Below are 141,666 nucleotides of genomic sequence, written 5' to 3'. Positions count from 1 at the left end.
AGGCGAAAATTCTACCACTGAGCTACCAATGTTACTGTGGCAACCCAGGTAGGTGGTTGCCACAGGCCCCGCGCCATGTCTGGTCTCTGCTGAAGTCTAGATCCAGTCTGGGAAGAGAGCCTTGGCCAGCCCGAGAGGACCCAGACAAGCGAGAGTTTTCCCCTGAAACGGAATGCTTTGCTGAAACTTGCCACCTTGAGATCTGTCTTGTTCCCAGCTGTCAGGGGCTGCCTGTTTCCTGCACTGCGCCCAGACCCCAACTGACAGCCCTCCCCACGCTTCTGGCTCCTTCTCCTTTCTCCAAGGATGAGCCTCCCACAGCCAGAATCAGCATCCCTGTGGTAGTTCCCAGGCCGCCCACCTAGACTGCCTGAAGCCAGAAAACAAGGTGGGGTGGCTGGAAATCTCACCCACATGCCTGGGGACCTGGTCTTCAAATGTCTTCCATTCCCCCTCAGTGGCCCCCATAGGCGTTGCCCCTCACAAGCTGGGCCTGATCTGGGTCGTGGATGCACCGGAAGGTTGTTTCAGAAATAGCTGCCCCCAGTATATCACCACACTTCCCCTCCATTAGCCATCCCAGCCTCAGGCACAGGTGGCACCCGAAGCTCCTGCAGCTGAGTCCCCACTGGGCCTTTTAGCCCAGGCCAGGGCCCAGCTGCCCCTCTACAGTTCTCCCCATCCATCCTGGCACCAGTTCCCTGGAGGTGACGGTGCATTGAGGAGGGGGTGGCAGAGGCATCACCAGCGGTTATGCTGAGGTCTCTGGTTCGAAACCCTGGCTTGCCTGGTAAAGGCACATAGAAGCAATTAAGAGTTGATGCTCCCCCCCCCCTTCTCTTTCTCTCCTCTCTCTAAAATCAATAAAATCTTAAAAAATGAGAGAGAAGGGGGTGAGGCCAGTTTTGGGAGCCTAAGACCTGCCAGGCTCGTCCTCTCTCCCAAGTCCTGGAGCAAAGAGCAAGGTGGCCTGGCCACACCCCCATCCATCCTGGATCACCCTGCCCACGCTGGGCCTGGCATCCTGGTGATCTCAATGTAAGGATTAAAGGCTGTCCACCCCCACCATGGCTTTGGGCCATGACTTAACTTTTTCCTTTCATCCCTTGCCAGACTAAGATCCAGAATGTCAGCAGGGCCTTGGTCAGGCAGAGGAGCTCAGAGGGCCGAGCTCTGGCTGGCCAGAAGCCTGAGGGTGATTGTCCCCCTCACCAGAGGCCAACCATGGGAAAGCTGTTTTGCTTTGGTCCCCAAAGTGACCTTGGTGAAGTCCCTAGTTTCTCTTCCAGTGGAGAATCCTGGGATTCTAAGGAAAAGCTTCATACCTATTTCCCCAAGTTAAACTGAGGCCTGAGCAAGGACCTGGCCCAAGACAGTGACCCCTTCCTCATTTGTCTCTGCTGTAGCAGCAGCAACTACGACCTGGACTACGAGCTATACAGGGAAGATGTTCCCTATAGGTGAGTGGATTCTCCCTCCTTGGTCCTCTGAGCAAACAGCTGGGGCTTGTTGGCCTGACTCCTTCTGTCCTGTCCTATAGGATGTATGAATACCAGAGGATCCCTCCACTCATCAACCATGTGCCTGGCAAGAGCAGGAGGACCCACATAGGCATGGGGGTCAAGGGCAGGTTCAGTCCCCACAGAACCCCCAGGAAGAGCCACCTGTTCCCAGAGCAGATAAAGAGTGAGTGAAGGGGCACAGTCCGCATCTGCAAGACTAGGGAGGAGCTGGGCAGCCGTTAGCAGCAAGGGCAGTCCTGGGAGTCCTGGCAGCACTGCCCTCTGCCTCCTGGGCCTTGTAGGGCACCAACTCTGGGCCCTCTACCAACAGTCCAGACTGGGGAGCTGCACTCCATCAGGGGGGCGCTGAGCCAGATCAAAGCCCAGGTGGACCGCCTACTGGAGAGTCTGGAGCACATGGAGCAGCAAAGGAACCAGCATCCAGGTCAGGCACTGACTCTAAGAGGTGTCCAGCTTTTCCCAACCATGGGCTCTCCCTGTCGGCAGGGCCCCCCACTCCCTCTGGCTGTTCCTGGGGCTTAAGGATCCTTGTGGCTTCTAAATGTTAGCAGATGACCCCCATCAGTTCAGTAGATATCTGGGGCCAGAGGAGTGTCCCAGCCCAAACCCATCTTGTCCTCCCAAACCCTAGAGAGATCTAGATCAGTGCTGGGCACAAGTGGTCTCTCTCGGGTCAACCGAGGCCTCTAAACCTCGGTTTAGAGGTTTAGTCACCAGTCATTAACTGGTGACTCCCTGCACAGGGACAAAAGACAGTGAAGAGAACAGGGACCCTAGAAGTAAGGGTTCCTCATGCAGAACCACTGAACCCCAGCAGGAGCCCAGGGACCAGAGAGCCCATCTAGAGGAAAGCAGCTCCGAGGAGAGCACAGACCTGGAGACAGTGAGTGGTCAGTGGCCTCCCCCATCCTTACTCTTTGTGTTTGGGTCCTGAGGCCTCTCTGTAAGCGGGGATCAGGGTTTGTGCAGGAGCTCACAGTGGTAGTTGGGGGGAGGCATATCATCCACCATAGATAATACCCAGATGACCTGTGCCCTGCTTTTCCCATCTCCACTCAGGCTATCGGCTCAGCTGGGCCAGTTCTAGACTGAAATACCATCTCCTCCTAGAAAGGGGTGGGAGGTGAGGGGTGGACTTTGATTAGAGGGAATGTCACAGGTATGCCTCAAGGTCCTAGACCTCTCACCTAAGAACCACTGGTAAGCTTGTTCAAACCCAGATTTCTGTCCTTTTCCTGCCCCTACCCTCCCCCCCTTGCTGCCCCAGTCTTTAGGCTGTCTACATGGTACCACATTCCCAGGAAAGCTGTGGAAAACATACCTTCCTGGATGGAGGGTATCCCAACCTGGATCTGATAACAGCCCTTCATGCAGTATTAAAGAGCTAGAATGCAGAATAGTCCCTGCCCTATCATACCCTCCATGTTGGCTGATGGTCCTTGAGGTGGGACAAGCCCCCATAGCTGTTCAGGGAATCTCAGCAAGGCTATGGCTGCTGGGGAACTGGCAGTGTCCATCTTTACCCCTTGGCCTGCTGAGCTCCAGATGGCCCTTGACTGCTGCCCAGGCCTGAGGCACATCTGGAAAGACTGGACTAGATGGAGGGAATGCTTTTTTTTCTGGTGGTTCTGGGTTCCCAGGTCTCTGAAAGAATCTAGAGTAGCACTGAGCTGCCAAAGCTGGCAAGAAAGGGAGAAAGGGGAGGAGGGAGACTGGGATGTTAGCAGATGGCCCTCCCTTTCCTTGCCATACTGTGCCTCTCTACCTTCTGGGTTAGAGTCCTGCTTCCGTTCTTCTTACAGGTGAAGAATCATGCATCAGACCAGGAGGACAGTCAGTAGATTAAATCTTCTCCAGGAACCTTTGCAGGTGGCTTCCTTCCCTGTCTTGTGTGGTTTTTTTCAGTGCTTCCTAGAGGCACCCGTGTAAGCAGAAGCACCCATTCTGGAGCAAGGGCAATGAAGTGGAGGCATAGCTCAGCCAAAATAGCTGGAAGTCTCCCAAGAACAGTGACTTTAGCTTTGGAAGTCATGTTTCCAGCTGAAACATGCATGAATTACAAATGCCTAGCATCAGCTTACCATCCTCATGAAGCTGGGGCCCAGTCTTGCAAGGGGTGCTGGACAAGGCCCCCAGAAAGCACCATCAGCCCTCTGACTGAAGGGACGGCTTCGGATACTCTTCTACCGAGGCCCCACCAATCCTATATGGGTTTGGAGCATCCCACAGCAGTGAGCCAGACAGCTTTCCCCAGCTAGTGGTATATAGGAAATAATAGCCTACTGTCCAGCTGAAATTGAGTTTTAAGATCCTCACATGCCCCACATAACCCTTTCTAGTTCCAGATGCTCCATCCATTCCACAATGCCATCCTTCAGAATAGGGTTATCATTTTTATGTCCTGTTTCTATCTTGCCTCTTGCAAGTCTGATACTTTGTATTTCAGATCTGCTCTGGAATATGTATTATGTCAGAAGAGAAAAAATAAAATCCCCATTTGTTTTCCCTGGTCAGGGTTTCTTAGTGTGGTCTCTGAGTCTCATTCTGGCCCTTGTGCTATTCTAGGCCAGCCCTTCCTGGAAAAGGTGAGCAGGCCCTTCCAAGAAAAGGTGAACTCAAGTTCAGAAGCTCATACCAAACCAGGGCAGAGAGGGGACTGGGGTTCCCTACCTTCCTCCAATCCAGACCTCAGCATAAACCCATGGGGCTAGGAGCTACCCAGGAGAGATGGCACCTTTGTGGTCAGCCGGCCAGCTGGCATGCCCTACAAATTGGCCAGGGTGCTTTTGGACTCCCAACATCTAGCTCTCATTCCTGGCAGACTGGATAAGGGACACCAGATAATGAAGCCAGTCCAGTGCCCTGCCTCTTAGAAGTGGAGACCTCTGGTTATGTTACTCTGCACAAGGCCAAGGGAAGGATGGGCTCTGGCTTTCACTGAGAGCCAAACCCTTCCCAGCTAGCTAACCTTCAGCTCTGGTCTTGCCCAGCACCAAACCAGAGGCTGGAGTGCACCCAGAATGCTCTTGGGGCCATACAACCCTCTCCACTCTTGTCACACCTCAGCACTGGCCCTGTGATACGTAAGGGGCAGCTTTTCTTCCAAAGAACATTTCCCTATATCAACCCCGGCGGCTCCTTCCTTTTCAGCCCGTCTCTTCTGCTCATGTACTAAGGAAGTACTAGTACACATTTTGCTGTCCTTAGCCCTGGATACCAGGGCTTGAAGAACACACTACCCAGCTAAGAGCCTTGCTCTTCTACATCCTGCACCAAGAACCACAATAGAAGGCTATTTCAGACATAGAAAGGTTTTTGTTTTGTTTGGGCTCAGATTTGAGAAGGCACAGCCCCTTTGTCGGTTTCTCAAAAGCAGCCCGATTACATAGGAAGGAGTCACTGGCTGGCCTGCATAGGGTCCATCCCTTACAAGACAATAGTAGCTCCAGGTCCCATTTTCCTGGTAATCCCAGCTGAAGTCTTTTCCAACTTGGGGGTCAGACTGCATTCATAGGTTTCTTTAACTTGGTCGGAGCTGGGAACCAACTCAAGTAAAAAAGTACCTTGAACCAAACAGTTTAAGAAAAACCACATTGTTCCAGCACAGCTGTCCAGTGCATCAGTTCAGTGTGCCTCTCCACATCCAATCACGTGCTCCGAGTTCCCGGGCGGCGCAATCTGGAAGCCAACCCGGTCCTTTCGGGCGGAGGCGGCAGCAGCAGCAGCAGCACGGTGCCGGGCGTCCGTCATCCCTCTGGCTATTAGGTCAGGGGGCGGCAGCGGCGCCCCTGCGGCGAGCAGCCCGCACCAGGCACTGCTGCAGTACAGGGTACAGGCGCTGGCAGCCTTCGAGACCCATGCGCACAGCCTCGACCCAGCTCTCGGTCGGGCCCCCCTCCCCACTGCCCAGCAGCCCGGCCACCTGGTTGAGCACCGGCATCAGCGCCACGGTGAGGCCCGCGGCGGCGCGCTCCTCCTCAAGCCGGGTGGGGTCCAGCAGCCAGGTGGGCGCGGGCCCCGGCGCGCGGCTTAGGCCGCAACCCACCACCAGGTCGTACATCTCAACCCCTGCATCAGCCAAGGCGAGTGCAGCGGCCGTGAGAGCGGCGGCCAGCGCCGAGCCACCGTCCTCCAGCAGCAGAGCTGACACCTCGAGCTGCGCGCGCGGGTAGCGGCCCAGACGCACGGCCGGCTCAAGAGCCTCCTGCAGGGCTAGCGCCAGTTCGCGTTCCTCGCCGCCGCCCTGCGGCGCGCGGCGCCGGCGGCCAGCAAAGGGCGCGCGGCGGAAGTCACACAGCAAGCGGCCCCGCAAGGCGGTCGGGGCTTCGCCTCCCGCTCCTGCCAAGCCGCCGCCGCCGCGCTCGCCGCCCTCGACCTGACGCGGACCGGACACGGCGCACAGCACCTTGGTGCCTCCCGCTTCTAGGTAGGCCGAGCCCTTGGCCTGACTCAGCAGCCCGGCGCGCGCATACACGGGCCGCAGCCGAGTGGGGTCGCGGGTGTCGGGCTCCTCGTCCTCCTCGGCTGCGTACAACTGCGGGGGCTGCGACTCCTCTGGTCCGCGGATGCGGCGGTGATCTCCAGGCATGGCGGCGCCTTGCGTGCGAGCCGCTTCCGCCGGAGCCCTCGCGAGGCCTGTCGGGATAGCGGCGAGCGGCGCTGCACCGCCTCCTATCTTCCTGGAGGGAGAACAGCAAGCGCCACATAGCCCCATGACCGCAATAAAGGACTTTCAGGGTTCCATGAACTCACCCAACAGACCTATGTAAATGGTACCTAAACTGGCCAAGCTGACTTCTAGCCTCCTGGACTAGGACAGGACCATGACTTTTTGTCTTGGGCTGGCATAAACGCTTGTTGAATGATTAGGATGATCTCTCTTGCCCTGGATTGTATAAACTCTGCATGCCAACACTCCTCATCTGGCATATGCCTAAATCCAGAGCTTCAGCACCCCCACCCCTCTGCTACTCCTCCCTCCATGTCAGCCAGCCTGCTGGGCCCAGGAGACATGAAAGTTGAAGCCAGCGTACACGGGCAGTACTTTGAACCTCCCAGCACACGTTTCCAAACCCAGCTGTCTTCATCAGGCTTGGGTGAACTGGTTTAGGGCCAGGTAGGTCTTCATGCTATCTTTAGGTCAAGGAAGCAGGAATGATGGGGCAAAGGAATTGTGGGGGGCACCTGATGTACCCTAAATACCTCCAGTATCAGAGAACACCTCAAAGAGGAAGGGAAGAGGGACATGGGCCTAAGAAATGGCGTGCATGTGTGTGGGGGTGTTCTCCCATGAGAGGCTCCAAGAAAGAAGCTTCTGCTTCCAGTATCTCTGTGGATCTCCTACTGGTAAACGCCTCTCTCCATCTCACTCCTCCATTCTGTAGGCCACCTCCACAAACACCTTGTGGCAATCACAGGGGCCATTCCCCAATCCAGGGGTCTGGGGCTGGACTCTGCAAGGACTGCAACCAGAGCCATATTACTTATTCTTCACCCAGGGAGCAATGGCTGTCACACAAGGGAAGTAGGATAGAAATCACATGGCATTATCAAGTATTGCACATGGTCCTTTTATTTTCTGCAGCAAAAATGATTCCTTCCTACAGACCCAGAGCCTTGGGTCTGCAGAGAACTATCTGTAGATGTGAGCATGACAATGAGAAACAGCAATCCTGAATAGTAGTTCTACACAGATGGTGCTGAGGTGTAGGGCTCCAGGAAGAAATGTTAACACGGGCATTGAGTCACAGGCTGGCACCTAAGTCAGTTCCAGTTACTGCTGGGTTAGAAGGACAATGGGGCTATTTAAAAGTCCCAAGATTCAAATGTCTGTGTGGCAGATGGAGAGCTCCTGGCTGGATGGATACATCTGGGTTTGCGGAAGATGCTTCCCAGTGGAAACTGCCCTTCCCATCAATTCTTCACATCTCCCAGGCGGAGCTGGGCAAAGGAAGTGGCTAGCTGCAGTGCCTCTTGCAGGCAGCCCACATTCTTGCCTGTGGCCTGAGCAGACACATCTTTGCCACCACCTTTGCCATCCATCAGGCCTGACACCTGCTGTACCCACTCACTGGCTTTCAGGCCCCGGTTGGCTGCATTCTGGAAGACAGGAAGGTGAAGTAGGAGTCAGGATAGAGGATGGGACTGAGGGAGGCAACGGAGAGGGGAGGGAAAGGAAAAGGAGGGGGGAACCACACTCATTCCTGCCAGGTGATGCTGCTAGAAGCTGAGGCAGACCCTACAGCTGGTACCAAGGCTAAGACAAGGCATACAGAGTGACAAAGCCAGGTATCAGCCAGCACAGTTAAATACATCCATCAAGGAGAGGGCCTGAGCGTTAGGGGTACTGGAGGTGACTAACAGGTACGTAGGACAAGGGCAATTTCTAATGGGGGTTTGCACAAACACCCATGAGGGTTGGGTAAACAACTCTTAAGAAGTGAGCTCCCTCAGAAAAGCTACAGAGACCACTCCCCACTGTCACCAGGCTGCAAGGTCTGGAGCAAGGATGCAGGGTATTCTGACCTGGGGGACCTGACACAAGCACGTGATCTTGCCAGCCTCATTATCCACTGTGAAGAGCATGGCAGACGTCTGCGGGGAATGCGTCTTGAAGAGCTTCAAGGCTTCATTCAGGGCCTGTGGGAGAACCTGGTATCAGGGCATGGTCCTGTGGAAGGGGACCATGCTCTCCATAAGTGCAGCAAGTTTACGGAGCTCAGTTCTCAGAGCTCTCCCTGTCCCCCACCCTCACCCCGCATCCTAGAGCAGGTACTAGTCCCCAGAGCTTGTGCAGAGAAGAACCCAAGCACAGGGCCTGGCCCACACACTGACTCTCTAAGGTTTGCCATAGCTCGCCAGCTACCAGATCTCTTCATGGCTCAGCCTAACCTCAATCCCAGAGAGTGGGCCCTTCTTCCACTCAGAGCCATAAAGCTCAGACTTCAGCCACCAGAGAGCTGATGAGCCCCCATGAGGAGACAAGCAGCAGACAGGCACAGGCAGCCTGGAATCCCAGCCCCTGGAGCCCCATCCTCTGGGTTGCCTTGGCTGACGCGCCGTTCTCCATCTCAAGGATGACAAGGGGCTGGTTAGGGTTGTTGTCAATGAGCTGCTTTGTCTTCTCCAACACCTGCAGGAAAGGAAGTCCAGAAGAGAGGTCTCAGGTCCAAGGGCCAGACTGAAACCAGACTGCAGTGTGCATACTTTGCTGGGTAAATCCTCTTGGTTCCCTTCCAGCCACCAGCACTGCCAGGACTCACTCGCTTCTGGACATCGGCTTTGCTAGCCCGGTCTAGGTCGTCCATGATCTTCTTCAGGGATTTGAGATTCTCCCGGAATTCATCCTTCTGCCACTGGGGGATGACTGCAGTGGCCAGAGCCTGGAACCAGAATCAGATCATTCAGGTATCGACCACAAGGAGCTAAGATGTGAGGATCCATCCGGTCCACCTCACTCTTCTGGCTTTGAACACTAAGTCCTCTCTGATTAGTGTCCAGGAGAAATAAAAATGTATCCATTGGTCACGAAACTAGTCACTTTAAGAGTAACTGCAGGCCATGGCCAGTTGACTCAGCAGTAGAGCGTCGGCCCAGAGTGTGGAAGTCCTGGGTTCGATTCCCTTTCAGGGCACACAGGAAAAGTGACCATCTGCTTCTCCACCCCTCCCCCTTCTCTCTCTCCTCTTCCTTTCTCTTATTCTGCAGCCATGGCTCAAACAGTTTAAGTAAGTTGATCCTGGGCACTAAGGATGGCTCCATGGCCTCCCCTCACGCAGTGAAATGGCTCAGTTGCCAAGCATCGGAGCAGCGAGCCCAGATGGGCAGAGCATCACCCCCTAGTGGGCTTGCCAGGTGGATCCTGGTTAGGGCACATGCAGGAGTCTGTCTCTGCCTCCCCTCCTCTCACTTAATTAAAAAAAAAAAGAATTACTAATACTTTCAATGAGCAGGGCTAGAGAAGTTGGCAAAATAAAGAGTTGCCAACCCTGTGAGACCTGGACCCTACCAGGCAGTGAACACAGCCTGGGAGGGGATTACTGGAAGTCCCCAAATATTAACAAACACCAGATGGCCTGGAAACTAGGCACCTACAGCACCTCCCCTTATCCCCTCAACACCAGTGCCCACGCATGCTTGGGATGGGCTCCCCTGCTATTGGCAAGGGGGGCAGCAGGCAGGTACCAGTGGTCCATGGACTCCCTATTGCAAGGCTGCATGACAACAGAAGCCAGTGCAAAGGCCCGCTGCACTAAAAGCCAAGACTTGAGGGTTCTTCAAGAACAGGGTGTGTCTAGGTTCCAGCACTGAGCAGGCCCTGAGAAGAGAGGGAAGTCGCCCTACCTCACCAAGGTCAGCGATCTCCCTCTGCACGTCCTTGTTTGGTGCAGTCTGGGCCTTTACTTTGGCTTCCATGACAGAGAGAGATTTCTTCAAGCTCTCTGCTTTCCTGAGAGCCTGGACGGGGAGACAATCAGTTATAAACTCCAGGTAACTTTCAGCCTCACTATTCTGTCTATAAACCACTGTGGCCAACACTGACGACAGGCTAAAACTCATCCCTAGGACACCAGAAGTTTCTCTTCCTTCAGGGAGCAAGTGTTTGCAGCTTCTTGACCCAAAAAGGAGCGCCCACCTCACATGCACGGCCAGCAGAAAGGCTGCATGCATTAGGTTCGGGGGTAAGAGAGAACTCAGTCGGGAGCCCTTCCCATGCCATCAGCTTCAGCACCCATCAGGAACGAGCTACAGTGCCCACCCCAAGCAGCTGTTCCCATCTTAAACTAGGCACAATCCAGGGAGATGTGGGTTAGTGCTGGGAGTACTGGAAGCCACAGAAGAACAATGGCTTACCTTCCTAAACACAGATATATTACAGGGTAGGAGGCAGAGTTTACATATATTTTAAAGATTAAACATAAGATAACTATCAAGTCTCCTGCTCTGGTGGCTTTCTTCTCTCAGGCAGGGGTAACTGGAGGACATTCTGGGGGTAGCCTTGCACTTCGCTTCTGACTACAGCAGCCACATAACCATCTGTACTACGGGTTTGCAGATTAAGCTCCTCTTGCCTTGTTCAAATTAAGCCACGAACCAGCCTGATCTGCTCACCTTCTGGGCTTCAGCACCTGTGACAGCCACAATCCTCCGGATGCCCTTGGCAATAGCCTCTTCACTCACAATCACAAAAGCTCCCGCATGACTTGAATTCTGCAGGTGACTGATGGCAGAACACAAAGTCCATGGTCACGAGGAAGTCCAGATGCCCTGGTCCCCACTGTACTCCAGGAGCCCATGGCTTTCCAGCCCTGAGCCCTCCCAGGGTAGCTCCCTCAAGGGGACAGTGGAAAAGGCCCTTCATGTTTAAGGAATTTCAGAATCCAGTTCTGGCCAGGAAGGGGAAGAGAAGGACTGGGTCTGAGGACATTGCAACACTGAGCAAGACAGCACCTTTCTGAGCCTCAGTTTTCTCATGTATGAATGGCTATTATGCTCCCTCACAGGGCTGATGCAAAATTAAATGAAATTAAAGTGTTTGTGGTCCCTAATACCCAATACAATATTACTGCTGGCAGACTCTCCATTCATTCATGTTTTTCATTCTCTCTGGTGGAACATAAGCTATATTCTTCTATCCCAGCTCACTGGGAATATTGCAAATTACCTTTAAAATCATACCACACCCCTTAAATAAACAGGTTTTATTCCCAGTTGCTCAGACAACCTCACATGCTCATTATCTCTTAGTCATTCTGTGAAGGTAGTAAAGAATTGTTGAAAGCTGTTTACTGTGTTCTAAAAAATGTCATGCAAAGTATCAAGGCAGAAGTAGGCCTGGAACCTGGCCCATCCCTCCACACACCCTCCTGCTCCCACCTGGCTGCAGGCTACAGGAGGCCCTGGATAGGCTCCACCACCACAGCCCCAAGAATGTTTTTACCAGGCTTCCTTCGGAAGCAGGAATTTCCCAAACTACTATAACCAGCCCCAGAAGATCCCATGGAGGAATCCAAGTTGGCAGAAATAAGTGGCTATACAAAGCCAAACTGAGCTGGGCCTACCATGGGGCCTGACTTGGGCTCTGAGACAATGGGGTTAACTGCTCAATTGCCATTCAAGCTGGTGAAGGGAGCTGAGTGAGGCCCCAGGGAGGAAAGGGGATGAGACCAGATCAGTAGCTTGATGGGCACTCCAGGGCTTTCCTGAATCCCGAGTGCACAGGCCAAGAATCCCAACTCTTGTTGGGATCAGCTCAGGGAATAAAAGCAAACAATTGTGTGGCAAGTGTGTCCTCCTCCTAGGAAGAACATTCATGACAAACCCAGGGAATGGAATGTCAGACCCAAGCACTAAGAGGCTAAAATTCTTGGGACTGCTGTTTGCCAACTGCACGTCTGAGTACTTTTTCTTTTTGTGACAGAGACAGAGAGAGGGACAGATAGGGACAGACAGACAGTAGAGGAGAGAGATGAGAAGCATCAGTTCTTCATCGCGGCACCTTAGTTGTTCATTGATTGCTTTCTTGTATGTGCCTTGACTGGGAGGGGGGGCTATGGAAGAGCAAGTGACCCCTTGCTCAAGCCAGCGACCTTGGGCTCAAGCCAGTGACCATGGGGTCATGTCTATGATCCCATGCTCAGGCCAGCGACCCCAGGCTCAAGCTGGTGAGCTCGTGTTCAAGCCTGCGCTCAAGCCAGCAACCTCGGGGTTTAAACCTGGGTCCTCTGTGTCCCAGTCCAACGCTCTATCCACTGCGCCACTGCCTAGTCAGACTCTGAGGACTTCTTTTCCACCTTAGATGAACAAGAGTTGGTCTAGGACTCACATCCTCGAAGGGTAATGCCAGTGACCCCCTGATGTACTCACGTTCCTCCACAAAACTCAACAGAAGTGAGTGAGCCCGCAGGACCAGTGGGGTCGTCCAACAGCTCGGACACTGGGACCCCAATGGAGACGACGCGCACTGGGTCAGGATAGGTCTCATCAAACACAGCCCGCAGGCCCTGGATGGCTTTAGCTGCTGCCAGGGGACAATCTTGCGTATAGACAGGCTGTGTGGAAAGAAGACAGAAAAAAAGCTGGGGAACGGATTCTCTGGAGGTGCAGCAGGAAGCACTAGGGAGAGTGTGGTCTTACAGGCAGGACCCCGGGTTTCTAACCCCAGCTCTGTCACGTGCCCAGAGCCTCCTGAAAGAAGGCACCATATATGGTTGAGGGGACCAAAATAGAAATTTCCAACAAATATTTTGTTAAGCTGTGAACGAAACCTTATGTGGCTGCACCATATGTAAAACAGACATAACTGGAAGAGCTCTGGCTGTCCTAAGCAGGGAGTGAAGCAAAGACCTCTCTGCCACTCCCAGAGACCCAGCACCCTGCACTGAGCACTATCACTGCTGCCTCCCCAACGCAGAGTGGAGCAAAGACCTCTCCGCCACTCCCCAGAGACCCAACACCCTGCACTGAGCACTATCACTGCTGCCTCCCCAACGCAGAGTGGAGCAAAGACCTCTCTGCCACTCCCAGAGACCCAGCACCCTGCGCTGAGCACTATCACTGCTGCCTCCCCAACGCAGAGTGGAGCAAAGACCTCTCTGCCACTCCCAGAGACCCAACACCCTGCGCTGAGCACTATCACTGCTGCCTCCCCAACGCAGAGTGGAGCAAAGACCTCTCTGCCACTCCCAGAGACCCAACACCCTGCGCTGAGCACTATCACTGCTGCCTCCCCAACGCAGAGTGGAGCAAAGACCTCTCTGCCACTCCCAGAGACCCAACACCCTGCGCTGAGCACTATCACTGCTGCCTACCCAACGCAGAGTGGAGCAAAGACCTCTCTGCCACTCCCAGAGACCCAACACCCTGCACTGAGCACTATCACTGCTGCCTCCCCAACGCAGAGTGGAGCAAAGACCTCTCTGCCACTCCCAGAGACCCAGCACCCTGCACTGAGCACTATCACTGCTGCCTCCCCAACGCAGAGTGGAGCAAAGACCTCTCTGCCACTCCCAGAGACCCAGCACCCTGCACTGAGCACTATCACTGCTGCCTACCCAACGCAGAGGAGCAAAGACCTCTCTGCCACTCCCAGAGACCCAGCACCCTGCACTGAGCACTATCACTGCTGCCTACCCAACGCAGTTCGAGAATCACGTTTTAAGTAAATCTGTGTGCAGGACAGAAGATGGTATGACGGAGTGAGAGCACTTGGCCCGCTGCAGCTCTGTGGACAGAAAATAATGGTGCAGGAAGCAGTGAGGTTCACACCCAGGAGCTCACACATAACCCAACCTACCTTGGCTGCTTCAATCATCTCCTTCACAATCTGCTCAGCCTCCTTGATCTGCTGGGTGGACATGGCTCCCTTAGCAGTGAAGTCAAAGCGAAGGCGGTCAGGAGCAACCAGGGAGCCTCTCTGGTCAGCTTCCCCAAGCACAGAGCGCAGGGCGAAGTTCAGAATATGGGTAGCTGTATGGTTGCTCATGACAGGTCTCCGTCGGGGCTGTAAAAGGGGGAGTCGGCAGGTGGAGGGTCTGCAACAGATTGCTAATTGTCCAATACTTGCTCTCCCCTTCTTCCCAAGTTCTAGAATTTTTAGTAGGGCTCATGGCTTCCCAGAATGAAGACTACATTTCCTAGCTTCCCTTGCAGCTAGGTGTGACCATGTAACTAAGTTCTGGTCAATGTGTTATAAACATACTCATTAAGGAAAACTATGGCCTCTGAGCCAAATCTGGCCTGTCATCCATTTTTATAAACAGGTTCCTTAGAACACAGCCACACTCACGTGGGTACCACACTCACGTGGGTACATATTGTCTATGGTGCTTTCCTGCCACAATGGCAGAGCTGAGTAATTGTGATAGAGACCAAATGTTCCAAAATGCCAAAAACATTTACAATCTGGCCCTTTCCAAAACAGTGCCGATCTCTGACCTAGAAAATGAACCTGATAGCTACCGTCCCGGACTATGAAATCAAGGGAAACACCCCAAGAAGGATGGCAGAGCAACAAGCAAGGAAAGCTGGGCCCAATGACTTTAACGGGCACAGTCTCAGTACCAGCTTGGACTTTTAGGTGAGAAACACATTTCTATCTTCTTATTTTAGAGCTCTGTCACATGCCACGCAATCTATTTCTTTCTTTTTTTTCCCCTTTCAGGGACAGAGAGAGAGTCAGAGAGAGGGATAGATAGATAGGGACAGACAGGACTGGAGAGAGATGAGAACTATCAATCATCAGTTTTTTGTTGCAACACCTTAGTTGTTCATTGATTGCCCTCTCACATGTGCCTTGACCGTGGGCCTTCAGCAGACCGAGTAACCCCTTGCTCAAGCCAGCAACCTTGGGTCCAAACTGGTGAGCTTTTTGCTTAAGCCAGATGAGCCCGTGCTCAAGCTGGCGACCTTGGGGTCTTGATCCTGGGTCTTCTGCATCCCAGATTGACGCTCCATCCACTGCGCCACCGCCTAGTCAGGCCAATCTATTTCTTAATATAGGATCCTTGGCTCCTGAAGAAGTACATGAGGTTAACAAGGAGAAAGGCAATCTATGAAAATAAGTCTCGCCTGACCAGGCGGTGGCGCAGTGGATCAAGTGTCGGACTGGGGTGTGGAGGACCCAGGTTTGAGACCCAAGGTCACCAGCTTGAGCGCAGGCTCATTGGGTTTGAGCAAAAAGCTCACCAACTTGGACCCAAGGAAGCTGGGTTGGGCAAGGGGTTACTTGGTCTGCTGTAGCCCCATGGTCAAGGCATATATGAGAAAGCAATCAATGAACAACTAAAGTGCCACAACGAAAAACTGATGATTGATGATGCTTCTCATCTCTCTCCGTTACTGTCTATCCCTCTCTCTGTCAAAAAAAAGGAAGTAAACATAAAAAAAAAGAAAATAAGTCTCTAGGATTGCAACTGAAATCACTGTGGTCTGTCTGACATGGGAACCTCATTAAACTTACTCTACTTGTAATAATCTACTTATAATTTTACTTAAGAGTGACAGTAATAACAGACCAATTTACAGCCATACAGCAGCCCTGGCCAGTTGGCTCAGCGATACAACGTCGGCCCAGCATGTAGAAGTCCTGGGTTTGAGGCCCAGTTTTAGCACACAGGAAAAGTGACCATCTGCTTCTCCACCCCTCCCCCTCTTCTCTCTTTCTCTTTCTCTCTCTCTCTCTCTCTCTCTCTCTCTCTCTCTCTCTCTCTCTCCCCTCCCTTCCTGTAGCCATGCCATGGCTCAAACGGTTAGAGCAACTTGGCCTCGGATGCTGAGGATGGCTCTATAGCCTCACCTCAGGCGCTAAAAATAGCTCGGTTGCCAAGCATCAGAGCAGAGGCCCCAGATGGGCAGAGCATCAGCCCCAGATAGGGGTTGCCAGGTGGGTCCCAGTTGGGGCATATGCAGGAGTCTGTCTCTCTCTCTGCCTCCCTGTCTCTCACTTAAAACATATTTTATTAAATAAATAAATAAAGCAAGCAAGCAAACTATGGAGCAGATAAATTCTTTTCACAATGTGTAGTAAGTATACCAAATCACCATAATGTACAGTCACATACTGCACAACAGTTTTGGGGTCAATGTCAGACTGCACAGATGATGGTGGGATACCATAAAGTCCAGGTGTGGATTAGGCTATGACATCTAGGCTTGTGGAATGCCCTCTATGTTCACACAATGATAAAATCACCTAATGATGCATCTCCCAGAATATATCCTCATTATTACTGTACTTCATCTCTCAATTTTATGTCAATTGTACCTCAATAAAACTAAAGTTAAAAAAGGAGGTGAGCCTGACCTGTGGTGGCACAGTGGATAAAGCGTCGACCTGGAAATACTGAGGTCGCCGGTTCAAAACCTTGGGCTTGCCTGGTCAAGGCATATATGGGAGTTGATGCTTCCAGCTCCTCCTCTACTTCTCTCTCTCTCTCTCTCTCTCCTCTTTCTCCCTCTCTGTCTCTCTCCCTCTCTCTCTCCTCTCTAAAAATGAATAAAAAAAAAAGGAGGTGAGCGCCTGACCTGTGGTGGCGCAGTGGATAAAGCGTCAACCTGGAAATGCTGAGGTCGCTGGTTCGAAACCCTGGGCTTGCCCGGTCAAGGCACATATGGGAGCTGATGCTTCCAGCTCCTCTCCCCTTCTCTCTCTCTGTGTCTCTCTCTCTCCCTCTCTGTCTGTCTCTCTCCCTCTCTCTCTCCTCTCTAAAAATGAATAAATAAAATAAAAAATAAAAAAAGGAGGTGAGCTTGACCAAGCGGTGGCGCAGTGGATGGAGCATCAGACTGGGATGCAGAGGACCCAGGTTCGAGACACTGAGGTCGCCAGCTTGAGTTGAGGCTCATCTGGTTTGAGCAAAGCTCATCAGCTTGGACCCAGGGTCGCTGGCTCGAGCAGGGGGTTACTCGGTCTGCTTAGCTCCATGGTCGGGGCACATATGGGAAGGCAATCAATGAACAACTAAGGTGTCGCAATGCGCAACGAAAAACTAATGATTGATGCTTCTCATCTCTCTCTGTTCCTATCTATCCTTCTATCCCTCTCTGACTCTCTGTCTCTGTAAAAAAAAAAAAAAAAAAAAAAGGTGATTACTAACCAGATCCAATGCTGATTAGCATAATTCAACTCACCTCATCGATAAACAGGCGGACTTGATCTCCCACTTTCAGGCTGCCATAGATTGTTCCTATGTGTAACACATACCCTCCTCGCACCTGAGTATTCTTCACTGTAAACTCAGTTTTCTAAAAGGAGTCGAGGAGGAGACCAATAAATAAAACAGTAAATGTATATATATAAATTCTTTACGTATACAAATTATACATACACAAATTTTCTAAGACTTTCTTTACTGGCTTGTGTGTATATACGTGTACACCATTAATACCATTATATGTATTATATATACACATGCACCATTATGTCCATATTTACCATTATACATACACGTCACTTTACATCCATACACATATATTTGACTCGGACTCACCCAAGCCCACAGAGTTGGCAGTGGCACAGCTAGAGGCTGATTCTGACAAGGATGCTTGCCATTTAGAGAGCTGCCTCTCCTTATTTATGAGAAAAACACGGAGGAACCGAGGATCAGCCTACACAGCCTCCCTGCAAGGATTCTGCTACAGAGGGAACTAATGACCATGAAATAAACATGTGCAATACACAGCTCCCTCGGCTTCAGAAATACAGACCATGGAACACAAGTCAAAGATCAGTGTGTCTGCTCCCCAAAGCCCAGGGTGCTGAGGAGCCAGAAAAGCTACCCCAGACCAGGCCTGACCCTTTGTCAGACCCCTTCTGGCAAACTCACATCTTCACTGCTGTCATCAACCTTCACCAGGTAGCCTTCATCGTAGATCTGCCCTCCTTGCTCAGCATAGAAACAGGTCTTGTCCAGCACCACTCCACATTCCTGACCCGTGGACACTTCTTCCACAAACACCTTATCCCTGCGCAGAGCCATCACTGTAGCCACTGTGCTCTCGAACGCTGCATAGGAGGAGGAAAGCAGGGTCAATGTCTTCATTCACACATTCTCACCTGGCTTTTGCTGCATTCTATTTCTCAAACTGTCTTTAGGGCCTAATTATCTTATTGTGTTTTAGAAGCAAACTCACTAGACTCCATGAAAGGGCTTATCACACTGGCTTTCCCCCAGAGAACACACACTGAGTAGGATGTCCTGGTTTGCCTGGACCCAAGGGTTTCCCAGGATGTGAGACTTTCAGTGTCAACTGAAAACTGTCAACTAGGACAGTTCTGGGAAAACTGGGACAGCTGGTCACCCTAACTCGGAGCTACTGAACAGAAACGTGGTGACTCTGATTTTAGTAGTTCTTTAAGAGTAGTCAATAAACTCCCTACTTCAAGGTCAATTCACAAAGAATATACTCTTTTATAGATTTGTCTGGGATAAAATTAGGTATCTCTGAAGAGCAAAAGAGCACAAACATGCAATGCCTGTTTATTTCTTTTGGTTCTTCATAACTTTAGAATGTTACTACCCCAACGCAAACTTCAAGAGCCACTGTGAATCGTACAATATCCATTTCCTATAATGATGTTAAAATGAGAGGCAACCGGGTGAAGAATATAAAAAATTTCCCTATAAACTTAAAAAATTCTCTGTGAATCTATAGTTATTTCAAAATAGAGAGTTAAGAAAACCAACCACCAAGAGTCTCTGAGTATAAAATTACACAGCATGAATATACAACACTACGGAAGAGGCTATCATACGTATTTCAGGAACCTAACCTTGAAGCTAGTCTCTTGAAAACCCCCCAGATGAGCACAGTAACAGACCGTAGTTCCCACTGGAGTCCGAAAGGTAACTGTACTTTGGAGAGTCATCTGTTGCCTCCAGACTCTTTTCCCGGAGTTCTTCAATAGCATAAATGTCCAGCATAATGTGTCCTTCCCCACCAGCTCCCTTGCCCTGTGATTTCAGCTGCCAGTAAGAGAAACAAGCATAGTTACCCTAAGGCAGAAAAAAAAAAACTCTGAAGAACTTAGAACTGCTAAACTATGTCCAATGTAAAGCTCCAGAACAGGGTTCTTCAATCTCGGCACCACTGACTCTGAGGGCTACCCTGTGCACCACAGGAAGTGGAGTAGCTTCCCTGGTCTCCATGCACTAGATGCCAGTAGCATCCTGCCCCCAGTTGTGAAAACCAAGAATATCTTCAGACATTGTTGCCAAAATGCCCCCAGTTAAGACCCACTGGTCTTGGGGAAAACAAGATTTCAAAGACTTTCATGACAGGAAACTTGCTTGCTCTGCAGCCAACTCCTGTCTTGTTAAGTGTTGGGTCTCCAGCTCACTCCCCAAATTCTTTACCTGGGCCAGTTTCCTCTCCTCTTCAAAGCCGTCCATATCTACCACTAGGCCTTTCTCTTCAGCAATCAGTCCAGTGAGATCCACTGGAAAGCCATAGGTGTCATAGAGGAGCCAAGCAGTGTCCCCTACACAGCACAAAGGAATTGTGTCAAGTAACACGGATGGTCCCCTTCTTTTATACGCCAAGCCTTTCCCAGAAGGACAGTGATAGTGACAGAATGGATTAAAGAGACAGACAGAGCCTGACCAGGCGGTGGCGCAGTGGATAGAGCGTTGGACAGGGATGTGGAGGACCCAGGTTCGAGACCTTGAGGTTGCCAGCTTGAGCGCGGGCTCATCTGGCTTGAACAAAGCTCACCAGCTTGGACCCAAGGTCGCTGGCTTGAGCAAGGGGTTACTCGGTCTGCTGTAGCCCCACGGTCAAGGCACATATGAGCAAGCAAGCAATGAACAACTAAGGTTTCACAATGAAAAACTAATGATTGATGCTTCTCATCTTTCTCCGTTCCTATCTGTCTGTCCCTATCTATCCCTCTCTCTGACTCTGTATCTCTGTAAAAAAAAAAAAAAGAAAAAAAAGAGACAGACAGATAGGAAGGTAGAGAGATGAGAAGCATCAACTCGTAGTTGCGTCACTTTAGTTGGTCATTGATTGCTTTTCATATGTGCCTTGACCGGGGGGCTCCAGCCAAGCCAGTGACCCTTTGCTCAAGCCAACAACTATGGGCTCGAGCTAGCAACCTTGAGCTTCAAGCCAGTGACCATGAGATTAAGTCTAGATCCCATGCTCAAGCCGGGTGACCCTGCGCTCACACTGGATGAGCCTGCACTCAAGTCAGTGAACCCAGGGTTTGGAACCTGGGTCCTCAGCATCCCAAGCCAACGCTCTATCCACTGTGCCACCACCAGTCAGGCATAAAGTTGTTTCTTAATCTAAACAAGTGTGTTCAGTTTGTGAAAATTCATCAAGATTTCCCCTTGTACATTATATTTCAATAAGAAAAAGTTTCAGAATTAATGTGTCCTGTCTGCTAAAAACTTTTTTTTTTTTTTTTTTTTACAGAGACAGAGAGAGAGTCAGAGAGAGGATAGATAGGGACACACAGACAGGAACGGAGAGAGATGAAAAGCATCAATCATTAGTTTTTCGTTGCGACACCTTAGTTGTTCATTGATTGCTTTCTCATATGTGCCTTGACCGTGGGGCTACAGCAGACCAAGTAACCCCTTGCTTGAGCCAGTGACCTTGGGTCCAAGCTGGTGAGCCTTGCTCAAACCAGATGAGCCCGCGCTCAAGTTGGCAACCTCCGGGGTCTCAAACCTGGGTCCTCCGCATCCCAGTCTGATGCTCTAGCCACTGCGCCACCACCTGGTCAAGCCTGTTTGCTAAAAAATCAAGTTTCAAAAACCAGTACAGCCCTGGCCGGTTGGCTCAGCGGTAGAGCGTCGGCCTAGCGTGCGGAGGACCCGGGTTCGATTCCCGGCCAGGGCACACAGGAGAAGCGCCCATTTGCTTCTCCACCCCTCCGCCACGCCTTCCTCTCTGTCTCTCTCTTCCCCTCCCGCAGCCAAGGCTCCATTGGAGCAAAGATGGCCCAGGCACTGGGGATGGCTCTGTGGCCTCTGCCCCAGGCGCTAGAGTGGCTCTGGTCGCAACATGGCGACACCCAGGAGGGTCGCAACATGGCGACGCCCAGGATGGGCAGAGCATCGCCCCCTGGTGGACAGAGCGTCGCCCCTGGTGGGCGTGCCGGGTGGATCCCGGTCGGGCGCATGCGGGAGTCTGTCTGACTGTCTCTCCCTGTTTCCAGCTTCAGAAAAATGCAAAAAAAAAACAAAAACAAAAACAACAGTACAGCCTGACCTGTGGTGGCATAGCGGACCCAACATTGACTTGGAATGCTGAGGTCGCTGGTTCGAAACTCTGAACTTGCCCAGTCAAGGCACATACGAGAAGCAAGCAATGAACTAAAGTGAAGCAACTATGAGTTGATACTTCTTGCTCCCTACTCTCTCCTCTGTCAAGTCAATCAACAAAATCTTACTATATGTTCCCATTTTTGCTTGAAAATGCACAGATATACATACACACAAATTTGTATACAAATAGAGAAAAATCCTGAATACACCAAGCTTTTAAGAGCTGTTACCTCTGAGAAACATAATTGGGAAAGAGAATTTTCACTTTTACTTCTATGGTGTTTGAATACTTGACCATAATAACATATTTTATCATTTTAATATAAAACCCATATTACACCACAAGCAGTTTAACCAAGCCATGCTCTGCCTTTGGAGACATGGGAGTCCACTGTTAGTTTACAAAAAAAGGGCTTGCATCTTCCAGATAGACAAAACAGCCTAGATGGAGAAAGGAAGAAACTGGTCTTTACCAGGAATAGTCTTGCTGTCTCCCAGGCTCTGAATTTTCCTGTCCAGGATGCGACGCCCTCTACTGAGAGTCTTGAGAAATTGCACTTCTTCTTCATTAATGATGTCCTTGACCATATCCGGGTCCTTCTTTAGCTCAGGAAATGCATCGCCCTAGCAAAGGGGAAACAAATGTGGGCCCAGTGAAGCCAGGGACTATTCTATGACCCCTCTAAGTATTCTCATTAAGAGCATGTCACCTCCCACCCTTGTCCTCTTCAGGTATGTGTTTGAGTACAGAAGTAAGCAGGGAAATAGACCTACCAGGGACTGGACGACAACATCTACTAATGTAGCAAAGAAACCCTTGCTGGCATTGAGTTTCTCATGGGAGTATCGGACAGCCCGGCGGAGAATCCGTCTCAACACATACCTGTAAAAGGCAGAACCCAGCCCCAGTTAGACACTTTCCCAGCTGAATGTTTTTTTTTGCATTTTTCTGAAGCTGGAAACGGGGAGAGACAGTCAGACAGACTCCCGCATGCGCCCGACCGGGATCCACCCGGCACGCGCTCTGCCCACCAGGGGGCGACGCTCTGCCCCTCCGGGGCATTGCTCCGCAGTGATCAGAGCCACTCCAGCGCCTGAGGCAGAGGCCACAGAGCCATCCCCAGGCAGGGCCAATGGAGCCTCGGCTGCGGGAGGGGAAGAGAGAGACAGAGAGGAAGGAGAGGGGTAGGGGTGGAGAGGCAGATGAGCGCTTCTCCTCTGTGCCCTGGCTGGGAATCGAACACGGGACTTCTGCATGCCAGGCCGACGCTCTACCACTGAGCCAACCAGCCAGGGCTAGAATGTTTTGTAGTTCTTTGGAATTCGACCCAAAACAAGATGACCAACATTGTCTTCCGCTATCCTATGATTTATCCTATGATTGCTTCATTTTGCGTTCTCCAAGGCCATTAACATGAATCCCAGCACAAAACTCAGTACCATACCCGCAAATATGCATCGAGGATGACCTGGGGTAATCCTGGCTCATTTTCCTGGCTCCAGGGATGGAGGCAAGTACAGACAGACCAATGGTGGACTTGATGCCCACAATCCCAGGCACTGCCTGTCAGTAATGAAGTTGCCTGGAACTTGTCCAGACCGACCCAACCCCACCACTTCTTTTATTTTGAAGATTTTATTTTATTGCCCTGGCTGATAGCTCGGTTGGTTAGAGGGTCACTCTGAAGCAGAGGTTACCAGTTCGATTCCTAGTCAGGACACATATAAGGAACAGACCAATCATCCTATATCTCTAAAATAAATCAATAAATTTTTTTTTAAATTTTATTGCTTTTACAGAGAGAGGAGGTTGGGGAGGAGCAAGAAGTATAAACTCATAGTTGCTTCACTTTAGTTGTTTATTACTTGCTTGTTGCTTGTCGTATGTGCCTTGACTGGGTAAAGCCCAGGGTTCTGAACTGTTGACCTCAGCGTTCCAGGTCGACACTCTATGCACCGCGCCACTACAGGTCAGGCCGCACCACCTCTAATATTCTATCCCTCCTTATCATCTGTGCTGAGCAGCAAAGATCTAATACAGTGATACCCTTCAGTATAGGCTAAAACTCCCTTCATCTCTAAAAAAAGAAAGCTTCCCTCCAACTACCTAGAAGACAAAGAAACAATGAGCCTGACCAGGCGGTGGCGCAGTGGATAGAGCGTCGGACTGGGATGCGGAAGACCCAGGTTCGAGACCCCGAGGTCGCCAGCTTGAGCGCGGGCTCATCTGGCTTGAGCAAAAAGCTCACCAGCTTGAGCCCACGGTCGCTGGCTCAAGCAAGGGGTTACTCGGTCTGCTAAAGGCCCACGGTCAAGGCACCTATGAGAGAGCAATCAATGAACAACTAAGGGGTCGCAACGAAAAACTGATGATTGATGCTTCTCATCTCCCTCTGTTCCTGTCTGTCTATCCCTCTCTCTGACTCTCTGTCCCTATAAAAAAAAAAAAAAAAAAAAAAGATAAAGTATAGTTTTAAGTTCCACAGAGTCCTACCATTGCCCTAAGTGTAACATACTTACCCCCGCCCTGTGTTGTCAGGGCGGCCGCCATCGGCCAGTGCCACAGTGATGGTCCGAGCATGGTCAGCCAGCACCCGGTAGGCCATGTCGATCCCGTCAGCATCATCAGCACCAACTTTCCCAGTGTATGGCCGGGCACCTGTGCCCTACAGGTAAAATCCAGGGGGCAGAGCATGAGCAAAAGGCCTTTCTTGCACTGCCTTGCCCTATGAGGTTTCGAGAGGACTGAGGTGCATTAGGAGAAAGAACAATCCTCTTATCAGATCTTATAACCCCAAGAAAGATGAGAGTGATAGAAGCAAAGGGCCCCTAGCCAGCCCTTTGCACTCCACAAATTACAGTGACTTCTGCCTAGAGCCATGTGTTAATAACAATAAAACTGGCAGATGGTCGCAGTTACTCTCAACTGGCAAAGCACCTGGTTATTCTACTTTTGATGGCACTGCTAAGAGTCCAGCCTGGAAACTTCCACAGAAGTTGGCAGTTTTTGCAAAAGGACCAGTACCTTCTGAATGGCTTCAAAGTAAGGGACAAAAAGATCAGTGTCATAGTTGGACATCTTATTCTGCAACACAGACACCAGTCGCTCCAGGCCCATCCCTGTGTCGATACTTTTCTTAGGAAGAGGTTTCAGAATTCCATCGGTTTCCCTGCATGATCCAGAGCAAAAGGAAGTTGAGAGAGGACTCAGGCTGCTACCTCTCCCTGCTGGTTAACACTCATTTACATAGCAGTGTGCAGACTACAACCTTTTGCCATTTGCCCCTGTCTGGTTTCATGGGAGGAGGGAAATAAAGGTAGAAAGGTAAGAAGTATTCTGAGGGTCCATTTAGGAATGAGGCAAACTTTCAAAGAAATAAAGCTTTAAAATAAGAGTCCAAATTATAGCAAAAATCACATTATAGACATAGCCCTTAAGCCGTATCATGGAGAATAAAACTAATTTATAAAAGAATAGACCCAGCACTGACCCAGAGATCAGAGGAAAAATTTGAGAAATAAAATGTAAAGAATGTGCCACAAGATCCCGTGACGCAGCCCTGGACAGTTGGCTCAGTTATACAGTGTCAGCCCAGCGTGTGGAAGTCCCAGGTTCGATTCCCAGGCAGGGCACACAGGAGAAGCAACCATGTGCTTTTCCACCCTCCTCTCCCTTCTCTCTCTCCCTTTCTCTCCCCTCTTTCTGAAGCCATGGCTTGATTGGTTCAAGTGCATTGGACCAAGTGCTGAAGATGGTTCTGTGGAGCCTCTGCCTCAGGCACTAAAAATAGCTCAGTTGCAAGCATGGCCCCAGATGGGCAGAGCATCAGCCCCAGATAGGGGATGCCAGGTTGATCCCAGTCAGGGCACATACAGGCGTTTGTATATCTCCCCTTCTCTCACTTGGAAAAGAAAAAAAAAATGATCCCGTGATGCCTTCAGTGTCAGTGTTAGCACTGCTCCACCATCCCCAATGACCAGGATGAGATGACCGCCATGTGCTAAGCTCCTCATTTCCTATGCAGCTCACAGAGGGGTGCTGCTCTTAGCAGTAACAGTTTAGGACCCCACGGCACCTGTTATACTGGATGAACACAAGGTTCCAGATCTCCAGCACGTTGGGGTCATCCTGGTTGACAAGATGGGCAGCATCCCGACCACCAATCCGGTCATAGTGGATCTCACTGCAGGGGCCACATGGGCCTGTGTCACCCATCTCCCAGAAGTTATCCTTCATGTTGCCGGGGAGGATTTTGGTGTCATCCATCCTGCACACAGTAGGGATAGTAAATCCAGTTATAGCCACCGACAAGGATTCAGCACAGACTTGCATCCACTGTAAAAAGACATCCTTATAAATTCCTACTCTTTGGCAATTACTAATGATGAGACTGCAAACAGATCCTGTTAAAAGAAGCAGAACATGATCCTTCTCGAGTGATAACAATGGAATACAAAATATACATATGCTCCGATTGTAACTAAATAAAAATATTCAAAGATATGGATAAAACCTAGAAAGAAACACATAAAAACAAGTGTTTATTCTGAACATGACCAGAATTTAAGCAAATATTTTCTTGATAAATGGTCCTTTAAAAAAAAAAAAAGACTCGGTAGAGCGTCGGCCTAGCGTGCGGAGGACCCGGGTTCGATTCCCAGCCAGTGCACACAGGAGAAGCGCCCATTTGCTTCTCTACCCCTCCGCCGCGCTTTCCTCTCTGTCTCTCTCTTCCCCTCCCGCAGCCAAGGTTCCATTGGAGCAAAGATGGCCCGGGCGCTGGGGATGGCTCTGTGGCCTCTGCCTCAGGCGCTAGAGTGGCTCTGGTCGCAATATGGCGACGCCCAGGATGGGCAGAGCATCGCCCCCTGGTAGGCAGAGCCTCGCCCCATGGTGGGTGTGCCGGGTGGATCCCGGTCGGGCGCATGCGGGAGTCTGTCTGACTATCTCTCCCTGTTTCCAGCTTCAGAAAAATGAAAAAAAAAAAAAAAAAGACTATATGACAGTATAAATGTTTTAAAAAACCTGATTAAAGTCACCTCTCAATACCCTAATTCAGTTATCCGTCTTTTACCTTAAAATAACAAAAAGAATTTAATAAGATTATTCTGACTGGTGGTAGCAAAGTGGATAGAGCATGGACCTGGGATGCTGAGGAACCAGGTTCAAAGTCCCAAGGGCACCAGCCTGAGTGCAGGCTCATCCAGCTTGAGAGTAGGCTTGCCAGTGTGAGTGCAGGGTTACTGGCCTGAGCAAGAGATCACTGACTTGCTTTGAGCACCCTCCCCCATCAATGCACATATGAGAAGCAATCAATGAACAAACAACTAAAGTGAAGCAACTACAAGTTGATGCTTTTCATCTCTCTCCCCCCAATTCCTGTCTCTCTTAAAAAAATAGAAAAAAATTTCATAAGATTAAAACATTTTGGCTCTGGCCAGTTGGCTCAGCAGTGGAGCGTCGGCCTGGCGTGCGGGGGACCCGGGTTCAATTCCCAGCCAGGGCACATGGGAGAGGCGCCCATTTGCTTCTCCACCTCCCCCCCTTCCTCTCTGTCTCTCTCTTCCCCTCCCACAGCCGAGGCTCCATTGGGGCAAGGATGGCCCGGGCGCTGGGGATGGCTCCTTGGCCTCTGCCCCAGGCACTAGAGTGGCTCTGGTCGCGGCAGAGGGGCAGAGCATTGCCCCCTGGTGGGCAGAGCATCGCCCCTGGTGGGCGTGCCGGGTGGATCCCGGTTGGGCGCATGCGGGAGTCTGTTTGACTGTCTCTCCCTGTTTCCAGCTTCAGAAAAATACAGGAAAAAAAAAAAAAGATTAAAACATTTCTTTTCTGTCTTTCTCTCTCTTTCTAAAATTATAAAATTTTTAAGAACTTTAAAAAAAGATTAAAACATTTCCAAAATAGTTGACTGCTGAAACTTGCTGGGTAATAAAGCACCTAAAAAAGACAACGCTTACTTAATAAACAAAGCACAGATATGGGTGAAGCAAGTGAAACAGGATTCTGAAAATCAAGATTAGTATTTAAGTTTCACATATGTCACCACCAAAAATGTCCAAGTCCATTTAGACCAGGGGTTGGGAACCTTTTTGGCTGAGAGAGCCATGAACGCCACATATTTTAAAATGTAATTCCGTGAGAGCCATACAACGACCCGTGTACGTCAGGCATTATCCAATAAAAATTTGGTGTTGTTCCGGAGGACAGCTGTGATTGGCTCCAGTCACCCACAACCATGAACATGAGCGGTAGAAAATGAATGGATTGTAATACATGAGAATGTTCTATATATTTTTTTGTTTTATATTTTTAACATTATTTTTTTATTAAAGATTTGTCTGCGAGCCAGATGCAGCCATCAAAAGAGCCACAAATGGCTTGTGAGCCATAGGTTCCCGACCCCTGATTTAGACTATAGCTTCTAACCAAATAGGAATTTCAAGTTTCAAGGGGAAGCTGCATTGGAATAATGTAACTGAAGTAAAAGTAAAAGTTAAGAAAAAGAAAAAAAGGTAGCACTGCTTACATGTACTAAAAAGCTATACAAGAAAGGACAACATAGTTCAGTACAAGGAATAAGAAAACAAGACAAGGACATTACGGGCATCCCAGCTGTCTATAGGGTACATCACCCCACAGTTAGATTCCTCTTGATGTAGCACTTCACAAATTCTATTCAGTCCAAGGCACAGAACACACATAGCTCAGCCATCACGTTACTTTTTATGCTACATGATTTTACTTTAGAATTACACTGTATAAAAATACACACACACCAAGCAGAGAAAGAAAAATATCATGATCTCACATATTTGTGGAATCTAATGAACAAAGTGAACTGAGGAACGGAATAGAGGCGGGGGGAGGGGGGGTAACAGGGACCAGAGGGACAGCAGTCAGAGGGAAGGGGATGAGGGGATGGAATCAGAGAAGGTAAAGGGATTAGTGAAACTATATATACCTAACACAGAGATATAGATAACAGGGAAACAAATCCTAGAGGGAAGCAGGGAGGGAGTTAGGGGAGGGTATAAAAGGAAGTATGAAAAGAGGTACAGGGGTGGGGGTGAGGGAGTTATATTCAGTGGGACACTTGAATCCATGTAAACACAATAAATTAAAAATTAATTTAAAAACAACACCGCAGCCCTGGCCGATTGGCTCAGCGGTAGAGCGTCGGCCTGGCGTGCGGGGGACCCGGGTTCGATTCCCGGCCAGGGCACATAGGAGAAGCGCCCATTTGCTTCTCCACCCCCCCTCCTTCCTCTCTGTCTCTCTCTTCCCCTCCTGCAGCCAAGGCTCCATTGGAGCAAAGATGGCCCGGGCGCTGGGGATGGCTCCTTGGCCTCTGCCCCAGGCGCTAGAGTGGCTCTGGTCGCGGCAGAGCGACACCCCGGAGGGGCAGAGCATCGCCCCCTGGTGAGCAGAGCTTCGCCCCTGGTGGGCGTGCCGGGTAGATCCCGGTCGGGCGCATGTGGGAGTCTGTCTGACTATCTCTCCCCATTTCCAGCTTCAGAAAAATACAAAAAAAAAAAAAAAAAGATAAAAAAAACACCACACACATAGCCTTTTACAACTCCTCATACCTCCCCCACCCAGAGACCCTCTCCCCTCATTCCCAAGTAAAAACTAACAAACAAACAAAAAACCACTGAAACTTCCTTTGTCCTAAATCTGTTTGACACCATTACATTTCCATAAGAAAAAATCTGTTTCATATGAAGAATACCACTCTGTTAAAAAAGATACACACATGCCTGACCAGGCGGTGGCGCAGTGGATAGAGCGTCAGACTGGGATGCAGAGGACCCAAGTTCAAGACCCCGAGGTCACCAGCTTGAGTGCACAGGCTCATCTGGTTTGAGCAAAAGCCCACCAGCTTGAACCCAAGGTCGCTGGCTCCAGCAAGGGGTTACTCGGCCTGCTGAAGGCCTGCGGTCAAGGCACATATGAGAAAGCAATCAATGAACAACTAAGGTGTTGCAACGCGCAATGAAAAACTAATGAGCCCTGGCCGGTTGGCTCAGCGGTAGAGCGTCGGCCTAGCGTGCGGAGGACCCGGGTTCGATTCCCGGCCAGGGCACACGGGAGAAGCGCCCATTTGCTTCTCCACCCCTCCGCCACGCTTTCCTCTCTGTCTCTCTCTTCCCCTCCTGCAGCCAAGGCTCCATTGGAGCAAAGATGGCCCGGGCACTGGGGATGGCTCTGTGGCCTCTGCCTCAGGCGCTAGAGTGGCTCTGGTCGCAATATGGCAACGCCCAGGATGGGCAGAGCATCGCCCCCTGGTGGGCAGAGCGTCGCCCCATGGTGGGCGTGCCGGGTGGATCCCGGTCGGGCGCATGCGGGAGTCTGTCTGACTGTCTCTCCCCGTTTCCAGCTTCAGAAAAATGAAAAAAAAAAAAAAAGAAAAACTAATGATTGATGCTTCTCATCTCTCTCCGTTCCTGTCTGTCTGTCCCTGTCTATCCCTCTCTCTGACTCACTCTCTGTCTCTGTAAAAAATAAATAAATAAATAAATAAATAAATAAATAAATTTAAAACAAAACAAAACAAAAAAGATACACACAGGGCTACAGAAATATGGAAAAGGCCTGGAAGAATATAAAAGGGGTATCAAACTACTAACAATTCTCAATCTCAGAGATTTTCTACTTATTTGTACATTTCTATGTAGTTTCAATTTTTACAACATATGCATTATTGGCACAATTTCTAGAAACATACAGAAATAAAAAATATGACAGAGACTCTTTATGATGGCTTTTCACACCAGAATGACCAATTAAGAAACAACGTGGGTCCTGACCAGGTGATGGTACAATGGATAGAGTGTTGGACTGGGATGCAGAGGACCCAGGTTCGAAACCCCACTTGAGCACAGGGTCACTGGCTTGAGTGTGGGATCATAGACATGACCCCATGGTCACCAGCTTGAAGCCCAAGGCCGCTGGCTTAAGCAAGGGGTCACTCAGTCTGCTGTAGCCCCCCGGTCAAGGCACATATGAGAAGGCAATCAGTAAACAACTAACGTGCCAAAACAAAGAATTGATGCTTCTCTCTCCCTTCCTGTCTTTCCTATCTGTCCTTCTCTGTCACAAGAAAAAAAAGAAACAACGTGGGTACCAAAGGATAATTACTCCCAGTCAGTCCCACCTCCGCTACAAAATGAGATATGGCAATGCACCCCACATCATAAGAGCCCACTCTGACACTAAGTTGAGGAATCACTTTATTCCTCCATTCTCTCCAAATGTAAGCTGCATTCTTACCCCAAGTTTCGCCAGATCTGTTTGCACTCCAGGTCTGGTTCTAAGCCAGTTGCTTCATCCCCACCAAAGTAAGTAACGTAAAGCCTTTCAACTGGAATACCAAACTCTTGGGTGAGAAGTTCCAGAGCCATCTTACATGCCAATTCCTACAAAAAGGAACAAAAAGAAAGATGTGGGCCGTGGCTGGATGGCTCAGTGGATAAAGTGTCAACCTGGTGCACCAGAGTCGTGGGTCTGACTCCTGGTCAGAGCACGTACAAGAAGACATCAATGAGTACACAACTAAACGGAATGAGTTGATGTTTCTCGCTCTTGCTCTCCCTTCCTCACCCCTCTCTTTATTCCTCTCTCTTTCTCATCAATGAAAAAGTGTAAAAAGAAGAAAAGAGGATGTGGAACACAGCCAAACTAGTGTTTGGTTTATTTTACTATTTAATATGAGGACAAAAAGTCCAGATCTTGGGAACAGGGATCTCAAACTAAAATACATTCATCATAAACTTAGTGGAATTCAGGATTATCAATTTATGCAAGAAATCAAATGTGAACTGAAATCATCAAATCATAGATACCACTTCCAAGAAGTATTAAAATATCATCATTTAGGAGGTTATTCCTAAATGATATTTCATATTTTAAAACAACCAAATTAGAACCTACTTTCCTCAGTGGTAATAACTGCTTTGCTCAAAACCCCAGTCAATCTCCTGCTTTGAGCTTACCTTGAAGTAATCTCCAAAAGACCAGGAGCCTAACATCTCAAAGAAGGTGTGATGATAGACATCCTTGCCTACGTCATCAAGGTCATTGTGTTTGCCCCCGGCCCGGATGCATTTCTGGGTATTGGCAGCTCTGCTCAGCTTTGCCATAGGGTGAGATGGGTCAATAGTGTTCAGGAAGATGGGTTTGAACTATAAAAAGAAAGGGTACATTTCAACTTCTAAAGAACTGTAGTTATATCAGGAGATCATACACTGGTAGGAAGAGACCACATACAAACTGTTCAGTTTCTGATTTAATTAGCCCAGAATATAGAACCTTCTCAAAGGCAGGTGGCCACACAGGGCTGCAGCAGAGGTTGCCCTCTGGAAGCAGCTTCTCCCTGGCCCTAGTTCTCTAATGGTCCCCACCAGTGACACCACCTGCATGGGGAAAGGCCTGCCAGGTCTAAAACAGCCAAAGGCGGACGTGCTGAAATGTGCGCTTCCTTGCAAATCTGGCAGTCAGGGCTTATGTGGTCTTTTGGGAAGAACTCATTCTGAAACTGATGTGCTGGCTTGGGAGTAAAGGTGATAAGGAAAAAAAAAGTTTGAGACCTGCATTAAGGGAGTAAGATCAGCCTGACTGGATATGTAAGGAGATATCATTGATGTATCATTGTTATATGTGTAACTTTGCCTTCTTTTTCCCACTTGGTCACTAACCACATGTGACTATATAAAATTAAATTAATTAAAATGAAATAATTAGTAATTATAATTTTTAAAAAATGATATCAAGTAAATGGTATCCCACAAGACCACACAGTGAGTGACAGATGAGGGATTCTGTCTGACTCTGGGAGCTTTGCTGCCTCCTTTGTAAACAAATAGCCAAGAGGAAGGGGGGAAAATCCTTACCTGGTTCATGCCCGCGTTGGCAAAGAGCAATGTGGGATCATCCAATGGGATGGTAGCAGATGAGTGAACATAAGTGTGTTCATTTCTCTTGAAGAAATCTATAAATCGCTGCCGGATTTCACTTGCTGTGAGGGTTGAGTCCATCTTGAAAGTAACCCTGCAGAACTAACAAGAGAATTGAAACTAAGAGATAGTGGCATTACACAAGACTCCTGGCTTCTCAGGCCAAGTCAAAGCAGGACATCGGTAAGCAGTCTGATCCTGAAACCTCGATGTTGTAATGTCCAAGGCTAAAATCATCATCAGAGCAAAACTTGCTGCACCAGCAGACAGCAGCCCCATTTGTTCTTCCTTCCCATGCCAACCTCAACAGAGTCAATACACCATCACATGAAGCACAGCAGGAGCAGGAGGTAGTTTCTTCATGTATTCATTTATTTCAAAGTATGTAAGTAGCAGCCATTCTATGCCAGGCCCTAGGCTAGGAGTTTGGGAATGAGAATAAAAACACTCAGAATTCATAACCCAGCAGAGATGCTCACGGGGGGGGGGGGGGGGGGGGATTCAGGGCACCTGGGTTCCAATCCTAGCTTCAAGTCCTTGAGTTACTTCACTTCACCAACAAAGGAAAAGGTCCATAGTAGATGAACTTTAAAGACCTTCCCAGCTTTGTGTTAATCTACATGTTAATTCATATTCTATGAAAAGTTCCATAATCTCCAAAGCCAGGGTCTCCAGGGGAGGAATAATATTCTGCTGTCAGCAGCAGTGAACCTGGAGGTGAGTTTATCTGCATAAGTGATCGCCTGCAAGCAGCAGGCATGTATGTACCTCCACCTGGCCTGAGCACCCCCAGAATCACAACCAGTAAACTGCTGTTTTCCCAGCTATCAGATTACTAGGGAGTGAGGATGTTGTAGCCACGCTGAGGAGCTCAGAGAATCAGTGAAAATGAAAGGGAATCAGAAGAGAGAAATCAAAAAATAAAACAACTTTACAATTTCAAAACTCTTTCATATATATTATGATTTCTCTGAGAGACAGGTTGAGGAGAAGTGTCAGACCTTGGTGGAGAGTACCAACCATGGGACTGCAGTACCACGCAGCAGTCGGTATCTAGAAAAATGGGAACTATCTCATTCACAACATTTAAAAGTCTCTAGATTGCCCTGGCCAGTTGGCTCAGCGGTAGAGCGTCGGCCTAGCGTGCGGGGGACCCGGGTTCGATTCCCGGCCAGGGCACATAGGAGAAGCGCCCATTTGCTTCTCCACCCCCCCCTTCCTCTCTGTCTCTCTCTTCCCCTCCCGCAGCCAAGGCTCCATTGGAGCAAAGATGGCCCGGGCACTGGGGATGGCTCCTTGGCCTCTGCCCCAGGCGCTAGAGCGGCTCTGGTCCCCGCAGAGCGACACCCCGGAGGGGCAGAGCATCGCCCCCTGGTGGACAGAGCGTAGCCCCTGATGGGCGTGCCGGGTGGATCCCGGTTGGGCGCATGCGGGAGTCTGTCTGACTGTCTCTCACCGTTTCCAGCTTCAGAAAAATACAAAAAATAATAAATAAATAAATAAATAAATAAATAAATAAAAGTCTCTAGATTTTTTGACCCAACTCTAAACCTTAAATAAGTCACTTTGTTGTTTGTTTCCTTTTTTTGTAAAAAAAAAAAAAAAAAGGAACATCTACTCTGCTTACTCTACCTGGAGCGGGTGTGAGGCTCAAAAGCCATCCTGTATTAGGAAGTAATTTGTAAAATGGAAAGCCCTAAAGAAACAAAATGGATACTAGTAAGTCACTTAGATCAAAATTTTCTTCCTTCTGGTGAGTGACAAGAAAAATAAATTTGAGTTGTTCTAAATTATAGCAGGCCAGAGAGTGAGAGAAAGCAGAGAGCAGTTAGGACATTAATAGCTGGCGGCCAGATAATAACTAGACTGCTCACATTCTTGGGTATAATATGTTGGAACTCTGAATTAACTTCCACATGGCTATTTCTGTGATTACCTAACAGCCAGTTGTCATAGAAAGCGCAGCAGTCTTGGTTTCTTGTTTACAAACAAACTTTCCCAACAGCCCACCACCAATCCAAAGGAGCAAACACTTCGTTTCAGACTCTGCCCCAATCCCAGAACTAGCCCCACTTCACCTGCTTCCACCCACTATACCTATATAGCCAATGTAAATCCTTCCAGAACAACTTATCTCTCTCCCCAACTTTCCTCCCTTGACAACTCCAGGACAGTGGACACCTGCCATCACTGCTGATGGTTTAGACTTTGTGCTCCAGGACCTGGTTTTCTTTTCTTGCTAACAATGGCCCAACAAACCCTTTTTTTAAAGCCCCGGCTGGATAGCTCGGTAGCACTGGCCAATATGCAAAGGTTGCAGGTTCAATTCCTGGTCAGGGTACATACAGGAACAGATCAATACTACTGTTTCTGTCTCTCTCCCTTCTCTCACTAAAAATCAATAAATAAAATAAAATAAAAAAACCTTTTAGCTCTGGATGTTAATTTTTTTGTTTAACATGAGGAAGATACAATAAAGAGGCCTACAATGAACATGACACTCTCTTAGGTTTTGTTTTAACCGAAATGTCAATTGATTTATTCACAACTTAATCAACTCATTAAACAAAAGCCCTCTCTGGGCCAAAAGATAGTGAAACACTGGCTGACAGAGCCAAATAGCTGACTGTAATTCCCACAGATGTGGACTTTGTGTCCATGCTAAGGAGTCAAGGCTAAGGTTTTTAGAAAGTTTGTCCCATCATATTCTTCCTCATCCCTTTTCATCATGGCCCTCAATCAATCTCAAAAAGGGTGACATAAATAAATTTACAGTGGTTAATTCTGAGCAGCACCATTTTAACTGTTTTATGTGTTTGCTGCTCCCTCCTGAGGCAAATAAGCAGTTAAATTATGAGACACACGAACTTTCCATTTTTGCTTATTAATTTGACTTAATGCATTCCTACTATGGTACTAGGCACCAAGGTGACAGTTTATGTCCTTAATGATGAGACAGTAATGTATAGCAATAACTGCAGTATGATGTAAAAGAATCCAATATATTGGCAATAATAAGCCCAGTGAAGGCTGGGACTAAACTGTCACCATCTATTCAATATAATTCTATTCAATATAAGTAAACTGGCAGGCAGTATGGGATACAGAGGTAGCACAAAAGAGTGCCCTCAGATTCCACCTCCCAGCAGGAGCCGTAAGTCATGAATAACAAGTCACACTGACCTTTCAGTTTAGGGACTTTACAATACGCTCTTCATTTGCCGGGTAAACTGTCTACCCTACTCCCACTTTTTCCCTTTTCCTAGTTAATTGTCATTTTTTTATATTTCAATTTCAAAGAGACACATTTAAGGAAGCCTTCTCCTTCTTGATTAGATTCTCCCTATTTTATTCTCAAAGCCCTAGGTGTCCTCCTTCATAATTTCATGCATTTGATGGCTTGTTTAATATTCTTCACCTGCCTGACCAGGCAGTGGCACAGTGGATAGAACGTCGGACTGGGATGTGGAGGACCCAGGATCGAGACCTTGAGGTTGCCAGCTTGAGTGTGGGCTCATCTAGTTTAAGCAAAGCTCACCAGCTTGGACCCAAGGTCGCTGGCTCGAGCAAGGGGTTACTTGGTCTGCTGTAGCTCCACGGTCAAGGCATATATGAGAAAGCAATCAATGAACAACTAAGGTGTCACAATAAAAACTAATGATTGATGCTTCTCATCTCTCCATTACTGTCTGTCTGTCCCTGTCTATCCCTCTCTCTGACTCTCTCTCTCTATCTCTGTCAAAAAAAAAAAAAAATCATCACCCCATCAGGCTATTAGGTTCCTTCCATATCAGTGGAAATCATGACCGATTTTTGCTCACCATTACAGGTATATCCTCAGTATCCAGTACAGAGGATGCTAACAAAAATTTCACGATTAGCTTTTAATAATTCTTTAAGAGCAAACTCTGAATGAACTTAAAGTACACCAGGGAACGCAAACTGTCTGAGAAAGTAATAGTTGAACATGATAAGGCCTGGATCAGTATCAGTTATTTGGTTAATTTTAAGAATTTAGATAATGGCTCACACAGACTCCACCCTTGACACACACCCCCCCCACACACACACACCACTTTCCTCCCACCAGTAGGAGATAAAACCTCACTTGGGTGGATAGTCAATGGCAACCGTGAGCCTCCCAAGATCTTGGTCCTCAGCAAGGCCTCCCCAGGCCGCTCCACTCCCACCAGTCAGCTGCCGCGTCTGCCAGGTAAGCTGCCCCGGCTCCAGTACAGGGTCCGGTTCCAGAGGCTGCGAGAGGCCTGCCCCAAGGACCCACTGTGGCCGCTGCGCTTTCAGATCGCGGGCCCAGCCGCTCTCGCCGTACAGATTTTCGAGACCCGCCTACTTCTCCCGAGGGCCGTGGTCCCTCACTCCTGGCCTAGAGTCCACCACCAGTAGCCCGCGGTTACCTGTTCCCGCAGACCGGCAGATGCACCAGCCCCAACCTAACCCACGCCGAAACGCGCACCGCCCCGTCCAATCACAGCGCCCCTATGGAAAGTGTCCCACCGCGTCTTCCCTCTCGGAGATTTTATTGGTGAATAAATATGCCAATCAATCCGAGATTCTTAGGTTTCTGGGAAGTCAAATCTAAATTGGCTGATGCAATGGCAGGGAAAGAAAGAACGGGTACGTCACATGACAGGGTAGGATGCGGACTTCTCGAGGCTGATGTTTTGGTTTACGTGTGTATTTAAAGTCCTAACAGTTGACAAGGTTAATAAGAGGGAACGGTGGCGTGTGCTTGGTAGAGGTCACATCTCAGTATATAGTTCTGTTCATTTTATTACAGAACAGTATCCAGACTTGAAATATTCTGATATACTGTGTCTATGAATACACTTGTCCTTGTCAGACCTAATTGGATTTAGTATGTAAGAAGTAATGTAATCGTTGAGCGACGACTGATTTGGCATCTGGCCCTCGATTTGCCTTTGAAAAAGTTAATATATTTTTTAATTAATTTATTTATTTTAGAGAGGAGAGAGAGAAAAAGGAGTGAGGAGCAGGAAGCATCAACTCCCATTTGTACTTTGACCAGGCAAGCCCAGGGCTTTGAACTGGCGACCTGAGCATTCTATTTTTTTTTTTTTTTTTGTATTTTTCTGAAGCTGGAAACGGGAGAGACAGTCAGACTCCCGCATGCGCTGGACCGGGATCCACCCGGCACGCCCACCAGAGGCCACGCTCTGCCCACCAGGGGGCGATGCTCTGCCCCTCCGGGGGTTGCTCTGCCGCGACCAGAGCCACTCTAGCGCCTGGGGCAGAGGCCAAGGAGCCATCCCCAGCGCCCAGGCCATCTTTCTGCTCCAATGGAGCCTTGGCTGCGGGAGGGGAAGAGAGAGACAGAGAGGAAGGGGGGGGGGGTGGAGAAGCAAATGGGCGCTTCTCCTATGTGCCCTGGCCGGAATCGAACCGGGTCCCCCGCACGCCAGGCCAACACTCTACCACTGAGCCAACCGGCCAGGGCCGACCTGAGCATTCTAGGTCAGTACTTGATCCACTGCACCATCACAGGTCAGGCACAATAGTTAATTAATACTTATATGTGAGGTATTGTATTAAGAATTTCACAGAGATTATTTCATTTAATTTTTAAAATTTATGAGGCTGGTCAACTGGCATGCCCTTTTTACTGATGAAGTACTGAACCTGGACCCAAACTCACATCAAACTCCAAAGCCCATATTCTATAACCTACATCATCTGATAAATCAAAATACCCGGGTATAAAATTGTTCTACTGTTCATAACAGGGTTAAAGATATTGCAGAAAAAATTTACTTTTTTATGTAAAATAGCATACTATACAAATAGATCAGGCTCAAAAGCCAGTGGAAAGTAAATCAACTGAATTAACTTCCCAGATCACAGCAACTCAATAATAATCACATCTAACATTTGTTGAAGAATCACATGTAGCACACACTGATCAAAGCTTTTGATCCTCATAACAAGCTTATAATGAATCACTATTATTATCTGCTTTAACAGATGAGGAAACTGAGGCACTAAAAGGTTAGATAGAAAAGGGAAAAACCAAGAGAGACTAGTGTTTGTTCTGACCCAAATGGGCCAAAATATACACACATTTAACCTAAATAATCTAAGAAATGGGTCAGATTTCTATGCCACCACAATTAATATGAAAGCCAAAAGTACACAAATTGCACTTTCTTTTTTTTTTTAATTTTATTTCTTTATTTTAGAGATATGAGTAGGGGAGAGAGTGAGAGAAGTGGGGAGGAGCAAGAAGCATCAACTCCCATATGTGCCTTGACCAGGCAAGCCCAGGGTTTCAAACCTATGACCTCAGCATTCCAGGTCAGTGCTCTATCCACTGTGCCACCACAGGCCAGGCTGGCTTGCTTTTTTTTTTTTTTTTTTTGTATTTTTCTGAAGTTGGAAACCGGGAGGTAGTCAGACAGACTCCCACATGTGCCCGACCGGGATCCACCAGGCATGCCCACCAGGGGGCGATGCTCTGCCCATCTGGGGCATTGCTCTGTTGCAACCAGAACCATTCTAGCACCTGAGGCAGAGGCCATAGAGCCATCCTCAGCACCCGGGCCAACTTTGCTCCAATGGAGCCTTGGCTGCGGGAAGGGAAGAGAGAGAGAGAGAGGAAGGAGAGGGGGAGGGATGGAGAAGCAGATGGGCGCTTCTCCTGTATGCCCTGGCTGTGAATTGAACCCAGGACTCCTGCACGCCAGGCTGACACTCTACCACTGAGCCAACCGGCCAGGGCCAGCTTGCTTTTTGAATTCTTTCCTGTTCAAAGCCATGGAACCCTCCTGGCTCAGGCTTTGAGTCTCCCTTAGGGACTTGCCGTTCCAGCTTCACATCTAATGGTAGTGAGGAGAAATTTTAATTAAGATCCAAAAGTCACATTCTTCTTCTTCTTCTTTTTTTCCCTAATTTTTAATTTATTGTGTTGACTTGGTTTCAAGTGTCCCACTCAATATAACACCCTCAACCCACCCCCTACCCTGGCATCATACTCCCATCTTCTAAACATGAGTATTCTACATAAATTACTCAGATAATTACACAGTTCTCTATGATATTTTTCTCTCATAGATGTCAACTACATAGTAGAAGGAAAGCTTTCTCCATGCAACATATAAGTGTTTAGAAAACTTCTTATTCTGAGTTAAGCAAATAGGCCTATTAGAAGGAGTGAGTGCTATACACATGGCTTGCTCTGCAATTAAACATTGGTACACCTTCACCTTGGTGCATGAGAAAGATAACAGGGGCTCAAGATACCAATAAAATATTTAGTTTTGTGAAGACTAGCCCTAGATTCCGACTTTCCCATTGCACCCAAGCTACTTTTAATATCCATAAAATGGACTTAGACTTTATTTGCTATCAGATCAAATGGAAGTGACTGAATAGTTGTTTTCAGACCATAAGATGCTAGAGGAATCAACTAGGATCTTAAAATGTAGACCCTGATTTAGTAGGTCTGAAGTGGGGCCCGAGTTTCTCCATTTCTAGTAGGCTCCACGGTGATATCTATGCTGCTGGGGGAATCATACTTCAAGTAGCAGGGACCTAAACTTGAGAATAAACTTTTCACTTGTTTGTTCAGAGACAAAGATTAAAATTTGATCAACTGGAGGGGGGGGGCTGCATTTCCCATCCATTTATTCACTAAAGGAGTGTCTATTATGCCTTAGTCCCTAAAGAACAACATTAAAGAAAGCAAACACTGCCCTAGCTGGGTAGCTTGGTTGGTTAGAGCTTCCTCCACATGAGCTAAGATTGGGGTTCACTCCTGATCAGGGCACATAAAAGAATCAACCAATGAATGCATAAATAGGTAGAATAATAAATCAGTGTTCTTTCTCTCTCTCTATTTAAATATTTATTTATTGGGAGGGAGAGAGAGAGAGTGACAGGAACATGGAGCTGTCTGTTCCTGTATGTGCCCTAACCAGGGATAGAACTCGCAATCTCTGAGCTTCGGGACAAAGCTCTGACCAACTAAGCTATCTGGCCAGGGCTCCCTTACCTCTCTTTCTAAAATCAATAAAAATTTGAAGAGAAAAGATTGAAAAAAAAGAAGGAAAGAAAGGAGACATTGCCCAGTCCAGCCAGGCAGAGGTATTTTTAGCAAAATGTGACAAAACTCACACAAAGGGGCCCCTGCTAGATCCCACACTCTCGGCCATTTCCCCCAAAGAACGTGGGCGCTCTGATTGGCTGGCAGGATCAGCTTCCCCACCTCAGCCAATGAGATGCAGGAGGCCGTTGGTGGTGGTAACAGCCATGTTGCCCGGCGATAGCCGTGTCTGCTGGAGGAGTCCAAGGTCACGTCTGGGGGGGTGTTCTGCTTCCTTGCCTGTAACCTCAGTGAGTATCTCAAGGGGTAGAAGCACAACCCTTTTTTACCACATTTAGGTGTCTTCCTTGCCTCACCACTGGGGAGAGCCTTCACCATAGGCCAGGTTAAGTTGGCCGTAACCATGTGATCTGGTTGAATCCTCAAACTGTGAGATGGGTACTTACCATGATTTCAGAGAATAGGCTGTCCAAGGTCACGTGGGAGTAAATGCAGGAAGCTGAATTCAAAGCCAGATGCTTTTTCAAAAATTTATTTTAGCCTGACCAGGCGGTGGCGCAGTGGATAGAGTGTCAGACTGGGATGCGGAAGACCCAGATTCAAGACCAGCTTGAGTGCGGGCTCATCTGGTTTGAGCAAAGCTCACCAGCTTGGACCCAGGGTGGCTGGCTCGAGCAAGGGGTTACTCTGTCTGCTGAAGGCCCGTGGTCAAGGCACATATGAGAAAGCAATCAATGAACAAATAAGGTGTTGCAACGCGCAACGAAAAACTAATAATTGATGCTTCTCATCTCTCCGTCCCTGTCTATCCCTCTCTCTGACTCTCTCTCTGTCTCTGAAAAAAATAAATAAATAAAAATAAATAAATTGATTTTAGAGAGAGAACCATCAGTGTGTTATTCCACTAATTTATGCGTTCATTGGTTGACTCTTGCATGTGCCCTGACAGTGAACTGAACCCACAATCTTGGCATATCTGGAGGCCGCTCTAACCAACTGAGCTACCTGGCCAGGGTTGAATCCAGATGCTCTTTATTCCCCTGAGTCCTCTTTCCACTCTCCACTTTGGAAACCAGATTCCTCCTTAGTGGAGTCTCACATTGTGCAGGTATTGGGGGGTGGATGTAGGAGAAGCTAGAATCCTGATGCTTATTTTTTAGTTTTTAAAGTTAGTTTGTTTTTTTGACAGAGACAGAGTCAGAGAGAGGGACAGCTAGGGACAGACAGACAGGAAGGGAGAGAGATGAGAAGCATCAATTCTTTGTTGTGACACCTTAGTTGTTCAATGATTGCTTTCTCATATATGCCTTGACTAGGGGGCTACAGCAGATCCAGGGACTCCTTGCTCAAGTCAACAACCTTGGGCTCAAGTCAGTGACCTTGGGCTTCAATCCAGCGACTTTTGGGCTCAAGCTGGTGAGCCTACACTCAAGCCGGCAACCTCGGGGTTTTGAACCTAGGTCCTCTGCGTCCCAGTCCGATGCTCTATCCACTGCACCACCACCTGATCAGGCTAGGTTTTTTTTTAGATTTTTTTTTTTTTTGTATTTTTCTGAAGCTGGAAACTGGGAGAGACAGTCAGACAGACTCCCGCATGCGCCCGACGGGGATCCACCCGGCACACCCACCAGGGGGTGACACTCTGCCCACCAGGGGGCGATGCTCTGCCCCTCCGGGGCATCACTCTGTCGTGACCAGAGCCACTTCAGCGCCTGGGGCAGAGGCCAAGGAGCCATCCCCAGCGCCCGGGCCATCTCTGCTCCAATGGAGCCTCGCTGCGGGAGGGGAAGAGAGAGATAGAGAGGAAGGAGAGGGGGAGGGGTGGAGAAGCAGATGGGTGCTTCTCCTGTGTGTCCTGGCCAGGAATCGAACCCGGGACTTCACGCCAGGCCGACGCTCTACCACTGAGCCAACCGGCCAGGGCCTAGGGTTTTTTTTAATAGAAAAAAGCAACATATGCTAAAAACATTTATGGGAATGATGAGCACCAAATTTAGGAGAGCTGCTATCTCTTGAGATGGCTCTGCAGGGGCCTTCAATTGAGTATTGTTTTATTTCTTAAGATGTTTGTTATATTATTCTCTTTCTTGTTTAACTGAAAATACTTACAATTTAAAAAGGAAAATGCCGGAGTCCAGCCCCGGGGGGGAATCCAGGGGTCCCACAGGAGGAGACGGCATCGGCGAAAATCGAGTGAGAGAGCTGAATTCTTTTCTTTCTCTTTATTCTCTGGTTAGCATTTACTGCCAGGCATCTCTGCTAAATGCTAGTATAGCTCCCTTTTTATACACACATACTGAGTTACAATTACATGGTGTTAATCATTGCTTCTGTTTCACTATGTTTACATGTTTCCGGATAACAGTTAATTTATATCTATAAATTACAAACCAGGTAGCAAATCATTCAAAGTACAAAATAACTTGAATAGTGATAACAACATCGGTAAAAGCTTTTAAAGTATTAGTACTAATAGTTAACTAACTTTACTGCTGTTGTGAGTCAAGGGGTAGAGAGAGATTAGCAGACAAAATCATTAAGGACTAACAATGGACCACCGCTTGCTCAGGTAAATGGCTTTGAGTTTAAGCAGTGTCCTACTTTTTCTCACAAGATTCTAAAAGGCTTGCCTATAAAGAAATTGACATAACATTAAGAGTAGCATTCACCCAAAGATATACAGAGTGCACTTGCAAGATAGCCTAGTAGCAACATAATTTCAGAAGACATTAACTGTTATTACTTCTATGGATTCCCCTACATTCCTCTCATTATCAAAGAATCTTGGAAAGTATATAAATCTCATGAGAACATCTCATTGAGAAAGCCCAGTAACTGCCTTTAGTCAAAAAACAATTCTCTTAGTAAAACATTCTTTTCTTGCTGACTGCGCTCTCATTCTAGACCACACAATGGGCCATTCTACTATACCTTACCTAAGATACTATTGTCTAGTCAAATATTACTTATTTATTATATTTAAACACTAGTTAAGTTCTAACTCTATTCTTCTCAGAGTGTACCACTATCTGCAGATCAAATAAGCAAGAAAAAAGGAATGTTTCTCTACTCTATTACATGAAAAGGCTAGGGAGAAAAAATGTTGAATTAAGTGAAGGCCGAAAGATGCTCTGTGCACTGCCACTGCCTCCTACTCATTCACAAGTCACAATCTATTCTTTCTAACATGATTAAGAAGGAATTCTCCTACAAAGGTAACCCTTTATGAGGGATATCATAGCCAGCCTCTTATGTCTATGAGCCCAGTTCAAGGGGCTTACAGGCTTTTCTGTGGAACTCACACCCTCTGTCTCATTTCCAAAGAAATCACTACGAATCTACAGGGAAAGCACGGTACTATTATCCCTGTGCCATAAATAATAGCACACACCCAGAAAAGGGGGGATATAAGGCCAGATTAATTCAAAAAGTCAAAGGGGGAAGTATCGTTGTGTCTCTCCTTTGGGTGACTTCGTCAACCCACAGCCATTGGTCTTCTCTGCTGTGACTTTGTCAATCAGCAGTTTTTGATCTTCTTCTGCTGTGACCTTGTCAGCCAGCAGTTGTGGGTCTTCTTCTGCTGTGACCTTGTCAGCCAGCAGTTGTGGGTCTTCTCCTGCTGTGACCTTGTCAGCCAGCAGTTGTTGATCGGCTCCCGACAGGAAAACATGCACATAGAAAATAAATTTTAGAGGATCAAGTGTACATAACAACATGGAAGTCTGTCCCACCCTAGATTTCTAGAGTCCTTCATTAGAAGCAGCCACTGTTATCAGTTTTGTGTGTCTTGAAAATTGTATAAGTACAGTACTAGCATATATTCGAGTTTGTTCTGTTTTGTTGGCACAAGTACAATATATCCTATTATATACAGTCAGCACCCTAGATGCCTTAATTTTTACCCTCACTGAACTTGATAAAAAATTCATTAACCTCCTTCAGCCCTGTGATCAATATAATTTCTCTTGCAAAATATTCCCAGGGTTGCTTCTGACATGTTGAGATGTAGGTCATGGTTTCCCCACATATGTGTTTGCCCTTTTCTTTTTGTATAGTTTCATCTGTAGGATAAAAAACAAAAACAAACAAAAAAAAGCTCTTCCAATTAACCCCCTAAATGGTGCAGAATTATCCTTTTCCAAACATTTTTACTCATTCTTTTCAGGTAAAATTCCACATAGAGCCCACTACTGCTTGAAATTAATTTATTGCAGTGGTATATCGGCTAAGTGAGAGAAGTGGAAATTCATTTCCTCAGGTTTCAGGAAAATGCTCAGCTTCTTTCTAGTGATGTAACAAGGGGAGAGAAGCTTGTATGACTCTAGCTAGCAGAAAGCATCTGTCACACTTAATCCTTATTTTACCTCTTTTAAAAGCACAAGATATTTTTGCCTTTTTGAAAGTTCTCCCAGTCACACAACCCTTACATGGGAGAGCTGGAAGTCTAACCTAGGCACAGTTAACTTCAAAAGTCATGCCAGATAAGAGGGTTTCCCTGGAGTGAACTCATTTGCTCATTATGCTGTTCTGCACTTTTCCTACCAACCTCTTCTTCCCTGGCTCTTCAATCCCCATAGAAACTATCTGTTCAGCTCCATAAACATCCTTGTTCTTTCCTGTCTCTGATCCTCTTTTTGGAACACATTTCCCTAGCAACTTCCTTGTGTGTTTTTTTCAAGGTGAAATTCCTCTAGTTTGTGGGACAAATTTTTAATCAAATAGTGTTTGAGAGGGCTAATTCCCAACACCCTGGCCAACAACTGGACATTTGAAATTACCAACCTGAAAAGTGAAATTAAAAAAAAAAAAAAGATTTGCCTATTTCAATATGCATTTTGATGGCTTTATGTAATGGTTTTGTGTTTCGATGTTTTCAATCTGTCTGAACTTCTATGCCACATTCTCTGGAATGTGGTCTTGCTCTTGGTTGGAGAGCCAGTTGACAGGAGCTTAGGCACTTTAAGATAACGGTTCTGGATGTTAGATAAGAAAACTGAGCTAAGCGGGGTGAGGGTGGGGATCTGAAGGCAACACAACCCTAAGGGGCCAGGGCGGACGCCGACTCTGACGTCACTGCGGCGCGCCGTTTCCGGTCCCCAGCGCCGGAGCGAATGACTTACCCCTCGGCGGGGCCGGAGCCGGGCTCATCGCGACCCCCGGGAGCCCCCGATCGCGCCGCGCCAGGCGACGAGTCCGCCAGCACCAGCGTCCCACCCGCGCCCCAGACCATGGCCACTGACTCGTGGGCCCTAGCGGTGGATGAGCAGGAAGCGGCTGCCGAGTCGGTGAGTGGGCTTCAGCCGTAAAAGGGTCAGAGTCAGTTTTGGCCAGGGATCAGATCCCTGAGAATGGACACCTCCTGGTTGGTCAGGGCCGGATGGGATGCGGGTGGGGATGGAGCCTGGACCCTGAGCTGGCTTTGTTTACCCACCCGCCTCTCCTGTTATGTAAGCGCAGGTGAATGCTCCTGTCTATAAAGAGCCCAGCCTGTCTTCCTGGAATCCTGATTGATCGCAGCTGGCACTCCTCATCTGAATTGTAATCATTTTTATAGGTGTCATTTTCCACCTCACAGATCCTGAGCTTCTTGCGCTTAAAGACCACGAGTTACTCATATCTGTGTGCTTCCTCAACTTGGATGATGAATGTGCTACTCATGAGGCCTGGCAGTCAAAATCCTCCCCTGATCTGCTTAACTTTGTTCTGGGCCCAAAATCTAGTGAGCAAGACGTGTGTGTTAAAGATTACTATATAGAATTAATTTCTCACACCTAGATACTCTTTTAAGTTCTGATACTGCTTTGAACCTACTTCTGTTAGTAGCTATTTCTGTGAATTCGAGAACAAGGATTTGCCTTATTTTTTACAACTGATAAGTAATATGCACATAGTTCAAAGAGCCAAAAATGTTTATTGATTGATTTTAGAGAAAGAGGGAAGGAGAGAGAGAGGGAGAGAAAGAAATATAGAACATCGATTTGTTGTTCCACAAAGTCATTTATTTATCTGTTGAGTCTTGTATGTGCCCTGACCAGGGATTGAACCTGCAACATTTGCATATGGGATCATCAACTGATCTACCAGGCCAGGGTGAATGATAATTTTTTTTTTTTTTTACAGAGACAGAGTCAGAGAGAGGGATAGATAGGGACAGACAGACAGGAACAGAGAGAGATGAGAAGCATCAATCATCAGTTTTTCGTTGCGACACCTAGTTGTTCACTGATTGCTTTCTCATATGTGCCTTGACCGTGGGCCTTCGGCAGATTGAGTAACCCCTTGCTCCAGCCAGGGACCTTGGGTCCAAGCTGGTGAGCTTTGCTTAAACCAGATGAGCCCTTGCTCAAGCTGGCGACCTCGAGGTCTCGAACCTGGGTCCTCCACATCCTAGTCCGATGCTGTATCCACTGCACTACCGCCTGGTCAGGCGTGAGTGATAATTTTAAACACTGGTTTCTACCACCACCAATTTTTTTCCTCCCCAGAGAACTGTTTCTCTTGAAACTGATTTACCATATTGACATCCTTGTTCCCTAAATAACATGCCTGCTTTGCTACTTCTTTTTTTTTATTTTTATTTTATTTATTTATTTATTTATTTGGTATGTTTCTGAAGCTGGAAACGGGGAGAGACAGTCAGACAGACTCCCGCATGCGCCCGACCGGGATCCACCCGGCACGCCCACCAGGGGGTGACGCTCCGCCCCTCCGGGGCATCACTCTGCTGCGACCAGAGTCACTCTAGCGCCTGGGGCAGAGGCCAAGGAGCCATCCCCAGCTCCAGGGCCATCTTTGCTCCAATGGAGCCTTGGCTGTGGGAGGGGAAGAGAGAGACAGAGAGGAAGGAGAGGGGGAGGGGTGGAGAAGCAGATGGGCGCCTCTCCTGTGTGCCCTGGCCGGGAATCGAACCCGGGACTTCTGCACGCCAGGCCAACGTTCTACCACTGAACCAACCGGCCAGGGCCACTTCTTTTTTTTTTAAGTGAGAGGAGGGGAGATAGTGATACAGACTCACGAATGCACCCCGATGGGGATCCAGCCAGCAAACCCCATCTTCGTCTGATGCTATCAACTGAACTATCCTCAGCACCCAGGGCTGATGCTCAAACCAATTGAGCACTGGCTGCAAGAGAGGAAGAGAGAGAGAAGGGGAAGAGGGAAGGGAAGAGAAGCCAGATGGTCACTTTTCATGTGTGCCCTGACTGGGGATCGAACCTAGGATTTCCACATGCCAGGCAAACACTCTATCTACTAAGCCAACTAACCAGGGCTGTTTTTGTTTGTTTGTTTGTTTGTTTTTTCATTTTTCTGAAGCTGGAAACAGGGAGAGACAGTCAGACAGACTCCCGCATGCGCCCGACCGGGATCCACCCGGCACGCCCACCAGGGGCGGTGCTCTGCCCCCCAGGGGGCGATGCTCTGCCCATCCTGGGCGTCACCATATTGTGACCAGAGCCACTCTAGCGCCTGAGGCAGAGGCCACAGAGCCATGCCCAGCGCCCGGGCCATCTCTGCTCCAATGGAGCCTTGGCTGCGGGAGGGGAAGAGAGAGACAGAGAGGAAAGCGCGGCGGAGGGGTGGAGAAGCAAATGGGCGCTTCTCCTGTGTGCCCTGGCCGGGAATCGAACCCGGGTCCTCCGCACGCTAGGCCGACGCTCTACCGCTGAGCCAACCGGCCAGGGCACCAGGGCTGTTTTGAGGATATAAATATTAGGGTTTTTTTCCTTAAGTGCCTTTATTTATTTATTTCATTATCTATATTTTCATAATGAAGACTTCTCAGATGTCTGTAATTTGTAAATATCTACTCATATTTAAGAGTAGATGACTAAAAACTGGGAGCTCTAAACACATGAGTGGGGCTTGCCAATTATGACCTACCTGTATCTCTTTGTATCCTTAGTAGTCACTTCTGAATGGCCAGATTTTGCAGAGCAGGATCCTCTGATTTCCTGCCTGGAGGGTAGAGGTGTGACTCACTGTCAATGTTCAGGGATATGAGTGGGAGGGAAAAGAGGAGGTCTCAGCACTCAGTATACCTGGTTCCACTTAATTCTCCCCTTGTTATCATGGCATCCCCTTCCTCTGCTGTGGCCCTTACCTTATTCATCAGCATTTCTCATGCCTAGGCCAGCAGGCATGTTAATTGATAAATAAGCCATATAGCATGTTTTTCCATTACATGCCTCTGTCAGGAACTTCTGAACATGTACTCTCAATATATACATATCAATTTAGAAATTATATACGGTACTATTTTGCTAAATATATTATGTATGTTATAAAACATACACAAAAGTAATAAAAACTGAGGTAAACAACGTTTTAAAATGTTCTGTCTCTCCCTTTCTCTTCTTTAAAAAATCAACAGACAAGTTAAAAAAAAAAACCTTGGTCTGACGGCTCAGTTGGCTCAAGCATTGTCCTGATATGTAAAGGTTGTGGGTTTGATCACTGGTCAGAGCACAAACTGTAACAGATTGATGTTTCTCTCTCTCCCTCCCACCCCCTCTAAAATAAATTTTAAAAATTGTTAATAAATTTAAAAAAATAATAAAATGTTTTACTGGACTTCCTTTGCTGGTTTTATACTTAACTAATATCTCAAGGCACACTTCACTTAGGAAAAAACTATTATTAGCCATTGTATATATGAATATATATTTTAAATAGTTTTGAAATTTTTTACTAACTTCTTGTTAAGTCAGATTAGAGCAGTGGTTTCAAACTTTTTGAAGTTGGGGTGCATTTAAAATCCTACAAATAATTGTAGGCGTCCTATATACAGATTTCTGAGAAAAATGCTATAATAATTAAGTCACATATTAAAGAAAAAATATAAAGTCCAAGCATGCTTTTATGGTAATTAAAATAAATACGACAAAATTTAATTTATTCTGACATTAAATAATATTTTTATGTTACATTTTTTGAGTTATGCTTTTTAGAATTTGTAAAAAAAAGGGTTAAAAAATAAGCGACAAAAAAGTTATCTTTTTATATATATATAGATACATCTTTAGTAAGATTTAGTAAATTTGGCAGGTCCCAGTGCAAATGTGTTAAGTTTTTTCATTCTTGTGTTTATGAGAAACATGAGCCTGATGTGTCCTACGGATGTCTTCAATGTTTGGGCATATATTTGAAAGGCAAACTCTCATTTCCTCATCAATACATTGAAGAATTCCTCTCTCTCTTTTTTTTTTTTTTTTTTACAGAGACAGAGAGTCAGAGAGAGGGATAGACAGGGACAGACAGACAGGAACAGAGAGATAAGAAGCATCAATCATTAGTTTTTCGTTGTGCATTGCAACACCTTAGTTGTTCATTGATTGCTTTCTCATATGTGCCTTGACCGCGGGCCCTCAGCAGATTGAATAACCCTTGCTTGAGCCAGCAACCTTGGGTCCAAGCTGGTGAGCTTTTGCTCAAACCAGATGAGCCCATGCTCAAGCTGATGACCTCGGGGTCTTGAACCTGGTTCCTCGGCATCCCAGTCCAATGCTCTATCCACTGTGCCACCTCTTAGGCGAAGAATTCCTCTCTTTTTACTCTTAATTGTGTTGAATGCAGAAAACCCCCACCATACATATCATCTTAACTTTACACCAAACAAAGGATAGAAGAAACTTGCCTCCAGTCTTTCTAGGGAACATGGGGGGTAGTGTAAACAATCCAGTACCACAGCTTAACAGCCTTTACAACCTACTCATGCAAGTGAGGTGGGAGTTGGGCAGACTGTCAGCTTACAGCCAATTCCCCACACCTCTGTCCCCCAAAAATCTAAACTCCAAAAACCCTGTTGGTTTTTTGGTCCCCAACAGGCACATATTTCTCTGGAATACTATAGGGCACACCTGGAAATCCTCTAGGGCGCACCAGTGTGCCCTGGCGCACACTTTGAGAACCACTGGATTAGAGTGTCATTCTCTTAGCCTATTAATATGCCTAAAAGAGTTTGTTAGGAGCCAGTAGCTTTGTCATTTTCTTATTTTCTTGTGTTTGCATTGTTAAAATTATCTTTAAGATAGAACAGAAGAAACTCATAATGCACCCTGTGATAATGAACAGTCAGATATAACATGATTAGCTCCTATCATTTTCAGCAGATCTATACTAGCCATTTTATTTACCTTACAACAGAGGTCGGGAACCTTTTTGGCTGACAGAGCCATGAACACCACATATTTTAAAATGTAATTCCATGAGAGCCATACAACAACTTGTGTATGTTACACATTATCTAGTTAAAATTTGATGTTGTCCCGGAGGACAGCTGTGATTGGCTCCAGCCACCCGCAACCATGAACATGAGCGGTAGGAAATGAATGGATTCTAATACATGAGAATGTTTTATATTTTTAACATTATTTTTTAAATTAAAGATTTTTGTGCGAGCCAGATGCAGCCATCAAAAGAGCCACATCTGGCTCGCGAGCCATAGGTTCCCGACCCCTGCCTAACAACATCAAAACACTAAATTTTACAAAATTGAATCTTGGCTCCCTATTCTTAGAGAATTATGGTGGGATTCTACCCTATTATCATTTTGTAAATAACAGTTTTATTGAGGTATTTACATACCATATATTTTACCCATTTAAAACATATAGTTCTCTTGTTTTTAGTATATTGAGATGTACAGCCATCACCACAATTTTAGAACTTTTTTTATCACCCAAGAAGAGACTCTGTGTGCCTCAGCTGTCACTCCCCATTTCCTTCCAACCTCAGCCCTAGACAACCACAAATCTGTGTTTAGATTTGCCTAATCTGGATTTGTCATATAAACATAATCATACATTGTCTGGCTTCTTTCACTTAGCATAATGTCAAGGTTCATCCATATGTTGCAGGACGTATCAGTATTCATTTCTTTCTATTGCCAAATATTCCAGTATATAGATATACAACATGTTATTTATCTACTCATCATGTTCACTGATGGATTTTTGGGTTCTTTCTACCTTTTTTTTTTTTTTTTTTTAAATTTTTGTTAAATGAGAAGCAGGGATGCGGAGAGTCAGACTCCCACATGCACTCGAACTGGGCAAGCCCCCTACTCTGCTATGCTCTGATGGGTGTTGCTCCGTTGGTCAGCAACCGAGCTATTTTAGCACCTGAGGCAAGGGCATGGAGCCATCCTCAATGCCCAGGGCCAACGTGCTCAACCAAGCCTGGTTGTGGGAGGATGAGAGAGAGAGAGAGAGAGAAGAGAGAGGAAGAGAGAGAGAGAGAGAAGGAAGAGGGGGAGGGGTGAAGAAGCAGATGGTTGCTTCTCCTGTGTGCCCTGACTGAGAATGGAACCCAGGACGTCCACACGCTGGGCCAATGCTCTACCACTGAGCCAACTGGCCAGGGTGGATTCTTTCTACTTTTTGGCTATTATGAATAATGTTGCTATGATCATTTCATGTACAAGTTTTTGTGTGAACACCTATTTTTTGTTCTTTGGGGTATGTATCTAGAAGCGGCATTGCTCTATCATAGAGTGACTGTGTGTGTTTAGCTTTTCCAGAGCAGCTGCACTATTTTATCAGCTTTACATTATTATTTTCTTTGAGATCAGTATTATCTACCTGTAGATAGTAAGACCTCAGACTTTTGTAGCTAGATAGACTTGGATTTGTATTCTAGGTCTCTCAGTTATATGACCTTGGGCAAACTACTTAAATTTCCTCTGCCTTAGTTTCTACATCTGTAAAACGGGGATAATCACAGTGTTAACCTCACTGAGTTATAGACATGCCTTCATATAAGTGATAGCTATTATTATTGTTGTTATCTATAATTCACAGGTTCTTTGGAGGAATCTTAAAATTATTTGTCCATATTGTATGGATTAGTTAGTTGACCAAGATTTGTAAATCTACTTAACCATGCCAGGTAAATTATAATGGATCACAATATTCTAAAACTGAACAAATGAGTAAAAACACCTGTTTTACCCTCTGCCTTGATGGAACTCTCACTGAGTATCCCCACAGGCAGTGCATGACATAGGTGACTGTGACATGTATAGTGCTAGGTTACTGTATTTTAAATATTCATTAAGCTTCATTTTTTATTTTAAATAAGAAAATATTAGATACTGTTTCTATTCATTTACTTATTCCCTAGTGGCTCTTCTGTTCCCCTTTGTCCCATTGGACATTGCTTTCCAATTTAGTGGAGGGCAAACGGATGAGAAAACTGATGAGGAAGACTCCTACATCACCATTTTGCCTAAGGCCCTCCTTATTCAGTATTAAATCTTCCTTATTTCTCAAGAACCCTTTCTCAGGTAGCTTTTGAATAATATGCTATGTGTGCTTGACCTGTGATGGCGTGCCATAGTGGATAAAGCATTGATCTGGAATGCTGAGGTCACTGGTTTGAAACTCTGGGCTTGCCTGGTCAAGGCACAAATGAGAAGCAACAACTATGAGTTGATAGTTCCTGCTCCATCCTTGCCTTGCTTTCTCTCTATCCTCTTTCTAAAATCAATAAAATAAACTTTTTTTTTTTAGCCAGAGACAGACAGGAAGGGAGAGAGATGAGAAGCATCAACTTATAGTTATATCACTTCAGTTGTTCATTGATTACTTCTCTTTCTCTCTCTCTTTTTTTTTTTTTTTTTTTTTTTGTGGCAGAGACAGGGAGAGTCAGAGAGAGGGACAGATAGGGACAGACAGGAAGAGAGAGAGGTGAAAAGCATCAATTCTTCGTTGTGGTTCCTTAATTGTTCATTGATTGATTTCTCATATGTGCCTTGACCGGGGGTGGGGTGGGGGCTACTGCAGACCGAGTGACCCCTTGTTCGAGCCAGCGACCTTGGGCTCAAGTTGGTGAGCCTTGTTCAAACCAGATGAGCTCACGCTCAAGCTGGCGACCTCAGGGTCTTGAACCTAGGTCCTCCACATCGCAGTCTGACACTATCCACTGCGCCACCACCTGGTCAGGCTGATTACTTCTCATATGTGCCTTGATTTGAGGGGCAGGGGAGGCTCAAGCCAAACCAGTGACCCCTTGCTCACACAAGCAATTTTGGGTTTCAAGCCAGTGACTATGGGGTCATGTCTGTGACCCCATGCTCAAGCTGGTGAGCCTGTACTCAAGCTGGATGACGCACTCAAGCTGGTAACCTTGAGTTTTCAGGCCTGGACCCTCAGTGTCTCAGGTCAGTGCTCTATCCTCTGTGCTACCACCAGTCAGGCAGTTTTCAACTGTCTTAATGTATCTTAAAAACTAAAATATGCCAGGCCCTGGCTGGCTGGCTCAGTGGTAGAGTGTCAGCCTGGCGTGCAGGAGTCCTGGGTTCGATTCCTGGCCAGGGCACACAGGAGAAGCGCCCCTCTGCTTCTCCACCCCTTCCCCTCTCCTTCCTCTCTGTCTCTCTCTTCCCCTCCCGCAGCCAGTGCTACATTGGAGCAAAGTTGGCCTGGGCGCTGAGGATGGCTCTGTGGCCTCAGGCGCTAGAGTGGCTCTGGTCGCAACAAAGTGACACCCCGGATGGGCAGAGTATTGCCCCCCAGCGGGCGTGCCAGGTGCATCCCGGTCCGGCACATGTGGGAGTCTGTTTGACTGCCTCCCCATTTCTGGCTTTGGAGTAATTAAAAAAAACTAAAATATGCCCTGGCCAGATAGCTCAGTTGGTTGGAGCATTGTCCCAAAGCACAGAGGTTGCCAGTTTGATCCCCAGTCAGGACAATACAGGAATAGATCAATTTTCCTGTTTCTGTCATACTCTCTCTTTCAAATCAATAAATAAAAATTTAAAAATTAAAAACAATATATGTTAAAATATATAGAGGCATTTAAAAAATATAGATATTATAAAGTGGGTGTTTTGCTTTTTTGCCTTTTGTTTAATTTTCTGAATTTTAAAGTGATTTTAAGACTCCAAAAGAAATTGTTTGTTTACTTTTGGTCCAAATAAATAGAGCAAATGAAGTTATCTGAACTAACCTGCTTGTACCATAAGTTTCTCTCTCTGTGTCACAAAATAAATAAATAGTTTCAGTGTTCAGTTACTCACCCTGAAGTGGATAATACAATTATGTCCTGCTGCTTTTGCCTTCTTAGCTTTGAGAACCTTATAGCCAAATGAGAGCTGAATATGTTTTTAGATTCTGCTGGAACCTCTCCAGAATTGATACATTGTATTAAAGCAACATTTATTTACTTCATTTACATTGCTGCTACCAACTTTTCCTACACATTGTATTTTAGTTGTTTTAACTATTTTATTTAGTGTGTGTGTGTCACAAAGATGGTGAGAGAGTCAGAGAAAGGGATAGATAGGGACAGACAGACAGGAAGGGAGAGAGGTGAGAAGCATCAATTCTTCATTGCAGCTCCTTAGTTGTTCATTGATTGCTTTCTCATATGTGCCTTGAAGTGGGGCGGCTACAGCAGAGCGAGTAACCCCTTGCTCAAGCCAGCAACCTTGGGCTCAAGCCAGCAACCATGGGGTCATGTCTGTGATCCCACACTCAAGCCAGTGACCCTGTGCTCAAGCTGGTGAGCCCGCACTCAAGCCAGCAACCTCGGGGTTTCGAACCTGGGTCCTCTGCATCCCAGTCCAATGCTCTATCCACTGTGTCACCACCTGGTGAGGCACTATATTTTTACTCTTAACTTCAATTTGAACAATCTGTCAACGAAAGAATGGTTTGTCCTCTTACCACTGAATATTAAAATTCTTTACAGCAACGGATATTTCTAAGTCTTTTATACTTCAATAACTTATTTAGATCTCAGCTCTATTATTTTATTAAATTTTATTTATTCATTTTAGAGAGGAGAGAGGAAGGGAGAGAGAGAGAGAGAGGAAGAGAGAGAGGAGAGAGAGACAGAGAGAGAAGATGGGGAGGAGCTGGAAGCATCAACTCCCATATGTGCCTTGACCAGGCAAGCCCAGGGTTTTGAACTGGTGACCTCATCAGCTCTATTATTTTAAGTAGCATTTATCACCCTAGGAGGAAGAACTATTAACCTTACTCTTGTAAATATTGCCAATAAGTTAGTCAGTCTGTCTCTTTTTTTTTTTTTTTGTCTTTTTTAAATTTTAACTATTTTATTTTATTTATTCATTTTAGAAAGGAGAGAGAGACAGAGAGAGAGAAGGGGGAGGAGCTGGAAGCATCAACTCCCATATGTGCCTTGACCAGGCAAGCCCAGGGTTTCGAACCAGCAACCTCAGCATTTTCAGGTCGATGCTTTATCCACTGCGCCACCACAGGTCAGGCCAGTCTGTCTCTTTTTAATAGTCCTGAATACTACTCGACTTAAACTAGGCTCATTGGCAGGATATGGAGTAAAAATGCTTTAGTGAAGACTAAAATATATTGAACACCTAACCTACTTATGTATCATGCACTGTTCTGGTTTCTTCATAGTCATTATCTGTTAGTGTATTCTCTATTCTTCAGAATTAATAAAGTTTCTTTACTGCTTAATGATGATTTCCTTCTCTTTCTCTCTATCTCTTTTTTTTTTTTTTGCCAATTTCCTTTCTTGCAGTATTTCTAGTGTGTCCCTCCTTCCTCCCAACACCAAAGCAGAGACACCAGAAACCCCCTTTCAGTTTCCATCAGTAGAAGTTACTCCATTCCAACTAACCACCCATTAAAACAAACAAATTTTGCCTGACCGGGCAGTGGCGAAGTGGATAGAGCATCAGACTGGGATGCAGAGGACCCAGGTTTGAGACTCTGAGGTCGCCAACTTGAGCGTGGGCTCATCTGGTTTGAGCAAAGCTCACCAGCTTGGACCCAAGGTAGCTGGTTCAAGCAAGGGGTTAATCGGTCTGCTGCAGCCCCATGGTCAAGGCACATATGAGAAAGCAATGAATAACAACTAAGGTGTTGCAACAAAAAATTAATGATTGATGCTTCTCATCTCTCTTCATTCCTGTCTGTCTGTCCCTATCTATCCCTTTCTCTGACTCTCGTTACTGTAAAAAACAAAACAAAACAACTTTTTTCATTCCTCCCACTTCTTTCCCCCTTCTTTTTTTTTTAAATTTAAAAATTTTTTTTATTTTTTTATTTATTCATTTTTAGAGAGGAGAGAGAGACAGAGAGGGAGAGAGAGAGAGAGAGAGAGAGAGAAGGGGGGAGGAGCTGGAAGCATCAACTCCCATATGTGCCTTGACCAGGCAAGCCCAGGGTTTTGAACCGGCGACCTCAGCATTTCCAGGTCGACGCTTTATCCACTGCGCCACCACAGGTTAGGCCTTCTTTTACTTAGAGGAAAGACAGAAATAACCTCGCCCAATCAGAAGGTAGCGCAGTGGATAGAGTGTTGGCCTGGGACATTGAGGACCCAGATTTGAATTTGGAGGTTACTAGACATGACCCCATGATTGCTGGCTTAAGCCCAAAAGTTGCTGGCTTAAGCCTAAGGTCGCTGGCTTGAGCAAGGGGTCACTGACTCAGCTGGAGCTCCCTGGTCAAGGCACATATGAGAAGCAATCAATGAACAACTAAAGTGCCGCAGCTATGAGCTGATGCTTCTCATCTCTCTCCTTTCCTATCTATCTGTTCCTGTCTGTCTCTCTCTCGCTAAAAAAATATAAAGAACCTCAAGACATAAAGAGAACCTGTGTGGGTAGTGCATTAAGAAATGCCCATTTATTGTGATTTTCATACTTTTACCCTACCCTAGATGATCTTTGGCACTACTTAGTATTTTATGATTATAGTGTTTGCTTTGTGCTGCATCCAAAGATCAATTTAAAATAAAAATATCTCCTGTCTTTAAGGTATTTTTTTTAGCTTTATTGAGTATTATTTACAACTAAATGGGTATTTTCATTCTACTAGGAGAGATAAGTCCTGCCAGTATATCCCTAATTTACATGGTTTAGTCAAAGTCCTGATAATTCTTTCTTTATATTGATATATTTCTTTGCTCTGTCCCTTCCTATCTATTCCCACTTCAGCCTGCTAGGTATTTTGATTAAACAGTGTGCCACAATGCTCCAAGGCGTTCCCAGTTTGAAATATCAGACATCCAGCACAAGGAAACCTGAATGTGAGTGAGGCTGCATATCGGTATGCTGTGGTTCTGTGGCTCAAACATATCCTGTGAAATAAATAGTTGATTCCTACTTACAGATGCATTTTCTAATATCTCTTTAAATTTCCTCTTGTTTGGAATATGAGAGCATGACAACTCAATTGATATTCTGTTGAGAAGTCTTTGTAATCAGAAAATTAAGCCAACTCATAAATTATAATTCTCTCTAGGGGTTGTAATTAGGGACTACAAAAGGAATCCAGCAGAACAATCTAATGAATATGTCTTGAGAGTGGCTCATGTCTCCCCAGCTTCACTGGGGAGGTTCTTTTGACTCCAAATCCTTTAAGTAGTTTTCATGAAACTTTGTTTCTCCTCCTCCAATATTCTCCATTTAGTTGAGCAACTTGCACCTTAAGGAAGAGAAAATCAAACCAGAAGCCAATGGTGAGTAACTGAAAGCTAGTTTGAAAACAAATGTGATTTGCTTTGGTGTTTCTCTTTTAACATAACTGTCTAGAAAAATATAATATATATATGTATGTATGTATACATATAAATATATAAATATATATATATATAAATAAATATGTAACCAGACAGGGAGTTGGCAGATACTGGTAGTCACTTGATTTGGAAATCAAACTGGACTTTTTTTTTTTTTTTTTTGTATTTTCCTGAAGTGAGAAGCAAGGAGGCAGAGAGACAGACTCCCGCATTTGCCTGACCGGGATCCACCTGACAAGCCCACTAGGGGGTGATGCTCTGCCCATCTGGGGCATTGCTCCACTGCAGCTGGAGCCATTCTAGCGCCTGAGGCCAAGGACATGGAGCCATCCTCAGCGCCCGGGCCAACTTTGCTCCAGTGGAGCCTTGGCTGCAGCAGGGGAAAAGAGAGAGAGAAAGGAGAGGGGGAAGGGTGGAAAAGTAGATAGGTGCTTCTCCTATGTACCCTGGCTGGGAATTGAACCTGGAACTTCCACATGCTGGGCCAACGCTCCACCACTGAGCCATCCAGCCAGGGCCCAAACTGGACTGTTTTATGTTGTGTTTAATATAAGCATGAAGGTGCCGAATTGGCTTATACATTATTAAATTTATTACTAACCATGAGATTAAACTTCCAAAGATTATTTGTTGTTTTTAAAAATATTCCTCAATTTGAGATGAACTTGACAAAGTATGAGCAATCTGCGAGTTGACCTACTGTAATTATTCTGAAATCAAATGCCAAAAATCTAAATTTCCATTAAATTTTTGATGTGCTTTATAGGGGGAAATTGTGACATATACCTCACTGAATTCACTTACAATCTGTTTTCTGTATATTTTTACATAACCACAATATTGTTTGAATATACATTTCTATTAATCAGCAATTTACAAAGACTCTTAATGGCATACTGTAATCATATTTTGATGAAATTTGATTTGCATAGGTACTCCTCTGTTGAGCACCAAGATGATTTCTGATCATTGACTTCTATAATCATCTTTCTATAACATTTCATAAATATTGATGTTATGAGAGAAAATAACATTAGTTTTGAGGTAAAATGAAAGGACTCAGAATAGGAAAGGATTAAAATAAAAGCCATAGTGTTTCATACCTTTGTTTATTTAGGAACAATAAAATGTTTTTATCTGTGGCTTGGTTTCCTCATTTTTTTTTTTTTTTTTTTTTTTTTGCTCCTCAGGCCTTTATATACTGCTCACAAAAATTAGGGGATATTTCAAAATGAATATGAAGCGATAAAAAAAGAAGCATTTGATTTTTTTTTTTAAGATTCTTACCTTTTGCAACAACATGGATGGACACGGAAACTATTATGTTAAGTGAAATAAGCTAGGCAGGAAAAAAAAAGATAAAGAAAATATCATATGACCTCACTCATTTGAGGAGTCCAATGAACAGTGTGAACTGAGGAACAGAAATGAGACAGAGGAGGGATCAAAGGGACCAGAGGAAAAGAGAACAGAAGGAAAGGGGATGATAGGATGGGATAAAGCTGAAGGGAATGGGGGAGGGCGCTGTGGGGAGGGGAGCAAGGGAGATGTTGAGGGGAATATGGGGGAGGGGGGATGTATTCATGGCAACACTAGAATCTATGTAAATACAATAAATTAAAATCAATTAAAAGAAAAAAATGTTTTTTAAATTTATTCAGTTTAGAGAGGAGAGAGTGAGAGAGAGAGAGAGAGAGAGAGAGAGAGAAAGGGGGGAGGAGCAGGAAGCATCAACTCCCATATGTACCTTGACCAGACAAGTACAGGGTTTCAAACAGGCGACCTCTCTTCCAGGTTGACAATTATCCACTGCACCACCACAGGTCAGGTGAAGCATTGTTTTGTTTTTTTTTTTAATTAAACAAGGACATCAGAAAAGCAAATGACAAGTAAAAAAAAAGTTCGATTATGCAAATGAGATGCAAAACCAACTTTTATTTCATTGGTGAAAATGCATTATACCAAAGGCTGGAAGTACTGGAGTATCTGCACGTTCCCTGATCCCCTAATTTTTGTAGGTAGTATTTCTAGTGTCTCATAGATTTTGAATTGTTTCAGCTGTTGGGTATGGGATGTAATTTTGAATGACAGCTCACTTTGTGTCTGATAAAGGTGCTGTTGTCAAGACCAATGCTAATGCAGAGAAGACAGATGAAGAAGAAAAAGGTAATGCCTGAGAGCTATACACTAAGGTTCTACAACCTAAGAGAATGAATTAAGAGGCTTCATTTTAAACCCAATTTGGCTTTAATTTAATTGCAGTCACAGTGAATAAAAGTTTAGCGTATTCATTGAAGAAGGAATTCTAATTGTTTACATTTTAGAGAAATTTTTAATTTGAACTGATGAACTTCAGCAGAATATATTCCCTGAATGATTATTTATTTTACAAGGCATTATAAAAGAAATTTTAAGTTGCATCCCCAATGTCTAATAAAAGTAAACTTAATGATACAGGTACTTTGACACATTTAAAATGGATATTAAGCCTGACTTGTGGTGGTGCAGAGGATAAAGTGTTGACCTGGAACACTAAGGTCGCCAGTTCAATACTCTGGGCTTGCCTGGTCAAGGTACATATGGGAGTTGATGCTTCCTGCTCCTCCCCACTTCTTTCTCTCTCCTCTCTCTAAAAATGAATAATAATAAAATAAAATGGATATCAATATGCAAACAACTTATATGATAGTAAGATACAGACTTTTTTTTTAATTTTATTTATTCATTTCTATTATTAGAGAAAGAGAGAGGAAAGAGATAGGGAGAACAGAGGAGGAGCAGGAAGCATCAACTCCCATATGTCCCTTGACCAGGCAAGCCCGGGGTTTCGAACCGGCGACCTCAGGGTTCCAGGTCGACGCTTTATCCACTGCGCCACCACAGGTCAGGCAGTAAGATACAGACTTTAATTTCTTTTTTTTTGCCTGACTTGTGGTGGTGCAGTGGATAAAGCATCAACCTGGAATGCTCAGGTTGCTGGTTTGAAACCCTAGGTTTGCCTAGTCAAGACACATATGGGAGTTGATGCTTCTTGCTCCTCCCCACTCTCCCTCACTAAAAATGTATAGATAAAAATTAAAAAAAAATAAAAATAAAAAAGAAGAAACAGCCTGACCAGGTGGTAGTGCAGTGGATAGAGCTTTGGACTGGGACACAGAGGAACCAGATTTGAAACCCCAAGGTTGCTGGCTTGAGTGCAGGCTCACTAGCTTGAGCATGGTGTCACTGACTTGAGTGTGGAATCATAGACATGACCCCATGGTCACTGGCTTGAGCCCTAAGGTCGCTGGATTGTAGCCCAAGGTCCCTGGCTTGAGCAAGGGGTCACTCATTCTGCTGTAGCCCACCCCACCCCCGGTCAAGGCACATATGAGAAAGCAATCAATGAACAACTAAGGTGCCACCACGAAAAAATTTTTTTTTTTTACAGAGACAGAGAGTCAGAGAGAGGGATAGATAGGGACACAAAGACAGGAACGGAGAGAGATGAGAAGCATCAATCATCAGTTTTTTGTTGCAACACCTTAGTTGTTCATTGATTGCTTTCTCATATGGGCCTTCAGCAGACTGAGTAACCCCTTCCTGGAGCCAGCGACCTTGGGTCCAAGCTGGTGAGCTTTGCTCAAACCAGATGAGCCCTTGCTCAAGTTGGCGACCTCGGGGTCTCGAACCTGGGTACTTCGCATCCCAGTCCAATGCTCTATCCACTGCGCCACCGCCTGGTTAGGCTATAACGAAAACTTGATGCTTCTCATATCCTTTCCTATCTGTCCTTATTTGTCCCTCTCTCTGTCTCTGTCACACACACACACAAAAACAAGTCATATTTTTAAAATTCTGGTTTTTTAATTGTTGTGATATATTTTTTAATTATTTTAAGTTTATATTAAGTGCAAATTGGGAAGTAAATATTTGGGTCTAGAGCAGGCGTCTCAAACTCGCGGCCCGCCGAACAATTTTGTTCGGCCCGCAGACTAATATACGAAGTTCAAAATATTTTGGATAAAATTAAGTAAGCCCGTGGATTAGTCTGTGGGCCGCACAAAATTGTTCGGCGGGCCGCGAGTTTGAGACCCCTGCAGACGAATAAACAACCTCAGGAAAGGACAGTTGTTAGGAATAGAGTTCTGAAGAATATGCAGCCCAAATGGATGATGAGTATCTTTAATAAAACAAACTCATTTATAAATCAAAACTATGACATACCTTGAATTAGAAGTCCCAGTATAATATTATTGCTTAAAATACCAATAGCAACTAAATTCATATGAGCTCATGGTAGATTTCGTGGACATTTAATTCTATTTTTTTTGTGGACTTGTAAAATTCTTTGCTGTCTTTTTCCTGACAGAGGACAGAGCTGCCCAGTCCTTACTCAACAAGCTGATCAGAAACAACCTGGTCGATAACACAAACCAAGTGGAAGTCCTGCAGCGAGATCCAAACTCCCCCCTCTACTCAGTGAAGTCTTTTGAGGAGCTTCGTCTGTGAGTATTTACTTTCTTCCTCTCCCCTTTGTGTTTAGATAGAGATCTTAGGCCTGTTATATGTATTTGTCATCACACTGGAACATTTAGCTAACACAAATTTCATTTTAAAAATTCAGCTGCTTTGAGCTATTAAGTCTCCCAGTAATCTATAAAAATGTTATCTGCACTTACACATTGGGCTCTGTTAAGCATAGTTCAAGTATTGTTAGTTATACGCTGTGGGTAACAGCACTTAAAAAGAGAAAAAAATCCTGCAGATATATAACTTCTTTCCTCAACCAAAGAGACTGACTTGCATAGCTTCTTGCCTTTTGCTTATGATGAAGTGGAGACTGACTTGCACTGTTAACTGTTTTTCTAGGAAACCACAGCTTCTCCTGGGAGTCTATGCCATGGGCTTCAATCGTCCGTCCAAGATACAAGAGAACGCATTGCCTTTGATGCTTGCTGAGCCGTATGTGTCCTGACATAACCCTATCCCATTTTCAATTTTCTACTTTTTAAAAACTTTTATTTAAAAATACTTTTATTGGCCCTGGCCGGTTGGCTCAGCGGTAGAGCGTCGGCCTGGTGCGCGGGGGACCCGGGTTCGATTCCCGGCCAGGGCACATAGGAGAAGCGCCCATTTGCTTCTCCACCTCCCCCCTCCTTCCTCTCTGTCTCTCTCTTCCCCTCCCGCAGCCAAGGCTCCATTGGAGCAAAGATGGCCCGGGCGCTGGGGATGGCTCCTTGGCCTCTGCCCCAGGCGCTAGAGTGACTGGTCGCAGCAGAGCGATGCCCCGGAGGGGCAGAGCATCGCCCCCTGGTGGTCAGAGCGTCACCCCTGGTGGGCATGCCGGGTGGATCCCGGTCGGGTGCATGCGGGAGTCTGTCTGACTGTCTCTCCCCGTTTCCAACTTCAGAAAGAAAAATAATAATAAATAAAAATAAAAATACTTTTATTATTTTAAAATACAATACTAGTACTACATGCTCATTTTAGAAAAGTTAGAAAACAATGAAAAAATAAGAAAAATAATAATTTGTAATTTCTCCACATACATTAATATTTGGAGTAGAGATTTCTAGACTTTTTTGCTATATAAACTTATATATATATATATATCTTGAATGGTTATAAAATTTTTATATGCTTTTTTTTTTTTTTTTTTTTTGTATTTTTCTGTAGTTGGAAACAGGGAGGCAGTCAGACAGACTCCCGCATGCGCCTGACCAGGATCCACCCAGTATGCCCACCAGGGGGTGATGCTCTGCCCATCTGGGGCGTCGCTCTGTCGCAACCAGAGCCATTCTAGTGCCTGAGGCAGAGGCCATAGAGCCATCCTTAGCACCTGGGCCAACTTTACTCCAATGGAGCCTTGGCTGCGGGAGGGGAAGAGAGAGACAGAGAGGAAGGAGAGGGGGAGGGGTAGAGAAGCAGATGGACGCCTCTCCTGTGTGCCCTGGCCGGGAATTGAACCTGGGACTCCTGCACTCCAGGCCAACCCTCTACCACTGAGCCAACTGACCAGGGCAAATTTTTATATGCTTTTAAAAATTTTATTTACATGATCATCTTTCTATCATGGTAAATATACATTTATATCATTCATATACACTATGATTTTATTATATGGATATATAAAATTTGTGTTAAATGTAGTCAGCAAAAACCAAACTGTGTTCTAGAAGACCAGAATGGTACAATTACTAAGGTTGTTTTCTGGTACAATGCTTCTCACATTTTCATAGCTTATGAATCTCATAGGAATTTATTAAAATGCAAATTCTGATTCCAGTAGATTAGAGGTAGGAACAGAGAGGTTCACCATTTCTAGTAAGCTTCCAGGTGATAGCTGACCATCTATAACAAGCCTCTAAAGCAGCAATTTCCAACCTTTTCCATCTCGTGGCACACATAAACTAATGACTAAAATTCTGCAGCACACACACAAAAAATATTTTTTGCTAATCTGACAAAAGAAATAGGTATAATTTCTCTCTGTAAATAATTTTGATTCATTTACACCAGATGGCTATTGTGTTGACTTTGGTCTTTTCTTTTTTTTTGAAAATCTAAGGGAAAGAGGTCAGTGCCCCTGACTAAATAGTCAAATACTGTATTGCATGTTTTAAAAGTTTTTGTGGCATACCGGTTGAAAATCACTGCTCCAGAGCATGAGGAACTTTTTATAAAAATTGATTCTTACATTATATATGATTATGTAAAATTCTGGATAAACCCCTAAATCCTGAAACTCCTTCTCATATTTGTCTAAAATAGATATTTTAGGTCTTTTTGTTTTATTTTTAGTGACAGAGACAGAGAGATGGACAGATAGGGACAGATAGCAGACAGGAAGGGAGAGAGATGAGAAGCATCAATTCTTCATTGTAGCACCTTATTTATTGATTGCTTTCTCGTATGTGCCTTGAGTGGGGCAGGGGTGTGTGTGTGTGTGCTACAGCAGACCAAGTGACCCTTTGCTCAAGCCAACGACCTTGGATTCAAGCTGGTGAGCTTTGCTCAAACCAGATGAGCCCGTGCTTAAGCCAGTGACCTTGGGGTTTTGAACCTGGGTCCTCTGTGTCCCAGTCCAATGCTCTATCCACTGTACCACCACGTGGTCAGGCATATTTTAGGTTTTTATTTTCTCAAAATTTTTTTTGTTTTGTGTCATAATAGTGACATTGTTTCAAGATGGTGTCTTTTTATTTTTAAAGAGAGAGAGAGAGAGAGAGAGAGAGACAGTAAGGGAGATGAAAAGCATCAATTCTTCGTTGTGGCACCTTAGTTGTTCATTGATTGCTTTCTCATATGTGCTTTGACCGGGGGGCTCTAGCCAAGCCAATGACCACTTGCTCAAGCCAGAGACCTTGGTCTCAAGCCAGCGACCTTGGGTTTCAAGCCAGCAACCATGGGATCATGCCAATGATCCCATGCTCAAACCAATGAGCCTGCACTCATGCTAGTGAGCCCGTGCTTAAGCCTGCAACCTCAGGGTTTGAAACCTGGGACCTCAGCATCCCAGGTCAACGCTCTATCTACTGTACTGCACCCCCACCAGTCAGGTAGATGGTGTTTTTTTGTTTTTTGTTTTCTGTATTTTTCTGAAGCCGGAAACGGGGAGAGACAGACAGACTTCTGCATGCGCCCGACCGGGATCCACCCGGCACGCCCACCAGGGGAGACGCTCTGCCCACCAGGGGGCGATGTTCTGCCCCTCTGGGGCATCGCTCTGCCGCGACCAGAGCCACTCCAGCGCCTGGGGCAGAGGCCAAGGAGCCATCCCCAGCGCCCGGGCCATCTCCGCTCCAATGGAGCCTTGGCTGTGGGAGGGGAAGAGAGAGACAGAGAGGAAGGGGGGGGGTGGAGAAGCAAATGGGCGCCTCTCCTATGTGCCCTGGCCGGGAATCGAACCTGGGTCCCCCGCATGCCATGCCGACGCTCTACCGCTGAGCCAACCGGCCAGGGCCAAGCTTTATTTTTTTTTTTTTAATTTTATTTTTTCAGAGACAGAGAGAGAGTCAGAGAGAGGGATAGATAGGGACAGACAGACAGGAACGGAGAGAGATGAGAAACCTCAATCATTAGTTTTTCCTTGCGACATCTTAGTTGTTCATTGATTGCTTTCTCATATGTGCCTTTGACCGTGGGGCTACAGCACCAAGTAACTGCTTGCTTGAGCCAGCGACCTTGGGTCCAGGCCGGTGAGCTTTGCTCAAACCAGATGAGCCCACGCTCAAGCTGGCGACATCGGGGTCTCGAACCTGGGTCCTCCACATCCCAGTCCGATGCTCTATCCATTGTGCCACCGCCTGGTCAGGCTTTATTCATTTTTTATTAACTGAAAGGATACTTGAGATTTAAGCCCCTAAACAGTGTGTTTTCTTGTCCAGCCCACAGAACTTAATTGCCCAGTCTCAGTCTGGTACTGGTAAAACAGCTGCCTTTGTGTTGGCCATGCTCAGCCATGTAGAACCTGCAAACCGGTATCCCCAGGTAAGAGATGGGTGAAGTTGGTTTTTCTGCTAATGTGTAGCTAGAAGGGAAATGCCATTTGATGGCTTAAAAGCCACATCTTGTATTACTTTTTTTTTTTTTTTTTTCATTTTTCTGAAGCTGGAAATGGGGAGAGACAGTCAGACAGACTCCCGCATGCGCCCGACCGGAATCCACCCGGCACGCCCACCAGGGGCGACGCTCTGCCCACCAGGGGGCGATGCTCTACCCATCCTGGGCGTCGCCATATTGCGACCAGAGCCACTCTAGCGCCTGAGGCAGAGGCCACAGAGCCATCCCCAGCGCCCGGGCCATCTCTGCTCCAATGGAGCCTTAGCTGCGGGAGGGGAAGAGAGAGACAGAGAGGAAAGCGCAGCGGAGGGGTGGAGAAGCAAATGGGCGCTTCTCCTGTGTGCCCTGGCTGGGAATCGAACCCGGGTCCTCTGCACGCTAGGCCGACGCTCTACAGCTGAGCCAACCGGCCAGGGCCTTCTTGTATTACTTTTTACATAAACTAGAGCCCCTTAAGTTGGGCACAAACAACATAACTGATGTAGTAACAACAGAAAACCTGTTCCCTTCCGTGGTTTGCCAGTTCTGGGATACTGCTGATAAAGTTGAGAACTTTCTAAGGAAGTGAAAAGGAAGCTAATCTCCTATTTGAATTTCAGATCCTTGTTCACTTGTAGGTTTTGGAACTCCACTGGCCAGCAGGTCTTTTCAAGTGTCTTTACCCAGCCAGAGTTCTGACCCCTAAGAATTCTAACTTAGGACTTTGAAGTTTAAAGAATCATATAGTGTACACTTTATATATTCTTTCCTTCAGTCTTAGCTGGAAGAATAATTATTAAATTATTATTAAATAAATAATAAAAAATGGTAGTTTCTCATTGTAGAACTGTTGTCTTGAATTCTCACCCTGCACTCTTCCTACCAGTGTCTGTGCCTCTCCCCAACGTATGAGCTTGCCCTTCAAACAGGGAAAGTGATTGAGCAGATGGGCAAATTTTACCCTGAACTGAAGCTAGCTTATGCTGTTCGAGGAAATAAATGTGAGTATGAATATGTGATCCTAATTCATTAAACTAATAACTTTTTTTTAAGATTTTTAAAAATTTATTTATTTTAGAGAGGGATGTGGGAGGGGGAGAGAGAGAGAGAGAGGGAGAGAGAGAGAGAGAGATGAGTGAGGGAGGGGCAGGAAGCATCAACTCCCACATGTGCCTTGACCAGGCCAGGAGTTTCAGACCTGCCACCTAGCATTCCACGTTAACGCTCTATCCACTGCGCCACCACAGGCCTAAAAGTGTTTCTTTATGGTTCTTTTGTTTTGAACCAAGATCAAGTCAGTGTACATGCACTGCATTTGGTTATTGTGTTAGTTTCTTTCACTCTAGAACAGTCCCCTCACATTCTCCCCACCATTAACATTTGACTTTTTTTTTAATGTTTATTTTATTGATTTTAGAGAGAGGGGAAGGAAGAGAGAGAGACAGGAACATCAATCTGTTACTGTATGTGCCCTGAGCAGGTATCGAACCAGCAGCCTCTGTGCTTTGATATGATGCTGTAAACAACTGAGTTATATGGCCAGTATACATTTGACATTTTTGTTTGTTTTTTTACAGAGACAGAGAGTAAGAGAGAAGGATAGACAGGGACAGACAGACAGGAACGGAGAGATGAGAAGCATCAATCATCAGTTTTTCGTTGCACATTGCGACACCTTGCTTTTTTTTTTTTTTATTTTTTTATTTTTCTGAAGCTGGAAACGGGCAGAGACAGTCAGACAGACTCCCGCATGCGCCCGACCGGGATCCACCCGGCACGCCCACCAGGGGCGATGCTCTGCTGCGACCAGAGCCACTCTAGCGCCTGGGGCAGAGGCCAAGGAGCCATCCCCAGCGCCCGGGCCATCTTTGCTCCAATGGAGCCTTGGCTGCGGGAGGGGAAGAGAGAGACAGAGAGGAAGGAGGGGGGGGTTGGAGAAGCAAATGGGCGCTTCTCCTATGTGCTCTGTCCAGGAATCGAACCCGGGTCCCCCGCATGCAAGGCCATCACTCTACCGCTGAGCCAACTGGCCAAGGTCGAGACACCTTGCTTTCTCATATGTGCCTTGACCGCGGGCCTTCAGCAGACCAAGTAACCCCTTGCTCAAGCCAGCGAACTTGGGTCCAAGCTGGTGAGCTTTTGCTCAAACCAGATGAGCCCACGCTCAAGCTGGCGATCTCGGGGTCTTGAATCTGGGTCCTCCGCATCCCAGTCTGACGCTCTATCCACTACGCCACTGCCTGGTCAGGCCATTTGACTTTTTGTTTTTCTTTTTTAATGAATTTATTGGGGTGACATTGGTTCACAAAATCATATAGGTCCCAACCATACAGCTCAATAAAACATCATCAGCATATATTCACACATATGGTTCTTTTTTTAATACCTTTATTTTCTTTCATTTAGATCCCAAAATCATTTTGCATCTGACAGCTGTCAGTCTGTACCATGTATCCATCCATTTGACTTTTTAAACACACCTTTTTGGGCCCTGGCCAGTTGGCTCAGTGGTAGAGCGTCGGCCTGGCATGCAGAAGTCCCGGGTTCGATTCCCGGCGGGGCACACAGGAGAAGCACCCATCTGCTTCTCCACCCCTCCCCCTCTCCTTCCTCTCTGTCTCTCTCTTCCCCTCCCACAGCCAAGGCTCCATTGGAGCAAAGATGGCCCGGTTGCTGGGGATGGCTCCTTGGCCTCTGTCCCAGGTGCTAGAGTGGCTCTGGTTACAACAGAGCGAGGCCCCGGAGGAGCAGAGCATCGCCCCCTGGTGGGCAGAGCGTTGCCCCCTGGTGGGCGTGCCGGGTGGATCCCAGTCCGGCACATGCAGGAGTATGTCTGACTGTCTCTCCCCGTTTCTAGCTTCAGAAAAATACAAAAAATAAATAAATAAGTAAACACACCTTTTTGCTTATATTAAAATGTTCCTAATTTTGGATTTAATTGCCTAATTTCTTTTTAATGTTGTTAGAAGTGCAAAACTGTTCAAGAATGTTCATGCAAATAACTCTGGGAGCTTATTTGTATTCTTTTTTCTTTCTTCATATTTTTTACTTTTGTTTTACAACAAACTGATAATATTTAAGTAATGTAAATTTTCTTAGAAGTTTGGTTGAGTCCTATGGATATTTAACACAAACCTGTGATTTTATGACTCACTGAAATCTACTCTGTATACAGTGTCCTAAGGTAAAATCAGTTTTGAAAACTAAGATAATAAAACTTAGTAAAATATTGTTGTAAGATCATTAAAATATTGCAGTTTGGATTTGAGTTATAATGGCAGAGGATTATAAATAATGTTTTATTAGGGGCAGTAATTGTTAACTAAAATAAGCAGCATTTGTTAGTTTTGAATTGATTCAAAATTCACATTTGGGCATAATTTTGACTGTAAATACAGGAAGCTTGTATATGTCTGGTGAAGACTACAATTAAAGTATTAAAATTTGACTCATAAGTACCATCTAATTGAAAATAAAGAAGCAAATTCTCCATTTCAGGCTGTGCAGGGCCCAAATGTGTCATGATCTGCCAGGCCTACTCTAAGAAGCACTTTAAGGGAAGTAAATTGTGTCCTGGTTCGATAGCGTGGTTGGTTAGAGCATCATCCTGAAACACAGAGGTTGCCAGCTCGATCCCTTGTCAGGGCACATACAGGAACAGATCCATGTTCTTGTCTCTGGATCTCTCTTTCTCCCTTCCTCGCTCTCTAAAATCAATAAAATAAACATTAAAAAAAAAAGAGAGAGAGCCTGACCTGAGGTGGCACAGTGGATAAAGCATTGACCTGGAATGCTGAGGTCGCCGGTTCAAAACCCTGGGCTTGCCTGGTCAAGGCACATATGCGAGTTGATGCTTCCTGATCCTTCCCCTTTCTCTCTCTCTCTCTTTGTCTCTGTCTCTCTTCTCTAAAATGAATAAATAAAAAAAATAATTAAAAAGAAAAAAAGAGAGAGAGAGTGTGTGGTAGATTGTGTTTGAAAAGACAAATCCTTTTAAATATACCCCATTTATTGACCTGGGCACGGGGCACGTAAAGGTGGCTGACTTCTCTGACATAGATGCTAGGAGAGCTGAGGGGCATTGTGCACCTAGAGTAAGAAGAACTTTGAAAAAGTCTACTTGTTAAGAGATGCAATCCTGGTCTAGTTGGAATGATGGTGACAGAGAAAAAATAATGATACCAGATCCTTGAAAGACAATATAAAATAAAAAAGAATACCACTGAAAGGATTTTTTATCTTCTCATTGTTTATTTCTTCACTATATCTATTCAGCATTTCTGTCTTTCTCTGTGTGTGTGTGTGTGTATATGTGTTCATTAAATACTGTAGTGATAACCTAACCTTTCCTTAAAATATTAATGCAAACATCAAAATAATTGCATTAAAATACATTATAGCTTTAGAATTTCTCAGAGAACAGAGCTAGCTTTTCCATGGACATACCCATGAAAAACATCTTGTTTCCACAGTGGAAAGAGGTCAGAAGATAAGTGAGCAGATTGTCATTGGAACCCCTGGGACTGTCTTAGACTGGTGTGCCAAGCTCAAGTTCATTGACCCCAAGAAGATCAAGGTGTTTGTTCTAGATGAGGCTGATGTGATGATAGCTACTCAGGGCCACCAAGATCAGAGCATCCGCATCCAAAGGTAGGACTCTGGATCTGGGAGGAACTTCTCAGCCTCCTGAGCTACAAGTAAAAATCTTCTTCTGTGTGTCTCCTCCTGTTCGATTCGACTCTTCTTCTTTTTCGGCTGGGTTCTTTGCCTCAGATCCTTCAGAAGCATGTGTTGATGGGCCACGTCAGCACTGACCAGACTCCCAGCCTGGATTGAGGAACAAACAACAAACTTAGGAAACCCAACACCACCCCGTCCCTGCCCGTGTGCGCTTCTGCGTCTTCCCCACAGTGCTCCTCCGCCTGTGCCACCTTCCTGGGGATGCAGACCATCCAATCTTGGGGAGGCTGTGCTCTTCTTTGTTCCAGGGAAAAACTCAGTCATGCCAAATACCTGGGCCTTCCCTTGCAGGATGCTGCCCAGGAACTGCCAGATGCTGCTTTTCTCTGCCACCTTTGAAGACTCTGTATGGAAATTTGCCCAGAAAGTGGTTCCAGACCCAAACATTATCAAACTGAAGCGTGAGGAGGAGACATTGGACACCATCAAGCAGTATTACGTCCTGTGCAATAACAGAGACGAGAAGTTCCAGGCCTTGTGTAACCTCTATGGGGCCATCACCATTGCTCAAGCCATGATCTTCTGCCATGTGAGTAGCAGCAGCAGGCCTGCCGGGGAAGGAGCTCCACGGGAAGGTGTTGTCCAGCCCCCTCCCTCTCAGCCAGCTCCACCTTAGTGCTGGGAGGACTAGAATCACTTCTACCTGCCTCAGGGCATACACTCCACATAATATAATGAGTTATAAGGGGAAGACTGAAAATCTGAACCTCCTATGATCCTACTTCTTAGAGATAATGGGAAAAACTCCAAATAACATCCAATTAAATAATGTTAAAACATTAAGAATATATATACTTAAGAAACTGCCTGACCTGTGGTGGCGCAGTGGATAAAGCGTCGACCTGGAAATGCTGAGGTCGCCGGTTCAAAACCCTGGGCTTGCCTGGTCAAGGCACATATGGGAGTTGATGCTTCCTGCTCCTCCCCCTTCTCTCTCTCTGTCTCTCTCTTCTCTCCCTCTCTCTCTCCTTTCTAAAATGAATAAATAAATAAAATAAATAAATAAATAAAATTAAAAAAAAAAAAAAGAAATGAAAATCTTTGGTTGTAACCACATTCTTTCTACATAAACAGTAAGATTATTTAAGTAATTCATACCAAAAAAATCATGTGGCTAAAATTCTATTTGAAAAAGTTTAAGCCTACAGGATTTTAATGTAAATAAATGACAACAAGCCACTTTTCTGCAGGTGTTTTCATTTCTTTTTTTACAGGTATCTTCATTTAAAACAATTCTTTTCACTCCAGACCCGCAAAACAGCCAGTTGGCTGGCAGCAGAGCTCTCAAAAGAAGGCCACCAGGTGGCTCTGCTGAATGGTGAGATGATGGTGGAGCAGAGAGCTGCGGTGATTGACCGCTTCCGAGAGGGCAAAGAGAAGGTTCTGGTGACCACCAACGTGTGTGCCCGTGGTGAGCAACTTGTCCAGACTCGGGGTAGCGAGAGAAATCCTCATATATGACAAACTCGGAGGTTCAGGAGAGACCGGATGGGGGTGGGGTGACAATCTTTTCTAGGAGAGACTAGATTCTTTTGGCAGATAAGAACTTTCACAGAAGCCCAGAGTCCTGACGTGGTGGAAGGAAACGTACAGGAACTGACTGGTTTAGAATGGCGCCTACTCTCCTTGGGCATTGCTGAACTCCCATATGAGCCTTGACTGGGCAAGCCCAGGGTTTCGAACACTGACTTCATAAATTCGTTAGCACCTATAGAACTCCTCTGGGTTCTGTTAGGTGCTTCTTGTCCCTGAATTCCAGAGCGGGCCCACCCAGACTCCTCCCACCCAAAGCTGGTGTATGTGGCCTGTGGGCGAGCAACAGTGATTTCTGTCTCCCGTCCTTACTGTCCTCCACTTCTCCTTCGTGCAGGTATCGATGTAGAACAGGTGTCTGTTGTCATCAACTTTGACCTTCCTGTGGACAAGGATGGGAACCCGGACAACGAGACCTACCTGCACCGGATCGGGCGCACTGGGCGCTTTGGCAAGAGGGGCCTGGCAGTGAACATGGTTGACAGCAAGCACAGCATGAACATCCTCAACAGAATCCAGGAGCATTTTAGTGAGTCCCTGGGGGTGTCCTTGCCGGGCCCTTTCCTTACGGGCGCAGACCCAGGGGTTGAGAGAAAGATAGGTTTTTCCAAGGTCCTAGAGAGGCTTTGTGTCTGTCCACATTCCCCTCCTTCCCTACACTATGGAAGTTCTCAAAGAGCACACCTGGAGGGTTCAGTGTTAGGGACTCGAATGAATGACAGTTCCCCCTTGCCCAGGCCTCGGCTGTTGCTGTCAGTGTCCCTTTCTCAGGCACCAGAAGCCTTTGGGGTTAAAGGAAGGATGGATGTGGCCAAAAGGAGGGCTCCTTCCCAGCCAGGGCGGAGACCTGTGTGTTTCCTCTCCCTGCCCTGCTGCCCCTTCCCTGGATGTGTGTCTCCATGGTAACCCCATGTTGCTCTCTCCTTGAATCTTTTCTCCCTCAGATAAGAAAATAGAGAGACTGGACACGGATGATTTGGACGAGATTGAGAAAATAGCTAACTGAGAAGCTCCACCCGTCATTGGTGCCCACCCTTGGCAGTCCCGTAAATGGGAGACTAGTACAGGCCTCAACAGTCACCACAAAGACGAAGGCACGAATAGAGAGAAACTACCTACCTCATTTTAAATTACGTTTGGACTTGACAAAAATTGTGCAAATGATGGAGGAAGGTAGAAAAATTGTTTACACGACTTTTAAAGATTAGGCGTGAATACACAGAAATTTACCTTTTGGAAATTCCGTCTTGTTTCTGGCCATTGTTACACTACTTTAGATGCTGTAACTGATCCCTTGCTAAGGATCTGTCTCGCAGCCCCTGCCTGTTCTTTGGGTAGGAATGTTCAGGCCAACCTCCAGCTCTGCTGAAAATGATAGAATAGAGGTGAAGTGGGAACACAGAGAGAGAGGCCCCAAGTAGGAGTATGGGTTTAGGCAGAGGAGACCTCTAAGCTGCTGCTTTGGATTTGGGGTGGGACAGCTCATCTGAGTGTTGTCAGCCCACTCTGTCCTGATGCCCATAGTAGGAAGGGATTTGCTAAGCATGAAACAAAATGCTAAGCATGGACCAAAATGCCAATCTATGACCTTTAGTGTATGCAATTCTGTGTTGCGAGACCATGACCCATTCTTCTCAGAACACGCGATCTGTGTGCAGTGCACATCTGACTACTGGTGTGTCCCTTGCTTTTGCTTGAGCAACTCCTATGAAGAAGTCATCATGGAGGATTAGTAGTGGCTCTAGCTTGCTCTAAAACCTGGTCTTGCAGGCACCTGCAGCATCTGTTTTACATCCCTAACATCACCTTGACCTTTCAGTCGCTCCAGGTAAATAAAATGTGATCTGAGGTTTGGATCCTCAGTGAAAATTGTGGTTTCAAGTCCTGAATGGCCAGGCTCAAGGCAGCTCCAGAAGTGATCTGCAGTAGTCACAAATTCTGGCTTTGTCTTCAGATCCCAGAAGGCAAGTTTTGTAAGAGCTGGAGAATGAGTTCAAACATTTGGCATCATGATTGTAAAGGGATACTGAACATATGTGTTCAATGCTTGGAATACAAACAGGTGCAACTAAAGGATTTGGTGAACTATAGCCGTTGTGCAAGGCAATAGTAATTGCCAAGACCTTTACTCCATCCTTATTTAGCATCTTTGTGCAGAATAGTCAGAGCAAATAATAGTAATGGATATTTCCTCATACCTGGCCAAGGCTGTTGGTACCCACTAATTGACAAAGATGAGATGAAACAGTTGCAAGAGCAATATGAAACACCAGCCAAAGGAGTCCTCTTCTGCTTTGACTTTGATACAGAACTGCCACTTCTGTATCACTTTTGTATCACTTCTATACCTAGGATCAGGCTTGGAAGAGGGGTTTTCTATGATGAGAACTACTCCAATTTCAGACCTTCCTTGTAGGTGTTTCTGTGTTTTAGGGCTAGATCTATCTCCTGGGGAAGAAGACCACCACTACCAGCTTCCAGGTGGTCATGTTAATCTGACATAGGTACTGCAGAGAGACTGACACTTTGCCAATCCTGCCCCATTCCTCCATTGGGCGCTTGACTCTATGGAGCCTTCTCTACGCTTCTGGCCAACTCTGGACCACCTTGGGAGTCTTAGAAGAAATTTAACTCCCCCCCACGAAGTTCTATGGACCAACCCTGAAATAACTAAAAACAAAGGCAATAATTAAAGAACTACGGAGTCCAAACAGGCTTTAGGCTGTGCATACCCCCACCTTACAACACGTATAACCCATCTACTGAGAAGCCCTAAAGCTGGGCAGGAAAATGGAAGCAATGTGCTTTAGACTCTTCAATAGTATGAGTAAATAGTATCCAGTGGAAATCTAGATCATAGTTCTCAATCTGGGCTTAGACCCCAGAACTCACTAGATGGGTTTTGTAGAGTCTGAAGTATCTGCAGTTTTTTTAGTTTAAAAACATTTCCTTGGGGAGGGAGACTCAAAGCAATGTGTGTTTTAAAAAGTTAAGAGTCTCTGTTTTGGATGGCTCTGGAATGTCACCCCAGTGCCACTGCAGTCCATATTCCTTCACAGATCATATTCACCGCCACCAGTGCGTGGCTCCCAGGGCTCACTGGACCACAGCTACCTCTGTGACCTTGTCCAGTTTTGAGATATCAGTGATGTAAAAATATATTGAGCCCTTGGTGAACTTCAGTCCCCAGAGTTTCTTTTACTATTTTTAGTAAGTTCCTATATATGGATATATATAGTAAGTTCCTATATATGGATAACCAGAGAAATTCACTTGGGAAAAGGAGATTTTGGTCCAGTGGAAGATTCTGGATGTTCATTATCCACAAACAATGGATTTTACTGGTTATTTTGAGTGTCATTTGTTGGCTGTCTGCATAAGAACTAATCAATTGTTTATGTTTTATTTACTAATATTAACTGAACTTAATTGTGACATTCATTTTACTAATATTAATGACTATAAAAGAAAACAGCATGTTTGGTTACTGATATTAGTAATCATGCACAAGTGAAGACTCATATATTATTCCATAAGCTAGTCATCAGCTTATATTACTGTTCCATTTCAGAGCTGACATTGCTCCAACATGAGTAGTTGGGATGGCTCCATAGGCCAAGGGCCCAACTAAGTAGTTGCCAGAGGCCTGCTCACATTCCTTTTTTTCCTGATGATAAACCAGAGGACGCTGGCTGACTAATAAGAAAGAGGTAGATGCCAGCAAATACAAAGTCCTTACATTCTATTTTTCTAGTCTTAGGAAAGAAATAAAAATAGGACTTGGAAAGAGCTCTTCTCCCTTTGTTGTTCTCGTCACTTATTATTTAACTTGAAGGCCATTTCATTCAAAGTACCATTGGTATTCAGAAGGTAAGGATTTCTGAGGTAAGGAAAGATTCATGACTGACCAGGTGGTGGCGCAGTGGATAGAGCGTTGGACTGGGATGCGGAAGGACCCAGGTTCGAGACCCCGAGGTCGCCAGCTTGAGCGCGGGCTCATCTGGCTTGAGCAAAGAGCTCACCAGCGTAGACCCAAGGTCGCTGGCTCCAGCAGGGGGTTACTCGGTCTGCTGAAGGCCTGCTGAAGGCCCGCAGTCAAGGCACATGTGAGAAAGCAATCAATGAACAACTAAGAAGTCGCAACGCGCAATGAGAAACTGATGATTGATACTTCTCATCTCTCTCCGTTCCTGTCTGTCTGTCCCTATCTCTGCCTCTGTAAAAAAAAAAAAAAAAGATTCATGCAGGAGTGGAGTTTACTTATGAAAGAAAGATGGGATTTCACCAGGATAAACACATTATACAGAAAAGGTAGTAAGTAGTAAGGTAAGCAGCATAGCCATGTGGGCAGAGAAAAGTCTAAGGTGGAAAATGGAGAATTGATTGAGCAGTATTTGGAGTTACTAGTAAATTATCATAGATTCTCAAAACAGGAAGTAATGGAATCATCATTTTTTGTCTATGGGGGGACTTATCTAGCACAGTGGTCCGCAAACTCATTAGTCAACAGAGCCAAATATCAACAGTACAATTGAAATTTCTTTTGATAGCCAAAATTTTTAAACTTAAACTATATAGGTAGGTACATTGTTACTAACTTAATTAGGGCTGACCAACACCTCCGCGTGTACCTGCACACCCGCACGTGGTATTTTGTGGAAGAGCCACACTCAAGGGACCAAAGAGCTGCGTGTGGCTCACGAGCTCCGGTTTGCCGACCACTGATCTAGTAAAATTATATAGAATATGCTGGAGTTGGAAAAGGTTGGCATCTGAGAAAACAAAAGATTATTCCATTAGTCCCATCACACAGTGAGTGCCAGGGTTTCATTGGTTGTACTAAAAATGCAGGACTGGACTGGAGAGATATTACAGAGGAAGAATGGCAGACTTTTATATCGATTTACTCTTGTTAGTCCAAAGAGGATTTGTGACTCAATAATTAAATGCACTATACAAAATAATTCTGGGGAGAAACCTAAAGAGAAGGTTTGGAAAGAACAGATGACATCAGGATTGAGTCACAGCCTGTCACTTTTGCAAGACAGGACTGGCCCCTCTCCTTCACCAACACCACCCAAGCTGTTGTAGATCTCAGGAACTCTTCAGGTTTCTCCTGGTCTGGGACATAGATATCAGTTCTTAGGAACCCCCTGCAGCTTTACCTGACTTCGCTTTTCTGATTGCAGTATCTTCCAAAAATGATACAGTGGAGGTGAGGGGACATGAGGGGCTGATGCTAGAAGATTCCAGTGTTCTAATGCTGAATCTGGGACAGGGATTTCCCAGGCTAACTTCAAACACCTAGTGGGAAGTGAGAGGCCTGCTGGGGATATGCTTGGAGGATGTTTGTCTCACTCCTACTTTATACCCTCTCTTTCTTCAGCCCCTGCTGTTGGATGCTTCTGCTTTGGCTTAGAAACGGTTTTGGTATTAGTATTCAGCAGAGAAAGGGGGTTCTCCACGGTACTAATTACATAGTAGTTCTAAAAGTAAAATGAGGTGGCCCTGGCCGGTTGGCTCAGTGGTAGAGCGTTGGCCTGGCGTGCAGAAGTCCCAGGTTCGATTCCCTGCCAGGGCAGACAGGAGAAGCGCCCATCTGCTTCTCCACCCCTCCCCCTCTCCTTCCTCCCTGTCTCTCTCTTCCCCTCCCGCGGCGAGGCTCCATTGGAGCAAAGATGGCCCGGGCGCTGAGGATGGCTCCTTGGCCTCTGCCCCAGGTGCTAGAGTGGCTCTAGTCGCAACAGAGCGACGCCCTGGAAGGGCAGAGCATCGCCCCTGGTGGGCAGATGGTTGCCCCCCTGGTGGGCGTGCCGGGTGGATCCTGGTCGGGCGCATGCGAGAGTCTGTCTGACTGTCTCTCCCCGTTTCCAGCTTCAGAAAAAAAATAAATAAATAAATAAAATAAAATAAATAAAAATAAAAGTAAATGAGGTATAGAAGTAGGTGGAGGAAAGAATATTAAATGAGGCTTGACAGTGGTGGTTGATTAGTATGTCAGCTGCTCAGATGACACACCTCTTCTGCTTTATTAGTATCTAATAGGCAGAGGTGGTTGGGTGGCAGACCTTTCTTTTGTGTAGCCTTATTGCCCAGGACTACAGCCATTTCCTTCTCCCAGAGGAAATGGGCTGAGGGTTTTTTAGATGGAACTCTCCTAGAAATACTAGTACACATTTTGTGAGTCTTTGCAACTGTTCCATTTATATCCTCAGCCATGTTTCCTGTCCTTGGAATTCTCCAGTTGGAGAAAAGCCATAGTCTTGGGTTCTACCCCTAAATCCCTGAAAGCAAATGTCTCCACACTTAGACTTGACAGAACATGAGTTAGCCCCTTAGGTTGTGTGGCCATGTGTGCTAGGTGTATTGTTATCTGGTCTGTGTTCCTCTTGGACACCAACAGCTTCTAAATTTACATGAAAATCATCCTGATAAACCAATGTCATTTGAGCCCAGGTTTAACAACAAATTAACAACAAAACAGGTTCCAGTGTTTCAGTATTGCTTTGTTAATTTCTAAAACAAGGAGGGCTATCCTAGAGGAACAAATTAAATATTGTTCTATTTATATGATTTCATATTTAACATCAATGGAGAGGACAGCTTCATAAAAATCTGCAATGCCTCCGGCCTCATAGATCATTAGTTCTTTCTGGTTAACTCCCCTGCTCTGTTCACGGACCGTTTCAAGCCTCACGTCAAACTTCCAACCCCATTACCAACCTTACTGGCTTCAGGCTGGATGCCCTCTTTGGGATATAAACGCTAGCAGAGGGGAGGAATTGGTAACCCTGGCAGAGCTGCTCCAAACAGGCTGACCGGTTTCGTAGTTCAGTTGGAGCCTTATCCTAGACCTCCCTGAGCAATCAACTGGATTAAACATGTCAATCAGCATTCTGACAAGTACAGGCCATGAAATAATAAAAATAAATTTCAGCCTGACCTGTGCTGGTGCAGTGGATAAAGCGTCAACCTGGAAACACTGAGGTTGCCGGTTCAAAACCCTGGCTTGCCTGACCTGTGGTGGCGCAGTGGATAAAGCGTTTACCTGGAAATGCTGAGGTCACTGGTTCAAAACCCTGGGCTTGCCTGGTCAAGGCACATATGGGAGTTGATGCTTCCTGCTCCTCCCCCCGTTCTCTCTCTATCTCTCCCTTTCTCTCTCTCTCCCCTCTCTCTCTAATAAAAATGAATAAATAAAATCTAAAAAAGTAAAAAACAACAAAAAAAAACCCTGGCTTGCCTGGTCAAGGCACATATGGGAGTTGATGCTTCCCGCTCCTCCCCCTTCTCTATTTCTCTCTCTCTCTCCCCCCTAAAATAAATAAACAAAAATTAAAAAAAAATTTCAGTAAACATCCTACAAATCCAATGCTGCCAAAATCCTACTTCAAGTTCCCTGGTGACCATATTTATAGCTCTAGGAATTGTGTTTCAGTGGAAGCAATGTATTGTAGGAATCACCATCTCAGTTACAGTAGCTACACTTTGTAATGAAATAGCAATGGAGAGAAGGCAGTGGGGACCCAGACTTCAACCTTTGCTCTATAGACCTCTGCCACAAAGAACTTCCAATTCAGTTTTCTAGTGTTGCTGCTTTTGATTCTGATGACAGTTTTGCTGTGTAGACATTTGAAATAGAAGAGTAAGAGGGGGAGGTGCCTCAAAATCTAGTTTTGTGTCTTTTTAAAAAAGTGATTATGGGCCTGACCTGTGGTGTTGCAGTGGATAAAGTGTCAACCTGGAACGCTGAGGTCGCCAGTTCAAAACCCTGAGTTTGCCTGGTCAAGGCACATATGGGAGTTGATGCTTCCTGCTTCTCCCCCTTCTCTCTCTCTCTCTTTCTCTCCCCTCTCTCTAAAAATGAATAAATGAAATCCAAAAAGTTTTTTTTTAATTAAAAAGTGAGTACAACAATATTAAGACAGAAGGAGCATTTTCCCTCAGAAGACCAATTAGCAGTCTCCCCTGGGATCGCTACTTGACATGGAATTAGACTCTGGTGCTATCTCCTAGCAGTAGTTTACTAATAGCGAAGACACTGAGAATTGGATTAGTTCTTTGGGAAGATGACATGGTATTTGGGATTCTCATTTCTGTAGCATACAGTGCATGCCTTCTGTTTTAATGAGTGGTTAAGTGCTGAGAACACATTCTCAGCCCCCATCCCCTTTTCTACAGTACAAATAAATTTATTACTACCAGCATTTTTTAACCTTTGATTTTTTCATTACAATTGTGTTATGTTTCATTTTTTAATTGACACATACATGGAGTGTAATGAACAGATGTTAGGTGTATAATTCTGGGTATTAACAATTGTATACACACGTGTAACCACTACTCCAATTAGGATACGGAACATTTTCATCACCCCGAAAGTTCCTTGGTGCCCTTGCAATCAATCCTACTCACCACAGCCCATCCCCAGGTAACCACTGTTCTGATTTCTATCATTATAAATTAGATCTTCCTGTTTTGAATTTATATAAATGGAATTGTCTACATGTACTCCTTTTGTGTCTGGATTCTTTCACTCAACATAATGTCTGAGATGTGAAATCACTTTTTTGTGTTGTTGCATGTATCAGTAGTTAATTCCTTTTGCGTTTTAAATCAATGTTATTGAGAGGTATAATTTATATTCAATAAAATGACATTTTAAATACAGGCATACCTCACAGATATTGCGGGTTCAGTTCTAGATCTCTAATAAAGCAATATCACAATAAAAACGAGTGGCAATCTTTTTGCTGATGGAGGGTCCTACCTTCAGTTTGAAAAAAAAACACCTGTGAATGACAATAAAATTAAGCACAATAAAATGAAGTGTACAATTCTACGCGTTTTAGCAAATTTATACATCTATGTAACCCGGCAAGTGACCATTTCTATCACCCCAGGAAGTTCCCTTGTCTCCTGCCCAACCTACCCCTTCCAAAGGCAACCACTGTTCTATTATCATTACAGATTTCACTTTTTTCATATTCTTAAATCTTATATAAATGGATCATACAATATATCTTTTCTATGAAGTTATTTGTTATTTATTGGGGTAACATTGGTTAATAAAATTATATAGGTTTCTGGTGTACAATTCTATAATACATCATCTGTACATTGTATTGCATGTTCACCCTGATTCAAGTCTCCTTCCATCACCAGTTATCACCCCTTAACCCTCTTCTACCTCCTCCAACCCCAATATATCTTGTGTCTGGCATCTTTCCTTCAACATAATTCTTTCAGGTTAATCTATTTCTACATGTGTATCTGTAGTTTGTTGCTTTTTATTGCTTGTAGTATTCCATTGAATAAATACTATAATTTATCCATTCTCCTCTTGATGGGCATTTGGGTTGTTCACATTTTGGGGCAATTTTGAGTACCTGTTATGAACATTTCTGTACAAGTTTTTTTATTTCCCCTGTATTTTTCTGAAGCCGGAAATGGGGAGAGACAGTCAGACAGACTCCCGCATGCGCCCGACCGGGATCCACCCGGCATGCCCACCAGGGGGGCGACGCTCTGCCCACCAGGGGGCGATGCTCTGGCCCTTCGGGGCCTCGCTCTGTTGAGACCAGAGCCACTCTAGCGCCTGGGGCAGAGGCCGAGGAGCCATCCCCAGTGCCCGGGCCATCTGTGCTCCAATGGAGCCTCGGCTACTGGAGGGGAAGAGAGAGACAGAGAGGAAGGAGAGGAGGAGGGGTGGAGAAGCAGATGGACACTTCTCCTGTGTGCCCTGGCTGGGAATCGAACCCGGGATGCCTGCACGCCAGGCTGACACTCTACCACTGAGCCAACCGGCCAGGGCTTCTGTACAACTCTTTTTGTGGACATGTTTCATTTCCTTGGATAATAAGTAGGAGTAGAATTGCAGGTATGTTTAACTTCTTGAGAAACTGCCAGTTATACAAAACCATTTTGCCATTTTACATTCTCTCTAGATTTCTATAAGAAGTATAGTTGCTCCTGACAAAGTTTGTTTGCTTGACCAAACTTTAGTCAGGCTCCTGATCCTTCTCCTAGGCCCATTTGTGCACTTCCTTGTACAAACCAGTTTTTGTTGTTGTTGTTTTTTTACAGAGACAGAGAGAGTCAGAGAGAGGGCTAGTCAAGGACAGACAGACATGAACGGAGAGAGATGAGAAGCATCAATCATTAGTTTTTCATTGCACGTTGCAACACCTTAGTTGTTCACTGATTGCTTTCTCATATGTGCCTTGACCGCGGGCCTTCAGCAGACTGAGTACATCCTTGATAGAGCCAGCGACCTTGGGTTCAATCTGGTGGGCTTTTGCTCAAACCAGATGAGCCCGCGCTCAAGATGGTGACTACGGGTTCTCGAACCTGGGTCCTCTGCATCCCAGTCCGACGCTCTATCCACTGTGCCATCGCCTGGTCAGGCTACAAGCCAGTTTTAGCAAGAACATCCCACCCTTGATATCTGCTTATCCTCAGTATCTGATCATGTTCTTCTTCTTCCATCCCCTAGGTGATGTCTGATCAACCCTGAATTCTGCTCAGTGTTAAGTTGGTTTAACCAGAGCTCTCTATCCCTAATGTCTTCTCTTAGAAAAAAATTTTTTTTTCTTTCTGAAGCTGGAAACAGGGAGAGACAGTCAGACAGACTCCCACATGCGCCCGACCGGGATCCATCTGGCACGCCCACCAGGGGCTACGCTCTGCCCACCAGGGGGCGATGCTCTGCCCATGCTGGGCGTCGCCATGTTGCGACCAGAGCCACTCTAGCGCCTGAGGTATAGGCCACGGAGCCATCCCCAGCGCCCGGGCCATCCCTGCTCCAATGGAGCCTCGGCTGTGGGAGGGGAAGAGAGAGACAGAGGAAGGCACGGCGGAGGGGTGGAGAAGCAAATGGGCGCCTCTCCTGTGTGCCCTAGCCAGGAATTGAACCCGGGTCCTCCGCACGCTAGGCCGACGCGCTACTGCTGAGCCAACCAGCCAGGGCTCTTAGAAATTTTTTATCCATTGGACACCCCTCCCCTTAAATTCCCACTTGCCCATGCTCAGTATCACAATGGTGCTGAATAAAGTCTGCATTTATTTAAAAAGACTATATTTTATTTATTGACTTTATACAGAGAGGGGAGTGGAATGAAAAGTAGTTGCTTCACTCTAGCTGTTCATTGATAGCCTGCAGTATGTGCCTTGACCGGGCAAGACTAGGGTTTTGAGCTGGTGACATCAGCATTTCAATCAGTGCTCTATCTACTGTGCCATCACAGGCCAGGCTAACAAGTGTCATTTTTACTTTTTTTTTTTTTTTAAAGACTTTATTTATTTTAGAGAGGAGAGAGAGAGAGAGAGAGAAGGGAGGAGCAGGAAGCTTCAACTCCCATATGTGCCTTGACCAGGCAAGCCCAGGGTTTTGAACCGACGACCTCACCATTCCAGGTCGATGCTTTATCCACTGCGCCACCACAGGTCAGGCTTACTTTTTTCTTTAACATTCTACTTCCTTAACAACACATAGTGGCTCAATCTTTAATTTTAACTATTTAAACGGGTATACAGTGGTATCTCATTGTGACTTGGATTGGCATTTCCTTAATAAGTAACGATCTTGAGCCCCTTTTCATGTGCTGACAGTTAATCCTGTTTTGTAAACTATTCAAGTCATTCCCACATTGACATGATGTTGTGATGATTAAAAATGTGTCCTAGAGCAGTGGTCCCCAACCCCCGGGCCGCGGATCGGTACCGGTACCGGTCCATGGGTCATTTGGTACTGGTCCGCAGAGAAAGAATAACTTACATTATTTCCGTTTTATTTACATTTAAGTCTGAACGATGTTTTATTTTTTAAAAATGACCAGATTCCCTCTGTTACATCTGTCTAAGACTCACTCTTGACGCTTGTCTCAGTCACGTGATACATTTATCTGTCCCACTCTAAAGGCCGGTCCGTGAAAATATTTTCTGACATTAAACCGGTCCGTGGCCCATAAAATGTTGGAGACCACTGTCCTAGAGTACTACATATTGAACTACAATCTCTTAACATCTGTTCATCCATACACTAAAGAACATTTGAGAGTAAATATGTGTCATGAACTTGTCTAGATTCACTAATCAGCTGACATAAGAAATTTTGCTCTTGTTTTATAGAGTTCATATTCTAGTGCAGAGAGACAAACCTACAGCCAACAAATATAATGCTTTTAGATGGTGTAAAAATGCCCAATGAAGTGTTACCAATTAATGATAAAACATCAGAAAGGAGTTAGGCAATTTATGTGATAGGAACTTGGTGGATTATTATGCCCTTACATTGATAATTATGTGTTTAAAAATTCTTAGCCGTATATAAAAAGGTCAAGTTCTAAATTGTATGTGTACTTTGTTTAGGACTACGTAAACTGTGCTGTGACGGGTATGGAGAAATACGGGAATGACCCAAAAGAAAATAATGACGTTGTATTATATCTTTTGGAGTGGTGGGATTATGAGACGTGGAGGATGGGTTCCGGTTTCGTTTTTGTTTTCGTTGTCTTACCTGTTAGCGCGTTGTTAACTGTAGAAACTGACATCATGTAGTCCCATGAGACTTTCCTTTGTATAAGGCTTTAGAGTTCAGAAATTTATACATTTAATGAGACGTAGCAGGTTCGAAAAGAAAACTTGGGTTACTTCAGTGTAGAGTAAAACAAAGAGAAGGCTGAGTTCCACTCCACAACCTCAAAGATTTTTAAGACACCAAAACCTCCCCTGAAGTCTGGAGTTTGCGACTGACGGGAGAACGGGAGGCCTGTGGATTGGCCGGCAGGGGCGCCGAATGGTGACGTTTCGCGTCAGAGAGGAACTGACGTCACTTTTCAGCACCACTTCTTCCGTTCTGCGTGCGTATTTTTCTGGCGCCTGCGGCAGGCTTGGGATCATTGTTGGCGTGCAGTCCGGTGATTGTTTTTTTTTAGTGGGCCTCCTTCCCTCCGCACCATGGCCACCGATTCATGGGCCCTCGCAGTGGACGAGCAGGAAGCGGCTGTCAAGTCGGTGAGTGGCTTCAGCTTCAGGGGACAAAGAAGTAGGAGGACCCAAACGGACCCTGTTTCGAATCCTGAAAGTCCCACGGGTGGGGCAGGCCGGTGGCCCATCTGGGAATCAGGACTGATTTGCGCCTAGAGAAATCAGTATCGAGCAGAGGGCCAGTTACAGACTTTTATCTTGTGGCAAATCTGTCCCTGCTACGTTGTTGTCTTTCCTGTATTGCATCTTCTCAGTGGGGATATAAAGGAAAGGCAAACTTAGATGCTGGTTCTTAGTTATCAAGAGTAGAACGATTCTGTGTTACTCTTCTTTTAACGTTTATTTATTTATTTTATTTTATTTTTATTTTTTGTATTTTTTCTGAAGCTGGAAATGGGGAGAGACAATGAGACAGACTCCCACATGCGCTCCACCGGGATCCACCCAGCACGCCCACCAGGGGCGATGCACTGCCCACCAGGGGGCGATGCTCTGCCACGACCAGAGCCACTGTAGCGCCTGGGGCAGGGGCCAAAGAGCCATCCCCAGCACCCGGGCCATCTTTGCTCCAATGGAGCCTTGGCTGCGGGAGGGGAAGAGAGAGACAGAGAGGAAGGAGGGGGTGGGGGTAGAGAAGCAAATGGGCGCTTCTCCTATGTGCCCTGGCCGGAAATCGAACCCGGGTCCCCCACACGCCAGGCCGACGCTCTACCGCTGAGCCAAACGGCCAGGGCCTAACGTTTTTTTAAATACATGCTTAACATGTCTGGTAGTTTGTAGCTCTGCAGAATAAGATATTCAGGTTTTTATATATTTCAGTCTACTATAAATGTATAAATTGTTTCATGGACGTTTAAAGTGACATTTAGTTTCATACGCTGGTTTTTCTGATTGCTGAAAATCAGTTCAGCTGGGAATTACAGTGTAAATTGACTTTCAGTTCTTATATCTAAATTTAGGTTTGGTGACAATGGACTTGATTTTAAGAATTTAGTTGGGTTTTCTGGTGTTTCGGGGAGGGGCATTGTTTTGTTATTCTGGGCTGAACTCAGCTTAAAACTTTTTTTTTTTAAGATTTTTTTTAAAATTTCATTTATTGATTTTACAGAGAGAGGAGGGGAGATAACAAGAACTGTCATATCATGGTTCCTTCACTTTGGTTGTTCATTGATTGCTTGTTGTATGTGCTTTGCCCGAGCAAGCCCAGGGTTTTGAACTGGCAACCTCAGCATTCCCAGTCAATGCTTTATCCACCATGCTACCACAGGTCAGGCCACAAAACTTTTTAATGCCTAAATTACATTTCTTCTCCAGTTACTTTTTTTTATTTTTTTATTTTTTATTTTATTTTATTTTTTTTATTTTTCTGAAGCTGGAAATGGGGAGAGACAGTCAGAGACAGACTCCCGCATGCGCCCGACCAGGTTCCACCTGGCACGCCCAACAGGGGCGACGCTCTGCCACGACCAGAGCCACTCTAGCGCCTTGGGCAGAGGCCAAGGAGCCATCCCCAGCGCGCGGGCCATCTTTGCTCCAATGGAGCCTTGGCTGCAGGAGGGGAAGAGAGAGAAGAAAGGGGGGGATGGAGAAGCAAATGGGCGCTTCTCCTATGTGCCCTGGCCGGGAATCGAACCCGGGTCCCCTGCACGCCAGGCTGACGCTCTACCGCTGAGCCAACCGGCCAGGGCCTATTTCTCTTTTTTAATGACAGAAATGCCACCTATTTTCATGACATTTCACATTACATGAAGTGAAATGTGAACATTGCCCTAAAGCATCTGAGTTGGTATCTTACATTTTTCATGAAGATGGAAAAAGGGAACGCACAGGAGCTGAGTGAGTCCTAGAGACTCATTATGGCTCAGCAGAAAGTGTCCTTGGGGATTTGTCTTAGCACAAATCTTATTTTGCAGTCTTAATTTCCATGGGGCCTTTAGGATACAAAACTAGGGCAGTAGGTATGATAGCGTCTAGAATGAGGATTTCTTGGTATGAATCTATCTAAAACAATCAGTATTTTCCATTATATATATAAGCAGGGTTTTTTTTGTTTTTTTTTTAACAATATAGAAAAAATTTATTATTGTGCTCAATGTAGAAAACCTAGACTAAAGGGGGGAAATTTATATTCCTACTACCCAGAATAAACTTTTTGACACCTTTTTTATTGTTAACCAATATTATTTTCACACCCTTCTTCCTTGGTCTAGCCCACAGAACCTGATTGCCCAGTCTCAGTCTGGTACTGGTAAAACAGCTGCCTTTGTCCTGGCCATGCTCAGCCGAGTGGAACCAGCAGAGAGATACCCCCAGGTGAGGCTAGGGAATCCTGGCATCCTGACTTGCCTGCCCTTGGAGGGGCAGCACCATCTGTTGGGGGATTGACGAGGGTGCCCCTGGAGGGTTCTGAATGTTTCCTGTGCCTCAAACTGTGGCTCAGGCAGAGCAGGACCTACGTAGAATTCATTCGGAAGCAGCCTTAAATAATAGCTTGAAGGCATCTGCCCAGCCTGCTGAAAAGTTGGCTTGGTTAAAGAGGATGTGGTTCCTGCACAGTTCTAGTGGTAATTACATCAGCATACTTGTTGCTTTAGAGCCTGTTGTCTGTTACTAAAAGGTCTCCTCAACTCATCCTTTATGATCTCTCCCTGTCAGTGCCTGTGCCTCTCCCCAACATATGAGTTGGCGCTTCAAACAGGAAAAGTGATTGAGCAGATGGGCAAATTTCATCCGGAACTAAAGCTTGCTTATGCTGTTCGAGGCAATAAATGTGAGTATAAAGGGGTGAGACCTAAGCAGTGAGCAGGGTAGGGTGGTTAGGTGTTTGAATGTTGAAGATGTGATGATGATGATTATTCAACTCTCTGGTTCATTCTGACCTGAGAGCCCAAACTGCATTACTTTTAGCAAATCTATTTAATAACTTTGTAATTTGTTAACAGCTCTCTTCACTCTTTTTTTTTTTTTTTTTTAGAGGCAGAGATAGACAGGGACAGACAGACAGGAACAGAGAGAGATGAGAAGCATCAATCATCAGTTTCTCGTTGCGCCTTGCGACTTCTTAGTTGTTCATTGATTGCTTTCTCACACGTGCCTTGACCACGGGCCTTCAGCAGACCGAGTAACCCCCTGCTGGAGCCAGTGACCTTGGGTCCAAGCTGGCGAGCTCTTTGCTCAAGCCAGATGAGCCCGCGCGCGACCTCTGGGGTCTCGAACCTGGGTACTTCCGCATCCCAGTCCGACGCTCTATCCACTGCGCCACCGCCTGGTCAAGCTCTCTTCACTCTTAAAGTAAGATTTTGCTTTATTAGAAAAGCCCTGGGTCCTGGAGATCTTCACTGAGAAGACAGGGTTTTGAATTTGGCATCCAGAGTTCTGGAAGCTGCTTACTAGAGAGGGATGGCAGCACAGAGGATTATAGGTAGAGGTCAGATACCTTTCTTTAAAAATGAACAGAGCTTTAGTTAGAGTAAACTAAGAGCATGAACAGCTCACTTGGTCTTCTCAAAATAAAAAATACTCGGCACTGGCCAATTAGTTCAGTCAGTTAAGAGCGTAGTCCCAAAACAACAAGGCTGCAGGTTTGATTCCTGGTCTGGGCACACCCGAGAAGCAACCAAAAAATGCACGAAAGAGTGGAAGAACAACTGCTTTCCTTCCCCGTGGCCAGATAGCTTAGTTGGTTGGAGTGTCATCCCAGAGCAGAGGTTGCTGGTTCAATTTCCTGGGCAGGGCACTACAGGAGCAGCACATGTTCCTGTCTCTCCCTGCCTCTCAAAAGAAAAGAAAAGAAAAGAGAAAAATCTTCCAGCAGTTCTTTCTTATATGTCTTCCACAGAATCTAATGTACAGAATATGGGTTATAATGGGGAGGTGAGGCAGGTAGAAAGTCGGTCATTAGAAAGTTATCAGAATATAACAAACACCCTGGCCGGTTGGCTCAGCGGTAGAGCGTCGGCCTAGCGTGCGGAGGACCCGGGTTCGATTCCCGGCCAGGGCACACAGGAGAAGCGCCCATTTGCTTCTCCACCCCTCCGCCGCGCTTTCCTCTGTCTCTCTCTTCCCCTCCCGCAGCTAAGGCTCCATTGGAGCAAAGATGGCCCCGGGCGCTGGGGATGGCTCTGTGGCCTCTGCCTCAGGCGCTAGAGTGGCTCTGGTCGCAACATGGCGATGCCCCAGAGGGGCAGAGCATCGCCCCCTGGTGGGCAGAGCGTCGCCCCATGGTGGGCGTGCCGGGTGGATCTCGGTCAGGTGCATGCGGGAGTCTTTCTGACTGTCTCTCCCCGTTTCCAGCTTCAGAAAAATGAAAAAATGAAAAGAAAAAAAAAAAAAAAAAAAGAATATAACAAACTACAGATCATTGAGAGAAAAGAAGTGCTTGACTGGTGGTGGCACAGGGGATAGAGTGTCCACCCTAAGTGCCAAGGTCACAGGCTTGAGTCTGGAGTCACCTGTTTGATCCATGGTAAAGGCACATACAGCATAAGAAGCAGTGAATGGGCCCTGGCCAGATAACTTGGATGGTTAGAGCTTCATCCAGAAACACAGAGGTGCCAGTTCGATCCCCAGTCAGGGCACATATAAAAACTGATTGATGTTCTGGTTTCTCTCTCCTCCTCTCCCTTCCTCTTTCTAAAAATTAATAAAATAAAAAAATTTTTTTTAAAGCAATCAGTGGTGGCCTGACCTGTGGTGGCGCAGTGGATAAAGAGTCGGCCTGGAAATGCTGAGGTCGCCAGTTCGAAACCCTGGGTTTGCCTGGTCAAGGCACTTATGAGAGTTGATGCTTCCAGCTCCTTCCCCCTTTCTCTGTCTCTGTCTCTCCCTCTCCTCTCTAAAATGAATAAAGAAATAAAAAAAAAATTAAAAAAAAAAAGCAATCAGTGGGATGCACAGCTAAGTCGAGTAGTGAGTTGATACTTCTCTCTCTCCTTTCCCCTTTCTCTTTCTAAAAAAAAAAAGAAAAAAAGGAAGCAGTCTAATGGAATAGACAAAAGAGGTCTGGTTGAACAGACATTTCACAAAAGAAGGAATTCAGATGGCCAGTAAACAGTAAAAGACAAGTTTTATTAGTCATCAGAAAAATGTCAATTGCCTGACCTGTGGTGGCGCAGTGGATAAAGCGTCGACCTGGAAATGCTGAGGTCGCCAGTTCGAAACCCTGGGCTTGCCTGATCAAGGCACATATGGGAGTTGATGCTTCCAGCTCCTCCCCCTTCTCTCTCTCTGTCTCTCTCTCCCTCTCTGTCTCTCCCTCTCTCTCTCCTCTCTAAAAATGAATAATAAAAATATTAAAAAAAAAAAATGTCAATTAAAACCACAATACACTTCTCAGATGAGCAAAAATGAAGAAATCTGACAACCAGTATTGGTAAAGTTGCAGAACTGGAATGCTCACATACCCCTGGTGGGGAGTACACAGTACATTGTTTCAATCACTTTAGGAAACCTAGAAAAGGTTATCTAGAAAAGTTGGAGAGAGACATCCCTTTAACCCACCAGTTTATAGTTGCGTAGAGCAGCAGCTTTCAATATTTTTGGTTTCCTTTTTTTGTTTTCCCCCAGTGAGAGAAGGGAAGGCAGAAACAGACTCCTGCATGCACCCAGACTGGGATCCACCCGGACCGCCATCCACCTGACAAGCCCACTAGGGGGTGATGCTCGGGGTTGCTCAGCAACTGAGCTCTTCTTAGCACCTGAGGGGGAGGCCATGGAGCCATCCTCGGCACCCGGGGCCAACTTGCTCCAATTGAGCCATGGCTGCAGGAGAGGAGGAGAAGAAAGAAAGAAAAAAATGAAAAGTGGAGGGGTGGAGAAGCAAGTGGTTGCTTCTCCTGTGTGCCCTGACTGAGAATTGAACCTGGGACATCCACATGCCAGGCCAACGCTTTATCACTGAGCCAACCAGCCAGGGCCACAACATTGTTTATTTTTTATTTATTTATTCATTTTTTTAGAGAGGAGAGGGAGAGACAGAGAGAGAGAGAGAGAAGGGAGGGAGGAGCTGGAAGCATCAACTCCCATTGTGCCTTGACCAGGCAAGCCCACAGTTTCGAACTGGCGACCTCAGCATTTCTAGGTTGATGCTTTATCCACTGCACCACCACAGGTAAGGCGCCACAACATTGTTTAATTGCATCTATTAATATCACTACCAAACTCATCAGAGGAGTCTATATGTACATTGAGAAATTCTCAAATTTACACTGGCACATGAAAGTTTTTCAATATTCTAATTTTTTTTTTTTTAATATATTTTAGAGAGAAGAGGGAGAGACAGAGGAGAGACAGAAGGGGGGGAGGAGCTGGAAGCATCAACTCTCATATGTGCCTTGACCAGGCAAGCCCAGGGTTTCAAATGCCGACTTCAGCATTTCCAGGTCAATGCTTTATCCACTGCGCCCACCACAGGTCTGGCCCAATATTCTAATTCTGATTTCCTTTTAAAAGCTTAATATGATGGCAGCACAGTTGATTGTGTTCATTAAAGAGACAGGCATTCTTTTTTCATTTTCAAGAAAGTGTTTCTCAAATCCCAACTTGATTTCCTATGGTTTGTCTTTCTAGTTCAGCCAGCTCACCACACAATCACAAAGCACTTTTCCTGGAGAAGATCATCAAGCTTTGGCTTGCACCAAAGCAGTTATCCAGAAATTATTAATTAGGGTGGGCATTTTTGTGTTTACTTGATTGCTCAAACTGATGGGTACACCTGAGTGAAATATACCAGAATCTTATGACAGCACATATCTTCTCTAGATTGTTTTATAATAACATGGGACTTCACTGCATGTGAAAGATTAATATAGTGTATTAACTGTATTTAATGTATCATTAAAATTTTGTTATTGAATGACTAGAGAGAGGAAGAGAGAAAGCTAGAGAAACAATGATTACTACAATAGTTCCACTTATTTATGCTTTCATTGGTTGCCCTTACGAGGATGGAACCCGCACTGTTGGTGAGTCAGGAAGTCGCTCTAAACAACTAAGCTACCTGGCCAGGGCTAATACATCCTTTTTCTTTTTTTTATTAGGGTGACACTGGTTAACACAATTTTATAGGTTTCAGGTACCCAATTCTATAACACACCTCTGTACATCTGTTGTGTGTTCATAGAATGTATCATTTTTGAACGTTTGATTTTGATTGATGGGCAGTGGGTTTAAGAGTTAAATGGGTTTGGCCTGACCTGTGGTGGCTCAAGTGGGTAAAGTGTCGACCTGGAATGCTGAGGTTCTCAATTCAAAACCCTGGGCTCTCCTGGTCAAGGCACATATGGAAGGTGATGCTTCCTGTTCCTCCTCCAGTCCCTCTCTCTCTCTCTCTTCCTGTCTTCTCTAAGATGAATAAACAAAAATCTAAAATAAATAAATAAATAAAAATAATTAATGAGTTTAAGAGTTAATTTAAAACTTTTCTAATGGATAGTTAATGAATTTCTAGTAAAAGGCCCTTTTCCCCCCAAATTCTAAAATTTTATTTGTTTTTATATTCTTCTTGTTTTTTTATTTTATTGATTTTAGAGAGAAAGGAATGGACAAACAGAAACATCAGTCTGTTCCTGCAGACGGTACCAACCAAGCTATCGGGCCAGAGCAAATTTTATTTGTTTTTAAAATAAATAAGACATTTGTATGTTTGAAATTGAAAAGGATATATGATACTTTTATTTCTTCCAGCCAACCACTCTTCTTCCTAAAGGCCCCCAGTACTAACTAGTTTCTCATGCCATGGTCAAATAGCTCGGTTGGTTAGAGCATCGTCCTGAAGCCTAGAAGTTGCTGGTTTGATCCCTGGTCAGGGCACATACAAGAACAGATTAATGTTCCTCTTTCTCTCTCTCTCTCTCCCTTCCTCTCTCTGTAAAATCAGTAAATAACCAATTTCTCATGTCTTCTACCAGAGATATTCTGAAGCTGTATTTAAGTGATAATGCAGGGGTAGTCAACGTTTTATACCTACCGCCCACTTTTGTATCTCTGTTAGTAGTAAAATTTTCTAACCTCCCACTGGTTCCACAGTAATGGTGATTTAAAAAGTAGGGAAGTAACTTTACTTTATAAAATTTATAAAGCAGAGTTACAGCAAGTTAAAGCATATAATAATAATTATTTACCAAATACTTTATGTCGGATTTTCACTAAGTTTGGCAGAATAAATCTTTATAAAAACAACTTACTATACTTAAATCTATCTTTTTATTTATACTTTGGTTGCTCCGCTACCACCCACCATGAAAGCTGGAACGCCCACTAGTGGGCGGTAGGGACCAGGTTGACTACCACTGTGATAATGTGTGTGAATAGTGTGTGGGTGTGTAAATATGTAATGTATGTTAACGCTCACACATGCACATATATTACATGTATTATTTTTTGCCCCTTTTTGTATACAAACTGCAATTATTTTGTTTGTTTGTTTTTACACAGACAGAGAGAGTCAGAAAGAGATAAATAGGGACAGACAGGAATGGAGAGAGATGAGAAGCATCAATCATTAGTTTTTTGTTGTGTATTTTTTTTATATTTAATAAAGTACTTTGGAGATTGTACTGTTTCAGTTTCTAAATGGTTTTATACTTTTTTAAAAATGGTTTTATACTTTTATTGGTGTTATCCATTGGGTATGTCATATTTTTCTTAATTAGTTGATTTTTTTAAATTGAATTTTGGAGAGAGAGAGAGAGAAAGAGAGGAGAGTGAGAAAGAAGGGGGAGAAGCTGGAAGCATCTGTTTGTAATAGTTGCTTCCTATATGTGCCTTGACCAGGCAAGCCCAGAGATTTTTTATTTTTATTTTTTGTATTTTTCTGAAGCTGGAAACGGGGAGAGACAGACAGACTCCCGCATGCGCCCGACCAGGATCCACCCGGCACGCCCCCCAGGGGCGACGCTCTGCCCACCAGGGGGCGATGCTCTGCCCCACCGGGCGTCGCTCTGCCACGACCAGAGCCACTCTAGCGCCAGGGGCAGAGGCCAAGGAGCCATCCCCAGCGCCTGGGCCATCTTTGCTCCAATGGAGCCTTGGCTGTGGGAGGGGAAGAGAGAGACAGAGAGGAAGGAGTGGGGGGGGGTGGAGAAGCAAATGGGCGCTTCTCCTATGTGCCATGGCCAGGAATCGAACCCAGGTCCCCCTCACGCCAGGCCAACGCTCTACCGCTGAGCCAACTGGCCAGGGCAGCTCAGGGATTTGAACCGGCGTCCTCAGCATTCCAGGTTAGCACTTGATCCACTGTGCTGTCACAGGTCAGGCTAATTAAATTTTTTTTTACAGATTTTCTTTAAAGACTTTATTTATTTTAATGAGGAGAGAGAGAGAGGGAGAGAGAAAGAAGGGGGAGGAGCAGGAAGCATCAACTCCCATATGTGCCTTGACCAGGAGAGTCCAGGGTTTTGAACTGACAACCTCAGTGTTCCAGGTCAACACTTTATCCACTGTGCCACCACAGGTCAGGCTAATTAGTTAATTTTTGATGAATGTATCTTCTTGCTATAATATGTAATTTCAGACATATTAATAAATATTGATATACAGGATTAATTCCTAATAGTGGAAATATTGGTCAAAGGCTACATGCATTAGTCATTTTGGTAGATGGCTGTATTAGTTTCAATTGCCATCAGCTATAGTTTGAGAATAATGTGTTTTTTATTTATTTAAAAATTTAAAGATTTTATTTATTTTGGAGAGGAGAGAGAGAGAGAGAGAAGGGGGGGAGCAGGAAGCATCAATTCCCACATGTGCCTTGACCAGGCAAGCCCAGGGTTTTGAACCAGCGACCTCAGCATTCTATGTCTGCTTTATCTGCTGTGCCACCACAGGTCAGATTAATGTGGGGTTTTTTTTGTTCTTTGGTTTCTTTTGTATTTTTCTGAAGTTGGAAATGGGGAGACAGTCAGACAGACTCCCGCATGTGCCTGACCGGGATCCACCCGGCATGCCCACCAGGGGGCGATGCTCTGCCCATCTGGGGCGTCGGCCGCTCTGCTGCAATCAGAGCCATTCTAGCGCCTGAGGCAGAGGCCATGGAGCCATCCTCAGCACCCGGGCCAACTTTTGCTCCAGTGGAGCCTTGGCTGCAGGAGGGGAAGAGAGAGACATAGAGGAAGGAGAGGGGGAGGGCTGGAGAAGCAGATGAGCATTTCTTCTGTGTGCCCTGGCCGGGAATCGAACCCAGGACTTCTGCACGCCAGGTCAACGCTCTACCACTGAGCAAACTGGCCAGGGCTAATGTGTTTTTTAAATCAAAGAATTTGTACTTAGGGAAATTGTCTACAAAATTAGACTTTTTAACAAAGCAAAATAATCATAATAATAATAATAATAATAATAAATCACTGAGCTGGGATCCTGGGATGAAAAATTACCAATTTGGGAGGAAATCAGTGAACCATGAGCGAATGAATGGTATGAAAAGAATAAGAGTAATGCTAAAGAGCAAGAGTTGGATGATGTTGAATTATAGGAGAGGGTAGGAAAGGGTTACACTTACTGAGGTTTCACTGTGAGGATTTAACCCTGAGCACATGCAGTGAAGTAGCTGTCATTATGTGCACTTTACAACAGGAGAACCAAAGACTTGGAAAACACTCCTGCATGTTTTGAAATCTGGATTTAACTTGTTCTATATACTAGTTCATGGGCAAGGCTTTGATTTCCAAAGCTGGTTTTGCCATGGAAATACCCACAGAACACATCTTGTCTCCACAGTGGACAGAGGTCAGAAGATCAGTGAGCACATTGTCATTGGTACCCCTGGGACTGTCTTAGACTGGTGTGCCAAGCTCAAGTTCATTGACCCCCAAGAAGATCAAGGTGTTTGTTCTAGATGAGGCTGACGTGATGATAGCTACTCAGGGCTACCAAGATCAGAGCATCCGCATCCAAAGGTAGGACTCTGGATCCGTGAAGAACTTCTCAGCCTCCTGAGCTACAAGTAAAAATCTTCTGTGTGTCTCCTCCTGTTCGAGTTGACTCTTCTTTTTCTGGCTGGGTTCTTTGCCTCAGATCCTTCAGAAGCATGTGTTGATGGGCCACTGCCTGTGTGCGCTCTGGCATCTTCCCCACAGTGCTCCTCCGCCTGTGCCACCTTCCTGGGGATGCAGACCATCCAAGCCTGGGGAGGCTGTGCTTCTCTTCTTTGTTCCAGGGAAAAACTCAGTCATGCCAAATAACTGGGCCTTCCCTTGCAGGATGCTGTCCAGGAACTGCCAGATGCTGCTTTTCTCTGCCACCTTTGAAGACTCTGTATGGAAATTTGCCCAGAAAGTGGTCGCAGAACCAAACATTATCAAACTGAAGTGTGAGGAGGAGACATTGGACACCATCAAGCAGTATTACATCCTGTGCAATAACAGGGACGAGAAGTTCCAGGCCTTGTGTAACCTCTACGGGGCCATCACCATTGCTCAAGCCATGATCTTCTGCCATGTGAGTAGCAGCAGCAGGCCTGCCGGGGAAGGAGCTCCACGGGAAGGTGTTGTCCAGCCCCCTCCCTCTCAGCCAGCTCCACCTTAGTGCTGGGAGGACCAGGTGTCCTCTGTGTGGCCAGGTAGGAAACGGTTTGTGAAGATGTAAGAGACAGTATCTCGTTAGTGTCCTGAGGTATACAAAGCATTAGCATTGAGCACTTTGTTTTTTATATTATTCGTATGTGATATATGCATTATTAGAAAACCCAGGATAATTAACTGATATTTGTAAGAAAGTAAACAAGATGGTTGGTTACAAAGTTAATATAAAATACCCTATTTTTCACTCCATAAGACACACCTGACCATAAGATGCACCTAGGATTTTAAGGAGGAAAATAAGAAAAAAAAAATTCTGAACCAAATGGTCTGTTAAAATATTTAATAAAATATACCCCAATAATATTTCAACAATGTAAACTCAAGAGCAGTAATAACAACCATTAGCACTGTTATTAACAAATGAGGAGAGACTTTTTTTTTTTTTTTTACACAGAGACAGTCAGAGAGGGATAGACAGGGACAGACAGACAGGAATGGAGAGAGATAAGAAGCATCAATCATCAGTTTTTTGTTGCAACACCTTAGTTCATTGATTGCTTTCTCATATGTGCCTTGACCACGGGCCTTCAGCAGACCCAGTAACCCCTTGCTCGAGCCAGCGACCTTGGATCCAAGCTGGTGAGCTTTGCTCAAACCAGATGAGCCTGCACTCAAGGTGGCTCATGTCTCTTGAAACTCCTTTAATCTAGAAGAGTTTTCTCACCTTTCATGACTTGGACATCTTAAAGAATCTAGACTAGTAAGTACAAGTTCTTAGATTTTTCCCATCTTGTGTTTATTGTTGAGAGACAGATAGGAAGGGGGGGAGATGAGAAGCATCAGCTCTAGTTGCGCCATTTTAGTTGTTCATTGATTGCTTCTCATAAAAGTCTTGATTCAGGGTCTCAAGCTGAACTAGTGACCTCTAGCTCAAACCAGTAACCTTTGGGTTCAAGCCAGTGACCTTGGGATCACATTGATGATCCTACACTCAAGCCTACGACCCTGTACTCAATCTGGTGAACATGCACTTTAGCCACCAACCTTGGGGTTTCGAACCTAGGACCTCAGTGTTCCTGGTCAATGCTCTATCCACTGTGCAACCACTGGTCAGGCCCCTTTCTGATTATTTTTAGATTAAATATTTTTCTTTTTTATTTTTTCTTTTCTTTGTATTTTTCTGAAGCTGGAAACGGGGAGAGACAGTCAGACAGACTCCCGCATGCCCGTTTCCAGCTTCAGAAAAATTAAAACAAACAAACAAACAAACAAACCAGTAAAATCCATTGTTTGTGGATAATGAACATCCAGAATCTTCCACTGGACCAAAATCTCCTTTTCCCAAATGAATTTCTCTGGTTATCCATATATAGGAACTTACTAAAAATAGTAAAAGAAACTCTGGGGACTGAAGTTCACCAAGGGCTCAATATATTTTTACATCACTGATATCTCAAAACTGGACAAGGTCACAGAGGTAGCTGTGGTCCAGTGAGCCCTGGGAGCCACGCACTGGTGGCGGTGAATATGATCTGTGAAGGAATATGGACTGCAGTGGCACTGGGGTGACATTCCAGAGCCATCCAAAACAGAGACTCTTAACTTTTTAAAACACACATTGCTTTGAGTCTCCCTCCCCAAGGAAATGTTTTTAAACTAAAAAAACTGCAGATACTTCAGACTCTACAAAACCCATCTAGTGAGTTCTGGGGTCTAAGCCCAGATTGAGAACTATGATCTAGATTTCCACTGGATACTATTTACTCATACTATTGAAGAGTCTAAAGCACATTGCTTCCATTTTCCTGCCCAGCTTTAGGGCTTCTCAGTAGATGGGTTATACGTGTTATAAGGTGGGGGTATGCACAGCCTAAAGCCTGTTTGGACTCCGTAGTTCTTTAATTATTGCCTTTGTTTTTAGTTATTTCAGGGTTGGTCCATAGAACTTTGTGGGGGGGAGTTACATTTCTTCTAAGACTCCCAAGTTGGCCCAGAGTTGGCCAGAAGCATAGAGAAGGCTCCATAGAGTCAAGCGCTCAATGGAGGAATGGGGCAGGATTGGCAAAGTGTCAGTCTCTCTGCAGTACCTATGTCAGATTAACATGACCACCTGGAAGCTGGTAGTGGTGGTCTTCTTCCCCAGGAGATAGATTTAGCCCTAAAACACAGAAACACCTACAAGGAAGGTCTGAAATTGGAGTAGTTCTCATCATAGAAAACCCCTCTTCCAAGCCTGATCCTAGGTATAGAAGTGATACAAAAGTGATACAGAAGTGGCAGTTCTGTATCAAAGTCAAAGCAGAAGAGGACTCCTTTGGCTGGTGTTTCATATTGCTCTTGCAACTGTTTGATCTCATCTTTGTCACTTAGTGGATACCAACAGCCTTGGCCAGGTATGAGGAAATATCCATTACTATTATTTGCTCTGACTATTCTGCACAAAGATGCTAAGTAAGAATGGAGTAAAGGTCTTGGCAATTACTCTTGTCTTGCACAGATGAACTGCTGTAGTACACCAAATCCTTTAGTCCCACCTGTTTGTATTCCAAGCACTGAACACATATGTTCAGTATCCCTTTACAATCATGATGCCAAATGTTTGAACTCATTCTAAGCTCTTACAAAACTTGCCTTCTGGGATCTGAAGACAAAGCCAGAATTTGTGACTACTGCAGATCACTTCTGGAGCTGCCTTGAGCCTGGCCATTCAGGACTTGAAACCACAATTTTCACTGAGGATCCAAACCTCAGATCACATTTTATTTACCTGGAGCGACTGAAAGGTCAAGGTGATGTTAGGGATGTAAAACAGATGCTGCAGGTGCCTGCAAGACCAGGTTTTAGAGCAAGCTAGAGCCACTACTAATCCTCCATGATGACTTTTTTTTTATTTCTTTACAGAGACAGAGAGAGGGATAGACAGGGACAGACAGACAGAAATGGAGAGATGAGAAGCATCATTTATTAGTTTTTCGTTGCGCGTTGCAACAACTTAGTTGTTCCTTGGTTGCTTTCTCATATGTGCCTTGACTGCGGGCCTTCAGCAGACCGAGTAACCTCTTGCTTGAGCTAGCGACTTTGGGCTCAAGCTGGTGAGCTTTTGCACAGACCAGATGAGCCCGTGCTCAAGCTGTTGACCTGGGGGTCTTGAACCTGGGTCTTCCGCATCCCAGTTCGACGCTCTATCTACTGCGCCACCGCCTGGTCAGTTGCTCGAACAAAAGCAAGGGACACACCAGTAGTCAGATGTGCACTGCACACAGATTGCATGTTCTGAAAAGAATGGGTCATGGTCCCGCAACACAGAATTGCATACACTAAAGGTCATAGATTGGCATTTTGGTCCATGCTTAGCATTTTGTTTCATGCTTAGCAAATCCCTTCCTACAATGGGCATCAGGACAGAGTGGGCTGACAACACTCAGATGAGCTGTCCCACCCCAAATCCAAAGCAGCAGCTTAGAGGTCTCCTCTGCCTAAACCCATACTCCTACTTGGGGCCTCTCTCTCTGTGTTCCCACTTCACCTCTATTCTATCACTTTCAGCAGAGCTGGAGGTTGGCCTGAACATTCCTACCCAAAGAACAGGCAGGGGCTGCGAGACAGATCCTTAGCAAGGGATCAGTTACAGCATCTAAAGTCGTGTAACAATGGCCAGAAACAAGACGGAATTTCCAAAAGGTAAATTTCTGTGTATTCACGCCTAATCTTTAAAAGTCGTGTAAACAATTTTTCTCCCTTCCTCCATCATTTGCACAATTTTTGTCAAGTCCAAACGTAATTTAAAATGAGGTAGGTAGTTTCTCTCTATTCGTGACTTTGTCTTTGTGGTGACTGTTGAGGCCTGTACTAGTCTCCCATTTACGGGAGTGCCAAGGGTGGGCACCAATGACGGGTGGAGCTTCTCAGTTAGCTATTTTCTCAATCTCGTCCAAATCATCCGTGTCCAGTCTCTCTATTTTCTTATCTGAGGGAGAAAAGATTCAAGGAGAGAGCAACATGGGGTTACCATGGAGACACACATCCAGGGAAGGGGCAGCAGGGCAGGGAGAGGAAACACACAGGTCTCCGCCCTGGCTGGGAAGGAGCCCTCCTTTTGGCCACATCCATCCTTCTTTAACCCCAAAGGCTTCTGGTGCCTGAGAAAGGGACACTGACAGCAACAGCCATGGCCAGAGGCCTCGAGGCCTGGCCAAGGAGGAACTGTCATTCATTCGAGTCCCTAACACTGAACTCTCCAGGTGTGCTCTTTGAGAACTTCCATATTGTAGGGAAGGAGGGGAATGTGGACAGACACAAAGCCTCTCTAGGGCCTTGGAAAAACCTATCCTTCTCTCAGCCCCCGGGTCTGCATCCGTAAGGAAAGGGCCCGGCAGAGGACACCCCCAGGGACTCACTAAAATGCTCCTGGATTCTGTTGAGGATGTTCATGCTGTGCTTGCTGTCGACCATGTTCACTGCCAGGCCCCTCTTGCCAAAGCGGCCAGTGCGCCCGATCCGGTGCAGGTAGGTCTCGTTGTCCGGGTTCCCATCCTTGTCCACAGGAAGGTCAAAGTTGATGACAACAGACACCTGTTCTACATCAATACCTGCACGAAGGAGAGGTGGAGGACAGTAAGGACGGGAGACAGAAATCACTGTTGCTCGCCCACAGGCCACATACACCAGCTTTGGGTGGGAGGAGTCTGGGTGGGCCCGCTCTGGAATTCAGGGACAAGAAGCACCTAACAGAACCCAGAGGAGTTCTATAGGTGCTAACGAATTTATGAAGTCAGTGTTCGAAACCCTGGGCTTGCCCAGTCAAGGCTCATAGGGGAGTTTAGCAATGCCCAAGGAGAGTAGGCGCCATTCTAAACCAGTCAGTTCCTGTACGTTTCCTTCCACCAAGTCAGGACTCTGGGCTTCTTTGAAAGTTCTTATCTGCCGAGAGAATCTAGTCTCTCCTAGAAAAGAATGTCACCACACCCCCATCCGGTCTCTCTCGAACCTCTGAGTTTGTCATATATGAGGATTTCTCTCGCTACCCCGAGTCTGGACAAGTTGCTCACCACGGGCACACACGTTGGTGGTCACCAGAACCTTCTCTTTGCCCTCTTGGAAGCGGTCAATCACCGCTGCTTTTGATTTTGATGACAGCTTTGCTGTGTAGACATTTGAAATAGAAGAGTAAGAGAGGGAGGTACCTCAAAATCTAGTGTTGGGCAGATAAAATGTATTATGCTCACTTTGTTAAAGATTACGCTACCCACGAAGAGGCCGTCGCCCAGGTGATATTAATGTGTGTCTCTGTGGGCAGATTGAATCCTTGTAGCCTGGGGCTTGGTTTTGGGATTAAGCCTTTCCCACCTGTTTTGATGTGGGGCGGTACAATCCAGTCATGCCTCAGAAGTGACTTTGTATTAGAGACTTCCCTATTTTTGTATATTGGATTAGAGGTTGTGAAGCTACAATATAAAATGGGGGTAGACTACACGAGGGCTGGCACTTTTGGTTTCTGAGATTATCATTAGAAGAGAGAGCAGAGGAGAGCGGAGAAAGGCCACGTGGAGGAGGCCAGGAGAAGCAGCCAAGATGGTGGAGTGCTGAGTGAGATGCCAGTTTGTGTAGAGTTTGTATCTGGGATAAGGAAGGAGATGGGGAACTGAGGAGAATAAGGCTGGTGAGCTAGAAACCTTTGATTCTAGGAAACTCGGATAAGTCAGTGGCTTTGTGAGCACTGAATGTGATTGGGTTTTGGAGCCCAGTGTGTATTTTTTACTTGCCCGCCGGGTGCAAGCTAGGATTAAAGACTATGGCCCAACAGTTTGTGGCTCCATTGTTTCTTTACCGACTGTCTGAATCCAATGTGAACCTGCATGGACCGGGCTGCTGTGATGGTAGCCCTACCTACTGGCTTTACATCTAGTTTTGTGTCTTTTTAAAAAAGTGATTATGGGCCTGACTTGTGGTGTTGTAGTGGATAAAGTGTCAACCTGGAACGCTGAGGTCGCCAGTTCGAAACCCTGAGTTTGCCTGGTCAAGGCACATATGGGAGTTGATGCTTCCTGCTTCTCCCCCTTCTCTCTCTCTCTCTTTCTCTCCCCTCTCTCTAAAAATGAATAAATGAAATCCAAAAAGTTTTTTTAAATTAAAAAGTGATTACAACAATATTAAGACAGAAGGAGCATTTTCCCTCAGAAGACCAATTAGCAGTCTCCCCTGGGATCGCTACTTGACATGGAATTAGACTCTGGTGCTATCTCCTAGCAGTAGTTTACTAATAGTGAAGATACTGAGAATTGGATTAGTTCTTTGGGAAGATGACATGGTATTTGGGATTCTCATTTCTGTAGCATACAGTGCATGCCTTCTGTTTTAATGAGTGGTTAAGAGCTGAGAACACATTCTCAGCCCCCACCTCCTTTTCTACAGTACAAATAAATTTATTACTACCACCATTTTTTTTTTTTACTACCAGCATTTTTTAACCTTTGATTTTTTCATTACAATTGTGTTATGTTTCATTTTTTAATTGACACATACATAGAGTATAATGAACAGATGTTAGGTGTATAATTCTGGGTATTAACAATTGTATACACACGTGTAACCACTACTCTAATTAGGATACGGAACATTTTCATCACCCCGAAAGTTCCTTGGTGCCCTTGCAATCAGTCCTACTCACCACAGCCCATCCCCAGGCAACCACTGTTCTGATTTCTATCATTATAAATTGATCTTCCTGTTTTGAATTTATATAAATGGAATTATCTACATGTACTCCTTTTGTGTCTGGATTCTTTCACTCAACATAATGTCTGAGATGTGAAATCACTTTTTTGTGTTGTTGCATGTATCAGTAGTTAATTCCTTTTGCGTTTTAAATCAATGTTATTGAGAGGTATAATTTATATTCAATAAAATGACATTTTAAATACAGGCATACCTCACAGATATTGCGGGTTCAGTTCTAGACCTCTAATAAAGCAATATCACAATAAAAACGAGTGGCAATCTTTTTGCTGATGGAGGGTCCTACCTTCAGTTTGAAAAAAAAAACACCTGTGAATGACAATAAAATTAAGCACAATAAAATGAAGTGTACAATTCTACACGTTTTAGCAAATTCATACATCTGTGTAACCCAGCAAGTGACCATTTCTATCACCCCAGGAAGTTCCCTTGTCTCCTGCCCAACCTACCCCTTCCAAAGGCAACCACTGTTCTATTATCATTACAGATTTCACTTTTTTCATATTCTTAAATCTTATATAAATGGATCATATAATATATCTTTTCAATGAAGTTATTTGTTATTTATTGGGGTAACATTGGTTAATAAAATTATATAGGTTTCTGGTGTACAATTCTATAATACATCATCTGTACATTGTATTACATGTTCACCCTGATTCAAGTCTCCTTCCATCACCAGTTATCACCCCTTAACCCTCTTCTACCTCCTCCAACCCCAATATATCTTGTGTCTGGTGTAAAGACCAAGAAAAGATCAGAATGTTTAAAATAACAGGATATAGGCAAGGCACTAACAGAACAGGGAACTTAAGTGTACAGGCAGGTCCTGTCCCTGACTGTTAGGAATGCCATGACCAAGGTTATTCAAGATACTGACTCACTGACCACACAATAACAGTATACGTGTTTAGACTTGCAGAATTTTGAAAAATTCTATTCCATATTTGGGTTGTTATGCTACATAATTATGAATTAGCCAATAGCTAGCCGCTACATATGCTTGCTTGCTGACCTTATAAAAAGACTTAGCTGTAAGCGCTAGGTGCGATTCCCATTGCAGCTCCTTGTGAGTACGGTGTCTCTGGACATCAGGGAATTCGCCCCTGCGCAGGTTAAACTGGCCAATAAAGAAACATCTATACTCCTGAAAGTCTCCGACGTTTGTTCTTGTACCCGGTGGATGTTACATCTCTGGGGGCTCACCCAGGATTTCCCTTGGTGGAGTTTTTGGTCGGAGACCGGAGGGACAGCTCGAGCTGAGTAAGTACCCTTTGAGGATCCTCATTTGGTTTTGTTTTTGTGCTCCGGAGCATATAAACCTGAGGTAGTAGGTGGGACGCCGCTGGTAACCTACCCAGGGCTTTCAGAACAGGACGCCATTTTCTGAAAGGAAGTGTTAACTCTAGGAGTTAACTCTTGAAGTTATTGGTCACATTAGGAATTTTGCGCCGCCCTGTGCTGCATTTAGTCTAAGTAAATGCTTGAGCATAGTTTTAGAAAATGTGTTGCTTAGGCCATACTGGCAGTTAGTGTTGGTGTTTTGATGCTTGTTCTATTAATTCTTGAATGTTATCTGGCAGACACAGCGGGATACTCCAAATACAGAAGAATGGGACAACAAGAGTCTGTGCCCGGTTCTCCACTTGAGTGTTTGTTAAACAATTTTTCTGATTTCCAGGAAAAGGGCACAAAATTAAGGGGAAATGCCTCCAGATTGAGAGACCCTCCGGAATTTAAGCCAGTTAGAATGGCCCACCTTCAACGTAGGGTGGCCCACTAAGGGAACTTTTGATCTCCCTATTATGTTTGCGGTCCGGGCCATTATCTATCAGATGCCCCATCCAGACCAATATTTGTATATAAATGTGTAGATTGATATTGCTACTGACAAGCAAGTTATATCAGGAAGCATATAAAGCAGGGGTCCCCAAACTATGGCCCGCGGGCCACATGCGGCCCACTGAGGCCATTTATCCGCCCCCTCCGCACTTCCAGAAGGGGTACCTCTTTCATTGGTGGTCAGTGAGAGACGCAAATCATGGCATCGCTCACATACAGTACTACTTCCAGTGACGTGGGATGCACGCCTCACAGCTCCTGAAGCACGTCACATCACTTGTTACATCTGTCAGTGACAAATATGGAACTGGACATTGACCATCTCATTAGCCAAAAGCAGGCCCGTAGTTACCATTGAAATACTGGTCAGTTTATTGATTTAAATTTACTTGTTCTTGCCTGACCTCTGGTGGTGCAGTGGATAAAGTGTCGACCTGGAAATGCTGAGGTCGCTGGTTCGAAACCCTGGGCTTGCCTGGTCAAGGCACATATGGGAGTTGATGCTTCCTGCTCCTCCCCCTGTCTCTCTCTCCCCTCTCTCTCTCTGACTCTCTTTCTCTCCTCTCTAAAATGAATAAATAAAAAATAAATTAAAAAAATGTGTTTCTGAAAAACTTACTATGTTTAAATAAATAAATAAAAATAAAAATGAATAAATAAAAAAAATTAAATTTACTTGTTCTTTACTTTAAATATTGTATTTGTTCCTGTTTTGTTTTTTTACTTTAAGATATGTGCAGTGTGCATAGGGATTTGTTCATAGTTTTTTTTATAGTCTGGCCCTCCAATGGTCTGAGGGACAGTGAACTGGCCCCCTGTGTAAAAAGGTTGGGGACCCCTGATATAAAGGATAGCAAGAGAGAGAGAAGGGCAGTGTGTATTACTGCAGATAATCAGAAGGCAGGGCAAGGCAGTAAGAAGGAAAGGGGAGAGGCTAATCCCCCGGCACGACCTACTGTGCTGTCATCTAGAATTTACCGTTTTGCCTGAGCCGCTGGAGGACTACCTAGATCTGGTGAATTTTCCTCCACCTTATCGGTGGCAGGAAGAACCTGATTCTTCGAGGCAAGATGTGAGCAAGCTTTCAAGCACGTCTCACACCTGAGGAGGGGTGGTGTACAGGGCGGCGGAAGGTGCCGCCGTTTTATCTCCTCCAGCGGGAGGCGCCCAGGGGAGCACGGCCATTTTGCCGCTTTGGGAGGCGCCACCGGCACTGGATGCGGGTCCCCGCGCGCCACCCCGTTTTATTTATGTGCTTTTTTCTTCCAGTGATTTATACAATTAGAAGCATCAGAATCTTCCCTTTTCTGAGATACCGCAGGGATTAATATCCTTGCTTGAGACCATTATCAGGACCCATCAGCCAACATGGGATGATTGCCAACAGGTCTTGCAAACTCTTTTTACTACAGAAGAAAGGAACAGGATAATGAGAGAAGCAGCAAAGGCTGTTTTAGAGGACAGGGGAACAGATATAGAAGTAGAGAATGTCCTTCCTAAATAACCCCCAAACTGGGACCCAAATACCTCAGGGGAAAGGGAAGCACTCTTAGCAGACTGGCCAAAACCAAGAATTGCTAAACCCATAGAAAACATAGAGAGTTTAGTGTACTATCACCAGCACCCACCTGTAGGCAGGTGGCATGGTCAGTATGCAGCTGGCTGCAGGAGAAGCGGCAGGCTTCCCTCACAGTTTCAGGCACTTGCCCTGAATAAGGCTGGTGAGCTAGAAACCTTTAATTCTAGGAAACTCGGTTAAGTTAGTAGCTTTGTGAGCACTGAATGTGAGTGGGTTTTGGAGTCCAGTGTGTGTTTTTTGCTTGCCCGCCGGGTACAAGCTAGGATTAAAGACCATGGCCCACCAGTTTTTGGCTCCGTTGTTTCTTTGCCGACTGTCCGAATCCAATGCGAACCTGCATGGGCCAGGCGGCTGTGATAGTAGCAGCCCTAAATACTGGCTTTGCATTAATTATTCAATGTTAATTCACAAAACCCAGAGTAACAAATATTACTATTGATGGGCTTAATAGAAGAATTCTTAACATAATAGGTAGAAAGGAGAACTCTAGAGATGTCCAATTTTGTTCTCTTAGTCATGCCCCTCAGTGAGGTCTTCTGAGCATGGCTTTTAAGGTCTATAATGACCAAGGAAGTAACAGAAAAGGCAAATAAGGCCCAAAAGAAGTCAGGAAATACCAACTTTTGGCTCCAGCGCCCTAAGGGGCTTCATCAAGGCCCTGCTCCAGAGTGGAAAGAAAGGTCATTGAACTGAAGCCTGCCAGGCTTCCCGGCCCCACCGGTTGACACACTTGTGCTGGTGAAAGAGGGACATGAGAAGGTAAGCTGCCCCCTTGCTCCATGGAGGGAGGGTTCAGTCTCTTCTAGCCCTGTTCCAGCTACCTGTGACCTGACCTTGCCCAGCGTGCAGGGAATTGCCACTGAAGGCCTAAGGACATCGTTCAGGAGCCTAAGGTATTTCTTCCAAGTAGCAGATAAGCTAATCTCATTTCTTGTAAACACAAGGGCCAGCTATATGCCTTGCTTGAATATTTAAATTTTATTTATCCCTCAAAGATCTCTACTGTGGGTATTGACAGTCTGGTTTTATTGCTTTATGTTTAGTATCTCCTTTATTTCTCTTATCTCAATGCCCCATGCTTATTATAGGCTGGGACCTGCTGCTAATTCCAGCTAGAAGCAGTAGTCACTAGGACTTAAACTCTAACTGCAAAGTGTAGAAATGTAACACCCTTTCCCTAAGTACTTGCAGGTTTTATAGGTTACTCAGCAAACTGTTCAAAGACTGTCCAAGAGGCACTTCTAGCAGTACACCACCCAAGGACTGACTCCCACGTAGGTGGGTCCACAAACCATGATTCTGACCACTCCCACTACTGCCAAGGTAGAAGGCATACCCGCCTGGGTCCACTGCAGCCGGCTGAAGCTTGCAGTCCCAGCAGAGACACCTTTGTGGACAGCGAAGACTGACCCCGCCAACCCTTGTAAGCTGACCCTGAGAAGGACTGCATGCCCTGCTTCAGCCACAAACCAGAAGTTAACTGGTCCACGCATGGCTAATGCCTAGAGGAACTCACTAAGGACCTCCTTTTAATTAGACTTTGGGGAGAGAGGGAAACTAAGGTAAAGGGAAGCCAAGTAAGTCATCTTAAGGTTTGATGCATGCACTGCTATGAGTCATACAGAAAGGGGGTGTAAGTCCCTTGGCTGAGAGAGAAGCTACAAGGTAAATGAAAATTATATATGTGCTCATAGCTACCTCTATAGAATAACCTATGAATATTGGTCATGTGTCCCATAGGCTACTTAGGAAAAGGACACCTCCAAAAAGGAATCTTTAAAAGAGTATTACTTATTACAAATTTAGTCCTCACTGAAGGTTAAGGTTTTTTAAAAATCAAGAGTTTTGACTAGAAAAGAATTGTATAGTTTTGATAATAGAAGGTATAAGGTATACAAATACTTTTTTTTTTTTTTTGTATTTTTCTGAAGCTGGAAACAGGGAGAGATAGTCAGACAGACTCCCGCATGCGCCCAACCGGGATCCACCCGGCACGCCCACCAGGGGCGACGCTCTGCCCACCAGGGGGCAATGCTCTGCCCCTCTGGGGCGTAGCTCTGCCGCGACCAGAGCCACTCTAGCGCCTTGGGCAGAGGCCAAGGAGCCATCCCAGCACCCGGGCCATCTTTGCTCCAATGGAGCCTTGGCTGCGGGAGGGGAAGAGAGAGACAGAGAGGAAGGAGGGGGTGGGGGTGGAGAAGCAAATGGGCGCTTCTCCTATGTGCCCTGGCCGGGAATCGAACCCGGGTCCCCCGCATGCCAGGCCGACGCTCTACTGCTGAGCCAACTGGCCAGGGCCAGAAATACTTTTGAAAGAAAAGGAAAAAGTAAGTTGTTGTGAAAGCTAGTTATAAAGAAAGTTCATAAAAGTTGAAGGTTTATGTAAGTTGCAGAAGGTTTATGTAAGTTGCAGAAGGTTTGTGTAAGTTGTAAGAAGTTAGTACAGAGAAGAAAAATACAAGGCAGGACACGTTCCTTGTGTATCAGCCCTGCAGATATTGCAGGAAAGTAGTTTATTATCTTAAAACAGTGTGTGCTTGTGTACTTTTGCAAAGATATTATACAAATGTGCTGAAAACATTGTAACCTTGTAGGTTTCACCTATAAATACCCCTCTCCCCCTGAGCTTATCGCTGACCGTTGTGAGAGGCCTGGTAGGGTAATCACTGCCCAGTGTATAAGACCCAATCAGCTTATAGCTACAGCTAAAGTAGAAAATTCTCATAAGCCCCAGCCTTTTACCATTCTCCCCACTGATGAAGAATCAAGGGTTTGATTTACGCCCCAACAGGAGTAGGGAATGTAAAGACCAAGAAAAGATCAGAATGTTTAAAATAACAGGATATAGGCAAGGCACTAACAGAACAGGGAACTTAAGTGTACAGGCAGGTCCTGTCCCTGACTGTTAGGAATGCCATGACCAAGGTTGTTCAAGATACTGACTCACTGACCACACAATAACAGTATACGTGTTTAGACTTGCAGAATTTTGAAAAATTCTATTCCATATTTGGGTTGTTATGCTACATAATTATGAATTAGCCAATAGCTAGCCGCTACATATGCTTGCTTGCTGACCTTATAAAAAGACTTAGCTGTAAGCGCTAGGTGCGATTCCCATTGCAGCTCCTTGTGAGTACGGTGTCTCTGGACATCAGGGAATTCGCCCCTGCACAGGTTAAACTGGCCAATAAAGAAACATCTATACTCCTGAAAGTCTCCGACGTTTGTTCTTGTACCCGGTGGATGTTACATCTGGCATCTTTCCTTCAACATAATTCTTTTAGGTTAATCTATTTCTACATGTGTATCAGTAGTTTGTTCCTTTTTATTGCTTGTAGTATTCCATAGAATAAATACTATAATTTATCCATTCTCCTGTTGATTGACATTTGGGTTGTTTACATTTTGGGGCAATTATTAGTACCTGTTATGAACATTTCTGTACAAGTCTTTTTGTGGACATGTTTCATTTCTCTTGGATAATAAATAGGAGTAGAATTGCGTATGTTTAACTTCTTGAGAATCTTCCAGTTATACAAAACCATTTTGCCATTTTACATTTTCTCTAGATTTCTATAAGAAGTATAGTTGCTCCTGACAAAGTTTGTTTGCCTGACCAAACTTTAGTTAGGCTCCTGATCCTTCTCCTAGGCCCATCTGTGCACTTCCTTGTACAAACCAGTTTTTTTTTTTTGTTTTTTTGTTTGTTTGTTTGTTTTTTGTTTTTTTTTTACAGAGACAGAGAGTGAGTCAGAGAGAGGGATAGTCAGGGACAGACATGAACGGAGAGAGATGAGAAGCATCCATCATTAGTTTTTCATTGCGCGTTGCAACACCTTAGTTGTTCATTGATTGCTTTCTCATATGTGCCTTGATCGCAGGCCTTCATCAGACTGAGTAGCCCCTTGCTGGAGCCAGCAATCTTGGGTTCAAGCTGATGGGCTTTTGCTCAAACCAGATGAGCCTGTGCTCAAGACTACGGGGTGACTTGGGGTCTCGAACCTGGGTCCTCTGCATCCCAGTCCGACGCTCTATCCACTGTGCCACCGCCTGGTCAGGCTACAAACCAGTTTTAGCAAGAACATCCCACCCTTGATATCTGCTTATCCTCAGTATCTGATCATGTTCTTCTTCTTCCATCCCACAGGTGATGTCTGATCAACCCTGAATTCTCCTCAGTGTTAAGTTGGTTTAACCAGAGCTCCTCTATCCCTAATGTCTTCTCTTAGAAATTTTTTATCCATTGGACACCCCTCCCCTTAAAATCCCACTTGCCCATGCTCAGTATCACAATGGTGCTGAATAAAGTCTGCATTTATTTAAAAAGACTATTTTATTTATTGGCTTTATACAGAGAGGGGAGTGGAATGAAAAGTAGTTGCTTCACTCTAGCTGTTCATTGATAGCTTGTAGTATGTGCCTTGACCGGGCAAGACTAGGGTTTTGAACTGGTGACCTCAGCATTCCAGATCAGTGCTCTATCCACTGTGCCATCATAGGCCAGGCTAAGAAGTGTCATTTTTACTTTTTTCTTTAACATTCTACTTCCTTAACACATGGTAGCTCAATCTTTAATTTTAACCATTTAAACAGGTGTGCAGTGGTATCTCATTGTGACTTTGATTGGCATTTCCTTAATAAGTAACGATCTTGAGCTCCTTTCCATGTGCTTACTGACAGTTAATCCTATTTTGTAAACTACTCAAGTCATTCCCACATTGACATGATGTTGTGATGATTAGAAATATGTCCTAGAGCAGTAGTCCCCAATCCCCGGGCCGCGGATCGGTACCAGTACCGGTCCACGGGTCATTTGGTACTGGTCCGCAGAGAAAGAATAACTTACATTATTTCCATTTTATTTACATTTAAGTGTGAACGATGTTTTATTTTTTTAAAATGACCAGATTGCCTCTGTTACATCCGTCTAAGACTCACTCTTGACGCTTGTCTCAGTCACGTGATACATTTATCTGTCCCACTCTAAAGGCCGGTCCGTGAAAATATTTTCTGACATTAAACCAGTCCGTGGCCCAAAAAATTTTGGAGACCGCTGTCCTAGAGTACTACATATTGAACTACAATCTCTTAACATCTGTTCATCCATACACTAAAGAACATTTGAGAGTAAATATGTGTCATGAACTTGTCTAGATTCACTAATCAGCTGATATAAGAAATTTTTCTCTTGTTTAGTTTCATATTCTAGTGCAGAGAAACAAACCTACAGCCAACAAACATAATGCTTTTAGATGGTGTGGAAATGCCCAATGAAGTGTTACCAATTGATAAAACATCAGAAAGGAGTTAGGCAATTTATGTGAGAGGAACTTGGTGAATTATTATGCCCTTACATTGATAATTATGTGTTTAAAAATTCTTAGCCGTATATAAAAAGGTCAAGTTCTAAATTGTATGTGTACTTTGTTTAGGACTACGTAAACTGTGCTGTGACGGGTATGGAGAAATACAGGAATGACCCAAAAGAAAATAATGACGTTGTATTATATCTTTTGGAGTGGTGGGATTATGATACGTGGAGGATGGGTTCCGGTTTCGTTTTTGTTTTCGTTGTCTTACCTGTTAGCGCGTTGTTAACTGTAGAAACTGACATCATGTAGTCCCATGAGACTTTCCTTTGTATAAGGCTTTAGAGTTCAGAAGTTTATACATTTAATGAGACGTAGCAGGTTTGAAAAGAAAACTTGGGTTACTTCAGTGTAGAGTAAAACAAAGAGAAGGCTGAGTTCCACTCCACAACCTCAAAGATTTTTAAGACACCAAAACCTCCCCTGAAGTCTGGAGTTTGCGACTGACGGGAGAACGGGAGGCCTGTGGATTGGCCGGCAGGGGCGCCGAATGGTGACGTTTCGCGTCAGAGAGGAACTGACGTCACTTTTCAGCACCACTTCTTCCGTTCTGCGTGCGTATTTTTCTGGCGCCTGCGGCAGGCTTGGGATCATTGTTGGCGTGCAGTGCGGTGATTGTTTTTTGCGAGTGGGCCTCCTTCCCTCCGCACCATGGCCACCGATTCATGGGCCCTCGCAGTGGACGAGCAGGAAGCGGCTGTCAAGTCGGTGAGTAGCTTTAGTTTCAGGGGACAAGGAAGTAGAAGGACCCAAACGGACCCTGTTTCGAATCCTGAAAGTCCCACGGGTGGGGCAGGCCGGTGGCCCATCTGGGAATCAGGACTGATTTGCGCCTAGAGAAATCAGTATCGAGACTTTCCTCTTCATCTGGGCCAGTTACAGACTTTTATCTTGTGGCAAATCTGTCCCTGCTACGTTGTTGTCTTTCCTGTATTGCATCTTCTCAGTGGGGATATAAAGGAAAGGCAAACTTAGATGCTGGTTCTTAGTTATCAAGAGTAGAACGATTCTGTGTTACTCTTATTTTAACGTTTTTTTTAATGCATGCTTAACCTGTCTGGTAGTTTGTAGCTCTGCAGAATAAGATATTCAGGTTTTTATATATTTCAGTCTACTACAAATGTATAAATTGTTTCATTGACGTTTAAAGTGATATTTAGTTTCATACGCTGGTTTTTCTGATTACTAAAAATCAGTTCAGCTGGGAAGTAATTACAGTGTAAATTGACTTTCAGTTCTTATATCTAAATTTAGGTTTGGTGATAATGGACTTGATTTTAAGAATTTAGTTGGGTTTTCTGGTGTTTCGGGTGGGACATTGTTTTGTTATTCTGGGCTGAACTCAGAGCACAAAACTTTTTTTTTTTTAAGATTTTTTTTTAAATTTTATTTATTGATTTTACAGAGAGAGGAGGGGAGTGAACAAGAAGTATCATATCATGGTTGCTTCACTTTAGTTGTTCATTTATTGCTTGTTGTATGTGCCTTGCTCGGGCAAGCCCAGGGTTTTGAACCGGCAATCTCAGCATTCCAAGTCAATGCTTTATCCACCATGCCACCACAGGACAGGCCACAAAACTTTTTAATGCCTAAATTACATTTCTTCTCCAGTTACTTTTTATTGCTTTGGGAGGATTGTCAATTTGTCAGCAGGTACTTGAAATAGGTTAAATTCGCTAGAAAATAGGAAGACGCTTCACAGTACAGTTGGGCATGCTAGAATTTGGGAAGTGCTTTGAAAATGTTAAGAATAATGTGATAACAAAACTCTGAGCCAGGAGAGTGCATTTATAAGTAAGAAAATCAGGGTGGCCCTGTCCAGTTAGCACAGTTGTTTAGAGCATCGTTGGGATACACCAAGTTTGTGGATTCAATCCTCAATTAGGGCACATACAAGAATCAACTAATGAATGCAGAAATAAGTGGAACAGCAAATCAATGTTTCACTCTGTAAGAAAGTCAATAAATTAAAAAGAAAGTCAAGGAAATTCCTTTTCATATAGTTTGCATTTGAGTAGGATATTAGAGATTGAGTCATTTTAAGATAGAGATGGAGGTAAAAGGCATTTTAGGAAAATAGCATGCACACAAGTTCTGGACCTGCCTAGAGAACAAGAATCAGAACTCATTTTTGCTGCAGCTTAAGGTTATTGGGTTGTAGTAGGAGAGTATAAAAAATATTATAGGAAGTATACTTTGGACCTTAACTAAGAACTTAAAGAGGAGAGGTTTTATTTGGTTAGTTTGGGTATTTTTAAGGATACTGACATATCGAAAGATGGCAAGATTTATTGGACTGCAGAGAATAGAATATATTAGAAGGAGTGATGTTTAAAGGAAAGAAGATTAGTGAGGAAATTAATAGCTCAGAGGTTGAATATGTATGTTGGGTGGTGAAAGTAAAGAGGGGATAGGTTCAAGAGATTATTGAGGTATAACTGGAAGAATTTATAAAAAAGGAGAAAAGGGAGATAAAGCCAAGGATTACTGTTTTCACCTGACTAGTGATGGTGCAGTGGATAGAGCATTGATCTGAGACATTGAGAACCCAATTTTGAAAACCCAAGGTTGCCAGCTTGAGTGCAGGCCCATCTGGTTTGAGCTCAGGGTGGCCAGCTTGAGTGTGGGAAAATAGATATGCTCACATGGTTGCTGGCTTGGTTGGAGCCTCCCAGTCAAGGCATATATGAGAAGTAATGAATGAACAACTAAAGTGATGCAACTACCAGTTGATGCTCCTCATCTCTCCCTTCCTGTCTCTCTTTCTCTCTCTCTCTCTAAAAAAATAAATAATAAAAAAATACTGTTTTCAACTTGGATCCCATAGGTGGTATTAATAAAGTGCTAATACTAGGACTGTGGGAGTGGGCAGAAGGGCAGATTTGGTATGGAGTATAGTAAGTTCACTTTTCACTCTTCTGAATTTTTAAAAAATTTTTATTCAGTGAGAGGAAGGGAGACAGAGAGACTCCTGAATGCACCCTGACTGGGATCCACCTGGCAAGCCCACTAGGGGGTGATGCTGATAGAGGGGAGGGGACCAACCAGAGCACTGTGTTCTGTGTATATAAATAATCAAAGAAATATAAGGTTGCTACTCCGTGACCTATCGCAGGGGGTTCTGTAACCTAACCCCCACGCTAGATGAAGGACCATTGTAGTCGGTAAAAACCGTCCTCCTCTTTATTTTACCATGTAGATTTGTATACATTAGCATAATAACTAATTCTTGGTATTAGGTTATCCTGTGGCTCTGTTCTCAAGTGTTTTCTTTTATTTCCACTTAGATCAGTGACTTGCAGATCAAGGAAGAGAAAGTCAAACCAGATACCAATGGTGAGTCACTAGTAACTGTAAGCTGGATACAAGCTATAAATTTGCTTCTGCTTTGTAGTCATAGCTGTAATGTGGGAAAAAAAGCTTTCATTTAGCATGTTTGGCAAATGTCAGCCGGCAAAGTTGGTTTCACACTGAAGGGTGTTGGGCAGATAAAATGTATTATGCTCACTTTGTTAAAGATGAAGCTGCCCACGAGGAGGCCGTCACCCAGGTGATATTAATGTGTTTTGAGAATCCTTGTAGCCTGGGGCTTGGTTTTGGGATTAAGCCTTTCCCACCCTTTTTGATGTGGGGTGGTACAATCCAATCATGCCTCAGAGAAGTGACTTTGTATTAGAGATTTCCCTATTTTGTATATTGGCTTAGAGGTTGTGAAGCTACAATATAAAGTGGGGGCAGACTGGGAGTTTGCCTTTTTTTGGTTCCTGAGATTATCATTAGAGGAGAGAGCAGGGAGAAGAGAGCAGAAAGAGGCCATGTGGCCAGGAGAAGCAGCCAAGATGGTGGAGTGTTGAGTGAGAAGCCAGTTTGGGCAGAGTTTGTGCAGGGAGAAGGAAGGAGATGGGAACAGAGGTGAATAAGTCTGGTGAGCTAGAAACCTTTGATTCTAGGAAACTCGGATAAGTCAGTAGCTTCGTGAGCACTGAATGTGAGTGGGTTTTGGAGCCCGGTGTGTGTTTTTACTTGCCCACTGGGTGCAAGCTAGGATTAAAGACTATGACCTACCAGTTTTTGGCTCCATTGTTTCTTTACCGACTGTCCGAATCCAATGCGAACCTGCATGGGCCAGGTGGCTGCTGTGATGGTGGCCTTGGCTCCTGGCTTTACAAAGGGGATATATTATTTTCCCAGATTTTATAGATAAAAGCAAGAGTCACTATTGAACTTTACTGTCACTGTTCAGTTGATAATGTTTCTTTAAATTTTTTTGATGTAGCCTGACCAGGCGGTGGCGCAGTGGATAGAGCTTCGGACTAGGATGCAGAGGACCCACGTTCGAGATCCTGAGGTTGCCAGCTTGAACACAGTCTCATTTGGTTTGAGCAAGGCTCACCAGCTTAGACCCAAGGTCGCTGGCTTGAGCAAGGGGTCACTCGCTCATGCTGTAGCCCCCGCCTCCCCTGGTCAGGGCATATATGAGAAAGCAATTAATAAACAATTAAGGTGCCACACCAAAGAATTGGTGTTTCTCATCTCTCTCCCTTCTGTATGTCTGTCCCTATCTGTCCCTCTCTCAGACTCTCTCTTTCTCTGTCACAAAAAAAATAAATAAAATATTTTTTATTTAATTTTTTTTTTTTTTTTTTTTTTACAGAGGCAGAGATAGACAGGGACAGACAGACAGGAACGGAGAGAGATGAGAAGCATCAATCATCAGTTTCTCGTTGCGCGTTGCGACTTCTTAGTTGTTCATTGATTGCTTTCTCACATGTGCCTTGACCGCTGGCCTTCAGCAGACCGAGTAACCCCCTGCTGGAGCCAGCGACCTTGGGTCTAAGCTGGTGAGCTCTTTGCTCAAACCAGATGAGCCCGCGCTCAAGCTGGCGACCTCGGGGTCTCGAACCTGGGTCCTTCCGCATCCCAGTCCGACGCTCTATCCACTGCGCCACCACCTGGTCAGGCTTATTTAATTTTTTAAGGTTAATCTAGGTTCAAAACTCATAAAGTATAAACAGGTGAAAGTCCTTCTTCCCATCCTGGCCCACTATTTGCCCAGTTCCCTGTCTCCATATATAGTAGTTTGCTAGGGCAGCCATAGCAGAGTGTCACAAACTGGTCTAAACAATGGAAGTTTATTGTCTCACAGTTCTGGAGGCCAGAAGTCCAAAATCAAGGTGTTGGAAGGGTTGGTTCCTTCTGAGGGCTGTGAGGAAGGATCTGGCAATCTTTGGTGTTCCTAGGCTGTAGAGGCATCTCCTCGATCTGTCTTCATCTTCACATGATGTTCTCCGTGTATGCATATCTATGTTCAAATTTCTCCTTTTTATAAAGTCATTGATTGTATTGGATTAGGGCCCACCATAAGGAACTTAATGTAACTTACCTCTGTAATGACCCTAAATCAGAATAGTCACATTCTAAGGTACATTTTTAGGACATATGAATTTTTGGGGCCCTCAATTCACAATTCAACCCATAATACTACCTTATCACATAACCACTCCGTTGGATTATTAACATGTATTCTGCCATAGTTTCTTTATGCAAAACAAGTAGAAACAAATACAGATTCATTCTCTCTGTCTCTCACCACAAGATGGCATAGTATACACTGTATATTTACTTTTTTTTTTTTTTTTTTATTTGGCAGAGGCAGAGTCAGATAGAGGAACAGATAGGGATAGACAGACAGGAAGGGAGAGAGATGAGAAACATCAGTTCTTCATTACAGTTCCTTAGTTGTTCATTGATTGATTTCTCATATGTGCCTTGACTGGGGGGGGGGGGCTACAGCAGACTGAGGGACCCCTTGCTCAAGTCAGGGACCTTGGGCTCAAGCTGGTGAGCTTTGCTCAAACCAGATGAGCGCACACTTAAGCTGACCTCGGGGTCTCGAACCTGGGTCCTCTGCGTCCCAGTCTGACTCTCAATCCACTGCGCCACTGCCTGGTTAGACTGTATTTACTTTCATTCAACAACATACCTTTGCAAGCTTCTCCTATCAGTACATGGAGTTTTCTCATTCTGTTTAATAATTGCATAGTGTTATAATGTATTGATACACTATTACTCATTTAACCAGTCATCTATTGATAGATACTTGGGTTGGTCTAATTCCTTTGCTGTTATAAACAATGTTTATAGAATAACCTTCAACTTAATTCTTTTTACATATGTGCAAATATGTTTATAGGATAAATTCCCCTAAAATGTATTTGCTAGGTCAAAGGTATATGTAGCCTGACCTGTGGTGGCGCAGCGGGTAAAGCGTCAACCTGGAAACGCTGAGGTTGCCGGTTCAAAGCCCTGGGCTTGCCTGGTCAAGGCACATATGGGAGTTGATGCTTCTAGCTCCTCCCCCCTTCTCTCTCTCTGTCTCTCTCTCCTCTCTAAAAATGAATAAATAAAAAAATTAAAAAAAAAAGGTATATGTATTTAAAGTTTTTATCAATATTTTCAAGGTACTCTCTGTAATTATTATACCAATTTATATTTCTGTCAGTAAAACATGAGTCTGTTTCCCTACAGCCTCACCACAGAAATTTTAGTTAAAAACGTGCAATTTTGCTGATCTGATATGTAAACAATGATGGATCAACATACTATATTTTAATTTGTGTTTCATCAGTAAGGTTGAATATTTTCATAACTTTAAAAAAAATTTGTATTTCCTTTTCCTGAATTGATTGATTGTATTATTTACCCATTTTTCTATTGGGCTTTTGGTCTTTTTAGGTATTTTAAGATTAAATCTGTCCCTTGCTGGTTGGTTCAGCAGTCGAGTGTTGGCCCAGTGTGTGGAAGTCCTAGGTTTGATTCTTGGTTGGGGCACACAGGAGAGGTGACCATTTGCTTCCCCACCCTTCCTCCTCCCGTTCCCCCCCCCCCATACCCATGGCTTGAATGATTTGAGCAAATTGGTCCTGGGTGCTGAGGATGGCTCCATGGCCTCACCTCAGGTGCTGATATAGCTCGGTTGCCAAGCAACAGAGCAGTGGCTCCAGATGGGCAGAGCATCGCCCTGTAGGGGGCTTGCCAGGTGGATCCCAGTTGGTTGCATGCGAGAGTTTCTTTGTATTTTCCTGCCTCCTCACCTCTCACTTAAAAAGATTAACCCTTTAACTGTGATAGAAGTTGATAATACCTTTGCCAGATTTATTTGTCTTTTGATTTTGCAGCATATGTATTCCGTAGTATTTAGGTAGTATAGTAGCTTATGAATTTCAGTTAGGCCAGTGTATTAATAGAATAGTGTTGTTCAAATCTTCTGTATCTTGATTGTTTTTGTTTGTTATTTGGTCTAGTACTTTTCTTTTTCTTTTTTTTGTGTGTGTGTGTGTGTGTGTATTCTTCCAAAGCTGGAAACGGGGAGGCAGTCAGACAGACTCCCGCATGTGCCCGACCGGGATCCACCCAGCATGCCCACCAGGGGGCGATGCTCTGCCCATCTTGGGGCGTCGCTCTGCCGCAATCAGAGCCATTCTAGCACCTGGGACAAAGGCCATAGAGCCATCCTCAGCGCCAGGGCAAACTTTGCTCCAGTGGAGCCTTGGCTGCGGGAGGGGAAGAGAGAGACAGAGAGAAAGGAGAGGGAGAGGGGTGGAGAAGCAGACGGGCGCTTCTCCTTTGTGCCCTGGCAGGGAATCGAACCCGGGACTCCTGCATGCCATGCCAAAGCTCCACCACTGAGCCAACCGGCCAGGGCCACTTTTCATTTTTTAAAAAGGTGTGTTGCCTGACTGGTGGTGGCGCAGTGGATCAAGCATCGACTTGGAACGCTGAGGTTGCTGGTTCAAAACCCTGGATTTGCCCGGTCAAGGCACATATGGGAGTTGATGCTTCCCACTCCTCCCCCCTTTCTCTCTCTCTCTCTCTTCTCTCTCTCATCTCTAAAATGAATAAATAAATAAAAATAATTAAAAAGAAAAAAGGTTTGTTAACCAACTACAATTGTGGACTAGTCTGTTTCTCCCTTTGTCTTTTTTGACCTTTTGTGTTTTCAGGTATTTACATATTTATATCTTCCTGAGTAATAGAGCCTTTTATTTCCCCCCTTTATTTATGGTGATGCTTTTTTTTTTAGTTTTTATTTCTTTATTTTTTACAGAGACAGTGAGTGAGTCAGAGAGAGGGATAGACAGGGACAGACAGACAGGAACGGAGAGAGATGAGAAGCATCAATCATTAATTTTTCATTGCGCGTTGCAACACCTTAGTTGTTCATTGATTACTTTCTCATACGTGCCTTGACCACGGGCCTTCAGCAGACCAAGTAACCCCTTGCTTGAGCCAGCGACCTTGGGTCCAAACAAGCTGGTGAGCTTTGCTCAAACCAGATGAGTCTGCACTCAAGCTGGCGACCTCGGGGTCTCAAACCTGGGTCCTTCCGCATCCCAGTTCGACGCTCTATCCACTGCGCCACCTCCTGGTCAGACTCTGGTGATGCTTTTTGTCTTGAATTCTGCATTATGGGAGCCACTCCAGTCTTCTTATGCTTACTAGTTGCAAAATAAATCCCTTTGCATCTCTTAATGTTAAGCTTATCTGTGTCTTTATATAATATATATATTTTAAGTTTTTATTTATTGATTTTAGAGAGAGAAGAGAGAGAGAAAGGCAGGTATGAGGGAGGAGCGGGAAACATTAACTTGCAGTTGCTTCTCATATGTGCCTTGACTGGACAAGCTCAGGATCTCTAACCAGGGACCCTGAGCATTCCAGGTCAGTGCCTTACACTGCTTCATCACAGGTCAGGCATGTCTTTATATTTAAAGTGTGCCTCTTGTACACTACTGAAAGTGGATTTTGCTTTCTTTTTAACTGATTTTATCAAGAGAGGAAGGGGGGGAGAGATAGAGAGAGAGACAGGAACGTCAATTTGGTCCTGTATGTGCCCTGACCAGGGATCAAACTGGCAACATCTGCTCTAACCAACTGAGCTGTCTGGCCAGTGTGGATCTTACTTTTTAAAAAATCTATCCCAATAATCTCTGTCTTTTCATTGGAGTATTTTATCTATTTACATTTAATATAATTATTATATTTAATATAAATATAACATCAAAAGTGAACGATGTGATTGGGTTTAGGTTAGCAATTTTACTACTTGCTTTCTATTTGTCCCCCTCATATTTTATTTCTCTGACTCCTTTCCTACCTTCTTTTGGGTTAAATGAATATCTTGGGGTCTCATTTTTAATTTACTTATTGGCTTTTTACCTGTACCTTGTTGCATTATTTTATGAGTGTCTTAAAGTTTTCTTCATGTAAGTCTTGCATATTTTTGATAACTTTATTTCTAGGTGCAATATTTTATCTTTTTAGTTGGTATATAAAAAGGGCTTTTTCAGTTATATTTATTTATTTTTGACAGAGACAGACAGAGGGACAGACAGACAGGAAGGAAGAGAGATGAGAAGCATCATCAATTTTTTGTTGCGGCACCTTAGTTGTTTATTGGTTGCTTTCTCATATGTGCCTTGACCCAGGGGGTTTCTAGCAGAGCAAGTGACCCCTTGCTCAAGCCAGTGACCTTTGGGCTCAAGCCAGCAACCATGGGGTCATGTCTATGATCCCACGCTCAAGCTGGATGAGCCCACGCTCAAGCCAGCTACATCGGGGGTTTCAAACCTGGGTCCTTCACATCCCAGTTTGACGCTCTAACCACTGCACACTGCCTGGTCAGGGTATATTTCTGTTTGTATTTATCAGCTACTGATTTCTGTTTACTTAATTGATACTTAGTCCTGCAAGTTTACAGTCATACATTCTATAAAAAATGATTGTTTTTAAGTTTTGTTGTTTTTTTTAAATGAGAGCAGGGGAGATAGACAGACTCCCCCACATGTGCCCTGACTGGAATCCGCCTGCCAAACCTCATCTGGGTTGATGCTCGAATCAACTGAATTATTTTTAGCCCCTGAGGCTGACGCGGTTGGAACTGAACTATCCTTGGTGCCCAGGGCCGATGTTCCAACCAGTTGAGCCACTGGCTGCAGGAGGAGAAAAGGGAGAGAAGAAGGAAAGTGAGGGGGGGGAAAGCAGATGGTTGCTTCTCACATGTGCCCTGACTGGGAGTTGAACCCAGGACATCCATGTGAAGGGCTGATGCTCTATCTACTGAGCCAGTCAGCCAGGACCTGTTTTTTAAGTTTCTAATACCTTTATTTTTTTTCTCTTATTTAATTATGTTTGCTAATATAAAGCTATATTTTATATTAGGATAAGTATGTCAGAGGTGGCATTCTGATCACTTCGAAGTCAGCCAAAATTTCTAGAAATTTGAAATTTTCTTATGTACTTATGTACTTCCTAGAATTAAAAAAATTATTAAACACAAAGAAATGCCAACTACATTTTGATCACCTAAAGTCTTAGTATTTATGTTGTCTCACCTTCTGGGTGGATTTGATGTTTGCCTCTCTGATTGTGACAACTGTTTTCTTGTGTAGGTGTTGTCAAAACCAATGTCAGTGCAGAGAAAACAGATGAAGAAGAGAAAGGTAACTACTCTTTGAAACCCTATAGCAAGAGACAGAATATGACTCAGAACTTGCCTTTCTGGATCCAGAAGCACTCTGAGTTGTAAGAGGAAGAAAAGAAGGAATCCACAAAGGAGATTGAGAAGACATAGTGAGATAAAAGGACCAAAGAGAGTGGTGTCCCAGAAGTCAGAAGAAGGAAATGTTTCCAAAGTAGGGGGTCAAATATAGGTAACAGGTTGATTAAGGGAATTAAAAGTTGTCTATTGGATTGATTTGGCCGTGTAGACATCATTGATAAGCTTGATAAGGGCCAAGGTCAAGTGGATTCTGTAGAAGGGGAAGAGAGGAAGTGGAGATGAATATAGACAGCCTTTTTGGGGAATGTTCCACAAAGGGGAAGGGGGGGATTGTCATGATGGTGGAGTTTGCCAGATGAGTATGAAGAAATTCTACTGGTTTCTTCCTGACAGAGGACAGAGCTGCCCAGTCCTTACTCAACAAGCTGATCAGAAGCAACCTGGTCGATAACATAAACCAAGTGGAAGTCCTGCAGCGAGATCCAAAGTCCCCCCTCTACTCAGTGAAGTCCTTCGAAGAGCTTCGGCTGTGAGTGTTTGTTCCTTTTAGCTGTTTCTTGCCGGTCCCTCCTTTATGAAACTTAGCATCTTGGAGATTCTTGTGGGAATTTTACTTTTATTTTTTTAAATCCTAATGTATTTATTTCTTTGACTAGTTAACAATTCACATGATTCAAAAGTCAAAAAATATGAGAAAGGTTACAGTGATAACCTCCCTCCCACCCTTGTCTCTTGGCTTCCCAGTCCTCCTCCTCTTGATAGGGAGTTTTAAATGCCACAAATTTATTCTTCATAGCTGAAAGTCTTTTTTCTTTTATGCCATTAGAACTTTCAATAAAATATTGGCTGACAGGTGATTTCTGGATATCAGGAACATTTCTTATTAGGTAAGCCCTTTTGTTAGACTGTAGGGTTTACGGTCTTAAGAACAGTTTATCCACTTTTATAAAATCTTTCAGGACCTGCAATAGAAAGCAGCCTTAAACATTCTGAAACTTAAAAAAATCCAGAACTCAGAAATAAGTCTTAGAGGAGCACATTTCTGGTATTGTGCTAAGAATGACTTCTAACATGTTATTATTTTGAAAAGATAATTATGGAAGGTCATACCAAGTTGTCTGGTTCTATAGTAAGTTAGTAAAGAGGTGTTTCTGGGTTATTGGTTTATGTACATGCCACCATTCTGGTGTTACGAGTGAGTGACACAAGAGAACCACCACTCTTGCTGCCTGCCAGGACCCGAATCATAGAAAGTAGCTGGTGAATAAGAAAGTGGTGGAATAAATGGATTCTTTGCATTTATTCAGCAAAATATATAGTATGCCCTCTGTGAGCACACAGGGGCCACATTTCTGCCAACTGGTACCACTGCTTTAGAGTAAGAGACACTTAAAATACTAGAGCCAAATAGAACCAAATCAAGTTCTTAATGAAGTAATACCTAATAGCAAGTTTTTTACAAGAGTTGCCTTTTAAAAAAATGATTTCAGGAAATTATATTTACCTATATTATTTCCTCCCAAGGGCTTCATTCAGCAAATCTGTCATCTCTGCTTCTGTTCATAAAGTGTATTAGAGCAGCAGGATGTGCTTTATTGTTTCCTGAACTCACAGTTTGCTTTTCCAAGTAGCAGTGGTTTTTTCTTTTTTTAAAGTTCTTTTCCTTGAAAGGACTGGAGCTCTCAGTTCAAGCAGTGATGAATTGTCTTTGAAAAGGCAAGTTCTCTCTAGTTTAGCTGCTGGTAGCCAAAGGAAACAAAGAATGAAACATAGGTCACCTAATATATTTGGTCTGCTTTGTACTTAAAAGATTTGAATTAATCCGCACAATAAAAGAGAAAAATAAGCCACTTGAAAGCTCCTGGGTCGCTTGAAAATCCTCATTCGGTAGTGATTTTATTTCCTTGACAGCCAAATCAGAATCTGCTTGCATTACAGCCGTTTTGTCCAATGGCAGGCAAAGGTTATGTTTTCAAAGTTCTTTGTGTCTCAGAACCAACATAACCCAGAAGAATTTGCCTTTTGGAGAGGCTGTTAAACTCCAAGAACAGCTTAGAGAACAGAAGTCTTGACTTGGTTTAACTTTTCTTTGGAACTAATCTAGTAGGATTTTTGTTAAACACTCTGTTAATTTAAAGATAGCAGAGAGCTGACTGTAAATGCAATGTAAGAGCAACTTTAATTGGTATTTGTTGTGTGGCTCCTTATGTAAGAAATTGATGTTTTTTTTATTCCTGATTTTGACTAGACAGAAAGAAGTAAAGCTGAGCATTTGTAAAGTTCAGTACGGTAACTGAACCCCCATTTCCTATGCACTACATAGATCACCTACTAGAAACTACCTGAATCAATTTCTTACCTCTTGATTTTTCCCAGTATTTACACTAGATTTTTCCAAGCTGTCTTTGAAGAACCATTGAAATAAAAGGGTTCAATTAAATGTCTACACTGAAAAATTAAAACTGAAATCCCATTCTCCAAAGGGACTTCAATATCTTAGGAGCATAGTAAGCAGTGTTACTTTTAAGTATGTCCTTTATAATTTATTTTATACCATAAATTAATAAATAGCACTCTTGCAGTATCCTAGGAACACTGGTCATTCAGGACTAATCATATTTATGGGTCTGCGGAAAGCATGAATTTCTCAGAGAAAGGAAACTAGTCTGTATTTTATGAATTGTATTATAGTTGCAGACTAAGACTTAGTGGGAAAAGATAGTGTCATTTTGTTTTAGTTTTTTTTAAGGCATAGGAATATATATCTGACAAGATGGGAAGCATCATTCTTTGTTAGATGGAGGAAAAGATAAAATTCTAGGCCTTTAAAACAACCTCAACATCTAGAAATCCATCTTCTTTCTCACTGGCCTCCCAGGAAACCACAGCTTCTCCAGGGAGTCTATGCCATGGGCTTCAACCGGCCGTCCAAGATACAAGAGAACGCATTGCCTATGATGCTTGCTGAGCCGTGAGTATGCACCACTTCAGAATTTGGTTTAATGTCACCTGTACCAGCAGCTGCTATTGACTTGAGAATAAAATGGGATGTTTGGGGCAACATGGTTTTATTTTGTGACAGAGATAGACAGAGAGAGGAACAGAAAGGAACAGATAGGAAGGAAGGAAGAGAGATGAGAAGCATCAGTTCTTCATTGCAGCTCCTTAGTTGTTCATTGACTGTTTTCTCATATGTGCCTTGACGGGACGGGGGGCTACGGCAGAGCAAGTGACTCCTTACTACGGCAGAGCCAGTGACCTTGGGCTCAAGCCAGCGACCATGGGGTCATGTCTAGGATCCCACGCTCAAGCCAGCAACCCCGTGCTCAAGCTGGTGAGCCCACGCTCAAGCCGGATGAGCCCGTACTGAAACTGGCGACCTCAGGGTTTCAAACCTGGGTCCTCCACATCCGAATCTGACACTCAATCCCCTGCACCATCACTTGGTCAGGCTGGGGCAACATGTTTCTTCAGGGGAACAGCTAGGCAGAGAGAGAGATGAAATTCAGTACAGTTTCTGCCTTTCCCACTAAACAATAACAACTAAATTCTATGCAATTTTAAAAATTGGTGTTGGCCCTAGCCAGGTAGCTCAGTTGGTTAGAGCATTGTCCCAGTACGCGAAGATTGTGGGATTTTTCTCTGGTCAGGGCACATAGAAGAATCAACCAAGAGTGCATAAATAAGTGGAACAACAAATCGATGTTTCTTTCTCTTTCTCTCTAATCAATGAAAATAAATAAGAAAAAATAAAAATTGGGTTTTTACAGATTATTTTTAAAATTTTGAGAACTGCCCAAAGATGTTAAGTGCAGTACCAAGAACACTATAACCTTATCCTGCAATAAATAAAGTATCATTAACTAGTTGACAGTTGAAGCCGTTTCTCCATTCATACTGTCTGTCACCAAAGTAAGCATCATCCTGAAGTGGGTCATCATTCTCTCACTTTTCTTTATACTTTTATTACATATTTATGCAGAAGTAGTCAACCTGGTCCCTACTGCCCACTAATGGCGTTCCAGCTTTTATCGTGGGCAGTAGCGGAGCAACCAGAGTATAAATAAAAAGATAGATTTAACTATATAGTAAGTTGTTTTATAAAGTTTTATTCTGCCAAACAGCGAAAATCCGACATAAAGTACTTGGTAAGTAATTATTATTATATGCTTTAACTTGCTGTAACTCTGCTTTATAAATTTTATAAAGTAAAGTTACTTCCCTACTTTATAAATCACCATTACTGTGGAACTGGTAGGCAGTTAGAAAATTTTACTACTAACAGAGATACAAAAGTGGGCGATAGATATAAAACGTTGACTACCCCTGTATTTCTGTGTCCTTAAGAATCTAGCCTGAGGCCCTGGCTAGTTGGCTCAGTGGTGGAGCATTGGCCTGGCGTGCAGGAGTCCCAGGTTCGATTCCCGGCCAGGACACAGGAGAAGCGCCCATCTGCTTCTTCACCCCTCCCCCTCTCCTTCTCTCTGTCTCTCTCTTCCCCTCCTGCAGCCAAGGTTCCACTGGAGCAGAGTTGGCCCGGGCGCTGAGGATGGCTCTGTGGTCTCTGCCTCAGGCGCTAGAATGGCCCTGGTTGCAACAGAGCAACGCCACAGATGGGCAGAGCATCGCCCCCTGGTGGGCGTGCCGGGTGGATCCCGGTTGGGCGCATGTGGGAGTCTCTTACTGCCTCCCCGTTTCTAACTTCAGAAAATACAAAAAAAAAAAAAAAAAGGAATCTAGCCTGACTGGGTAGTGGCGCGGTGGATAGAGCGTTGGATTGGGATGTGGAGGACCCAGGTTCGAGACCCTGAGGTCGCCCGTTTGAGCACGGGCTCATCAGGTTTGAGTAAAAGCTCAAACTAGACCCAAAGTCGCTGGCTTGAGCAAGGGGTTACGAGATCTGCTGAAGGCCCACAGTCAAGGGACATATGAGAAAGCAATCAATGAACAGCTAAGGTGTCGCAATGAAAAACTGATGATTGATGCTTCTCATCTCTCTTCATTCCTGCCTCTCTGTTCCTATATGTCCCTCTCTCTGACTCTCTCTGTCTCTGTTAAAAAAAAAAAAGGAATCTAAAGAGTAGTTTTTAGGCCCTGGCAGGCGACTCAGTAGATAGAGCGTTAGCCTGGCCTATGGACGTCCAGGTTCAATTCCCAGTCTGGCACACAGGAGATGGCAACTGTCTGTTTCTCCCCATTCTCTCCCTCTTCTCTTCCCATGGCCAGTGACTCAGTTGGTTTGAGCATGACCCCGGCACTGAGGATAGCTGTGTTGGAGTGCATCCGCCTCAGGCACTAAAAATAGCTAGCTCAGTACTTGAGCATCGGCCCAAATAGAATTGCCAGGTGGATCCTGGTTGAGGCGCATGTGGGAGTCTGCCTCACTATCTCCCCTCCTCTCACCTTAAAAAGATAAAGAAAAGAGTAGTTTACATATTTTTAAACCTTAGATAAATGGTATTATGTAGCAACTATTTTTGTTCCATTCTCTTACTATTTTTCTTCTGTGTGTGTGACAGAGACAGAGAGACAGACAGGAACAGACAGACAGGAAGGGAGAGATGAGAAGCATCAAAATTCATGCGGCTCCTTAGTTGTTCATTGATTGTTCCCTCATATGTTCTTTGACCAGGACACTAGACCAGACCGAGTGACCCTTTGCTCAAGCCAGCGACCCTGGGCTCAAGCCAGCGACTTTTCAGATAGCAACCATGGGTTCATGTCTATGATCCCATGCACAAGCCGGCAACCTAGGGGTTTTGAACCTGGATCCTCTGCATCCCAGTCCCAATGCTCTATCCACTGCACCACCGCCTGGTCAGGCTGTTATTTCTCTTTTTTAATGACAGAAATGCCACCTATTTTCATGACATTTCACATTACATGAAGTGAAATGTGAACATTGCCCTAAAGCATCTGAGTTGATATCTTACATTTTTCATGAAGATGGAAAAAGGGAACGCACAGGAGCTGAGTGAGTCCTAGAGACTCATTATGGCTCAGCAGAAAGTGTCCTTGGGGATTTGTCTTAGCACAAATCTTATTTTGCAGTCTTAATTTCCATGGGGCCTTTAGGATACAAAACTAGGGCAGTAGGTATGATAGCGTCTAGAATGAGGATTTCTTGGTATGAATCTATCTAAAACAATCAGTATTTTCCATTATATATATAAGCAGGGTTTTTTTTGTTTTTTTTTTAACAATATAGAAAAAATTTATTATTGTGCTCAATGTAGAAAACCTAGACTAAAGGGGGGAAATTTATATTCCTACTACCCAGAATAAACTTTTTGACACCTTTTTTATTGTTAACCAGTATTATTTTCACACCCTTCTTCCTTGGTCTAGCCCACAGAACCTGATTGCCCAGTCTCAGTCTGGTACTGGTAAAACAGCTGCCTTTGTCCTGGCCATGCTCAGCCGAGTGGAACCAGCAGAGAGATACCCCCAGGTGAGGCTAGGGAATCCTGGCATCCTGACTTGCCTGCCCTTGGAAGGGCAGCACCATCTGTTGCGGGATTGACGAGGGTGCCCCTGGAGGGTTCTGAATGTTTCCTGTGCCTCAAACTGTGGCTCAGGCAGAGCAGGACCTACGTAGAATTCATTCGGAAGCAGCCTTAAATAATAGCTTGAAGGCATCTGCCCAGCCTGCTGAAAAGTTGGCTTGGTTAAAGAGGATGTGGTTCCTGCACAGTTCTAGTGGTAATTACATCAGCATACTTGTTGCTTTAGAGCCTGTCGTCTGTTACTAAAAGGTCTCCTCAACTCATCCTTTATGATCTCTCCCTGTCAGTGCCTGTGCCTCTCCCCAACATATGAGTTGGCGCTTCAAACAGGAAAAGTGATTGAGCAGATGGGCAAATTTCATCCGGAACTAAAGCTTGCTTATGCTGTTCGAGGCAATAAATGTGAGTATAAAGGGGTGAGACCTAAGCAGTGAGCAGGGTAGGGTGGTTAGGTGTTTGAATGTTGAAGATGTGATGATGATTATTCAACTCTCTGGTTCATTCTGACCTGAGAGCCCAAACTGCATTACTTTTAGCAAATCTATTTAATAACTTTGTAATTTGTTAATAGCTCTCTTCACTCTTAAGATTTTGCTTTATTAGAAAAGCCCTGGGTCCTGGAGATCTTCACTGAGAAGACAGGGTTTTGAATTTTCATCCAGAGTTCTGGGAGCTGCTTACTAGAGAGGGATGGCAGCACAGAGGATTATAGGTAGAGGTCAGATACCTTTCTTTAAAAGTGAGCAGAGCTTGGCCCTGTCCGGTTGACTTAGTGGTAGAGCATCGGCCTGGCGTGCAGGAGTCCCGGGTTTGATTCCCAGCCAGGGCACACAGGAGAAGCGCCCATCTGCTTCTCCGCCCCTCCCCCTCTCCTTCCATTCTGTCTCTCTCTTCCCCTCCTGCAGCCAAGGTTCCATTGGAGCAGCGATAGCCTGGGCGCTGGGGATGGCTCTGTGGCGTCTTCCTCAGGCGCTGGAATGGCTCTGATTACGGCAGAGCGACGCCTCAAGATGGGCAGAGCATCGCCTCCCGGTGGGCGTGCCAGGTGGATCCTAGTCGGGCATATGCGGGAGTCTGACTGCCTCCCCATTTCCAACTTCAGAGAAATAAAACAAAAAAAAAAAAAAAGAAAAAAAAGTGAGCAGAGCTTTAGTTAGAGTAAACTAAGAACATGTACAGCTCACTTGGTCTTCTTAAAATCAAAAATACTCGGCACTGGCCGATTAGCTCAGTCAGTTAAGAGCGTAGTCCCAAAACAACAAAGCTGCGGGTTTGATTCCTGGTCTGGGCACACACGAAAAGCAACCAAAAATTGCACGACTGAGTGGAAGAACAACTGCTTTCTTTCCCCCTCCCCTCTGTCTTCCTTCTTCTCTGTCTCTAAAAATCAATAAAAATTAAGCCCTGGCCAGATAGCTTAGGTGGTTGGAGTGTCATCCCAGAGCAGAGGTTGCTGGTTCAATTTCCTGGGCAGGGCACTACAGGAGCAGCACACTGTTCCTGTCTCTCCCTGCCTCTCTCTTAAAAGAAAAGAAAAGAAAAAAGAAAATCTTCCAGCAGTTCTTTCTTATATGTCTTCCACAGAATGTAATGTAGAGAATATGGGTTATAATGGGGAGGTGAGGCAGGTAGAAAGTGGGTCATTAGAAAGTTATCAGAATATAACAAACTACAGATCATTGAGAGAAAAGAAGTGCCTGACTGGTGGTGGCACAGGGGATAGAGCGTCCACCCTGAGTGCCAAGGTCACAGGCTTGAGTCTGGGGTCGCCTGTATGATCCTTGGTCAAGGCACATACAGCATAAGAAGCAGTGAATAGGCCCTGGCCAGATAACTAGGATGGTTAGAGCCTCATCCAGAAACATAGAGGTTGCCAGTTTGATCCCGAGTCAGGGCACATATAGAAACTGGCTGATGTTCTGGTTTCTCTCTCCTCCTCTCCTTCCTCTCTCTAAAAATTAATAAAATAAAAAAATCTTTGAAAAGCAATCGGTGCACAGCTAAGTGGAGTAGTGAATTGATACTTCTCTCTCTCCTTTCCCCTCTCTCACTCTTTCTAAAAAAAAAAAAGAAAAAAAAGGAAGCAGTCTTAATGGAATAGACAAAAGAGGTCTGGTTGAACAGACATGTCACAAAAGAAGGAATTCAGATGGCCAGTAAACAGGAAAAGACAAGTTTTATTAGTCATCAGAAAAATGTAAATTAAAACCACAATACACTTCTCAGATGGGCAAAAATGAAGAAATCTGACAACCAGTATTGGTAAAGTTGCAGAACTGGAATGCTCACGTACTCCTGGTGGGGAGTACACAGTACATTGTTTCAATCACTTTAGGAAACCTAGAAAAGGTTATCTAGAAAAGTTGGGGAGAGACATCCCTTTAACCCACCAGTTTATAATTGCGTAGAGCAGCAGCTCACAAAATTTTTGGTTTCCTTTTTTTTCCCCCCCCAGTGAAAGAAGGGAAGGCAGAGACAGACTCCTGCATGCACCCAGACCGGGATCCACCCGGACCCGATCCACCTGGCAAGCCTACTAGGGGGTGATGCTCTGCCTATCTAGGGTGTTGCTTGGGGTTGCTCAGCTCTTCTTAACACCTGAGGGGGAGGCCATGGAGCCATCCTCAGCACCCGGGCCAACTCACTCCATTTGAGCCATGGCTGCAGGAGAGGGGGAGAAGAAAGAAAGAAAGAAATGAGAGGTGGAGGGGTGGAGAAGCAAATGGTCGCTTCTCCTGTGTGCCCTGACTGGGAATTGAACCTGGGACATCCACATGCCAGGCCGACGCTTTATCACCGAGCCAACCAGCCAGGGCTACAACATTGTTTAATTGCATGCATTAATATCACTACCAGACTCATCAGAGGAGTCTATATGTACATTGAGAAATTCTCAAATTTACACTGGCACATGAAAGTTTTTCAATATTCTAATTCTGATTTCCTTTTAAAAGCTTAATATGATGGCAGCACTGTTGATTGTGTTCATTAAAGAGACAGGCATTCTTTTTTCATTTTCAAGAAAGTGTTTCTCAAATCCCAACTTGGCCCTGGCCAGTTGGCTCAGCAGTAGAGCATCGGCCTGGCGTGCGGGGGACCTAGGTTCGATTCCTGGCCAGGGCACATAGGAGAAGCGCCCATTTGCTTCTCCACCCCCCGCCCTCCTTCCTCTCTGTCTCTCTCTTCCCCTCCCGCAGCCAAGGCTCCATTGGAGCAAAGATGGCCCGGGCGCTGGGGATGACTCCTTGGCCTCTGCCCCAGGCGCTAGAGTGGCTCTGGTCACGGCAGAGCGACCCCCCGGGGGGCAGAGCATCACCCCTTGGTGGGCAGAGCGTCACCCCTAGTGGGCGTGCCGGGTGGATCCCTGTCGGGCGCATGCGGGAGTCTGTCTGACTGTCTCTCCCCGTTTCCAGCTTCAGAAAAATACAAAAAAAAAAAATCCCAACTTGATTTCCTATGGTTTGTCTGTCTAGTTCAGCCAGCTCACCACACAATCACAAAGCACCTTTCCTGGAGATCATCATGCTTTGGCTTGCACCAAAGCAGTTATCCAAAAGTTATTAATTAGGGTGGGCGTTTTTGTGTGTTTACTTGATTGCTCAAACTATGGGTACACCTGAGTAAAATATACCAGAATCTTATGACAGCACATATCTTCTCTAGATTGTTTTGTAATAACATTGGACTTTACTGCATGTGAAAGATTAATATAGTATATTAACTGTATTTAATGTATCATTAAAATTTTGTTATTGAATGACTTTAGAGAGAGGAAGAGAGAAAGCTAGAGAAACAATGATTACTACAATAGTTGTTCCACTTATTTATGCTTTCATTGGTTGCCCTTACGAGGATAGAACCCGCACTTTTGGTGAGTCAGGAAGTCGCTTTAAACAACTAAGCTACCTGGTCAGGGCTAATACATCCTTTTTTTTTTTTTATTGGGGTGACACTGGTTAACACAATTTTATAGGTTTCCAGTACCCAATTCTATGACATACCTCTGTACATCTATTGTGTGTTCATAGAATGTATCATTTTTGAACGTTTTGATTTTGATTGATGGGCAGTGGGTTTAAGAGTTAAATGGGTTTAGCCTGACCTGTGGTGGCTCAAGTGGGTAAAGTGTCAACCTGGAATGCTGAGGTTCTCAATTCAAAACCCTGGGCTCTCCTGGTCAAGGCACATATGGAAGGTGATGCTTCCTGTTCCTCCTCCAGTCCCTCTCTCTCTCTCTCTTCCTCTCTTCTCTAAGATGAATAAACAAAAATTAAAATAAATAAATAAATAAAAATAATTAATGAGTTTAAGAGTTAATTTAAAACTTTTCTAATGGATAGTTAATGAATTTCTAGTAAAAGGCCCTTTTCCCCCCAAATTCTAAAATTTTATTTGTTTTTATATTCTTCTTGTTTTTTTATTTTATTGATTTTAGAGAGAAAGGAATGGACAAACAGAAACATCAGTCTGTTCCTGCAGATGGTACCAACCAAGCTATCGGGCCAGAGCAAATTTTATTTGTTTTTAAAATAAATAAGACATTTGTATGTTTGAAATTGAAAAGGATATATGATACTTTTATTTCTTCCAGCCAACCACTCTTCTTCCTAAAGGCCCCCAGTACTAACTAGTTTCTCATGCCATGGTCAAATAGCTCGGTTGGTTAGAGCATCGTCCTGAAGCCTAGAAGTTGCTGGTTTGATCCCTGGTCAGGGCACATACAGGAACAGATTAATGTTCCTCTTTCTCTCTCTCTCTCTCCCTTCCTCTCTCTGTAAAATCAGTAAATAACCAATTTCTCATGTCTTCTACCAGAGATATTCTGAAGCTGTATTTAAGTGATAATGCAGGGGTAGTCAACGTTTTATACCTACCGCCCACTTTTGTATCTCTGTTAGTAGTAAAATTTTCTAACCTCCCACTGGTTCCACAGTAATGGTGATTTAAAAAGTAGGGAAGTAACTTTACTTTATAAAATTTATAAAGCAGAGTTACAGCAAGTTAAAGCATATAATAATAATTATTTACCAAATACTTTATGTCGAATTTTCACTAAGTTCGGCAGAATAAATCTTTATAAAAACAACTTACTATACTTAAATCTATCTTTTTATTTATACTTTGGTTGCTCCGCTACCACCCACCATGAAAGCTGGAACGCCCACTAGTGGGCGGTAGGGACCAGGTTGACTACCACTGTGATAATGTGTGTGTATAGTGTGTGAGTGTGTAAATATGTAATGTATGTGTACGCTCACACATGCACGTACATTACATGTATTATTTTTGCTCCTTTTTGTATACAAACTGCAACTATTTTTTTATATTTAATAAAGTACTTTGGAGATTGTTCTATATCAGTTTCTAAATGTTTTTATTATACTTTTTCAAAAATGGTTTTATACTTTTATTGGTGTTATCCATTGGGTATGTCATATTTTCCTTAATTAGTTGACTTTAAAATGGAATTTTGGAGAGAGTGAGAGAAAGAGAGGACAGTGAGAAAGAAGAGGGAGAAGCTGGAAGCATCTGTTTGTAATAGTTGCTTCCTATATGTGCCTTGACCAGACAAGCCCAGGGATTTGAACCAGCGTCCTCAGCATTCCAGGTTGGCACTTGATCCACTGTGCTGTCACAGGTCAGGCTAATTAAAATTTTTTAACAGGTTTTTTTTTAAGACTTTATTTATTTTAGGGAGGAGAGAGAGGGAGAGGGAGAGAGAAAGAAGGGGGAGGAGCAGGAAGCATCAACTCCTATATGTGCCTTGACCTATTCCACTAATTCCTAATAGTGGAAATATTGGTCAAAGGCTACATGCATTAGTCATTTTGGTAGATGGCTGTATTAGTTTCAATTCCCATCAGCTATAGTTTGAGAATAATGTGGTTTTTATTTATTTAAAAATTTAAAGATTTTATTTATTTATTTGGAGAGGAGAGAGAGAGAGAGAAGGGGGGAGCAGGAAGCATCAATTCCCACATGTGCCTTGACCAGGCAAGCCCAGAGTTTTGAACCAGCGACCTCAGCATTCTATGTCTGCTTTATCTGCTGTGCCACCACAGGTCAGATTAATGTGGGGTTTTTCTGTTTTTTGGGTTTTTTTGTATTTTTCTAAAGTTGGAAATGGGGAGGCAGTCAGACAGACTCCCGCATGTGCCTGACCGGAATCCATCCGGCATGCCCACCAGGGGGCGATGCTCTGCCCATCTGGGGCGTTGCTCTGCTGCAATCAGAGCCATTCTAGCGCCTGAGGCAGAGGCCATGGAGCCATCCTCAGCATCTGGGCCAACTTTTGCTCCAATGGATCCTTGGCTGCGGGAGGGGAAGAGAGAGACAGAGACGAAGGAGACGGGGAGGAGTGGAAAAGCAGATGGGCACTTCTTCTGTGTGTCCTGGCCGGGAATCGAACCCAGGACTTCTGCACGCCAGGCCGACGCTCTACCACTGAGCAAACCAGCCAGGGCTCATGTGTTTTTTAAATCAAAGAATTTCTACTTAGGGAAATTGTCTACAAAATTAGACTTTTTTTTTTCTTCAAAATTAGACTTTTTAACAAAGCAAAATAATAATAATAATAAATCACTGGGCTTGGATCCTGGGATGAAAAATTACCAATTTGGGAGGAAATCAGTGAACCATGAGTGAATGAATGGTATGAAAAGAATAAGAGTAATGCTAAAGAGCAAGAGTTGGATGATGTTGAATTATAGGAGAGGGTAGGAAAGGGTTACACTTACTGAGGCTTCACTGTGAGGATTTAACCCTGAGCACATGCAGTGAAGTAGCTGTCATTATGTGCACTTTACAACAGAAGAACCAAAGACTTGGAAAACACTCCTGCATGTTTTGAAATCTGGATTTAACTTGTTCTGTATACTAGTTCATGGGCAAGGCTTTGATTTCCAAAGCTGGTTTTGCCATGGAAATACCCACAGAACACATCTTGTCTCCACAGTGGACAGAGGTCAGAAGATCAGTGAGCACATTGTCATTGGCACCCCTGGGACTGTCTTAGACTGGTGTGCCAAGCTCAAGTTCATTGACCCCAAGAAGATCAAGGTGTTTGTTCTAGATGAGGCTGACGTGATGATAGCTACTCAGGGCTACCAAGATCAGAGCATCCGCATCCAAAGGTAGGACTCTGGATCCGTGAGGAACTTCTCAGCCTCCTGAGCTACAAGTAAAAATCTTCTTCTGTGTGTCTCCTCCTGTTCGATTCGACTCTTCTTCTTTTTCCGGCTGGGTTCTTTGCCTCAGATCCTTCAGAAGCATGTGTTGATGGGCCACGTCAGCACTGACCAGACTCCCAGCCTGGATTGAGGAACAAATTTAGGGAACCTGACACCACCCCGTCCCTGCCCGTGTGCGCTTCTGCGTCTTCCCCACAGTGCTCCTCTGCCTGTGCCACCTTCCTGGGGATGCAGACCATCCAAGCCTGGGGAGGCTGTGCTTCTCTTCTTTGTTCCAGGGAAAAACTCAGTCATGCCAAATACCTGGGCCTTCCCTTGCAGGATGCTGCCCAGGAACTGCCAGATGCTGCTTTTCTCTGCCACCTTTGAAGACTCTGTATGGAAATTTGCCCAGAAAGTGGTCCCAGACCCAAACATTATCAAACTGAAGCGTGAGGAGGAGACATTGGACACCATCAAGCAGTATTACGTCCTGTGCAATAACAGGGACGAGAAGTTCCAGGCCTTGTGTAACCTCTACGGGGCCATCACCATTGCTCAAGCCATGATCTTCTGCCATGTGAGTAGCAGCAGCAGGCCTGCCGGGGAAGGAGCTCCACGGGAAGGTGTTGTCCAGCCCCCTCCCTCTCAGCCAGCTCCACCTTAGTGCTGGGAGGACCAGGTGTCCTCTGTGTGGCCAGGTAGGAAACAATTTGTGAAGATGTAAGAGACAGTATCTTGTTAGTGTCCTGAGGTATACAAAGCATTTGCATTGAGCACTTTGTTTTTTTTTTGTTTTTTTTTTTTTAATTTTTTTTTTTTTTTTACAGAGAGAGGGATATATAGAGACAGACAGACAGGAATGGAGAGAGATGAGAAGCATCAATCATTAGCTTTTCGTTGTGACACCTTAGTTGTTCATTGATTGCTTTCTCATATGTGCCTTGACCGTGGGCCTTCAGCAGACCGAGTAACCTCTTGCTGGAGCCAGCAACCTTGGACTGAAGCTGGTGAGCCTTGCTCAAACCAGATGAGCCCATGCTCAAGCTGGCGACCTCGAGGTCTCGAACCTGGTTCCTCCGCATCCCAGTCTGACACTCTCTCCACTGCGCCACCGCCTGGTCAGGCTGTTTTTTATATTACTTTGTTTTTTATATTATTCGTATGTGATATATGCATTATTAGAAAAACCCAGGATAATTAACTGATATTTGTAAGAAGTTAAACAAGAGAGCAGACAGAGGGATAGACAGGGACAGGCAGACAGGAGTGCAGAGAGATAAGAAGCATCAATCATCAGTTTTTTGTTACAACATCTTAGTTCATTAATTGCTTTCTCATATGTGCCATGACCACGGGCCTTCAGCAGACCCAGTAACCCCTTGCTCGAGCCAGCGACCTTGGGTCCAAGCTGGTGAGCTTTGCTCAAACCAGATGAGCCTGCGCTCAAGGTGGCTCATGTCTCTTGAAACTCCTTTAATATAGAATAGTTTTCTAACCTTTCATGACATGGACATCTTACAGAATCTAGACTATTAAGTACAAGTTCTTAGATTTTCCCCATCTTGTATTTATTTTTGAGAGACAGATAGGAAGGGGGGGAGATGAGAAGCATCAGCTCTAGTTGCGCCATTTTAGTTGTTCATTGATTGCTTCTCATAAAAGTCTTGACCCCGGGGCTTCAAGCTGAACTAGTGACCTCTTGCTCAAACCAGTGACCTTTGGGTTCAAGCCAGTGACCTTGGGATCACATTGATGATCCTACACTCAAGCCTACGACCCTGCACTCAATCTGGTGAACATGCACTTTAGCCAGCAACCTTGGGGTTCGAACCTAGGACCTCAGTGTTCCAGGTCGATGCTCTATCCACTGTGCAACCACTGGTCAGGCCCCTTTCTGATTATTTTTAGGTTAAATATTTTTCTAAGATTACTACCCAGGTCACATAATAACCTCCTGGTACACCATCATGTTAACAATTTTAGAAAATTTAACCCTTAGCTGCTAAGTTTCAGGTAGAATCTTCCAGATCAAAAATTTTTTCTCAGGGACCTTCATTTCTTAAATGTTTTCTTCTTTCAGACCCGCAAAACGGCCAGTTGGCTGGCAGCAGAGCTCTCAAAAGAAGGCCACCAGGTGGCTCTGCTGAGTGGTGAGATGATGGTGGAGCAGAGGGCTGCGGTGATTGATCGCTTCCGAGAGGGCAAAGAGAAGGTTCTGGTGACCACCAACGTGTGTGCCCGTGGTGAGCAGAGAACTTGTTCAGACTTGGGGTAGCGAGAGAAATCCTCATATATGACAAACTCAGAGGTTCGGGAGAGATGGGGTGGGGGTGGGGGTGGGGTGACATTCTTTTCTAGGAGAAACTAGATTCTCTTGGCAGATAAGAACTTTCACAGAAGCCCAGAGTCCTGACTTGGTGGAAGGAAACGTACAGGAACTGACTGGTTTAGAATGGCGCCTACTCTCCTTGGGCATTGCTGAACTCCCATATGAGCCTTGACTGGGCAAGCCCAGGGTTTCGAGCACTGACTTCATAAATTTGTTAGCACCTATAGAACTCCTCTGGGTTCTGTTAGGTGCCTCTTGTCCCTTAATTCCAGAGCGGGCCCACCCAGACTCCTCCCACCCAAAGCTGGTGTATGTGGCCTGTGGGCGAGCAACAGTGATTTCTGTCTCCCGTCCTTACTGTCCTCCACCTCTTCTTTATGCAGGTATCGATGTAGAACAGGTGTCTGTTGTCATCAACTTTGACCTTCCTGTGGACAAGGATGGGAACCCGGACAACGAGACCTACCTGCACCGGATCGGGCGCACTGGCCGCTTTGGCAAGAGGGGCCTGGCAGTGAACATGGTTGACAGCAAGCACAGCATGAACATCCTCAACAGAATCCAGGAGCATTTTAGTGAGTCCCTGGGGGTATTCTCTGCTGGGCCCTTTCCTTACGGACGCAGACCCGGGGGCTGAGAGAAGGATAGGTTTTTCCAAGGCCCTAGAGAGGCTTTGTGTCTGTCCACATTCCCCTCCTTCCCTACACTATGGAAGTTCTCAAAGAGCACACCTGGAGGGTTCAGTGTCAGGGACTCGAATGACAGTTCCCCCTTGGCCAGGCCTTGGGACCTCTGGCCATGCTGGTGCTGTCAGTGTCCCTTTCTCAGGCACCAGAAGCCTTTGGGGTTAAAGGAAGGATGGATGTGGCCAAAGGGAGGGCTCCTTCCCAGCCAGGGCGGAGACCTGTGTGTTTCCTCTCCCTGCCCTGCTGCCCCCTCCCTGGGTGTGTGTCTCCATGGTAACCCCATGTTGATCTCCCCTTGAATCTTTTTCTCCCTCAGATAAGAAAATAGAGAGACTGGACACGGATGATTTGGACGAGATTGAGAAAATAGCTAACTGAGTGGCTCCACCGTTCCCTGCACAGAACTGGTGCTTTCACAGCACCGGCTTGGACAGTCACCAAAAGACGAAGGCACGAATAGAGAGAAACTACCTACCTCACTTTAAAAAACATTTGGACTTGACAAAAATTATGCAAATGATTAGGGAAAGGTAGAAGGAAAATTTTGCATTTTTGGAAAATTTAGTCCTTTTCCCCCATTTTTATAATAACCTGGTCACTATTGGTAATTGCTGGTCCCAGGATCTTGAAACTTCCTGTTTTCTGGCTAGGGGTGTTGGGACCAGCTTCCAGCCCCTGAAGAAATGGTACAGGTGGAGTGTGGGTGAGGCCCATCGCATGGATGGAGTGAGGGGAGTGGCAGCAGAGAGGCTTGTGAGCTGTCCCCCACCCTGTCCCTGTTGGAGACCAGTCACCAGTGTCTCCTGCCCTTAGGGCCATCTTCCTGCTCCTTAAAATCTAGAGATGTTGCAAATAATCCCTTTAACTTCTGTTCTCTGTACCAGAGGATATCTCTGTTTCTCCCTGGGCGAGCATCTTGGCTACTTTTGTAAACCTCAGATTGGGGGAGAAACACAGAAGTCAGTGAATCTTCAGTGGGATTTGTCTGGCAAGGGTACATGACACCTTTGAGGATCCAGGCCTGACTTCTCCACTCTCAGTTGCTGTCTGCTTAGGCACTTGGTGGTCAGTCATGGCATCCAAGAGACACCAGGCAATGTTCTGACACATGTCCAGCCGAATGAGTTGGTTCTTATCCCTGGAGCGTCACATTATGCCTGGAGGTGAGCAGCACAGTTTTGGAAAGTAAGTTAATGACCAAGTAAAAACTTGGCTATGCTGTTCATCTGTAATAGTGGACCTATTGATTAATTGGGTATGGACAGATAAATTAGAGTTATGCCCATCATTCATTATGTTCTGAAATTATAAAATAATTATGAAACATTTTACTAAGCTTGATTTGTCCTTATTTGTATTTTTCTGGTTATTAGACTAATATATGCTCATTAAAAAATATATTTGGGTGTGTGCCTAGATATAAGTGCAAGTCCTCTCCATCCCCATTCTCTGGGGTCACCATTGCCAGTAGCTTGGTGAACATTCAACATACTGCCTTCTGTTTGTATATATGAACGTACTTTGCTTTTTAGAAATGTGAACATTCTAGCCTGACTAGTGGTGGTGCAGTGGATAGACTGTCAACTTGGGATGCTGAGGACCCAGGTTTGAAACTCCAAAGTCGCAGGCTTGAGTGTGGGATCATGTCTATCATGGTCACTGGCTTGAGCCCAAAGATTGCTGGCTTGAAGGCCATGGTCGCTGGCTTGAGCAAGGGGTCACTGGCTCAGCTAGAGCCCCCGCACC

The 141,666-nt window shown here is 45.0% G+C and overlaps 5 protein-coding genes and 1 pseudogene across 10 annotated transcripts; 3 read left to right on the top strand and 3 right to left on the bottom strand.

Annotated features, from left to right (window-relative positions):
- Window positions 1-4,818: 4,818 nt before the first annotated feature.
- On the bottom strand, window positions 4,819-6,567 carry EXOSC6 (exosome component 6). The gene has a single exon (XM_066243354.1). It carries the CDS (start codon window positions 6,235-6,237, stop codon window positions 5,290-5,292), a length of 948 nt encoding a protein of 315 aa, XP_066099451.1. The 5' UTR covers window positions 6,238-6,567; the 3' UTR covers window positions 4,819-5,289.
- Window positions 6,568-7,077: 510 nt separating this feature from the next.
- On the bottom strand, window positions 7,078-36,741 carry AARS1 (alanyl-tRNA synthetase 1). Of its 3 annotated transcripts, none has more exons than XM_066243347.1 (21): window positions 36,667-36,741; window positions 32,189-32,353; window positions 31,292-31,480; window positions 30,570-30,715; window positions 25,375-25,566; window positions 24,324-24,468; window positions 23,819-23,964; window positions 22,073-22,181; window positions 21,772-21,922; window positions 19,379-19,503; window positions 18,844-18,988; window positions 17,849-18,027; window positions 17,154-17,267; window positions 13,819-14,025; window positions 12,390-12,574; window positions 10,635-10,743; window positions 9,867-9,980; window positions 8,786-8,905; window positions 8,569-8,655; window positions 8,049-8,162; window positions 7,078-7,622 (listed from the first exon to the last, which is right to left on the bottom strand). In XM_066243347.1, the coding sequence occupies exons 2-21, from the start codon at window positions 32,330-32,332 to the stop codon at window positions 7,437-7,439; spliced, it is 2,907 nt and encodes a 968-aa protein (XP_066099444.1). In that variant the 5' UTR covers window positions 32,333-32,353; window positions 36,667-36,741; the 3' UTR covers window positions 7,078-7,436. The 3 variants fall into 3 exon arrangements, with proteins under 3 accessions (XP_066099444.1, XP_066099446.1, XP_066099445.1); XM_066243349.1 differs by lacking the exon at window positions 36,667-36,741 and adding an exon at window positions 36,355-36,660; XM_066243348.1 differs by lacking the exon at window positions 36,667-36,741 and adding an exon at window positions 36,360-36,660.
- Window positions 36,742-45,416: 8,675 nt separating this feature from the next.
- Window positions 45,417-81,142, top strand: LOC136313486 (ATP-dependent RNA helicase DDX19B). 2 transcript variants are annotated; one of them, XM_066243887.1, is made up of 12 exons: window positions 45,417-45,613; window positions 57,731-57,779; window positions 59,952-60,005; window positions 62,191-62,326; window positions 62,691-62,783; window positions 66,209-66,311; window positions 67,249-67,363; window positions 70,835-71,012; window positions 71,394-71,631; window positions 72,351-72,513; window positions 72,973-73,164; window positions 73,580-81,142. In XM_066243887.1, exons 1-12 carry the CDS (start codon window positions 45,440-45,442, stop codon window positions 73,639-73,641), a joined length of 1,557 nt encoding a protein of 518 aa, XP_066099984.1. In that variant the 5' UTR covers window positions 45,417-45,439; the 3' UTR covers window positions 73,642-81,142. The 2 variants fall into 2 exon arrangements, with proteins under 2 accessions (XP_066099984.1, XP_066099985.1); XM_066243888.1 differs by lacking the exon at window positions 45,417-45,613 and adding an exon at window positions 57,318-57,347.
- A 4,406-nt stretch (window positions 81,143-85,548) lies between these two features.
- On the top strand, window positions 85,549-111,604 carry LOC136312556 (ATP-dependent RNA helicase DDX19A-like; annotated as a pseudogene).
- On the bottom strand, window positions 97,549-113,079 carry LOC136312557 (ATP-dependent RNA helicase DDX19A-like). 2 transcript variants are annotated; one of them, XM_066242081.1, is made up of 3 exons: window positions 112,878-113,079; window positions 101,536-101,727; window positions 97,549-101,105 (listed from the first exon to the last, which is right to left on the bottom strand). In XM_066242081.1, exons 1-3 carry the CDS (start codon window positions 112,912-112,914, stop codon window positions 101,044-101,046), a joined length of 291 nt encoding a protein of 96 aa, XP_066098178.1. In that variant the 5' UTR covers window positions 112,915-113,079; the 3' UTR covers window positions 97,549-101,043. The 2 variants fall into 2 exon arrangements, 1 of the variants encoding a protein (XP_066098178.1); XR_010727012.1 differs by lacking the exon at window positions 112,878-113,079 and adding an exon at window positions 102,187-105,702 and having other exon boundaries at window positions 97,549-101,727.
- A 146-nt stretch (window positions 113,080-113,225) lies between these two features.
- Window positions 113,226-141,255, top strand: DDX19A (DEAD-box helicase 19A). 2 transcript variants are annotated; one of them, XM_066242412.1, is made up of 12 exons: window positions 113,226-113,374; window positions 115,954-116,002; window positions 123,118-123,168; window positions 123,621-123,756; window positions 126,106-126,198; window positions 129,576-129,678; window positions 130,021-130,135; window positions 136,689-136,866; window positions 137,245-137,482; window positions 138,986-139,148; window positions 139,618-139,809; window positions 140,237-141,255. In XM_066242412.1, the coding sequence occupies exons 1-12, from the start codon at window positions 113,318-113,320 to the stop codon at window positions 140,296-140,298; spliced, it is 1,437 nt and encodes a 478-aa protein (XP_066098509.1). In that variant the 5' UTR covers window positions 113,226-113,317; the 3' UTR covers window positions 140,299-141,255. The 2 variants fall into 2 exon arrangements, with proteins under 2 accessions (XP_066098509.1, XP_066098510.1); XM_066242413.1 differs by lacking the exons at window positions 115,954-116,002; window positions 123,118-123,168; window positions 123,621-123,756; window positions 126,106-126,198.
- Window positions 141,256-141,666: the final 411 nt, after the last annotated feature.

The sequence above is a fragment of the Saccopteryx bilineata genome, chromosome 9, assembly GCF_036850765.1.
Source record: "Saccopteryx bilineata isolate mSacBil1 chromosome 9, mSacBil1_pri_phased_curated, whole genome shotgun sequence".
NCBI lineage: Eukaryota > Metazoa > Chordata > Mammalia > Chiroptera > Emballonuridae > Saccopteryx > Saccopteryx bilineata.
Note: the sequence above shows the minus strand (reverse complement) of the source record. Positions and strands in the feature narration are given on the sequence as shown.

Excerpts from the sequence above, each read along its gene's own strand:
- EXOSC6 (XM_066243354.1), bottom strand. The coding sequence starts at position 6,237 with ATGGGGCTATGTGGCGCTTGCTGTTCTCCCTCCAGGAAGATAGGAGGC.
- LOC136312557 (XM_066242081.1), bottom strand. The coding sequence starts at position 112,914 with ATGATGTCAGTTTCTACAGTTAACAACGCGCTAACAG. Across the intron at positions 101,728-112,877 it reads AGTTAACAACGCGCTAACAG|GTATTGATGTAGAACAGGTG; the intron begins GTAAGACAACGA and ends TCCTTCGTGCAG. Across the intron at positions 101,106-101,535 it reads CAGAATCCAGGAGCATTTTA|ATAAGAAAATAGAGAGACTG; the intron begins GTGAGTCCCTGG and ends TTTCTCCCTCAG.
- LOC136313486 (XM_066243887.1), top strand. The coding sequence starts at position 45,440 with ATGACTTACCCCTCGGCGGGGCCGGAGCCGGGCTCATCGCGACCCCCG. Across the intron at positions 45,614-57,730 it reads AGGAAGCGGCTGCCGAGTCG|TTGAGCAACTTGCACCTTAA; the intron begins GTGAGTGGGCTT and ends TTCTCCATTTAG. Across the intron at positions 66,312-67,248 it reads CTGCAAACCGGTATCCCCAG|TGTCTGTGCCTCTCCCCAAC; the intron begins GTAAGAGATGGG and ends TCTTCCTACCAG.
- DDX19A (XM_066242412.1), top strand. The coding sequence starts at position 113,318 with ATGGCCACCGATTCATGGGCCCTCGCAGTGGACGAGCAGGAAGCGGCT. Across the intron at positions 123,169-123,620 it reads AACAGATGAAGAAGAGAAAG|AGGACAGAGCTGCCCAGTCC; the intron begins GTAACTACTCTT and ends TCTTCCTGACAG. Across the intron at positions 129,679-130,020 it reads CAGCAGAGAGATACCCCCAG|TGCCTGTGCCTCTCCCCAAC; the intron begins GTGAGGCTAGGG and ends TCTCCCTGTCAG.
- AARS1 (XM_066243347.1), bottom strand. The coding sequence starts at position 32,332 with ATGGACTCAACCCTCACAGCAAGTGAAATCCGGCAGCGATTTATAGAT. Across the intron at positions 31,481-32,188 it reads CCAACGCGGGCATGAACCAG|TTCAAACCCATCTTCCTGAA; the intron begins GTAAGGATTTTC and ends TTCTTTTTATAG. Across the intron at positions 25,567-30,569 it reads CAGATCTGGCGAAACTTGGG|GATGGATGACACCAAAATCC; the intron begins GTAAGAATGCAG and ends TACTGTGTGCAG.